Source organism: Wolffia australiana, chromosome 1 (assembly GCF_029677425.1).
Source record: "Wolffia australiana isolate 7733 chromosome 1, ASM2967742v1".
Lineage (NCBI taxonomy): Eukaryota > Viridiplantae > Streptophyta > Magnoliopsida > Alismatales > Araceae > Wolffia > Wolffia australiana.
Genome location: NC_135835.1, coordinates 8,072,462 through 8,216,640, shown reverse-complemented (window position 1 = coordinate 8,216,640; position 144,179 = coordinate 8,072,462). Strand labels below are relative to the sequence as shown.

General features: G+C 42.5%; 8 protein-coding genes and 1 pseudogene across 9 annotated transcripts in view; 2 read left to right on the top strand and 7 right to left on the bottom strand.

The window, feature by feature from the left end:
- The window catches only part of LOC144704506 (65-kDa microtubule-associated protein 1-like), a 5,015-nt gene extending 2,936 nt beyond the window's left edge, over window positions 1–2,079 (top strand). The window contains exons 9-10 of one of the 2 annotated variants that reach the window (XM_078576960.1): window positions 669–817; window positions 923–2,079. In XM_078576960.1, coding sequence (XP_078433086.1) covers window positions 669–817; window positions 923–1,189 — 416 coding nt within the window. In that variant the 3' untranslated portion in view covers window positions 1,190–2,079. Of the gene's footprint in view, window positions 1–668; window positions 818–913 lie in introns of both variants that reach the window. The other variant, XM_078576951.1, reaches the window with a different exon arrangement.
- Window positions 2,080–10,807: 8,728 nt separating this feature from the next.
- EXT-LIKE (hydroxyproline-rich glycoprotein family protein) lies at window positions 10,808–13,712 on the top strand. Its single transcript, XM_078576945.1, has 6 exons — window positions 10,808–11,091; window positions 11,193–11,293; window positions 12,276–12,385; window positions 12,468–12,543; window positions 12,653–12,796; window positions 12,923–13,712. The coding sequence occupies exons 1-6, from the start codon at window positions 10,998–11,000 to the stop codon at window positions 13,586–13,588; spliced, it is 1,191 nt and encodes a 396-aa protein (XP_078433071.1). The 5' UTR covers window positions 10,808–10,997; the 3' UTR covers window positions 13,589–13,712.
- Window positions 13,713–14,693: 981 nt separating this feature from the next.
- On the bottom strand, window positions 14,694–27,971 carry RAP74 (transcription initiation factor IIF subunit alpha RAP74). The gene is made up of 9 exons (XM_078576934.1): window positions 27,770–27,971; window positions 27,360–27,518; window positions 26,814–26,959; window positions 26,317–26,678; window positions 16,537–16,652; window positions 15,820–15,948; window positions 15,332–15,553; window positions 15,080–15,250; window positions 14,694–14,930 (listed from the first exon to the last, which is right to left on the bottom strand). The coding sequence occupies exons 1-9, from the start codon at window positions 27,947–27,949 to the stop codon at window positions 14,841–14,843; spliced, it is 1,575 nt and encodes a 524-aa protein (XP_078433060.1). The 5' UTR covers window positions 27,950–27,971; the 3' UTR covers window positions 14,694–14,840.
- Window positions 27,972–29,711: 1,740 nt separating this feature from the next.
- FTSZ1-1 (homolog of bacterial cytokinesis Z-ring protein FTSZ 1-1) lies at window positions 29,712–32,900 on the bottom strand. Its single transcript, XM_078576925.1, has 6 exons — window positions 32,562–32,900; window positions 32,398–32,497; window positions 32,040–32,269; window positions 31,150–31,317; window positions 30,660–30,893; window positions 29,712–30,057 (listed from the first exon to the last, which is right to left on the bottom strand). The coding sequence occupies exons 1-6, from the start codon at window positions 32,823–32,825 to the stop codon at window positions 29,818–29,820; spliced, it is 1,236 nt and encodes a 411-aa protein (XP_078433051.1). The 5' UTR covers window positions 32,826–32,900; the 3' UTR covers window positions 29,712–29,817.
- Window positions 32,901–34,111: 1,211 nt separating this feature from the next.
- On the bottom strand, window positions 34,112–35,533 carry LOC144711973 (putative transcriptional regulator tpeD). Its single transcript, XM_078586477.1, has one exon. The coding sequence runs from the start codon at window positions 35,531–35,533 to the stop codon at window positions 34,112–34,114; it is 1,422 nt and encodes a 473-aa protein (XP_078442603.1).
- Window positions 35,534–47,278: 11,745 nt separating this feature from the next.
- Window positions 47,279–53,115, bottom strand: LOC144704476 (DNA topoisomerase 1 alpha-like). The gene is made up of 16 exons (XM_078576919.1): window positions 52,926–53,115; window positions 51,687–52,730; window positions 51,312–51,506; window positions 50,938–51,018; window positions 50,318–50,377; window positions 50,150–50,244; window positions 49,929–50,085; window positions 49,724–49,849; window positions 49,559–49,642; window positions 49,386–49,488; window positions 49,168–49,307; window positions 48,613–48,681; window positions 48,431–48,520; window positions 48,248–48,351; window positions 47,763–47,931; window positions 47,279–47,681 (listed from the first exon to the last, which is right to left on the bottom strand). Exons 2-16 carry the CDS (start codon window positions 52,686–52,688, stop codon window positions 47,613–47,615), a joined length of 2,544 nt encoding a protein of 847 aa, XP_078433045.1. The 5' UTR covers window positions 52,689–52,730; window positions 52,926–53,115; the 3' UTR covers window positions 47,279–47,612.
- Window positions 53,116–60,323: 7,208 nt separating this feature from the next.
- On the bottom strand, window positions 60,324–60,848 carry LOC144711177 (putative cytochrome c biosynthesis ccmC-like mitochondrial protein pseudogene; annotated as a pseudogene).
- Window positions 60,849–74,192: 13,344 nt separating this feature from the next.
- On the bottom strand, window positions 74,193–135,483 carry LOC144704466 (protein ENHANCED DOWNY MILDEW 2-like). The gene is made up of 18 exons (XM_078576908.1): window positions 135,052–135,483; window positions 134,872–134,968; window positions 133,880–133,930; window positions 133,657–133,787; window positions 128,422–128,521; window positions 128,241–128,336; window positions 120,005–120,252; window positions 119,814–119,903; window positions 119,274–119,738; window positions 118,985–119,096; window positions 118,788–118,889; window positions 117,555–117,647; window positions 111,079–111,120; window positions 76,111–76,221; window positions 75,951–76,022; window positions 75,750–75,856; window positions 75,607–75,670; window positions 74,193–75,531 (listed from the first exon to the last, which is right to left on the bottom strand). The coding sequence occupies exons 1-18, from the start codon at window positions 135,468–135,470 to the stop codon at window positions 74,422–74,424; spliced, it is 3,510 nt and encodes a 1,169-aa protein (XP_078433034.1). The 5' UTR covers window positions 135,471–135,483; the 3' UTR covers window positions 74,193–74,421.
- Window positions 135,484–143,166: 7,683 nt separating this feature from the next.
- LOC144715108 (putative lipid-transfer protein DIR1) overlaps window positions 143,167–144,179 on the bottom strand; it is a 1,830-nt gene continuing 817 nt past the window's right edge. Inside the window, exon 2 of the mRNA XM_078590034.1 lies at window positions 143,167–143,467. Coding sequence (XP_078446160.1) covers window positions 143,460–143,467 — 8 coding nt within the window. The 3' untranslated portion in view covers window positions 143,167–143,459. The remainder of the gene's footprint in view (window positions 143,468–144,179) is intronic.

Below are 144,179 nucleotides of genomic sequence, written 5' to 3'. Positions count from 1 at the left end.
ATCGGTGTTCAATGTCCAGATCTAATCTGGGCTAGACTTCAAATGAGCTCTGAATGTCGGTGGTTGACTTTTTGTCCACGGATCTTTGTCATTGCCGCTTGATTCACTGGTGGAGCTCTGTTTTCTATGCAAATTCCAGTCTTTTTGTGCCACGTGTTTGGGGTCTCTTCATTTTTTTTCAAGAATCGTTCTCTCTCTCCTCCTCTCTCCCCTCTCTCCGCCACTCCCTTCCACCCATTCTCTTTCTCTCTCTCCCTCCTTCCCTCTCATTCTCTTCTTTCTCCTTCTCTCTCCCTCTATCTTTCTCTTTCTCTTCCTCTCCCTCCCTCGCACTCATTCTCTTTCTCTCTCTTCCTCCCTCTCACTCATTCTCTTTCTCCCTCTTCCTCCCTCTCACCCATTCTCTTTCTCCCTCTCCCTCCCTCTCATTCATTCTCTTTCTCTCTCTCCCTCCATTTCACTCCCTTTCCCTCTCTCTCCCTTTCTCTATCTCTCTCTTCCTCTTCCCTTCCACTCATTCTCTTTCTATCTCTCCCCTCTCTCTCCCTCCATATCACTCTCTTTCCCTCTCTTCGCCTCCATACCCATCTTGCTCTCTGTCCACACGTACATATTTCCGTATACTTATATTCACCAATCTGATGATGCTTTGCTATCAATCCCTCCAGCCCTCGTGGAGACCCTCAACGCCAAGACGCGAACATGGGAGGCAGAGAATGGCACGGCCTTCATCTACGATGGCGCGCCGCTTCTCTCCATGCTAGACAAGTACCTCCTTCTCAGACAGGACAAGGAAGAAGAGAAACGCAGGACACGGGTCAGCCTCTTCCTTCTTCTCTTCTCTCTCATCTGTTTTGTACCCGACGACGACTTTTTTGAGAAGTGGTCTAGCGTTGACTTCTGGCGGTGGCAGGATATGAAGAAGTTGAGCGGCCAGAAGAACGCAGAGCAAGAGACGGTCTTCTGGTCGCGGCCGAGCCCGGGTCGGTCAACAGTGCCGAAGAAAACTTCCGTCGTGGCGCCGGCCAATGGGAATGGGACAGCTGTCCGGAGGGCGTCCGTGGGCGGCGCCACAACCAGGCCTGCCGCCCGAGGGGGGAAGAGAGACGGGGTTCGGCTCTCTGCGCCGGCGAACTGCGACGCCTTCTCCAGGAAAGACGTGGCAGCCATCCAGACTCTCTGCCCCTGATATATATATATATATTTCTCTCTCTAGCTCTCTGTATCTCTCTCTCTTCTTTCTCTCTAGTTCTCTGTATCCCTCTCTCTCCTCTCTCGTGCTGCATGTATCTCTCTCTCTCCTCTCTCGTGCTGCATGTATCTCTCTCTCTCCTCTCTCGTGCTGCATGTATCTCTCTCTCTCCTCTCTCGTGCTGCATGTATCTCTCTCTCCCCTCTGTTTCTAGCTATCTGTATCTCTCTCTCTCCCTCCTTTTCTCTTTCTCTTGCTCCCTGTCTCTCTGTAACTCTCTGTATCTCTCTCTCCCTCTCTTTCTGTCACTAGCTCCCTCTCTCTGCCTTTCTCTAGCTGTCTCCGTCTCTCTCGCTCTCTCTCTTGCTCTCTTATCTCTCTCTCTCTAATTCTCTGTATCTATCTATGTATCTCCCTCTTTCTTTCTCTGTAGTTGTATGTATCTCTCTCTATTGCTCTCTGTATCTTTCTATCTCTCGCTTTCTCTCTAGCTCTCTGTATCTTTCTCTCTTCCTCATTCTCTCTCTAGCTCTGCCTCTATCTCCCACTTTCTCTTTAACTCTATCTCGCTCCCCAGTTCTCTGGATCTCTCTCTCTATCTGTATATCTGTCTCTTTAGCTCTCTGTATCTCTCTCTAGCTCGCTGAATCTCTCTCGCTCTCACTCTCTGTGTCTCTCCCTTCTCTGTATTTCTAGCGTTCTGTATCTGTCTCTCTTTTTCTCTGTCTCTCTTTCTTTCTCTCTCTCCGTGTCTCCAGCTTCCTTTATCTCTCTCTCTCTAGCTCTTTGTACCTCTCTCACTCTCTCTCAATCAGTCGCTGTATCTTTGTCTCCACTCTGACTAAACATTAAATGCTAAACAATTTGTCAGCCCTCTAGGCATTAAAGTATATGTCTCTGAGACATCCTTCGCGAGATTACTGATGGCATGTTTTTACTAGATTCATTAATGCCACATGGTACGGGTTATCGGCACAACGATTCAAAATTCTCCAGGGTAATTTCTTGTCTTGCGAATAATTACCCATGTAATTTGTCTAATTGTATTTGCACCATTCTTTTAATTTTGTGAGATGTGAATGAAAGCTAATGAGAATCTCTAGAACAGCGGGTGAGAGCTATTTGTACCATACTTATAACGTATCCCATGGCCCACTCTGATTCTAAGGAAGAAATCACATTCAAAGAACTATCTTACATGTTACATAGATCTTGATCTAGACTAACTGCTATAAAATGTATACTCCGTTGTGGAAAGATACTCTCATGAACGAAAAGAATTATAAGGAGTAGATGAGAAGGGGAAGATCCCCCTAATGCCATTTATAAGTTGAGCCTGATAAAACTGAAGGGACCTTCTTGCATCGTATTCTTGAAAACTCTCAAAGATTAATTGTTCTTACATCTGTGACGCAAGTACCGACAGTTATCTATATGCAAGAGGAGAAGCCTTACCCATTTAACCCTTTCCCATATTATTCCATCATTATTTGAAATGGACTTAGGCTCTACACATTTAATTAAATCAGGAAGAAACTTAGAGGTTGGAACGCTCAAGCTTCTCTGCCCTTGGAGTGAATCCAGCTAATATGCCACGTCCTCTTGAGCATACCTTTGCACACTCTGATAACATGCAAAATAATATTTTCCCGCTATAAAAATACTCTCGATTGAAATCTCTAAGTTACATTTTAGATTTTATGTCTCCTCCTCTCTACTACTTGAGCCCTTTCTCATCCAATACTTAATTTATTTTCAAAAGGGAAGATTATAAATATTATTACATAATATTTATCCAACTGCATGATTATTTTACGCTAACCAAACACTAATTTTAGGCTTATCAGTCTCTAATAGTGAAATTTCTATCCCTCATTATTATGTAATCAGCAGAGTGGATGTGCTAACTTTGCGTGTAAAATCCAATTTAAGGAATATCAATCCCATCACTAAGTCTCTAAGCACAAAGCATGTCAAAGAATAAAGGAAGATGTGTAGGGTTCAGGCAGTCCAAAGATATCCTAGACATGCTTCATAAAAACATATTGTGATGCATGAGGACCATCATTTCACCACTCAGCCTCTTTGTGTATGCCAATATGGCAAATTAGCTTGCCATATAGCCAATATTAAATGCTCTAAAAGGTGGTGCACTTAGCAACAACTTTAGCTTGATATGTCTATGGTGATCCATATGGCTCTTGGCTTGTGGATACTACCTTAAATAGAAATAGATGAAGCAGGTATTAATTTATCACTTTGATCAGTTTTTCTCTGATCAAATAATATGTATATTTATGCAATATCACTCAGGAATGTATAGCAGAGAGTGAGCTCATCTCATCACTCGGGAATGTTTAGCGATAGATTTAATTAGAGTTAGAATAAGAGAGAAGAGATATAAAGATTGAATAAAATGTAGGAAGACCTATGTATATATTGATAGGTAGAATATAGTGAAGCATTTAGAGAGAGGACAAATTGTTAGGAAACATATAACGGAAAGCAAAAAGTGAAGGAAATGAACAAAACACACTTGATGGTTGTAGAGATGTCTAAATCAGAGATACTGATTATCTAATTCTTTTATAATGAAATCATTTCATGTTTATTTAATTAGAATATTAAGATTTTTACAATGAAATAGTACCTAGAACATAGTATTACATATTTTTGATACTTTTTATTGAATAAAAAATGCAGAAAAATGCAGAAAGTCAGTTTGAAAATGGAATAACTGCAAGGTGTTCGATTCAGCTCCTGAAAAATCACTTAATTTCTTTGCAGAAATATATTGGTTGTGTGTCACTTAGTTTCTATATTTACACTTTTATTATTATAAATGAAATTTACAAAAAATGAAGGTATCAGGCTGAGATGATTTTTTAGATGATTTTAATATTCCTAAAAATGAAGGTATGCATGTGAGTTATTAACGTAGAAATGGAAATTTTGACATGATCCACACGAAACTTTTAGAAGGTGGTTAATGATCCAAAATGATGAATATTTATAGGATGATGATTGGCATCTGAAAGTGTCAAATGCAAATCTTAAGGATTCATTTTCCTAGTTCTTTAAAATCATCTAAAAATAAGCATCATAATAATCACCAGCTATAAATATTTAAATAAGAAACTGTCAAGATTCAATCAGCAAATGATATTTCAAATACGATTTCTAACTCAAAAAAATTAAAGGATCTATTCAAAAAATCTAGAAAAAACAGGATCCAAATTTCTTAGAATATCAGTTCAATTTTATTGAATGGCATTCCTATAAATAGAAGGGGCCTAGGAGCTCCATTGATTAAATGTGAGATAGGAGGAATGATTTTTGGTATATCCCTTAAAACTTTTGTAGCTATTTTAATAACATGAAAAAAGCTTCATATGATTTATTTAAATTTGGAGAAATAGAACTTAGAAAATCAAAAGACTTAGAAAAGAATGATAACGAAGCTTTGAAATTGATGATTGAATCACCTTTGCATGAACAAAAATTTGTGATTTCTCGTTTCATCAACTAGATGTCTTGAGGTGTTCAAATTTTCAGCATATAGATATATCCACGCATTCCCCAGCACATCAAATCCCATCCTTCACCTTGATGATCCCCATTTTTTATACATTATCATTATTATGCCGTTCAAGTCAGATCGACACTAGAGAGAAGCAATTTTGGATTTAAGTAGAGAAGGGAGAAGAATTTTGGACACCTGAAAAATTATGGACTCGGTGAATTTTGTTCACAGCCTTCCCTTATGTATACTTAAATGTGAATTTTCCATAAAAACCCTTAAATTTAAGTATAACTTCTAACATCTGAAAGACCATTGATGTGTGACCATCTTCGGCTATGTATCAGTCCAGTAAATGACTCCAACTATCTAATAACTTTTATTTTCCAACCTTTCCACTTATTTATATCCACATGTAGATTAATCAATTAAGGATCTATTTAACCTAATTCGTAGGTTGAGTTTACAGCCCATGGGGTGAGTACTGACTCACTCAATAAGCACCCTATTTCTAGAATATACAAAGGAGCATATTAACTCAGTCATACAACCTTACTGTCATCATTTACCATATATCTATCATTCCTCATCCACTTGACACTCATATGATGACTAATGGTATGTCACTATCAAACCCTCCCGAGTCGTCTCAGGCACTGCCAATAGGTAGGGAAATCATTGGAAAATATTCTTCAACACTCCATTACCTTGGCCAAGGATTTGATTGCACCATCTTCCTTGAGTTATCTCCTCTTATACCAAGAGTGAAGATTCCCATCTTGACCACTCAATTGTCTTCATGACTTTATTTCTGAGCCCAAGCTAAGTTGGTTTGGAATTCCATGAATTGGAACTCGTAGGCCATAACCAAAGTACAACATTTGGAATTCCACTCAATTTTGATAAGACATGTTTAGTGTCTCAGGTTTAAGGGCCACTTACATATCCATGATGTGAATCAAATTCATTGATAGCATAGCATAATATCATCCGGGATCCATATTGATCAATTTTGTAGAACCCTTCGTGTCTACACACTAACTCCAAGGAATTATCCATAATCATCAAATGAGTGGGACTACAGGGTGACTTTATTTTCAGATACTTTAATGTCTTTCTCGACTATCATTTGAATTGAAACACTAGAAAACATGTTTACGGACTCGTGATCTATGCATTATGATCTCATCATAATTCTCTAAATAAATTATGTATTCATGGACTTCATCACAAGCATCCTATGTGCATTATATGAATATATACGATGTATTTATGTACACTAAATAAGATATGAAATACGGTGCATGCCTCATATTTCCGTCATGGTCAAGATGGGATCGTGCACCCTCAATATGAGAGGATAAGATTGATGGAAATATATGAGGCCGGAAAGCCAATCACACATTCCACATCTCATTCCATGTTCATTAATAGAACATATTCATTGTAGTGCACGTGTGATGCGTATAATGAAGTCCATGAGTACATGATCAGACTTAGTGAATTATGATGAGATCGTAATACGGAGATCACTAGTCTTTAAGCATGTGTTCTAAACATTCATATTCAAATGATACGCGAGAAGGACATCAAAGTATCCGGCTAGAATAGCACTATCTAGCCTCACTCATATGATGAGTATGGCCGGTCCCGTAGCCATTAGTGTGGAGACAATAAGGATAGATAGTGGGTGCTCTTTAGTGGAAAGAGTTCACTAAATTGATCCGTACAAATCCCTGAATGGTATTATACCGAACTGTCAATCAGGTTGATTCACGTCACGGTTGTGTAAGTGGTCCTTAGACCTGAGACACCAAAGACGTCTTGTGGACGGATGGTTGTACTTTGGCGATGGCCAACGAGTTTTTGATCATGGGATTCTAAATGGTCTTAGTTCGGGTACATCAAGAAGTTCACAAAGACGATTGAGTGGTCAAGATGGGTCAAGACGGGTATAAGAGGTGACAGCTCAAGGAAGATGATGCATTGAAGTCCTTGGCCAAGGCAGTGAAATATTGGAGAAGAGTTCTCCGATGATTTCCGAATGCATTAGTACTAACTCGGGTGACCGATTAGGGTTTGACAATTGACCATACCCTAAGCCATCCAAGGAGCGTCAAGGGGATAAGGGATTATACATACACGGTAACTGATGATGAACAAGTTCCATGAGTGAGTCAATACACACTCCTTTGTATCTTCTAGGACATGAGGTGTAGCTTGGCACTATCGGAGACTTGACCTATCGATTGGGTTAAATCGATCCGATGTTAATTAATCTATATGATGATATAGTTAATTAATTTGGAAGGCCAATAAAGGTTATTGGCCGCTGGAGTCGTTAAGTAGACTGATACATGGGCCTCGAGGGTCACCTGCAAATGGTCTTTTGGACGTCAGAAGATATACTTAAAATTTGAGGGTTTTTATGAAAAATACCCACTTAGTATAAATAGGGGAAGGCCCTGAACGAAATTCACCCCTGCCAGAATTGTTCAGGGGCCTTTCCCCTTCTTCTCCCATCTCCCAACACCCCTCTCCCTCCCCGATGTGATCGGGAAGACGTAACGATGCTGACGAAGAAAGAACGGGGCTCATCAACGAGAAGGAGGAGATCTGACATGTCGAGGACCGCGTGGATACATCCAGAGGCTGCACACGTGAGCAGCTCGATTTGGCTTACTCCGGGATCTAAGAAATCACAGATTTAATGTTTTTGTTGATTTCGTTTGATTCATTCAAGTCTTCTACTGCGAATCATTTTGATTTGTTCATCCAGATCAAGGCCTCTAGAACAAAACAAAGGTGTTATGTTATAGTTCATATCATGCATCATTAATAACTAGAATAGCATATTAGGGTTTAATAGGTAACCATCAGCTAAATACTATTGGAGTATTTTGAGGATAATACTTGCACCACAATTGATGACAGTAATATTTTTATGAGGGAGTTGACAGATTACGTATCTTCTAGAGGAAGAGTTGTAGCTTCGCAGACCATGGCCTTGACAACTTGACCTGTGAATTTGGTAAAATCAATCATTGATTAATTTATCAATTTTCTAGTATAGTAACTGAATCATATTATTAAAATTTGTGGATATAACTAAATTTCGAGGAATTTATGAAAAATTATCAAAGAGTATAAATAATGGAGGGCATCCAGTTTAGGAGCCCATATAAGATGGAGTTGGGTGTCCACCCTTCTCTTTTCTGATTATCAAAAAATATTAGTTTCTTTTAAAATTGAATGCTTAGGAGATCCTCATGGTCAAGCAGTGTTATTCATGGGAATGAGGAGATACAATATTTAGAAGATTGTATGGGTATGTCTAAAGATCATACACACAATTAGCTTAAGGAGACTCATCCAAGGAACCAGTGATAAAAGAATCACTTCGACATAAGGTGATATGACCATCTATTAATTTGGTTTTATGTCATTTCCATTTTTATTTATGTTGCATGAATCAATTTTAACCTGGAAATATAGCCTATAAAAACTCAACACCTTCCCCTCTTCTAAGGGCTATGATAATACTTTGATGGGAGTTGACTATGTATCTAGATAGATAAAAGCTTTCCCAAGTGACCAATATGACCATAAAGTAGTTTTGAAATTAATTTTGAAGAGCTTCATAATCAGGTTTGGGTGTCCTAGGGCTATCATTAATGATAGAGAAAGTCATCAAAGCATGACTACTCTATATCATCCTCAATCCAATATACAAGTAGAAATCAGAGGTAGAGAGATTAAAAAGGTTTTTTATGAAGAGCATATGTTCAAAACGGAAGGATTGGGAAAGTTGACATTATGGTTGGGGTCTTATAGAACTGCCTAAAAAAAACCGCTTATAACTCCCTCAATATTATTCTTTAGTAAATCTTGCCACATTTTGGTTGAGGTTTAATAGATAGCATATTGAGATATTAACAATTTAACATCTGTTTAAATGGAGGTAAAATTTGACTTCTGCAGTTCAATGAATGTTTTTTAATTGAACCTACCTAAATCTTCCTCATCTTTCTTGTTTCTGTTTTTGTTGACCTATGCAGATGTAATTCTTTTTTCACTACCTATCTCAAAAAAAATTACATATATTTGACCTCATTGTCTTGTCTATTACTTTCATTCTTACTCCACATTTCTTATGTGTTATGTTTACTCATTGCCCCTCACTATCCTTGGAATACACGATATATTAAGTAATATCACCTTTCTCTATACCCTTACATATATTTTATGACCTTCCACCATTCTTCCATCTCACCACCTTTCACCTTTCTTTCCATCTTGTGAGGCCCACATTTTTACTAAGAAGAGTGATGATCTTCTTGTCCATAGTATCATACCTGGAGGGAATTAAATCTTTTACCTCGTCCTCTCCAGCACTTTGCAAATCAAGTGGAGGTCAAGTCACATGTTCCTCTTCAAGATGGCATGTATATATAGTATCATGGGGAGAACTCCATTTTTACATGTGATTGAAATTCTGAACACTTCATATTCCTAAACCTTCAAATACTTATATTTTTATCTTCTAAACCAATTTCTGATATTTCCCACCCAATAAAAAATAGAGCCAATTTGATGCCTCCATGTGGATCAAAAGTGTATTTTTGATGTATTTATTTTTGAGTTATTAGGTGGAAAAAATCTATGAACAATGTTTCTTGTCTGAATTAAAAAATTTACTAAAGACCCTAAATTTGGACTTATCACACTCCCATTCGATATATTTGACATTCATTATTTTATCTCACTATTTTTCATTCCTATTTTCTCCTTCTACATATATCTATAGATCGCCAATTGTCTCTTCTATTAAGAAAACCTCCGGATCTTGAAGCTTATCCAGGATATATATATATATATATATATATATATATATATATATATATATATATATATTATATATATATACTGTTGATTATAGATCTTGTTATTTTCATTTTCTCCTTTATTGGTTTTCTTTATTCCCGTAAATGGGCCACATATTATATAAAAGTGGCCTATATGGTTTGTCTTTTATTAGATGTGGGCCAAAATTATAAGTGGCCCACATGACTGTGGATCATATTAGTAAGTAGGGCCCACAAATTGTCTTAGTGGCTGGTACTTAACCCAGCTTGTTGTAATAGAAAAGGTATCTCATTTGTTGTCTCTTGTAAACACTGGCCATTAGCCCATGTGCTGCCACCATAGAGAGGAGCATCAAGAGAGAAGATCACTACACTGAAGTTCTAACATATATATTTGTCTATTCATAAATATTTCTATATTTTTATCTACCTATGATAATCAACCAACATTTATCTCACAAGATAAATTATGAATCAATTAAGAGATTTTTTGTTGGGAATAATTCTGTTGTAGTTTAGGAATAAATTCAAAAGATTAAAACATATGTATTTTATTTTTCTTAAAAAACTTCTATGCTAATGAAAAAAAGATTATCTAGTCGGCATCTCAGTTTTATTTCTTTACTCTTTATTGTTGGCCCAAAAACATCTATCAAATTCAGTGTGGAAATATGATTCTATGATTAAAAATCAGTTTCACATTTATTTTCTTTAAGTCCCGGTGATGAAATGACTTAAGACAAGTAAATCGTAGTAAATATTTTGTACTAGTATTTATCTGGAAACTGGTAGCTCTATTTTGGGTAAATAATTTATAACTTTTATCGGGGCATTTAGTACTATGTTACTTTCTATATCTAGAAACAATATATAACTAACTATCACCTGAAGCTATAATTCATTGAAATAAAGTACTTTAATTTTTTTATTGTAACGTTATCCTATTGAAATATTCTTAATATTCTTAAAAGCCCTATATAATTTAGATGTTTCTATCGCATATACAGTATTTAACTTTTTCTAAGCCCTATATTTGCCAATACTCTAATTCATATTTGAAGTGTTCAAATTCTTTTGCACCATCTATCTCTCTCTCTTCCTCTATCCCTCCCTCCCTACTCTGATTCATATTTGATATATTTTTAAGATTCTACAGTTCTGGCGGTTTCTTTCATAATATATAGGACATCAATTTCTAAATTTCCTTTGTGTAGAGAGAGAGAGAGAGAGAGAGAGAGAGAGAGAGAGAGAGAGAGAGAGAGAGAGAGAGAGAGAGAGAGAGAGAGAATATCCCGGCAGACTATCAGAACGAATGCTGGAGCCTTCGAAGCAAAGGTCAGACCTTTGAGACGTGCCTTCATCATTGCCCGATCTTCTGAGTTGGGGAGAAGAAGGGGAAGAAGAAGAGGCTGATCAGAAGATGGGTAGCGAGACGGAGCCTGCAAAGGCCCTTCTTCCTTACCTGCAGAGAGCCGACGAACTTCAAAAGCACGAGCCTTTGGTTGCCTATTACTGTAAGCGAGTGCATTTGTTTCATTGGATTCTTGTTTTATATCCCTAATTGAAAGTAATCTATGAAGGGTTTTTCCTTATTTTTTGATATTTTGTTTCTTAGGTCGTCTCTACGCCATGGAGAGGGGTCTAAAGATCCCCACCAAAGATCGAACCAAGACTACTAATTCGATCCTCGTCTCCCTCATGAATCAGCTTGAGAAGGTTACTTCCTGATATAGTTGGCAATACTTTTTGGGTTTTTGGGGTTTGTAAAGATCTTGCACTTTGGCTTGCCATCGTCCCTTGATTTTTTTTCGCGGTGGTTCATCCTTATGGTCACCGGTGGATCACTGGAAAAGGCTGTTCGAAAATTCATGCGTTTTGTTCGAATGAATAGCTGCCATTAGGCATCGCCTGCTTCTTGTCATCTTCAATTCGCTTCCTTTTCGGTGCCGCTGCTCGACTTATCTTGCACTGATTGTCTATGATTTTTTTACTAAAGTTGAGACTTGACAATGGAATTATGGACGCGTCCAAGGAAATAGTTTTTTTCTCAAAAAATTTTCCTTCTTTGTATCCCAAATATATTGACTTAGTTGACTGTAGTCTAAGTTTTCAAAAAATCATCATCTATAAAATCTCCATTACCTTGATTTAATGAACGATCAGAAAAAGCCCGAAGCTTCTTACATTTTTTCTTTATCATTCATCAAACCAGAAATTCATTTCGCAAGCATGAAGATGCTAATATAAAATTTGCTCTTTAACCTTGTGATGTTAGTGGATACCAATACTGGTCAATTCTGTAGTGTGTATATATGCCCGTAATACATTACTGACAATATTTTATCACTACACATTTTTTGTGGCTATTATGACTTTCGTCATAATTCTTAAAGAGTATCCATCTTTTTGTGTTATGGAGGAAATTTTAACTTGTCAATTTTTCGTGCAAGATTCATATGGTAATCCTCCTAAATTTAAACACATCTCTTAAAGTTCTGTCATCTTTTCAGAGATCGGGAGAAGGTATTATTTGGGCGTTAACTCACATACTTTCATTCCATTTCGTCTACCTGAAATAGGCTGATTGGCGATTACGAATTAGCTTTAAAGGCTGATGAGACATTCCCCCTGTCGTCTAATAAATTACTAACCACTGAATATTTTTGGAGAAATTTAACAAGGAATTATACTCGGGCAGGACAAGAAGACCATTAAGTTCACTGCTGAGGACAATTTGTACCTAGAGGGTTTTGCCGCAAATGTGTTTGAAAAAGCAGATAAGCAGGACAGAGCTGGCCGAGCCGACTTGTATGTTTCCTGAATTTCGTGCATTTCACCCAATATAAAGAGATAGGTTGATAAATATGTGTCATATATTTCATTCTTTCAGGAACACTGCAAAGACATTCTATGCTGCAAGCATCTTCTTTGAAATTCTCAATCAATTCGGCGAAATGCAGCCAGACGTACACCCTTGATAATCACTTCAAAATTTCATCATCACTCAGATTTTCTTCATCAAAGGTTTTTTTTATTTTAAACTTTCTCATTTTAAGATCTCGATCGTTGGTTCAGATTGAACAGAAGCAAAAGTATGCCGCTTGGAAAGCAGCGGATATAAGAAAAGCCTTGAAGGAAGGTAGGAAGCCCGAACCAGGGCCCCCAGGTGGCGGCAGCGAAAACCTCCCATTCCCTCAAACCACAGCAACCAACGATCTTGTATGCAACTTTTCATAAATTTCCCCGTGGGAAATTCGTTTTCTGAGATTTCCGTGTGGGAAAAATCTTTTTTTCTAGACTTTCAATTTCAAAGCTCATCTTTTTCTCATTATTTCCCTTTTGCAGGATGAGACCCAAAAACGGGAGAGCTCCCCTCCCAAGTCTCCAGGTGCCAGATCACCTCACCATGATGACACAATCAACCCACTGCCACCTCCCACAAACTCTCCTCCTCGGTCTTCATCCTATCCCCAACACTACCAGGATATACCCTATTCGCCGGATCTTCGATCCATTCATCAGAGCATCTCTCCACCATCAAACTATCTTCCACCGGAGCAACATCCACAAGATTACCCATCATCCTACGGCTACGATAGATCATCAGAAAACTATCCTCAGCAATACCCAACTCAGCAAACTTACCCCCATTTTCAGACTTATCCGAGCTTCAACGACAGCACTCTTCCTGCAGCTCCAACTATCCGTCCATCTTACTACCATGGCTCTGATTCTGCCCAGCCTTATAATCCGCCTCCTTCGTCACCCCCGGTTCAGACTTTGCATTCTGATGCCCTTCAGAGGAATGGGTCTGGCCCGAAGGCGGCGCCTGCTTCGGCCAGCTATGTTTATGATAGCGACTACGAGCCTTCGGTTGAGAGGATTGCAGAGGCTCATAAAGCGGCTCGATTCGCTGTTGGTGCCCTCGCTTTTGATGATGTTCCTGTGGCTGTTGATTTTCTTCGGCGTTCACTTGAGTTGCTGACCAATCCTTCTGCTGAGACTCGTTGACCAAGGACTGGGTTTTTGCTGGAGTATATATGTATAGATGTGGGAAACATCATGAATAAGATACTGTGGTCCGTTTGTATCCTCTTTTATTGCATGGGTTTTTATAATTCCATTTTTTGCATAATTTTGGTTCTAATTGAAAAAAAGGCATTGAAATGCGGAGTTTGGACCGACCATACATTTGGTAGTACACCCGGCAGTGTTTTGCTTCTATTTAGGTGAGATATGATGTTTTCTCATAGCGTAACTGATTCTTGAAAAAACACTTTTGGAAATGTTGAACTTATAATTTTGGAAAGGATATTTTGAGTTATGTGATAAATATTTTGGATTGTTGATATTTATACCCTCTGGTGAAAGGGCAAACTTGCCTGGTGCCTAACTCAGCAACCACCTGTAAACCTCTGGGGTAGAATTACTGGTAGACATGGGTCTCATCTGCTGGTCAAGTCTACCTGTCTGTCAATCTCACTATACATAAACTAGAGAGTAAGGTAAGAGAGCGATTTCACAGATAGAGAGAGGGAGAGAAAGAGAGAGAATGGGTGCTCTTCTCATCGGACTGGTTTTCGCTCTGCTATTTGTTGCAGGTAAGCTTCCTGAGTTGCCCTTCTGGTCAAAATCGGAAAATATATGAATTTTCTTGAGTAAACAAAACATACTTAGCCCATCAAGTCATTATAAGATAAGAGTATGTCCCCAAAAATCAAAAAAAGGGTAAGTCTGTTTGAATTCAGACAAATAAAAACACGCTTTTTTTAACCTACAGATCCCCAGAATCCTACACATGGAGTTGCAGCAGAGGAGATGATGATCAGGGAGGAACCAGAGCTGAGCAGCATGAATGACTTGTACACAGATGGAGTGCACCATGAAGGTCTTAAAGGCAGGTTTGCCACCGCTGCCATGGAAATGACCACAGAGACGCCATCGCCAGCGCCGTATAGTGCAGCAGGGCGGCGCCAGCCATGGATGACTTGGGTCATGATAAGTTTTACCTTCTTCATGGGACTTCTCCAAAATTTATCATGGATTAGCACTGACCCGTGATGTCTGGAGGATGCCTGGTTATTTATGTTTATGTTTTCCAACTTGAGATGAGATAATTTGAAAATAAATGATGGATTTAGATAGGACCAATGAGTAGAAGAGCAAGCTCTTTAAAAATTAGGATGGCTGAGGGTCCTTGTTTTTGGGTCAACAAGGGGTTCTCTCTTGTGAATAGAGAGAGAGAGGGGCCAACCCATAAGAGTCATTTATCCCTCAGCACGACGTAGTTGGCTCCGTTTGTCTTTTGTATCTTTGATATCCTCTTCAAAATATCCGCGAAGGCCTTCTTATCCTGCACCAGAAATTCGAATCACTCCTAGAATCTAAATATGAGGAATTTATCAAAGATATTAATTAATCCTGGCAGGAAGAAATCGCGTGAAATAACTTCTTCTTTCCAAAATAATAATTATTTTAGATTTAACCATATGAAAAACCTACCTCCGATGATCGAAGTCTAGGTTTGAATTTTGCAACCAAATCTTGGGTCGTAACAGGGGACATAACCAGCAGAGCGGATCTGATTTCTTCTTCTGTGACGGGAGCACCGGCGGCGGCGCTGGGCTTCGATCCGGACGCTAGTTCTTCCTTAGCAGACAGAGACCTTGATTCCTGGATCAGTAAAAATCAAATAAAATATTAAAATAATAGGTAAAACACCCAATAGAAAATAATTCAAACCCTAGATCTTACAGCTTCTGTCTTGATCTTTTTAACAGTTCCGCCTCCAACTGAAGGTTTCACTTCATCACCGAGCTTCCTCTTAGATTTTGACGGCTTAGCAGAAGGTGGGGTACCCCTTGACGCCATTGAGAGAGCAGGCTTAGAAGGAGTTGTTTCAGAGGGTTCTTCCCTGGGGAGGTCCTTTTGCTTTGGGGCAAGCACAGGAGATGGTGGGCCAACATCATCATCCAGCTGTTCATCAGACCCAATAAGGATTAATTTTCTGGGCAAAAAACTCACACAAACTTAAACAGACACTGTTCACCGTCCCCCCTCATGATGATAATGAAAGGATGATGGCAGCCATCATCGTTCCTGTCATTCGTCCTTGTCAGGATGACGATGACAATTCTGTCACTTCATCAGCTCTCATCATTGTTCCTTTGGACGACAGCTTTTTGGATGCAGAAAACAATTTTGTCACTGTACGAAAAAACTACAAACACATGAAGACTTACATCATCATCATCATCTTCCTCATCCTCTGGCTCTGACTCCTCCAGCCCTGCAGTCCGCCCGAGCAGCTTTTTCAGTTCTTTCCCAGACTTACTCAACCCTCCTTCCTCCTCACCCTCCTCATCGTCATCCTGCAAAATCATGTGCAGATAATGTAATGGAAAAAGATCGCTAGTTGAAAACAGGGTTCAGCATTCAAGATGATGATGAAGGGAGTTGTTATTAACCTCCTCATTTGTCTGTGCTAGGATGACAAGGACAATGATAATGATGACAGGATGACAAATATAATTTACATAATTTTTATTTTCAGAATATGACCCTCGGTCTGTTGACTCCCCCTCAGATATCCTGCATGACAATGACAATGACTATAGCAAGTTGTCATTCTCATATCATTCCTCTAACCCTAGTAGAAAATAAATTCATGAGAAAAAATAAAGCAAGCTCGTGGAACATAGAATCACCAAAATATAGGTTTACAATTCCTTTGATGCCAACAATGAAAGATAAGATAAAGATCAACGGCATAGTAAAATCAATTTATTAAAATCGTATGGAGAGGCAGAAAATCTGTTCATTTTAAATTTAATGTCTCGATACCACAATACCATAAGAGTTTACACAAGGAGGCAAATCGAGTTACTCCAATGCCAAAAAATGCAGTTGACGTTGTAGCATGAGAACAGATGAATTATGAGGCCGAATCGATATTGAACCTGCTTGATCTCTGGGGGAGCCGGAATTTCGGGCGCCAACTCTTCTCGTTCCTCCGGATCATTGCCCACGGCCTCATCATCATCAGTGAATATCTCTTCGTGTTCCCAGTCATCTCCTGACATCAGTAGTAGCCACAGATTGAGATGAGAAATGAATGTGATCAGAATCATATGTATCTACTAATATAACTTTACTTTTTTATAAGGTCAGGGACTTATTAGTAAGATAAGCCGCTTTTGATGGAGCTTTTAACACGTATTCATTTTGAATTTTTTTTGAAGAAAAAGGAAGATCACCCAAAATCGCTGTTTAAATTAATTCTGAAGAGATATCAACAAGAGTGACAAGGAAAACCACACAGGTCCCCTCACAATTCATGTCCTTCTAAATCAGTATAAAAAAATCTCGTTTTATGAATATTACACCCTCCACTTCGTGAATGACACATTTGTCAAAGCTGTTCTTCCATGGAAATAGAGATGCACATTGAGACATACTCCTTGCGACGGATCTCAAATAACCATCACCTAACATCACATCAAAACGGGGGCCTGCTAATATGGGAATTTCCAGGGTGCTCGATATCGCAGGGTTTATAAAGTTGTGGGTGGCTCCTCCATCAATCAGAACTACCACATTGGAACCCTTGATAGACCCCCACAATTTTAATGCCCCAGTAGCTGCCTGTCTTTGAGCTTGTCTAAGGTTTACTCTTGCCAGAAATAGTGCCCCCTGAGTGATAGGTTCCTCGTTGGTTTGCATCAAGCCCTCTTCTTCCCCAGGATCACCGTCCCCTGACAATTCATCTCCTTCTCGGATCAGAATCAAGTTCAGATTCTTCCTGCAGCGGTGACCCGTAAACTTGTCATTGCAATAATAACAAAGCACTTTGTCTTTTCTTTGCTGATATTCAGAGTCTGTGATTCACAAATTTCCTTTTCCTCCGGATCGATCGAATCTACTATTTTTGAGAGTGTTCTGAGGATTTGAGGGCAGTGGAACAAAGTTATTGACTGGCTTATACTGATTGGTAGAAGTCGTGTTGACCTTATATGTATTCGTCATAACAGGTCATGTACCAGAAGTAGTGCCTTGAGGTAACTCCGCATAGGGAGGTACTGACTGCCAGGCTCGATATAAAATGCCAAGATCCGCTTCAGCTCTCAAGGATAAGTCCATGATTTCTCTCAAGCCATACGGTCTGTACCTGAGCACTTCTGTCCTGATTTCAGGTAATAACCCACAGAGATAGGCCTCTCCTTAATCTCTGGAGCAACCAAAGGCAGTTGAATTATAATTGCTTCGAATTCAGTCCTATATTCACTTACCGACTTCTTTTGCTGAACTTCAAAAAGCTGTCGATGCAGGACATGAACAGCCTAGGCGTATCTTCCTTCAAAGTGATTCTTAAAATCTAGCCAAGTTAACATCCCGAAACTCTCCTCTGTATGGATGAACCAAGTGAGAGCTGAGTCATCCATGTGGAGTGCCAACAAATGTAATTTGTCGTGGTCGGCCATTGGATGCAAACGGAAGAATCTTTCAACAGTCTTTAACCAGGTTTCTGGCTGGCATCCACTGAATACAGGTAGGTCACCTCTTTTAAACCTGCAAAAGAAATCGGTTCTCCTCTCCGGTGGGTGATGAGGAATTTCCTCATAAGAATTAGAATTTCCAGTAACAGGCGCCTTGTTCTTCAGCTGCACGCTCATAGAAGCCATATCTTGCATAATATGCTCCAAGACGTTTGTTACACGACTCTGATTGGCCTCAACTCGAGCTGCGAGCGCTTCAAGTTTCTCTTCCAGATCGGCGGCCATGAATCACTGGAATTTCTCGGCTCAAATACAATATAACAGAATTCCGGATGAGATCAATAATACTTGGAAGATCAAGAAACGAATAAAACTGCTTGAAATTTCGCTTGCTGATTTCTCAATGCCCTCACAGAAAGTTTAATCAGTCAGGAAATCTTTGCAGCATTAGACCACAGAATCGTGGCTCTGATACCAAAAATGTTAAGGTCCCGCTCAATTACCCACAATAATGCTGGATATGATATGTATTGCTACTACTTCTTGATATAACAACGACGCTCGATTGAATCCAGATATCTTGAAGTAGATAGATCGGCGACACAAACGAGATTGTTCAACAGAAACAAGAAGAAGTGAAGATAAGGACAGATCCGGAGAGAAGCTGCCCTTGAGATGGCGAGGAAGCTGGCCCGAATCGGCGACGCAGCACAGCGGGGAGAATCTCCGACACTCCGATGTAACTCTCAGATATTCTTCATGCCCCATTCTTTGATACTTCTTCTCTATTTAAAGCCTCTTCCCTCCGTGCCTTTTCCCGCGCTTATTATTCAAATGATCACATGTGCCGGATCAGACCGCACACGTAGGATTACCCAATCTCCTCTTCTTTGTTTGATACATCCTCGGGAGAGACTTATCACAGGTCCCTTCACAATTCATGTCCTTCTAAATCAGTATAAAACAATCTCGTTTTATGAAAATTACACCCTCCACTTCGTGAATGACACATTTGTCAAAGCTGTTCTTCCATGGAAAACAATCTCAAGGTGGCCCAGAGAACTGCAAGTATCCTTGTCTCCACTCTGCTTTCTTGAAAATTACATCCTGAGAGAGGCCCAGAAAGGCCTGTCTGAAGATTCATCCACCCATGGAGCCTTCTGGCCGCAGCCCAAATCACCCATGCGAATGGGGACTCAAGGAACAGTTGAGAGCAGTCTTCTTCACCCCCCGTGCACAGAGCACACTCCGTCAAGTTTCTGATCTTGTGTTTTTTTCTTGTTAATGTTCTTGTTTCCCTATATTTTAAGTTCCCCTTTGGATGAACCTGTGCCTTTAGAGGCCTATATAAGACCCAATTGAAACCTTGAAGAACAAGCAGAAGTAATCCATTTTCTTCATGAGTGTTCACATTAGATACCTTGAAGAACACAAGAGTAGAGGCCTAAACCCTGTTTCTCTTGTCTGAAAGTTCTTCTGAGAGAGTGCTCCAGTGCATATCGACTCTGGACTCAAGCACATCTCTCTCGTGGACTCAAGGGATGAAGAAGCTAGCCATGTGGATTCAGGACTTGGCTGTTTCATGTAGAGTAAGGTTTGTAGACTTAAGTCATTGTTCTACACAGTTCCTGCGCGAATGCTACACAGTGTTTTCTAAAAAAACTCATAAGATAACCATGAGATGTGGCTCTGGAGTTTTAATTTAGTCCAATATGAAGCAACCATGTTGATCCAATGTTGTGGTAAGTTCAGAAGAGGGAGGATAGAGAGAAAAGTGCATGGTAAAAGGGATGGCAAAAGACCACCAGCGAACCAGTCAATAATTTTCAGGGGGGCGGGGCACTGTTGAGCCAATGAGCATGAGGGAGAGGAGTTATGACCAAATGAGGATGGGGGCTAGGGCAACTTACATCTTAAGTAGGGGCTTACGTAGCCCCTACTTAAGCCCATTAATTACGGATGGGCCTCCGTAATGAACCCATTCGTTTGTCTGGATTTTCTTTCGCTCTAGACCCAGCTCCAGATCATATCAAACACACAAAAGTCTCTCACATACGTTGAAATATCTAAATCCAAAGACTTTAATGTGATCCTGTTACGATCCCATGGAAAGCATAAGAAGAAAGACGGAATGAGTTAACAAGAGTTGTGTTGACTCCAATGGTCATGAAGCCCAATTGGGGTTTTTTTTTCTTTTTTTCTTTTTTTTGTGAGGGAGTGGGGAGGGGGAAGGCTACAGTGAGGGGAGGTCGTCTTCTTGGAAGTTTATGGAAGAGGAAGTGGGGAGGCGGATCAAGGTTACTGTGAGGGCTAACGCTGCTGATTGAGATCATCTGCAAGGGAGACAGAGTTCTTGAGGCAAGAGGCTCTATCCGGTTCGCTTGCTGGAGGAGACTGTACCGGCCAGCAGGGGTTCTTCCTAGCTTCTTGAAGGCGGTTTGGATGCTCACAGCAAGACGATGTTGAATTGGTACATAAAATTGCATTTGATATACTGATTGATTATTGCGGATTGCGTTGCTTTGCATCAGATCCCTGCAAAATTTGCCATCTTTTTTGCACTCTCACCCTTCCCTATGACCCTTTCTCTTCTCCTCTTTTTCTCTCAGGTTTGAACCAGGTTCATGGAGACTCATCAAGTTGAACTGTCGTTTATTTCAACAGTGACATTAATCATGAATCGATATTGTTAGTGAGATACTAATACTCATGGGCTAATGGGCCCTATTCTATAAGCCCATTAGCCCTCTTATCATTCTCTCTCCAAGGGTATATATATACCCACACATGTACTCACTTGAGATTATGTCATTATCTTCCTTCTTCCTCACTTGACATGGTATCATAGCTCCAGAGCTCTTCCATCTAGGGTTTGACATCACCCTCTCGCTGTTTAGCGAACCCGGAGCGTGACCGACGGATCTGCCACAGCGCGAGCTGTAGCCAGCCCGCGGAGCTTCCGGAGAAACCCCCGCAGCCGCGCGCACAACCGCAGCCGCACACGCAGCCGCAGCTGCACGATCGCAGCCGCAGCCGCGCGCGCACAAGACAGCCGCAGCCGCAGCCGCACGCGCAGCCACAGCCGCAGCCGCCGCCACGCGCACAGCCACAGCTGCAGCCACTCACGCGACCGCAGCCGCAGCCGCGCCCGCGCGCACAGCCACAGCCGCAGCCGCCCGTGCAGCCACAGCCGCAGCCGCCGCCGCAGCACTAGCCATAGCCGCAGCCACCGCCGCAGTTCCAATGTCGGAGGAACTTTACTCCACGGGCCAGACTTGTCAACCGGTTGTCACCGCCGAGGGCTTCACCGATGCAGATTTTCAGAGAGAACCCTTGTCACACAAGGTTACTCATTCCCTGCCTTTGGTTCCCGACTCGGCGTGTCTTCAGGGCCCGAACTTGCTACAGTGGCGTCATTTTGTCGAGACCACTCTCAAAGCTCGCCAATTGTTCAAGCACTGTACGCAAGCTCCTCTCCCACCGACTCATCCACACTATGCTGCGTGGGAAGCCGAAGAACATTTTGTACTCGGCTGGCTCTACACGACATCCCTGGCACCCCCGTTACGTGAACGGTTCCCTCGCTGCTCCACTGTGAAAGGCTTTTGGGACCAGGCTAACACCTTTTGCGGACGAGAAGGGGATAACTGGCGCCTCTTTATGCTAGTAGCCAAAGCCAGCAACCTTCGCCAGGGCGCAATGTCCATCTCGGACTATAGGTTGGAACACAAGAAGTTGTGGGACGAAGTGGACTACTACTTGCCGACGGATGATCCGACGTGCAAGTCATTCCAGAACACTCTTCGCCTACGACTCTTGGGGTTCCTCCATGGTCTCAACAAGGAGTACGATGACACTCGTCGCCGTGCTCTACACCGCAAGGAAGGCCTTCCTACCATTGACGACTTGGTGAAGGAACTCCAGGAAGAGGAGAGCCATTTTCAGCTTCTTGGCACCCTCTCCCCGGAGGCGGCTCGTGACTCGACCGCACTCCTCATCCGGCCTCCCTCTCCAGCTCCTGCTCCCACCGCGGAGGCGGCACCCTCCGGGCTGGTTTGTTCATACTGCAACAAGCCTGGGCATCTTCGCAAGTGGTGCAAGAAGCGTCAGTACGACAACCGGAAGAAGAAAGAGGCCACCGAAGGGAAAGCTATGGTCACCTACACCTCTACCACCTCTACCAGTCCCACGACTATAGCGCAACTCCAAGCTGATTTGGCCCGTCTCCGTGACCAAGTGGCTACCATGCAGACTCCGACTCAGTCCACGGCACACTTTGGTGGATTTGGTGCGTTTTCTTTCTCTCCGTCTGCTCAGTGGTATTGTGGTCACACGGCTATCCACTCGCCTCTCGTATCGGATACGAGCTGGGTTCTTGATTCGGGGGCAACCGAACACATGACCCCGTTCAATGACCGGTTTGTATCCTACGAAAGGCATAGTGGGAACCGTACCGTCCTTACAGCCGGTGGTGGACGGTTGCGTGTGGCTGGTATTGGGGCCGTTTTTGTCGATGGTCTCGGGGTAGTCCGCAACGTCCTTCATGTCCCAGCCCTGCGAGCCATCCTTATGTCCCCTCAGCGTTTGGTTGACAGTCTGTCCTGTTCATTTCACCTCCAACCTGACGGGATGTTTCTGTCTGACAAGGTGGGCCGGACTACACCGATTAGGCAGGAGAACGGGCTGCTGTTGTTGGACGATGGGGGTCGCTCTCGGTGCTTTCTGCTTCACCGCCACCTCCGACCGGCCGATGCGCAGCGCATGGGACGTCTCCAGTTGGCTCACCAATGGCTGGGTCACCCGCTTTTCTGTTTTACGGCGCCTATTTCCTTCGATGTGTACTGGCTTGGACCTTCAGACTATTGTGTGCGAAGCCTGTCAGCTGGCCAAGCACCGTCGTTCATCTTTCTCTCTGTCCACCTCGCACTCATCGACTCCATTGTTTCGCATCCACAGTGATGTTTGGGGACCCGCCCCGCAGGCCAGTCTCAAGGGCCACCGCTACTTTCAGATCTTTGTTGACGAGGCCACCCGCTACACATGGGTATACTTGTTGACCGCCAAGTCTGAGGTCGCACCGACGATCCGTCACTTCTGCACCATGGTTCGCACTCAGTTTAACCGGGGTATCCAGCGCTTCCGCTCCGATAACGCCCGGGACTTCGTCAACGCTGAGTTGGCCAAGTATTTTGCTGATCATGGGATTCTCCACGAGTCCTCCTGTGTGGCGACCCCTGAACAGAATGGTATGGCCGAACGTCTGATCGGGTATGTCACGTCGACCGCCCGGACCCTTCTGCTGAACTATTTTGTTCCGTGGGCGTATTGGGGTGAGGCGGTCTTAACGAGTACCCATCTCGTAAACCGTCTTCCCCCCCCAGCCCCTCGGGTTTGTCAGCCCCCTGGATCGCCTGAACACGGCTTTCCCCACCTCTCGCTGCGGACTGGACTTCTACCTCGCATCTTCGGGTGCAAGGCATACGTCCACGACACGGCTCCCTCTCGCACGAAGCTCGATGCTAGAGCTCTTCGGTGCGTCTTTGTCGGGTACGCGTCTCTCCAGAAAGGTTATCGTTGCTATCACCCTCCGTCTCGGCGGTTCTTCATCTCGGCAAATGTCACCTTTGCCGAGCATGAGCCCTATTTCGGTGAATCTACCTCGTCACGCCTTCCGCTAGATGAAGCTTCGTCGACTCCTTCCTTGGAACCCTAGCCATTTGTGGGACCCCTTACCCCACCGTCGCCGCCTCCCGCTCCCGCCCCGTCTGCCTCTTCCGTGCCTTCCCCTGAGAGGTCGTGTGAGCTCCCTCCACCTTCACCTTCTCCCTTTGTCTTCGGCAGTCAAGTTGTGGACTGTCGTTCCACCACGGGGTACTGTACCTTTGTCTTCGGCAGTCTTGTCAGTTGGAAGAGCAGCAAACAGGACAAAGTGTCCCGCTCCAGTGCTGAAGCCGAATACCGAGCACTTGCCGAAGGGGCCTCTGAAGGCCAGTGGATATACGGGATCCTCCATGAACTCCGTGTGGAGTATTCAGGCCCGATCCACTTCTACTACGACAACAAGTCGGCAATCGCTTTGGCAAAGAACCCTGGTCAACAGGGCCGGATCAAGCACATGGAACTCCACCGCTACTTCTTCAAGGAGCGCATGGACGAGGGCATCTTTGACCTGGAATTTGTTCCATCCGCTGAGCAAGCTGCTGATGTCCTCACCAAGGGACTCTCTCGACCTCTCCTTCAGCGTGCAGAGTCCAAGCTCGGCATGGATGACATCCACACTTAGCTTGCGGGGGGGTGTTAGTGAGATACTAATACTCATGGGCTAATGGGCCCTATTCTATAAGCCCATTAGCCCTCTTATCATTCTCTCTCCTAGGGTATATATATACCCACACATGTACTCACTTGAGATTATGTCATTATCTTCCTTCTTCCTCACTTGACAGATACACCTCCTTAAGGTTTCACTAGACTTCTAAAAGGCACAAGTGACCTGGAAATTCCAAATGATGAAAGGGGACTTTCGGGTTGAATATCTTAATAGCCCCTGGCTCTCTAACCTTTTCCTTGACCATTAGGAGGTCTCGGTCATTAATATAGAATTTCAAGGCTGAAAAATTTGGTCTGATCTTCAACAATTTATATGGAAGATAATTACTTTGATGAAGGGAATAGCACCAGCGTTCAAGGCGTTTGTGTTTTGTTAGGAAATGTGTTTGAACCTATGACATAAGGTATACGTGTCTATCCAACAAGATGTTCACGGGCATCATATGGATCAACACACTTATGTCACCGCGATAAAATGTCAACTTTAGACTGCATGGTTATAATGCCAGTGCCAGATCAGTGCCATGTTGGCTAAAAGTGGTGCCCAAGGACCATCTCCACTCTGAGGCAGCGGCAACACCTGGCTGATTACCATTACTGAGTTACTCTCCCTGTATCCCCGGATACAGGGAAAGTACCAAAAGACCCAGGAGATACAAAGAATCAGTGGAGACCGCGGCATTGGCTGCAGACGTTGACCAATGCGTTGACCACAGGAATGACTGTGGCATTGACCGAGAGTTGACCTTGGATATGGCTGGGCATTGATTGTGGCAAAGGACATCAGCATCGACCTCACTCAAATCGTGGTGCTGACCATAGTAGAGAGCATGGCAAAGAACCTCGAGCATAACTAGCAGATATTGCAGCCGTTAACTGCAGCATAGACCCTGGCGGCGGGCCTTGGCCTTGACCAAGACTTGACAGTGGTGTTGGCTGCAGCAAAGGGCTTGCACATTGGTTATAGACTTCAATTGCAAAAAGTTTGCGCCTGTTGACGACAGCATGGACTGCAAAGTAGACTGCAACATCGATCGCAGCAGACATCAGCATACTCATGTTTTGACCACTGGCATTGACTTGGTAGTGACCAAGAATTATGACTACAGCATGGAATGCAGCATTGATCAAGGAGTTGAGTGTGACGTTGACTGCAGCAGAAAACCTCAGCAATGACTGGGAGTTGGCCGCAGAGTTGACCACAGGAAGGCCAATGCTTTGATTGTGTGATTGACCATTTTAAAATGTCACTCCCAAAAATAGTAGTGGGTTTTAGGTAAAAGTTCTATCTGTCTAATGAATTTCTAGGGTTTCTCTGAGGGCAGGAGGCTCCTCATGTAGCCTAGCCTCCTATCTCTCTCATCGGATCAGCCAAAAGTCCAGAATAAAGTTGTTTGATAAAATGGGCTGAATAAATTTATATTAGAAGGGCGTTAAAAAAAGAAAAAACATAGTAAAAAGCATAGCCCCTCATTTAGAGGGAAATTGATAACATAGAAAACCAGTAATACATCAAGAGACCTTAAAAACATGAGTTTTTTATAGCACCCTGAAATACAATAAATCTCAGAAATGATCTTGTTATCAAAATTTAAGTCATGATTTCAACGTCAGGTTCTTACTTTGCATCTGCCAATAATTTCCACAACATGTAATTTTATAACGATAGTAATATCCAAATTATGCTCTCCCAATATTGATTAAGTAAATATGCTGCATAAAATTCCAAGACAGAACATCTTTCAAAACATCTCTGACATAATAATGTTGCTAAATAATGTGAGAAGATCATAATTGTGAACGTGATGTTATTTGTAGATTCCATCAAATGGCCTCTTGGAAACAGAGAGCAACCAACAAACGGAAAGCCAGAAATACATGAAGGTAAATTCCATTGAAACACGAGAAACTCACCCCTTTCGATATCATCGTCATCCAAGTCGAAGTCACCTTTGGTAACATCTTCGTCATCTTCCATGCCCTTTTTGTTGAGACCCAACCTACTCTTTCTACTTTCCTCTTCCTCCTGATCTTCCTCGGCCTTATCTGAGAGGTTTCCATCTTCATCAGTTTTCCCTTTCCTAGGCCGACTTACTTCAGCTTTCGAGCTAGTTAACACATCGGTGTTATGTTCACCAAATGCCGCTGGCCCATTGGTTGCAGCTTTCATCATCCACCTCTCATAACCTGTTGCATTGCTCTTTCTCTTGTTCATCTTCTCTTCAGCTTCTTCTAATGTCAGTTGCTTATACTGAGCTACCTTGTTAAAGTTGTACCTAACAAAAGAAAATAAATTTTCGAAGATATACTTCTCTGGGACTTCAAATTAATTTAACCCATGGTCATGTAAAAAACAATTCAAAATCCTGACAATTATAGGCCAGGACCTATAAGAAAGTACGCATAATTACCACGATCCAGCAGGCGTAGCAACAAATTCCTTTCCTTGCATCATCAAGAGATAGTATGTTGCGGTCTGAGTACCTTCAAGCTGACCAGAGTACTGATGTTGACCAGTCTCGTCTTCCAGGAGCCATGGTTTATTCTTAAATTTATCCTGTTCAAGGGAAATAACTATTAACAGGGCAAATGTTTCTCTAAAAACGAAGGAAAGGTTTTTAGAGAGATAAAATATAACAATGTTCTCCCTTTCTCTACAAAGGGAGAAGATTACTCTATTATACAAGATAAAATATACAAAGTTCAACATCACCTTTATAAATAACACGTCAAAGTAATGCAATATCTAACCAGTCATGTCCTCAATATTCCTCTAGAAAACAATCAAATTAAACAAATAAAATGCTAAAATTTTATTGAAACAAAATTAAATTAGATCGTAAAATCCGGGGTCTTCTGTTCCCCCTTCGAATCAATCAGAGTCAGTACGCCAAAAGTGTGATATGCACGAATAAAAAAGAGGCATTGCCATTCAATAAAGAAGTATCATGTAGAACCTTGAGACCATCCGTCATCTGTCGACCTTGTAGCCCTTCCTTCTGAAGAGTCCACTTATTTTCTGCGCTTTTTTTCCTCGAAAAAGGCGGTACACCAGTGACGAATCTTCCTATGGAAAAAGATTTATCGCTACTAGTGCTAGCTCGAACATTATACTCCTGAGAGAAAAAAAAAATCATGAAAAAAAATCAATTAAAAATTACATCTTTTATACACCTGCGCGCAAGAAAGTTATCTCCGTTTGATGGGTCACAAATCAGCACTCTAATTCCCCAGAAAGTCACTCGAAATACGACCTAAATTAAAAGCCAGCAGAAAAGGCGATCTCGCAATCTCTAAATTTCTTAATTATCGCGTACAAGATCCCGAAGAATGTAGAAAAGCTGAATTAGAGTGAGGAAAGACTCACTCGGATGAGATTAGTGATCGTGGCGCCACACTCGTAGCACCTGGCCCGGTTCTCCGCCATGGTTTTCCCGCAGGAAAGACACAGCGTCATATGCTTACAATTGCTGCCATAGAGATCGGTGGTGGAGCCACAGCCGCCGCACGACGGCTTGAGCAGCAGATCGATCGAGGAAGTAGCCATTTTCGCCCGATCAAAGTAGCAAAACCCCTCTGAAAAAACGAAAGTCCCGTTATTTAAACAGTTTCTTCTCCACAATGGGCCAAAATTTAGCAGTGGATTAGGCCCATGTTTCAAACTAATCTCAAATCAAGTATTTTCCTGAGGCACCAGATAGAAATCAATATTGTTTTAATTAAAGATGATAGCATAACTATTTTCTATCAACATATAATTCTGTAAACATAGACTTGGTCAAATTAATGAATTTATATTTACTAGTAGCATTAAGCCTGGGGAAAATTAAAGAGTATAGATTATGTTCTAATTTAAATTATCACTTGATAAAGTCAAATTAGATGTTAAAAATAGAATGATGGCCTGTTTGTATCCAAACGAGTTATCACATCCATTTGTATACTCTCCATCAACCTTTGGCTTCATATTGGGCTTTTTTTGGAGTATCACATAGGATTTGGCCACATCAACCCCAGAGAGGTCAGTTAGACTCCAGGTTGGGTAAAGCAATTGGCCAAAGAGCTTGCTCAAAGATTGGATCATCCTAGTCAACTATGTCTGAGTTGATCAACATGGTCAAATGAAAATTGGATTTAATTAAGATTAAATCTAATTCAGTTGGGGTTTACTGGTTTTCCCAAGCCTATTATGATCAAGACAATTAAAAATTGGATCAGACAAATGCAGATTGACAAATTTAAGACAAGTCTAGCACTACAATCAGACAAATAGGTTTTTTTCAAAGATTGAATCTGCTGGCTAGATATGTTAATTAAATATACTAGACATGCAAGGTTGAAACCTGTCATACTTAAGACAATCTGATTCTAGATGGATTGACCTTCTGAGTATATCAGCAACTGCTACTAGTTCCAGTTGTGATGCAGACTTGCAAAGACAGGGAAACAAAAAAGGATAATAAGAAGAAATCACAAATTACCTTGTCAATTTATATCCTTTCATTCTTATCTTTATCCCCTTGCCTTTCTTTTTTCCAATAAAATTGGATTGTACACAAGGTTTGAAGTGCAGTATACATTAGACTCCCTAATTAAAATTGTCAAGTTCCATTGTCGAGTTCAAGCTTAATCATCAACAGAGAAGTTATGCGAATGACGGAACCCATGACCGGATACGATTCAATTAATTAAATATGAATCCGAATAATTCATTAGGTGCAATGGGGAACAGATTGTCAATATTTCATTTTTCAGGAACCTAGTTCATTTTTCTGAAACAATGACAGGAGCTTGTCAAGAAATCAGAAAAGAGTAAATATTTGCCCGTGAGTAGATTTATTTGAACATTCATTTAATTTTATTAGATCAATAAATTTTCCATTATTGCATTATATGATACATTACATGTAAACACTACTATTTAGTGAAATCCTACTATTTAATTATTTGTTTATATTTCATTTCTAAAATTTTCATGTAATTTGAGATTCAAATCTAATGATAATTTGTTATCCATAATTGAGATATTGAATTCTGTAGATTGAAATAAAATTTTAAGTTAAAAAAATTAGAAATCCCCTTACCTTTATCCCCTTGTATTTCTTTTTTTTCAATAAAATTGGATTATACAGAAGGTTAGAAGTGCAGCAAGTGTAAGACTCCCAACCTACAATTTGCCACCCAAATGCCAAACTAATAAATATAAGGGGAATAGAAAAATAAAATGGGTTGATTGAATTCTAAAGTAGGTTCAGAGAGAGGAAATGATGAAGCACTGGCACTCAGCTTCTATACAGAGATTCCAAGCCTACTAAAAAAAGCTCCATGTATGCAAAAGTTGCCTCAAATTGCTGGAGTATTACATCTAAAAGAAAATTAAAAAGAAATCAGAGTAAGAAAAGGAACTGAAGAAATCTAGAAGATCCAGGTTCTAGCCGTTGATGCAGGGGCCGGGGACTTCTTCAATGGCGGGGCCTTCTGTTCTTGGGCTTTCTCTAGCAGCTTGGCAGTTCTTGGATCTCCAAGAAGAGATTTTTGAAAGGATTGAGGAAAACCTGTGGCGATTATTGTCACATGGATCTCCCCAGTGTATCGATCATCCACTACAGCTCCAAATATTATGTTTGCCGATGGATCCGCCAGGCTGGTCACGACCTGAATAATCCCAAAAAAAATCGAATTAAAGCTTGTTTATTTCACAAACCTTCCATGGGAATTTATATCAACCATGGTGAACACTAATTGCTACTTAAACTCTAACATCACATTGAAGTTAAAGAGTAAAACACGTTCATCGAATGAGTAAATGATTGAATTACCGATCAACTTGCCATCGGACATGGCTTTTTTTTTTGAAGAAATCGGACATTGCTTTTTTTATGGGGAATTATTCAAAAAATTCGACATATTTCACTTTAACATCATTCTGCAAAAAGCATCGCAAATCTTTCTAATTTTCGATTCAACACAAAAGCAATTTAAAAGGGATTTTCGAGTTGATATACTTCATGATAAAGAATATTTCAAAGAAAAATGTTTGGACATGATTTTTTCACTTGCATGAACGAAAATGAGATGAATAATTATGACAACGGTAAAGAAGAAGGGCAGTAAGCGTATCACAAAGATTAGATCCTGAAGCAGCAAACAAGTACAGCATTTGCATTTATTGAAATTCATTTAAAGTATACTTCATGTATAAGCATAAAATCGAGAAATAAAGTTTTTTTACCATTAAAAATTAGCCCCAATCGTACCTGAGAGACTTTGTTCACTTCTTGAAGGGTGATATCTTTCCCGCCTGTGATATTATAGACAACGCCAGTGGCACATTCGATCGACGAACCAATTAGAGGGGCCATCGTTGCTTGTTCAGCAGCCTCCTGCGCTCTGTTCTTGCTGGAAGAGGAGCCCACTCCAAGCATGGCAGTTCCTGAATTCTTCATCACGGCCTTCACATCTGCGAAATCCACGTTTACCAGACCCGGAATCTGCACGCCACCGAACAGAAAAAGAAACCATAGATTAGATTCATATCCAGTGGTTACATAAAAAAACAAACCAGAAAAAGCCTGATGGAAATGGATTTGAATAAAGAAATCTCGGATATTACTTGAAAACTAAAAAATAAAACGAGAGAGTATCCCAAGTTGAGGTATAGCGAATAGATAAAATAACGATAATGGAAGAAAACTGTACAAGGCCTGATGTTTTCTAAGAGAGAGAGGAGGGGAATCAGGTATTAACTGTTATGATGTCGGATATTCCTTGGACCCCCTGCCTCAGAACGTCATCAGCCAGGAGGAAAGCATCTTGCAGAGGTGTTTGCTCATCAACAGCTTCTAACAATCGATCGTTGGGAATCACGATTAAAGTGTCGACGTTCTTCTGAAGCTTTTCTACGGCCTCCAGAGCCTAGTGATGAAAAAAAAAGAATAATAAACATTGTTACTTTAAAGGAACAAAGAAAATAATCAAATATAAAATGGGAAATACACAAATTTGATGGTAGTCTTTCAATGAGTTTTTATTATCTATCAATTTCCAGCTCAGAGGCCACGGCATGAAACAAAGAAATATATTTCGCTGTTCAAGACGCTTATTCGGCCAGGGATGCAATGTATTTGTTCCTCAGAAAAAGAGCGAAAGATCATTAAGTTCAATTGATGCAGAAATTAATTTAGAAAAAATTAAATAGCGTAAGTAAATGTTAATGAAAAATAAAAGCAACAAATTAATGAAGAAAAATCTAACTAAAAGGAACAGCGAGGTCATTCCATGAAATATACAGATTACATTGGAATGAAGATAGATTCTGAATAGACGGAAAATACCATTCAGAAAATTTTCACGTGACATTCTAATTTTTCTGGATTCTTGGGAAAACTTTCGGAATTTTATTTAATCCATCTCATGCATGATTTTGCTTATTGAATGATTACAAAATAATGTTGAAACTGAAGTACATGTTTAAGCATTACTTATATGAACGTGAAGAAAATAAATGATAACAGTACCCGAGATTTACATCACTTTAATACATTCAAATACGATGTAAACGGAAAAAATTCTTAACAAAATTGCAATTCATAAAGTAGAATCAGAATGAAGCAAGAAAAGCCGGTTTAACATCTTGCCTGCAGCGATCTTTTACGGCCTTCAAAGCTGAAGGGATAAGTGACGACACCAACAGTGAGATAACCAGCTTCCTTAGCAATTTGCGCAACAACAGGAGCAGCTCCAGAGCCCGTTCCCCCTCCCATTCCAGCAGTTATGAAAACAAGATCAGACCCTTTCAATGACTCGGCAATGGCTTCTCTCGATTCCTCTGCCGCTTGCTCTCCAAGAAGAGGATTCCCCCCCGTACCTGCATCTCTGAGCAGAATAATTCTCTAAGTTCAAATTGGTTTGAATCATTCCATTGCAATCAATTTAGTTTGAATCGAGCCGGAAAAAGACATTGAAAACTATATCTTCAAATGGAAAGTGCCTGACCAAGCCCTCTAGTCAGAAGCTCCCCAATCTGTAATGGACAGTTCGCTTGGGAATGCAAGAGCGCTTGAGCATCCGTATTGATTGCGTAAAACTCAACGCCCTGCAAGCAATCAAAAATAAGAAATCCAACACAATCAAACGATAATCAGAAAACAGAGGGATACCTGCAGCCCACTTCCGATCATGCGATTGACGGCATTGTTCCCCCCGCCACCAACACCCACTACCTTGATTCTGGCAGCATCCATCGGGGGCATGGGATACGAAAAGGAACAGGTTACAGAACCATTGTTTCTCTTCCAACAAGCACTCCGCCGAGGGAATGCAGGGCTACCCAGCAAAGAATACAAGGATCCAGAGGCAGAAGATGAGGAAAGGAGCTGCGTGGTTGCCGCTAGGGATGAACACTGCGTTGCGGAAGCAGCCATTGGAGACTGTACCCACGTTCTCTTCCTCCAGGAAGAAGAAACTAGGGTTTAAGGCCTGCCGATAATATGGGGTTACTTCCCCAGTCAGACTTTGTCCTTTTCATACTTTGTGTTGGGAGAAATTTTACATTTTTTAGTGAATGTGTTTGAAAATCATACAGAAATGTTATATGAGTGAGTCAATGCACTCCTTCGTACCTTCCACAGCATGAGGCGTAGCTTTGCACCTCAGGGATTATTTAGGGATCGTCAGTCGTCATCCGTCACGTCACTCGTCACCGTGACGGTCCCGTGACGGTGACGTGACGGTGACGTGACGGTGACGTGACGGTGATGGTGACGGATCACAGGCCTCGTGACGGTGACGGTGACGGCGACGGGTATCCCAGGACGGTGACGTGACGATGATTCCGTCACGGTGACGTCCGTGACGGATTTTATTGTACAATTTAATAATATAATAGAAGATTCACTTATTTTATTTGAATATGTGTTTGAATGCAATGGGACTTTAAAAATAAAACTATTTTAGAATGGAAATTTGAAAGGAATAAGTAAAATAGCACAAATTGAGACAGAAATAATTAATATTCTAAATCTGGTTTGAGAGAATGAATTTGATAAATAACTATGGGATTGGTAGAATATTAAATTTGATAAATTCAGTTCAAAGTTAAATATTTAGGAATAGAAATAGTTTTGATATTAAGTAAGAATTAAGAAATACATTAAATGTCAATTTTCGAAAGATTTCGAAAATCGAAACTTTTGAATGATTTTTTTGTGGAAGAATGGTTTCATCACTATATAAATAAACTAAATGAATTCAAATCAATCTAGTATCTTCATCTAATAAAGAAAATTCTAATATTATAATCAATTTATCTAGCGAAGCAGTTTATTTCTAAGATCATCTAATAAAAAGGTTTCACGTCTTCAGGCTTAAAAAATGATCCAGTATTCTGCCTTGGTTTAAAATATCATAATCGATTTATTTCACGAAACAACGTATTTTGCCTTGGTCACTATCGTTTCAAAAAAAACTTCATCTAAAAAAAGGTTTCTTAGATCTTTATTCTTTGGACTACATAAAGGTCTCTAAGATCGTCCATAAGTAATCGGCTAGAAGTAACTTACGTGGTAAATTTTGAAATGACCGTTGTTGGAGAATTGCCACTGCTGCAAAAAAATGACCACCAAGACCGCCAATCCTGCAGAAAAACTGACCATGGTTACGTTGGAAAAAAATGGCCACTGCCGGAAGAAAATAAGTCCAAAGACTCACACTAGGCATCATCGTTAGGGGAATCTTCCCCTCCATCTCCATTGCACAGCAGACTGTTCTCGACACGTAACCAGCACTTCACTGTAACTAGGAGCTCGATGCTTTCAGCACTAAGACGGGCTCGCTTGAACGTGACAACTGCACGTCCGGCGGAGAATAAACGTTCCGCTGGCGCACTGGTCGCACAGACTGAGAGGAACTCTTGCGCTAGTGTAGCAAGTTGTGGGTAGGATCGTGCACCAATACGGGCCCACCACCCCAAAGCTGTCTCGTTGTCCTTTCTCTCCGTTGATTGCAGATACGCCTCCAATTCCTCGGCTGGCGCGGGCACTCGTCGCTCCTTCCCTCTCGCTGGTGGTACGCCATCAATAAGTTCGGTGAGCCAATCTTCATCCTCGAGGTCGTTGTACATAGGTTCGTGCTGACTGTGTTGAGGCATAAGTTGGCGGATAAATGCAAGTGATTCCTGAAGGTCGCTGGATTCAAGTGACGCTCCCTTGTTGAAAGGGTCCAGAATCGCAGTTGTCGTCGTCGCACGGTTCATCGAAATCATCATCTCATACTTTAGCATCTTCGACTTCATGCTCTCACAAGCTCTGCGTATGGATGCAATCTGCCCGGCGGTCATCCTCCATCCCGATGAAAAAATCGTGACCATATCAAACTTGGACAGGATCGTGTCGACATGGTGCAACAACGCCTTCATGATGCGGATCACTTCCACGACTCTAACTGTCTTTGAGCCACTCACATACTTTGTCGTTCGATAAAAGGGCCCTAAAATGTCGCGGAAGTCTGCTAACATGTCCCACTCCTCCCTTGAGATTCTGATGTCCTTGTCAGTCACCGACATGATCTGTAACGCCATCAAATCAACAACTTCTCTCTTCTCCAATGCAGCATGCAACATGTCATGTGTACTGTTCCACCGCGTAGGGCAATCTAACGGCAGTTGGTTGGGATTCTTCCCCATATCGTTGCAGGTCTTCACGTACTGTTGTCGTCGTTGTGTCGATGCTCGGATACTCGTCACCACTTGCCGAACACGGGCAATCGCATCCCCTAGGACGAGGCCACCATCATGGCTGACCATTTCCGCATGACTTGCTGCAGCCTCCCGCATGGCGTCCAAGTCGTCTGTATCGGCGTCATAATCCGGTCCATACGCTGCATCCCATGTGCTGCTGTCGGCAGTCTTCAGAGGATTTGTGGTCACCGATACACGTAATGACTGTAGTGCGGCCTGGACGATGATGTTCAACACGTGGGCAGCACATGGGACATGTTGGTCCCAAGTGAACCGCTTGGTTATCGGCTTGGTTATCCCTACCATCCTCCCGTTGCTTGACGCATTGTCGGTGGTGATTGCAATGGTAAAATTGTTAGTTTTCAATGCGGACGTACGAGCCAAAATTGAAGCCATTTTACGAGCTCTCGACCTTCGTCTTCAAGCCGAAGTCATCCAATGCTTGGAGGACTATTGCGCCCATATTCTCGCTGCTGTATTTGCCGACTAGCTCACGGATAGCGAGTACACGCTCGCATAGTTCCCACCAATCGTTCACCAGTGAACTGTGATGCCGAGAAGACCACAGGAATTCTCGGCGGTCCATGCGTCAACCGTTAGGGACACACTAGGGACATCTGCTAATGCCGACACGAGCTTCGCCTTCATGTTCACATATAGCTTATGCGTCGCATCTTTGATTGCCTTTGACCCTGGCGTGTCAACTGTCATCTCAGCTGCGTACTTCCACATAATCTTGAACCCCACGTTGTCCACTATAGCCCACGGGGAGTCCGTGAGACAGACAAACTGCGCTATGATCTCCTTGGTTTTCTCCAGCGTCTTCTTGATGGTACCTCCTTGTCCGTATGCCTCGGTCAATGTACGCTGGTCTGGATTGATGCCCTTCATCTCGTTGTACAATTTGCTATGGGTGCACTCCATATGCCTCCAAAAGATGTTCGTAGAACCATCTTTTCGCCGCTGGAGCCGATTGCGCAATGGATCTACTCTTTGGTCGCGGCATAGTAGGCACGCCCACACGCCTGCGCCGATCTTGGTGAAGTAACGCAAGATTTTGGTCTTCCCTTAACGTTTAGGACGTGATGGGCCTACCACCGGTAGGGTTGTCTCCTGTACGTCCTCCTCCGAGGACTCTATGGCTACGTCAACGCACGCATCGCCAATTTGAGTGCCCATTGCCGACTATGTCCTAGGGAAATGGGCGAAAAATGTTGCAAGCAATTCTTGTTTGAGGATGGAAACTAACTGTAATAAAATATCCACTTTACAAAAAAATGTTCATTTCAATTAACAACTTCATGACAAGGAAAATTGTAGTATATTTCATCCAAAAATGCATTCTGAGAAGAACCCACTCAAGAATAAAATTTTGATAAAATGACAAGGACAAAGTAACATTTCAAAGCTGTTGATTCTAAGAGACACAATGCAATAAACGGTGGCATCATCAAACAGGATCTCATGATTGATTCCTTTGGCAGACTAGCATTACGAGCAGCGATACAATGCCTTGAAGGTCACTGCTTCTAAAAACATGAATCCATCATTACATGATTTATGTCTGATGGACATCTCACATGTCAACAGTGATGATGCAACATTCAAGTGATTGCACCAATATGCCATACAAATTCGAATCTCATTTGAGAGACAATTCAAATCAAAATCAGCTCTTTTATCAGATAATGATTATTATATAAACAGATCAAAATCAGAACCTGATAAGCTTTGGATGTGTGATCCGTGTTAGATTCTCGTCTGGGTTGCAAATTTGACGAGAGTCACACAATGACCAGATTGATCAGGATCAGATCCCAGTGCAGCCTAAGAAATAAAATGGATGAGATTCTAAATCATATCAGAGTTGGAATGTGATGGGTTTAAAAAACTGATGAGAGATCCAAATATGGTCAGGGTTAAATCCTAATCAGATGGACCACTCATCAAAACCTTATATTAAACAGTAAATGTATCTTATCAGATTATTATCAGAAATCAGAATTATAGTCTCATCAGATAGTGTTTATTGTAGGAAAGGTGCCGACCAAATCAATAGAGATAGTATGATGCTTCATGCTTGACATGGTCATGAGAGGGTGAGGGAGCAAGACAGAATAGAGGGAAGGAGAGAAGAGAGTGGGAGAGAGGTCAGAGTGAGAGAGGGGTTGAGAAACCAAGAGGGGGTCATGAGAGGGTGAGGGAGCAAGAGAGAATAGAGGGAAGGGGGGAAGAGAGTGGGAGAAAGGTCAGAGTGAGAGAGGGGTTGAGAAACCAAGAGGGGGTCATGAGAGGGTGAGGGATGAAGAGGAAGAGGAAACAAGATGAGAAATAAGGTTTACATAATAATGGGACCCTAGATCAACGATACGGATACTTGAGAAAGATTATGGCAAGATATCTCAGAAAAGAATTTTTCAGAGGAAACGGATGGATTTCATCCAACAATACGATTTTATTTATCTAGAAAAAAGTATATTCATAATAATGCGTTGTGCAAAGAATCGAGCCGATGGTAAAAATCAAACTTTAAAATCAACATGAAGTAAAATTTTGAGAACATTATCAACAACGAACAAGTTGGAGAGGAAGATGAGAAAACAGGATGAGAAATTAGCTTTACTTGAACACAATACCCATTCAACAATTTATTCAGAAAAACAGGACCCATTGAAAACTACGGATACTTGAGAAAGATTACGGTAAGAAGTTTTTCCTAGATGTATGTCAGTTAAGGTATTTTTTATTTTTTATTACATTAAATTCAGGGCACTGATTCATTTATTTTATAGTAAATTATAAATAAAAATGATATTAAAAAAATTAATCGCGAAGAAAAACATCTAGTCGTTAGGATTTTCCAGAGGAATACGGATAAAGTTTGTCCAACAATATAATCAGATAGAAGTATGGAGCAACGAATTGAGTCCACAGTTTAAGTCAAACATTTTGATCAACTTGAAGTAAAAGTTTCAAGACATTGCGAACAACGAACTAGTCGGAGAGAATGAAGAGGAAAAATGATTAGAATATGCCATACTTTAAAACATGGGATCCTATTTGAGAAATACAGAACTTCAGTTAAGGACTTTCCAAAGAAATACGGATCGAATTTACCCACTAAAATAATCAGATTAACGTACGGAGCAAAGAGTTGAGTCCACAGTAAAAATCAAACCTTTCCATCAACTTGAAGTAAAATTTTCAAGACATTGCCAACAACGAACTAGTTTTTTTTAATGAAGAGGAAAAATGATCAGACTACGCAATACTTTAAAACATACTATCCCATTTGAGAGGTCGGAAATTTGCTTACATTGGTGAAGACTGCAAATCGGAGAGGCAGCAGTCGAGGGCAGCAATGTATGCTCCTTCTCGGCAGCTTCCGCCTGGGAATGCTTGCAGGAACTTCAGAGTTGAGAGAAGAGGAAGAGTTGAGAGAAGAGGAAAAGTTGAGAGTTCAGAGAAGAGGAAGAGTTCAGAGAGAGAGGCAGCGATCGTAAGGGGAGATCGGTGATTCGGCGGACTCGTGAGATAAAATACATTACAAAAAATGTATAAATACCCCGTCACCGTGATGGTGACACCGTCACTGTGATGGTGACACTGTCACCGTGACGGTGACGTGACGGTGACGAGGGTCCGCGTGACGGTGACTGTTCGGTGATGGATTTTTTGAAAATCCTCTGACGTGTGACGTGACGGTGATGTGATGACCAGTTCGTCACGTCACCGTCCGCCACGGTTCATCACCGCCCCATCACGTCCGGGGCGTCACGTCCCGGACGTGCCGTTCCCTACATGGGATTGAGACTCGGCCTATCCATTAGGTTAAATCAATCATTAATTTAATCTACATGATGTTTTAGTTTATTAATTTGGAAAGCAAAAAAGGTTAATGGGCCATTAGAGTCATTAGCTAAACTAATACATGATGTTAGGCCCCTAACTAGGCGACATTCCTTCCTAGAGGCCTGTGTGCTTATTGGAAGGGTGTGTTCGCATTTGGACTCACGATCTTTAATGACTTAGTTCCATTTGGTGAGACTATGCAATGCACTAAGGGTGGTGACTCCCAACCCTGATCTTTCAGGCCATCGCCCCCATGGTGGTGACACAATACGGATGGTGTGTGTGCCCGTCAGCGCTTTGCGCGGCGGATCAGGGTAACCCGCACACGTTGTGACACGCTGGCTGTCAAGAGTGTGTGCCGCGTGCGTGCGTGGGACGCACAGGTCCTGCGGTAGTGCCGCGGTGTGACGCGTCAAGTTGTGCGGGCATCGCACTACCTGCGGGAGCGCTGGGCGCGCAGCACCCAGCTTGAGGTGCCGAATGCGGCGATGGCGGTGCGCATTCCGCACGTGATTGAAGTCGTTGTGGGTGCTGGCGTGTGTGATCGCCAAGGCTGGGATGGCATTTGTGATCATTCACGGGCGCACGACACCCGGCCTGGGGGCACCTGTGTAGCGGCGGAGCGGGCGGGAAGGCCTCAAGGCGTAAGAGGGCACACATCACCTCGTCTCCTTACTTCAGTATCAACCCTCATCTTCCCCCATGTAATGCTCGATGACTATAATGTAATCTCTTGATGATATTAATGCAATGACCCTATTCCCTTACAAGACTGCGTCCCCACCATCTCCTCTAACCCCTTCGATGCGTATTTAAACTATTGCAAAAAGACTTCCGCTGCAAGATTTGAATGCTGCTTGGGGTTTTGCTTCTAGCACTGAGGCTGTCACCAGATTAGAGCATTTGTACTAGCTCAGGATTTGACCGCGTGACACATGGGCATAGAGGGTAACACACTAATGGTATTTTGGATGTCGAAACATATACTAATTGGGGGGTTTATGAAAAATCATGTATTAGAATAAAAAGGGGAAGGCCTTAGAAAAATTCACCTATACTAAAAATTTTCAAGGCCCTTCCCCTTCTCCATTCTCCCCTTGGTTCATCTCTATTATCAATTTGATCGAGAATGCATAATGTCGATGATTGGGCGTGGATAGGGGCCGTTAGGACGAAGGTGATTCGATGTGCCAGAGGTTGCGTGGATACAACTAGAGGATTCACTCTTTAGTGGCTCAAAACATCTCACTCGAGGAACTGAGAAATCACATATCCAATACATGCACATGCGATTTGATCAGTATCATTTTGAATGTCATTTAAATTTCATTCAAAGTTTTCTGCTGTGTGACTACCTTCATTTTCATCCAAATCAAGAACCATAGAACCCAACAAAACTAAGTTTACAACATAATTTAAATGTGGAAGAACCTGGAATTCTTTTATGAAAATAAATGGGCTTTCCTAAATCCCTTCATGATAAAGCAAGGCTACACAAATGTTCCTTATGACGCAACTGTAGATTGAATTCCATCGAGAAAGGTATACCATAAATTGACCACTACAATGACACATACCACAATGGCATGATTGCTTAATATTGAATATCTTGTACAAAACATTTAAATATAAATGAGTTAACAATATGCCAAAATTTTCAAATAATCGCTAAGTTCTATTTTTAATGTCACAAATAGTTCAAATGCTTGCTAATTAATCCAAATCTCGTTTTAACATAATGAATAAAATGCTAAATCATATTGGAAAACATAAAGGCAATGATATCAAGTTTGTACATGTGATAGCATCAAAATAAGTCAATAAGAAAGTGCTTTAATACTTGATTTTTACCATTTAATTTTAGGTTTGCACTGTTATTATTCAATTTTTAAGATTACAATGAGAAAATTATAATTTATTTTCTTTAGTTCTATTTTATGTATGTATTGATTTCTGAGAGCAACCCCATTTGACACCTTACATTCACTCATCTGTCACTTCATGGGACCAATTAAAAATTAGCACGTTATGTCTTCTTCATGAATACATCTCTTCTCTTCAAGGATGATGCTAGATGACATCACCATCGACCGTCATCTGGGGCATTAGCAAAATAAACAAATATATTGTTTGAAATTGAAGTTTTATAGCTCTTCCTATTCCTGAAAAATTATAGCTCTCCCTATATCTCCCTCTCTCTTGTGTACTTGCTCCCTATCTCTGTTGTCCATCACCATGACATCTAGAAGAAAAGGGAATTTGGGTTGGGGAGAAGAGTGACGATGAAGAAGGGGGGATGTCGGTTAGGGGTGGGAAGGCAACAATAGGGGCTTTTGGGGGGAGGGGCATAAGTAGTGGTGGGGGTGAATGATAAATGTATTTAAGGATAGCTGGAGGGGGAGGGGAAGAGTTAACTTTAATTAATTTTTTTCTAATTTCATTATTTTTTCCTTTTTTACTGTGAAAAGCTAATCCTATCAGATGGATATATGTTCATTCTGCTTGATGTTGAGTTAGTTAATCAAAACATACCATTTTCATGCATTATCATTTGATACATATGAAGGCTTATTTTCAAAAAATGCAGTCATTTATATGAGAGGAATATCTATAAAGAAAACATATTTGGGGATAACTTATAAGTCATATAGAATAGGACATAATCTGAAGATAAATTTCTCTACTATGAATTCAATAAAAAGTAACAATTCAGTATGTTAAAAGACTGTCATTATTCCCTTGCAGAAAAATATATTACGAGAGTATCATTTCTTGAAATTTATAATCTTAAAACAAGGAGGTTCCATGCGCACCAACAAGACAAATGTTCTCTAGACACACATCGATGATGTGAAAAAGAACGAGCGATCATGATATATGGATTATCAAAATCTGCAAATTAATCCAATTCATTCATTCAAATCACACAGTAGGTAATATAGATGAATTATACTTCCATAAATTTTTTATTTGAGCATGAAACTAGATTAATCCATAGCAATAAAGAAGAAGAATTTTAAATGTAGATCTAAACAATAACAGGTAGGAAACATATATTAAGGTAATTTGTGGATCTCCCATTCTCTCTAGTGTTCTCGTAGATCTGATTCGGCAATATTTTTTGTTTGGATATTAGAAATCTGTCCTGGCTAACCCTCTTTTTTCCCGTCCTTGTTTGTAGTTTCATTGTGATGAGAAGGATCACTCATTAAATTTAATACATTTTTGAGGTTTGTGGATTTAACTCTACAGCAAAGTTAGTGGCTGGGTATTTTTTTGTAAAACAATCGATTAATATCCAGTTGGGATCGTCAAACGTCATCCGTCATGTCACACGTCACCGTTATGGTGACGTGACGGCTGACGTGACGGTGACGAAATGCATGGGGCGTGACGGTGACGAAATGCATGGGGCGTGACGGTGACGCGTGACGGGCTGTGCGTGACGGTGACGGGACAGTGACGGGATAGCTCAGATGCGTGACATGACAAAAGGTCCGTCACGGGTGACGTCTGTGACAGAATTTTAATGCATTTTTCTAATGAATTTAGGGACATAAAAGGATATAAACTTTATTGTTTTATTAAATACATTTCAATAATTAATTTGTTGCCGGGGAAATGTGTCTAAATTTTTTTCAAAAGGAGGATTTAGTGACACATTCTTTAATAGAATTGAAGAATTGTTTACGGATTAAAAATTCATAATTACATTTTAATAATGGGAATTATGAATATAGTAATTTGATAAATTAATATATTGATAGAAAAAATGAAGGATTTTGTGACTGATGGTTTAATATGGTGTGATAATCAAAGTAAAAAGACATTAGTCGAAATCAAGACAAAATAAAAAAGACATCCATTCAAGAGCAAATCTTGACAAACTGATTTTCAAGAGCAAATGAAAAATTCATCCATCCATCGTTTTTTTCTAGTCCATGATGCATATGCATCATGCCTCTAGAAAGAAACATCAACATGCGCTTCAATCTAAAACCCAAATCCTTATTCGACAGAAAGAGAAATAGATTGGGCAAAACGCCACTTACGATCTAGGGTAATTTGGTGACAAATTTACAAAAATCTCAATTAAATCTTCACTTAATCGGACATCATTAACGACCGAATCCCGATCTAGAATTTTTTAAAAGATAACCGCATCCAAAACAATCCAGAGAAACACATCACAAGAACCACCGATTCAATCTACCATTTTCGACTCAGATGACCAATGACGGATTGTCCTCAGAAATAACCCAAAAAGAGAGCGTTCGAATTACCTTTAGACTTACAAATATTTCTGAAATCGAAGGTACTACAGAACAAATGCATCTATAAATACGATATCAGACATCCCTATATCTCTTTATCCTATCTCAAATTTCATGAAAAATAAAATTTTTTTGCATAATTCACCGTGAGAGAGCGAAGAATTGCAACTTGCCAGAGAAGATCAACGTGATCTTCGACAGTCCAAGTTCTGACTTTGAGTTAGACTTCGACAGGCTTCCGACTTCGACTTGGCAAGTGGTGAGTTCTACTTCAACTCGACCTAAGGGAGTAGGGGACTTCGACGGTTCGACCAATCGACGGATTTGACGCAGAGAATTGGATTTATTTTACTATGTTTATTAAGATAGTAAAATAAATTACATTATTTCCATCACCGGTGACGATGACGGCGTCACAGTGACGGTGACGTGACGGAACGAGGATCAACGGTGACGTGACGAGAATGTGACAGATTTTTTATAAACCCTCGGACGCGTGACGAGACGGTGATGCATCATCATCCATCCCGTCACATCCGGCGCGTCATGTCCCGGACTTGCCGTTCCCTAATCTCCAGCAATTGATGTGTGTGGTCAATGTCTTTTTGTAGTAAAAGATGAAATGGTGGTATTGAATCAAAGATAAAAAATCAAGGAAATTCTTAAGGATATTTCTCAAGAAATTTTTTAAGGTTGCTCATCAATTGTGTTAACATGAGAATCCAAGGTTTGATCTAATGGTTTCTTCCAAGGGTCTAATATCCACAAATGGCACAAAATCACTGGGCTACATTCACCAGGGAAGCTTAAATTGCATATAGGTGGCGAAAAAAAGATGTTTTTGCTCAACAGTCAACTAGGAAAGAGTGAAAGGACAAATACAGTGCAGGGATACGGACTGGATGGTTTTCTTGTCCTAGGACAAAAAAATCATCCCGTCCGTGATGTTGGATGAAAATTGGGACGAAAATTCGTCCCGAGGCCTCCGGACGGGACGGTTATCGTCCACTCGAACAAAAGAACCGTCCCGTCCGGAGTTGTTGAATAGAAAAACATCTCGTCCATGTCCCTGCACTGGTTATGGATGTCGGACAGGGCGATCTTCGTCCTGTCCCGTCCATCGTACACGTCCTGGACGATCTGGAACTAGAGAGTTCAGGGACTCGAACGGGATGGATGGTTTTTTCATTCCAGGATGAAAAAATCATCCCGTCCGCAAGGTTGGACGAAAATTGGGTTAGAAATTTGACCTGAGACCTCCAGACGGGACGGTTTTCGTCCACTTGGACGAAAATGCCGTCCCATCCAGAGATCTTGAGACCAATTTCCGTCCCATCCACATCCCTGCACTGATTCTGGATGTCGGACGAGACGATCTTCCGCGTCCCGTCCCGTCCATTGTCCATGTCCCCGACGATCCGGAACTATGTGGACAAAGTGATGCACTTGACTAGTACTTATAGAAAAAAAGACTACACCTTATGTGACTATCAGGACTGAAGAATCTACTGAGAATGTGACTTCCAGAGACAAGGTTACATGATGACACACTTTCTGAATTTTGATCTCAATTTGAGAAAAAATTACTATTTATAAAACAAATCTAGAGGCATTTAACATCATATAAGGGCATCAAAGCGGAAGTCCATGATGATTTAAAAGCATTGTCCCATATGCCTCTAGCCTATATATTTTGGTAGAAATACTTCCTCTCACACTATCATTTTACCACTATGACTGACTGTCACACGGTCAAATCTCGAACTAGGTTTCTTGCTCGGAATTGGCGTGTGCCGGCCTCAGTGCTTGGAGCAGAACACTGAGCAGCCTTGATCTCTTGCAGCGGAAGCTTGTGCAATTGCCTAAGATTGCTTGAGAGGGGTTAGAGGAGATGTTGGTGCTAGGCACCGTCAGTGAATAGGGTCATCGCATTGATATCTTAAAGAGTACATCAAGATTACATGGGGGAAGACGAGGGGTGTTACAAGGAACGAGACGAGACGCCTTGCGCCGAGGTAAAGTTGCCACACGGCCTCAAGGCCGCCGCTCCACGCGCGCGCACCCGCTCTGCCACTACACAAGCGCGCCGGGCCAGGCGCCGTGCGCCCGCGGGCTTGGCGCTCACACACGCCACCCCTGCCTTGACGATCACACATGCCACCAGCACCCATGTCAACACTCTAGCGCGCAGTCTGCGCGACGCCGCCGCATTCGACGCCCTCGAGCTGGGCGCTGCGCGCCCAGCATTACCCGTAGGAGCGTTGCCCCCCCGCTGTGCCGTCTCGGCGCTCTCTGTGGGCCACTTGCCTTAGTCTTCTGGCGGGATGTCACCCCACCGCGCGCCCCGCACACGCAATGCGCGCGCTGCCCGCGCGGCCGCTGCGCGACATCCCGCACAACTCCGCGCGCTGCACCCGCGGCATGCCGCTTGGCTTGCGCGTCCCGCACCCGCGCGCAGCACTTCCCGCTCTCGTGCGCAGCGCTCGGCACTGGCGCGAAGCGCTGGCGCCCGCGCGTGGCGCTTGGCTTTGGCGCGCGGCGCTTGGCGCGCGCCGATCAGCCTGCGCGCCCAGCATGCGCGGACCGTACCTGATCCGTCCCGCTCTGGGCGTGGACGGACACGTGCGCAGTCTACCATGAATCACCACCGACAGTGGCAATGGCCTAATAGATCAGATATTTGGATATCACTATCCATTATGACTCAATCCTTAAAATATCGTCAGCCAAATACAACGGACACGCCCTCCCAATAAGCACGCAGGCCTCTGGGCAGGGAATGCCGCCTAGTTAGGGGCCTAACACTGACCAATATAGTATGAGTGTTTTGTTTGAAAAGAGGAAAATGCAAACCATACAAACAGGTGAATAATGCAGTAACAAAATCCGTATCTAGATCCTCCTATAAACATCATCAGCAAGTTTAACAGAGTTGATTGGTTTAACACCAAGTTTCTCTTGGGCCATTGCCATTATTAATAAGTGGACAAGGGCACTTCACTGGCAACCACAAATATGGAACTAGTTGATGGAACCAAAGCCAAGCCTCAATCCGTTCTCTGGGTAGAAGTTTTATTATTCAAAGAGCCCCACGTCTTTCCAATAACAAGTTACAGAGTGGGGCGATGCAGGTTCTAAGAAATTCTACAGGCACATACCCAAGCAATTCTTCTAAAATGCACATCAGTGATTGTAACGCTTATCTAAAAGGGAAGTCATATTCATTGTATGTTTCTGGGCTCTTGCATCCCCTCAGATTCCATCACAAATCTGGTAAGATAGAACACTGGATGTCATATGTGGTCTTCCCACATCTTCTGGATACGATTTCATCTTTCTGGCAGTGGATAAACTGTCAAAGTATGCAAACAAACCACTCTGGAAGATAACCACCAACATTAATAAGAATTTGCTTTAACAAAAAACCATTAATTAGAGTAGTTTGCCGGCAACACCTGTACCTCAAGTCAACAAACTTCAAGATAAAAAAAAACCTGATTTTGGCAGGCCTCAGATCCAATTTAGAGGCTGAATAAAATTGCATTAAAATCCTTCTTCACCTAATGAATGAGGCAGGTAGCTAACTACATTGGCCAAGTAGTTAACTAATTGGATCTACAAATTACCTCTACAATTCCCAAGTTTCTTTGTCCCTCAGCTCCAGAAGATACTCGAGCATTCATAAAATTGCCAGCCTATTCTGGGCTATGTTATCAGATGAATTGGAATGGATATGCGTACCTGATTCAATGCTGGACAAACCATCCACCTGTTGACAGATTATGGTACTCTGCAAGTGGGAGCATGACAATAACCTGAAGCCTCCTGCGAAGCAATCCAGACCCTTTCTCTGTGGTTTCTTAATTCTCATCTTAAATTAAAAGTCTTGGGAGAATGGGACTCTTGACCTTTACCTCACATTCGAACATGGTTTTTTAAGTTGTGTAATTTGAGTGACCACTTATAAAGATAAGGAAAATCCCACTAAAAACCCCAAAACCTCTGGTTAAATAAATTTCAAAACAAAGATAATGCCATAACATAGTGTCATAAAAATTCTTCGTACATCTGAAGAGCTGTTTCTAGGAACTAGAAGTACAACTCCTTCAACGCCAGTTAAAAAGTATCCCACTCGGCTTTGCCCCCTGATATGAACTCTTGGCCAGGGCAAAGCACATTAAATATTAAAAACTCTAACAATCCTCCAAATTATTTATCTCTCCTCCATTGCTCCCCAACTGATATGCCTCGGGAGAAAAAAATCAACAGTGAGAGGATGCGGAGGCAGCCAAGCACATTGAATTTCAATGACTGAATCCGTAGAAAATCTTAAGATTCTTGAGAATTAGTCAGAATCTGAAATCGGGGACTACATCCATTGCCCAAGCGAATTTCGCAAGAAGCGATTTGTTGAATATCTGCATAAGTTTAGATCCAAATGAGAAAACCGAATATTTGAAATGCAATGCTTTACGACCGATCTATCAAGAACAACTAACCTTTTCAATGGGTACTTCATTCCGTTTGCACCAGGCGACAGATATCCTGGGATCCAGATAGTTGATCTTTGATGTGCCCAGGGCAACAGTCTTTAGATCCTCTTTCAGTTTTCTTTCTAATTCTATTTTTTCCATTTTCGAATCCAGCTGCGAGATCTTCTTCTCTAACCTGCAGATTAAACCAAAAATCTCCATCCAATCAAATTTTCCAAGCATTCAATTAGTAAAAATCAAGGTGATTATTGTAGACTAGAAATTACGCTTCATTAAATTAGCCAAACCAAGGGGTTTATTGTTAAGTAGTAAATCTCTCAACCAAGCAAAATTTGGAACCATTTAATTTGTAAAATAAGGGAATCATTGAAAAGCAGAAAATTTTGAACAAATAAATTGCTAAAATAAGATGATTATTGGTAGGTAAAATGTACTTCTGAACCAAGCAAGATTCGGAAGCATTGATTTAATAAATAAGAAGAGATTATTACGCTTCAGTCGACAGATTCCTCTTCGTCTTTCCATCAGAATCCTTCAGAGGAGGCTTCCCCTTTCTTGCCCTGCTCAGATCCGCCTCCAACTCCTCCCTTTGGTTCTGGTTAACAACAAATGGGCCAGAACATTTGACTTTAGATGACTTCAAAATTAAAAAATTTCAAGGAGAATGTGCTTACTTTCAAATCTTCCAACTTGTCGTTGAGTCTCGACATTTGGGCATCGTGGGACTTCGACACACTTCTTTGATGGTTACAGATGATTGCAACCTGACAATTTTCATGTATATAAATTTAGGAGGTTAATTATCTAGGTTGATGAGGGTATTCATGGCTTCGGTAAAGGGAATATTCCATTTGACCTCTTTGTTTGCATGCTGGTAAACAGCAAGCTTCTCTGGCACTGTACCGGGCTTGCTTTCTTCATTCAACTGTGGGCGATGAAATATTAGAAAAAAAACAAATTTCCAAGTAGAAACATGAATAATATTTAGTATCACGACCGTACAATAAGTTTACACAACTGCAGCGATAATAAATTCATTGCCTTAATAAATGATTCGAGTGATACTTATACTTCAACTAGAAGTGTCGCTGGAAGAGAAAACAAAAAGCACTCCGCATGATCTTCATTCGCTGGTCGGCATGAGGAATTTAACAAGCGTAGATAAAAAATTTAAACGGAGGCTAGAAAAAAACGTTTTCTCCACCAAAAATACATGGCCTTAAATGGGGACCTCAGAAGCATACAAAAATTAAACATATGTAATAGATTGAATACGTTGATTATCAAGGGTTAAGAATTTAACTGGGCCTAAAGCTGATTTAATCTACATCACTCATAACATATTTTATTTCCATGGGCCAAACAAGACAAATTTTATACAGAATATACACATTAATGATCCATAACTTACCATCTCATCTAACGTAATAGATGCATTATAAGTACGGAAAACTTTGGCGGTAAGACCCGGCATAAGCTCCTTGAGATGGGCATTAAGCTTGCTGGTGTCCAGCATATGAAACAACGGATCTGAACCCTCCTTTTTCTTACCTGATCAAGAGATAAATTCATTTTACAACAACAATAATAAAGCTTGATCAACAATGACAGTATAAGAAACCCTCGAACCATTTTGATTTTTCATTCGAAGCTCTCCAACTGCTTTGTAGACAGCTGGCTCTACTTCCACGGTGTTGAAGTACCGGATGGAATCCTTACCAAGAAAGTCAAACTGGAGAGAGAACAAAGTTCAACCAAAAATCCAAATATCCATCAGGGCATCAGAGAAAACTTTATTTCACCTGTAACTTATTCGGAGGGACTAACATAACATTTTCCACTTTCAGAGTACAGCAGCCAACAGTGTCAGCCTCTTCACCTTCCTCCTGGAAAAGGGAAATGAAACTAGTTACTTAGTTCATTATAATAATCCGGACAAAAGCCAAATTGAAGAGTCCTGGGTATACCTTTTCGTTTCCTGCCCTAAGTGCAAGCTTATCAATGAGATATGTCGCCACGGCTACTTGTTTTTTTGTATCATCTTTATTTGTAAAGTCTCTCGTATAGTTTCTCCTGATGCTCTGGATGTAATCCTGTGGTAACAAGAAATGACTGTATGAAAATCGGGAAAATGCAAGCAAGAGAAGCATTTTCTTAAAAGCATTTTTTTACCTTCAGCTTTCGGGCTTTTTCATACTTCTCCTTGTCGCTTTGGCCCTTCAAAGAGCTGCTGGCAGCCAGGAAGACATATTTCATTTCCTTAATATTGATGGGATCATTCCAGTACGCTAGCCATGTCACAGTGTTATCATGCCGAATCTCTTTCCACCTGGCAAGGAAATTGCCTGAGCATGAGTAGCTCAATTAAAATCGAATCAAGGAGGAGGTCGTACTTTTCACCAGGAATGGGGCACTCTGGTATCGGGGCATCCTTCCCAATGTTGATTGTAATATCACGGGGGCGAATGCGTCTTTTCAGCTTCCCCATCTGTGTTAAATTTAAGAAACAAAACAGAGGTCAAGAACGCCACAAAAAGGATAAGGATATAATAAGTGATAACCTTTGGATGTTCACCGCGTCCTCTAAATAATCCGGGAGGTTCAACTCTGAAATTTCCAACCTGAGATATTATTTAAGAGGAAAGATAAATAATGATCACAAGTGAGTAATGTTCTACGAATGAGATGTAAATGTGAACGGCATAAAAAAAAAGGTATAAAGCTCTCACTTAGACCAGTGGGTAAGTTGATGAAGAATAAAAATAATTATAATTATAGACATATTTCAATCTAGAGCTCGATTTCCTGACTTTTTTGCGGAATATTCTATTTGAGAGAAAAAAGGATTTGTACAATGATGAAATATGGATATAAGGTACACGTGATGCAGGCATGATGCAAAAACCACAGAAATGAAAAGGAAAATTTCTCCAAGATTACATAAAACAAGAATTTGAAACATAAATCACAGAAGTCGCTCGTTATTCACAACATGACACTCTTATGAAGTTTGTAAAGAAAATAAAGAAATACTCTCAGAATTTTCAGACACTAGGGAACTAGGAGGCATCATTAATCATTAGCATTTTATAAAATCATAATTGTGCAAATAGCCCAATCGATACAATGAAATCATAACCCTAGCGCTCCCAACATAAAAAAGGCCTGAGCCAGGAGACACCTTTTCCTTGATGCCATCAACAATGGCCCACATATATTTCTCTTCTTGCTTCAGTTTCTCTTCTTTGAGTGCCTTTTTCTCCTGAGGACAGCAACAAAAAGATTGAGGACACTAAAGTAAGGGAAAGATCAATGACCGTGCGCTTAAACTGAATAATAAAATGTATTTTAAATGGCTCCTACGCATTTCCAATATTTCTGGATACAAAACGACAAACAAAGTGGAACTTAAATTGAATTATTCCCAGATGTTCCACGAATCAGAAAAGTTTTTAAACAGTTCTCGATATCATTTCCACCCAATTTCACAGAAGATTATACTTGTAATTAAATAGAAGTATTGAAAAACCATTTCTGGTGGGCAGCGACACTTACTTCAGTAGTCATTTGCTTCTTCTTTTCCTTTTCCTTCAGACTCCATTCATAGATAGGCGTGAAGTCACACAACTCAAACTGCTTAATGACATGATTCGGTCCCAGAATCGCTTTCCAGTCCCTCATAAAGTTATCTATGAAAGTCTTCTTCGTAGCATACTCAGTTTCTTTCATAACCGCAAACATTGTGGCCACCTTTTAACAGAAATTAGAAAAAAAAAGACACGTGGCAAGAATTTCAGGATCCAATAAAAAAGAAAGAGAACAAAACACATAGAGCAGAGTTAATATTTTTAAAGAGAACATTCTTTCTAGGTGTAACTTAAAGTTATGAAGTCAAAGAAGATTCAGATTGATGTGAGGAAAAATTTATACCTCCTCCTCTTCTGGCGTCAAATCGACAGGCTTTCCATTATACAGGATCTTAACACCATGAGGTTTATAAGGTGGCGGGAATATAACACCACAGTGTTCAAGAGTAGTCCATTTCTGACCTTCTCCAGACCCAGGAGGCAACTTGAACGACCCGGATGCCTTAGAATTCTTCAGGGGCTTTTTTATTACTTTCCCCTTCTTAACCGATGTCGCCTTCACTTTCGTCACAACTTTCTTAGACGAAGGCGTCTTTTGCTTTGAGGCCAAGTTCTTTGTTCTCTGGGAAATTGGAATGTAGTCGTCCTCGTTATCGTCATTGTCATCATCATCAGGCTTCACCTCCTCCTTGACAGCAGAAGCTTCACGTTTAACTTTGGCAGGGGTGTTCTCCAAGGGTTTTGGCTTCTTATTTGACGACTGATTTGCCTTTGCAGCATTGCTGAGGGGCCTCTTGTTAGACCCATTCTGTTGAAACCTAGAAGCCAGAGGTTTTTCATCTTCTGAATCCTCAGCTTCTTCTTTGACATCTACTGACGACTTCTGAGACAGTTTCTGAACAGTTTTTGCACCGCTCCTCTGCCCCGAAGAAGAAGCAGGAGCAACTCTAAAGCTTAACGGTTTTTCATCTTCTGAATCATCCGAGTGTTTAGCTACAACAGTCGGCTTGATTGAAGCTTTGCTACCCTGAGAAATCCTGAAACTCAAAGGTTTATCATCTTCAGAGTCATCTGACTCCGGCGCGGTGCCATTATGCTTTACTGCCCCATTGTTTGAAGGGACTTTCAGCAGAGAAGATGGAGCCACTCTTCCAGACATGGAGTTTGAAGAGGACGAAATAACCCTTTTCCCACTTGTAGGAGACTGTTGAGATGTTTGCTTCTTTAGGGCAGAGTTTGGCAGGCTCGGCTTGGAAATCGAACTTCTCCTCTTGAAAAAGATTTGCTGATCTTCATCATCATCGTCATCAGGCATATTCTTGTACACAGATTCAGGTCCAGCCATGTTTTTCCCGGTTTTTCTCCGGCATGTAGCTCGAAACTATTACTGCAACCGAATCAAGGAAAATAAACATCACATATCCATGAAATAAATAACACTTTTTTACTGAACCTTAAAAAGATAATGGCCTCAAATTAACACAAACAAGGAAAAAAAACAGAGTTCCCACCGTAAAATTAGGTTTTTGCAATGATCCTAGAATACCAAAAATGGAGAAAAAATGGGGATGCCTCCGCTTACATAGGGTTACCGACGAGACCAGCGAGGAAAATTTGACGAGAAAACGAAATCTCGAAGAAGAGAAGTGATCGAAATCTTCTTCCGAGCAATTTCCCTCGGTCGAATCGCAGCTGCTCTGCCCCTTCTCTCGAGCCCTTTCTTTCTCTCTGGTTTTGCCAGAGAGAAGAAGAGCCCCCGGACAAGATGGCAAACAAGGATTAAAACCTCGTGTTTTGGTTTCAGAGCTTTATACACCTTTATTATTCTTATTTTATTTTAAAATCCCTTTTTGTGCCCCTTCATTGGACAGAGAAGTAAAAAGTGATTTGTAATGGTGCCTTTGTAACGGAGCGATGGACTTGAGGGAATTGGGCGAAGCCCATTGGGCCTTCGGCCCAAAATGAATTGGCCCACTGGTTAGGTGGCCGTGGAGAAAACGAGGACCGTCGGATTTGAAATCGAGGGCGATTAAAAGATGAGCGATGGGCTTTGAAACCATCGCGACAGGTACATATCAGAGGAAGTAATAGAGGGATTTAGACTCATCAATTAATTAGCGTCCCAATCAAGGTTCTAGGGTTCCCACAAGTCTCTCTCTCTCTCTCTCTCTCTCTCTCTATACCCCCTCAATCCCACAGATCTCTCTCTCTCTACCCCCTCAATCCCACAAGTCTCTCTCTCTCTCTCTACCCCCTCAGTCCCACAGGCCTCTCTCTCCCTCCCTCCCACATGTCTCTCTTTCTCACTCTCACTCTCTCTCTCTCACCCTCAATCCCACATCTCTCTCCCTCTCCTCCCTCCCTCCCACAAGTCTCTCTCTCTCTTCCTCCCTCCCACAAGTCTCTCTCTTTCTCTCTCTCTCTCCCTCCCTCCCTCCCCCAAGTCTCTCTCTCTTCCTCCCTTCCACAAGTCTCTCTCTTTCTTTCTCTCTCTATCCCCCTCACTCCCACAAGTCTCTCTCTCTCTCTCCCTCCCTTCCACAAGTCTCTCTCTTTCTTTCTCTCTCCCCCTCTCCCTCCCTCCCTCAGGTCTCTATCTCTCCCCTACCTCCCACAAGTCTCTCTGTCTTCCTCCCTCTTACAGGTCTCTCTCTTTCCCTCCCTCTCTCTCTCTCTTTCCCTCCCTCTCACAAGTCTCTCTTTTTATCTCTCCCTCCCTCTCACAAGTCTCTCTCTTTTTATCTCTCCCTCCCTCTCACAAGTCTCTCTCTTTTTCTCTCTCCCTCCCTCTCACAAGTCTCTCTCTTTCTCTCTCTCCTCTTCCCACAAGTCTCTCCCCCTCCCTCCCTCCCAGAAGTCTCTCTTTTTCTCTCTTCTCCCACAAGTCTCCCTCTCTCTGTCTGTCTGTCTATCATCTCCCACAACTCTCTCTCTCTCTCTCTCTCCCGCAGGTCTCTCCTTCCTACAAGTCTCATGTGCTGGAAATCATGGCTTTGTTGACTCAATCTGAAATTGATTGCGTTGCTGAATAGCAAATTAAAGATGGAGCTGAAAGTGAAAACATATAACCAAAAACTTCACTTTTTGAATGGATATAGTATGTGATTTATTGTTCCTTGAGAAAACATCTCAAACTGTCCAGTTGTCTAGCCTCTAGAACCGTTGAGAATTAGATACCATCTTCCGTTTCTTTCACTATGCTACTAGAAATATGATTTCATCACCATATATGTGGAATATATGTGGTTTGTAATCCAATCTTACATTTCACATCTCACCTAATGTTAATTGATACGATATACTCTTTCTAATTTATATGTGACGCTTATAATTAATGTACATGAATACATGCGATGATTAAATAAATTGTAATGAGGCCATAACATTGTGATAATTATTTTTATAAAAAGTGTACTAAATATTCCTTTTTGAAGGATAATTAAGAAGGATATCAAAATACTTGAAAATGATTAAATTGTCTAAGTTTGTTCATATGATGAGTATGGACTATCTCACACTTATTAACGTAGAGAAATGATAGATAGTGGGGTGATCTTTATAGACTTGTTTCATTGAATAGATATATATGAATCCAGGAATGGCATTATTCTAAGAATCAATCAGGTTCAATTATGTCATAGTTTTGTAACTGATACTTAGACTTGAGACAACAAGGATATTATGTAGATGAATGATTGTGTTTAACTATGTCCTATGAGCTCTAATCCTGAGATTTTAATTGTCCTACCTCAGATGCAAAAGTTGATGAAGACGATTGAGTTGTCAAGATGATATTGTTTGTCTAAGAGGGGATTGCTCAACGAAGATGATGGGATGAAGTCCTTAGCCAAGACAGTGGAGTTTTGGAGAATTTTTATGAATTTATGATGCTTCAATACTAATTTGGATTATTAATTGGGGTTTGAGGTTTGACCATTCCCTTAGTCTGTTAGGTGCGTAAAGTGGATGAGAGACTATACGTACACTGTAAACATTGATGATAAGGTTCCATATAATACTTTGTATTTTCTAGAGCACGAGTTGAAGCTTGACGTCCCATGAGCAGTAAAATCAACCTACCGATTAAGTTAAATTGATCACTGATAAATTAATCTACAAGTTGATATATATAATTAATAAACTTAAAAAGTAATGGTTATTAGGCTAATAGAGTCATAAACTAAAATTAATTACATGGGCGTAGAGGACCACACATTAATAACACAATAAATGTGCCTGTCATTACATACATTTTATATGAGTTCACGTGTCTAAATATTGAATTTATCATCTAAACACTACAATATTTAAAATAAATTTAAATTTAATTTATTCAATATTTTAAACATATTTTTGGACATTTTACTTAGTCCTGTTTGACTTATATGTTAAGCAGTTTTTTTACGTATGATTACTTTGAAGTCCCATGTGTGTAGAATTTACATGAATTAATATGGACGATAATCAATTTGCTGGAGACCGCCATCTGCTTTTTAGAGCCATTTATTGGGCTATTGGGCCAAATTGGAGAACTTTGGTGTTTGCGCTAAAGAGCAGTTAGAGGGGTGTGGGCCACGTCTTGGATCGCTCAAAAAATAAAGCTAAATTTACTTTTAATGAGGATCGCATAATTTAAATTTTAATGAAGGAGCTTGAGGGATTCAAATTTAACAAATATTCTTGTATTAAATTTACTTTTAATGAATGAGCTTGAGGGATCCAAATTTAACAAATGAGAAATGTGGAAAGAATGACAATGAGAGAAAATAAAAAATATAAGAATATTTTACGTCACAAGCTAGGATACATGTTCTCTTTCTCTCTCTTTACGACACTTGAGAGATGTTCAAATATTGGCTAGCCAGCAAGATAAATATCTAAAAGATCTAAATTGTTCAACTTAGTAGAAATAAGTGTTTTGAAGTGTTCATCCTTTGTTCACTATTTTATTACAGAAAAAATGCATGATCCTAGTTAAACATAAGAATAAAAATCTAGAAAGACGCACTGGGGCCCAAGACATAAGAATAAATAATTTAGGAACCTAGATAAAAAGTTTTACCATCATCCCCATTCATCTCTGCTACTTGTCTTTCATTTAACATCACTTTCTCTCTATTTTTAAAGGTTCACTATCTCTAAACCTTTTAAAATATAGCTATTTTCTATAACTAAAAATTAATTAAAATCTTCATCCATTTGCCATTCCAATCTGCATCCCATTTCTTCTCCATTCAAATCTCACTAAAAAAAACTAGTCAATTTTTATGCAATCTATCCCAATACATTATCTAAAATTGACCAAAATTTGGCCAAATCTGGGTTTCTCTTAGCGATCCCTTTTACACGGGGATCCCCTTGACGTAGGGCCTGATAATCAACAATAACATGCTAATTCTTATAGTACTTTCATGCATTTATGTGTTTGTTTTCATGTTATCATAAATTCATAAATTAATATTCATGTTATCATAAATTCATGTCATTAAGGCTTAAAATTATTTATTACATTTTTGGAATGAATTTTATTTTTTCCTATATTTTATTGTTTTTTAACATATGTATGACATAAATTTCATAACAAAAATATTTTTATAAGTCCAAAAATATAAATTTAGACAAAGTTTAATATTTTCTAAGGATTTATTTAGCCTGAAAGTTCTAGATTTTCTGTTATTTTTTTTTGGAAATTTATGACATTAATATAGCGAAGAAAGTACAACTTTGAATGTATTTACATCTTTTTGGTGAGTTTTTTTTAAAACTTTTTCTGCTCCTGGAATTGTATGTAACTAGGCAATCTGCCACAAAATTGGAGTTGCAAGAAAAATCTGATGGCTCAGATTGCTCTAAGTCTGATTAATGATACATAACTATCCAAAATGATCTTTCAGCTGAAATTTTGAAGGTAGTTCTTGATGGAAATATATATGGCCAATAAGCCAATCACACATTCTTTATCTCGTTCCATGTTTATTAATAGAATATATTCATTATAATGCATATGTAATGCTTTTAATGAGGTCCATAAAGATATGATCAGACTTAGTGAATTATGATGATATAATAATATGGATATCAGTAGTCTTTAAGCATGTGTTCTAAATATTCCTATTTGAAGGATACTTGAGAAGGATATCGATGTATCTGGATATAATAACACTATCTAGCTTCACTCATATGATGAGTATATCCGTTCTCATAGCCATTAGTGTGGAGATAGTAAGGATTGATCTTGGGTGCTCTTTAGTGGAAAGAATTCACTAAATTGATCGTACGGATCTCAGAATGGTATTATATCAAATTGCTAATCATGTTGATTCACATCACAATTTTGTAAGTGGTCCTTAGACCTGAGACATCGAAGACATCTTGTCGATGGACATTTGTACTTTGACTATGACCTATGAGTCTCTAATCATGCAATTGTAAGTAGTTTTAGTTTGAGTGCATCAAGAAGTTCACGAAGATGATTGAGTTGTCAAGATGGGATCATCCACCCTCGGTATAAGAGGAAGACGATGTAATGAAGTCCTTGGCCAAGGCAACAAAATATCGTAGAAGAGTTCTCCGATGATTTATGAACACATGAGTACTACCTTAGATGACCGATTAGGGTTTGACACTTAACCATACCCTAAGTCATCATAGGAGCGTCAAGTGGATGAAGGACTATATATACATGGTAACCGATGATGAACAAGTTCCATGAGCGGGTCGATACACACTCCTTTGTATCTTCTAGAGCACGAGGCGTAGCTTGGCATCCCTGTGTCGGAGACTCAACCTATCGATTGGGTTAAATCAATCTGATGTTAATTAATCTATATGGCGATATATTTAATTAATTTAGAAGGCCAATAAAGGTTATTGGACTGCTTGACTGATACATGGGCCTCGAGGGTCACACATAAATGGTCTTTTGGATGTCAAAAGATATACTTAATTTTTGGGGGCTTTTTATGAAAAATACCCACTTAATATAAATAGGGGAAGGCCCTGAAGGAAATTCACTTGGGAAAGAATTGTTTTGGGGCTTTCCCATTCTTATCCCCACACCTCCTCTGCACTCTCGATGCAATCAGGATGACGTAACAATGATGACGAAAGGTGAACGAAGCCCGTTAAGGTAAAGGAGGAGACTTGATGTGCTAAGGATCGTGTGGATACATCTAGAGGCCACACACATAGGCAGCTCTACATGACTCGTTCAAGGATCCAATAAATCATGAATGCGATTCGTGGACAAGCGCTTTGTTTCATAGTTTTGTCTATGGTATTATGCTACGTTTCGTGGACAAGCCTTCTACTACGTTTCATTTGGATTCTTCATCCAGATCTAGGCCTCTAGAACCTAATAGTTCCATATTTTCTTCCTCTATTCATCCACCATTTTGATCTATAAAGTAACCCCCATCCTTGTAAAAAAGGCACCCTTGTATTTTATTCCTCATTATAATTAACATAGTGATTTACTCATTCAAAATATTGTCTGGTTCCATTCTTGTACTCCAAGAGCGTTAGAGTGTGATCTTTATTTTTTTTGTATCACATCTTCATCCTTTTCCCAAGGTTATTATCAATGATATCCAAGGTTTGAAACACACACCACCTCCAACTCTACCGCTCATCAACGTGTATTCATATCCATCTCCGTCATACCAGCAAGGTAAAATCATCATCATTGGGCCCACTCTACTCTTCATCGACACATATCCACCATCATCACCGTCACAAACATCATGGTATCTCTTTCATGTGTTCCACTCCACTCATCTCCATTAGGCTCAACCAACACTTGGCGCTCCAAAAGCGTCGTTTCTAATCGTTTCCAATCGTTTTATTTTAATTTAAATCCATTTGAAAATCATATAAATTTATGAGAAAACATAGTAAATACATTGCCTTTGTGTTAAAATATAAATTCTATAAATCCCAAAAAAACCCTAAAAGTGTATTTCGAGTTGTGAACTTATTTTTTCATTCACTAGCTCTAAAAAATTATGAAATTGAATTACTGCCTTCTTGTGGATCTACTCATTGCCCTATATCATTTTCATAGTACTAAGTAGAAAACTCATTATATATATTTTTAATAAATATAAATTAAAATAACTAATTAAAATCCCTAATTCAACTTGTAGGGCATAGGTGATCTTTTGGACATTGGAAGATGTACTTAAAGTTTATGAGTTTTGTGAAATTTTTTGATTAGATGTAAATAAGAGAAATCCCATAATAAAATTTATATGGGCACGAGTTCTTCTAGTTTCCATCCTTCTTCTACTTCCTTTCCGTGGTTGCCATCCCCTTGGCTTGTGATTAGAACATCCAAAAAGCAATGGTGGATCAATAACATGGTTCATCAAAATGAGTGAGATGATTCAAAGCATGATTCAACACGCTGAAGCTGGACACAAGAACAAGTTAACATAGCATGCTTGAAGAATTGATGAATTACATATTTGATTCAAGAAAAATTGATTTCACTTCCTTTTCACATGATCAACACAATTTGATTGTGTGGATTGCATTGGCTCCCTTTTCACATGATCATCATAAATAATGATTCTCCAAGATAATTCTTCTACACTAAGGCAATTATACAAATTTGCATCAAGATCATGCTATACTTATATGTCAAGCTCAATCCCACATAATTCATCAATCTTGAAACATGGTAAATAGAAAGAATAAAATAATAATTCCAGATTTTCTTTGAAAATCGTCAAGCAAAAGTGTTTTTCCTGATTTCATGGAGATCTATTTATTCATTCATTTATCTTTTTTTGTTTCCATCTATTTCCTTTTGATGAGATGTTTTTGAGTCAGTTACTTCTGATTTATCAGTGACCAATATATTTGTGATTATTTTATTTGTTTTAATCTATCTTCCATCTTCAAAATTGTGCTTTTAAAAATGATATTTCTACTTTGTATACTTGCATTGTGTACTGATGATTTGGGGACTTTAGTTCACCTACTCTCCATATACACCACAACTAATTTGGGTTGATGATTTGGGTATTTTTATTATTGGTATACCGATTGGTCTAGCATGGATTAAAATAGGAGCCAGGTTGACATGAAGCTTTTGTAAACACACTACACCCAGGTAAATAAGGAAAGAAGATGAATACAGAAGTTAAAAGACCATCCCGCACCTGAAAAGTACCCCACATAGGTATTCCCCCAAACCCAGCTAGTAACCAAGGAAACCAATGTAGAAAAAGGACTAATTTCTTTAATCTTTCTATGAAACAAAGATGAAGGGGGTGTTTTATTAATGGGAATAAGGAACTATTTATAGCTGTTTCTATACATACAACAACACTCATTCGAGCATCAGGAACATGTACATATGAACTATGAGAATTTCCACTTTGTAGAAAATCTGTTGGTGCAACCCAAAGACTTGAATGAATATCCATGGCTATTAAGAAAAATCAATAAAAAAGATAATCTGTGCGTAGCTTCTGGTATTTGACGTAAAGTAAGGAGGTTGAAATCATGAACCAAACATGTGAAACTTCATTACCTTGCTAGTAGAATAAAAAATACACGGATGTTCACTTTGTTACCTTTGAGCTCCAAAGAGGAAGGTTTCTATCCTTCAATTGGTATGGAGAAACTTATGGAAGCCACTTTGTTCATTATTTGCAATACCTTTGACTGAGGTCCTCTTCCCTTTATCTTCCTCCTTCCCAAGGTAGGCCATCAATTAGGTACACACACTCCATTCAAGGCAGTGGTTGAGCCCCTTTCCGTCATTGGAGCAAAAAACAGCCAAGCTCAGTCAGCTGTTCAGAAAATGGAACCGGCACTTCATACAATTCCTTGAATTGAGCTGGATGAAAATACAGCCAGTTGAAAAAAGTATACAAAATAGAGGTGTGAGGTATTCTCTGATGAGCATGTAAGTGTGAGAATTTTCCTATTGAGAACATCTTTTCCTTTAAATCAAAGAATCGTCTGGTTGTTGGTTTCAGGACTGTTGGAAGGAGAAAGATCTCATTCGATTAGAAAGAGGAATGATCTGGAAGTCATATATGTGATTCACTTAAGGGGAAGTAGGTCTGGATTTTTCATTTTTGTCGTAGGAGGTTGACTTTTAAGTGTGGCCTGCCTATTTGAACAAAGTCATAGAAGTTTCTTAGACATAAAAACAAGGGTGAAATAGATTTTGGTACAAAAATAAAGGAATAAATTAATCAAATAAATTAACCAAGGATATCAACATAAACAAAGATGCCATAATCTCATTTATACAAGCACTAAGGTATATATTTGGAACCATCTTCGTATAGGAAATGGCAGAAGAGGAACTTCACAAAGAAATTATCATGGGGGAGATCTGAAAGTTGTACCTTTTTATGTTTCCTAACAGGGGTACATAGATCATTTACGTGTTCTGCATAAAAAAGAATATTTTGGATAGCTTTGGTTATAGGAGTGGTGATAGCAACATTTTTAATTCTTTCTAATAGGTGGTTGTTTCTTGGTTTCTGCTCAGGCAAATTCAAAGCACTCAGGAATGTGATAGTCGGTATATATTCCTTTGAGTTAGGGTCTACCATTTTTTATGCCTTTCTTCATCCTGGCACCCTAAGTTTTAGGATTTTTTTCCATCTCTCCTTCCAATTCTTCTGTAAATTCATTTATATCTACATCATTCTCATGTGTGTCAAGCAAATTTTTTCTATTTCTAAGTTTTGAATTTGCAAGAAATGTTCACTACTAACAGAGGTTATTTCTATCATTATAAGATTTACAGTCATAATCATTATCTAAAATAGTAGGTGATGTAACACTATTATCCGTATCAGGACAATATTTATTCATATTTCCAAGAGATAAAGAACATGAAGAATAAAAATTACTATCTACACACAACAATATTTTGGGATTAATAATTGGTTGAGTGGGAAGTTGACCTGAATTTTTGGGATTAATAACGGGGTTATTTCATTTAGAATGATATCTATAAATTTACCTTTCATTCTGAGGTTAGGTTGTGGTACTTTTGCTCCTTGTCCCGCTTGATCATTTCTTATGCTCTTCTAGATTTTTCATCAAGATCTTCCTTCATGCATGTCTTTCCTCTATTCTTGGATATCCCTGATAAATTCCATCACAGTTGATTAAATTTGATCGTTAGACTTATTAGAATTAGAGAAAAAGGGCTTGGAATAGTTTTGAAATTTGAGGGTGTTGTTTCTGGACAAATTGCTTTGGTGTGAAGTTGTTGTTTTTCTTTACTAGAGAAAAAGCAACAACGACGGTTAGTGGAAGAGTTTCCATTACATACAAATGTCTTTTCCTTAGTCCCCTAGAAAAAAATATTTAAAGTTGTAATTTATCTCTTATATGGTTTTTCCAATTTTGCTCATATCCCTATCCAATTTATCTATTCTCAGCTCTAGCTCTGCTGTGTTTACGCCAATAATTATTCCTTGTTTAGGACCTGCATTTCTGCTATTGTGTGAAAAAATCCGGCCATATGTCCAATCCTCCTCTAACTTCTCCATAAGCTTCATAGATACATCTGCATGAGTATCAAGGAACATCCCACCACCAGATATGTCCACTAGATGTCTTTCTTGATCATTCAATCCTCCATAAAAAATATGTTCCAGCTCTTAATAATCTTAGTTAGTGCCATGAATCTCTCCCGAGTTCCTCCGAGTGTGTCATTTCCATGGCTGAGGTCTCTTATAGCCTTTCTTATGGAAGTAGTCTTGCCATGAGAATAAAATTTCTTTAAGAAGCTTGACTGCATCTCACTCCGCGATTGGAATTCGTGGCCTGTTCCCTTTAATCATTATTTTGCTCTATCTTTCAAGGCAAACTAAAAGAGCCTAAGCTTGAGAATCTCTTGAGGAACACCTGCATAACTGTAAGCAGAGAAAATTTTAGTATAATTGTGTAATAACTTATAAGGATTTTCTCTAAATCTTCCATAAAAAGTAGGTAGTTAGTTGATCATGTTTGTATCAATTCTGAAATTTCTGTGGTAGAGGGCCATATATCTTTGTGTAGATTTCACTTTCAGTAGGGTCAGAATACTCTCTAAGTCTCATTCTTCTCATTCCCTTTTCAGCTTGGTGGTTCTGGTTGTCGCCCATCTCTTCCTCTATTGGTTGGTTTTCTTCTTCGGAGCTCTCAAAAATACTTTCAATGCTTGAACTTCTCCTTCTTTACCTGATTGTCTCAAGGTTACCTAGATGAAGATTTAACGATATTATACCATTCATACTAGGGACAACTCAACCAAACCATTAAAAGAAGTCAGACAAGCATAAAAAAGAAAATAACAAGAAAGGGGAATCAATAATAAGTTGATAAACATTCAGTAGTAATAGTTTTTTTCTTTTTAAGAAAAACCGAATGAGAGTAATCAAGGAATGTCGTAAGGAAAATAATAAAAACTCCGAAATATGTATATACCTTTTTTCCAGAATTTTCTATTCACAGTGCCTCCCAATCAATGGTGCGAATTGATAAGCCTAAAAGTGGTGTGATTAAATGCCAATTAATCATGTCGTTATAGTTAGACTTATTTAATAAAACTTATAAATTTCCCTTTTTCAAAATATAAAAACAATAGGATAAGAAAGAGGTCAATCCACAGGGAGGCAACTATCTAAAAAAACTGATTTTTTATTTTAATTAAAACTTATGAAGGCTTAGAATTACTTACATGCAATGTTTTTTAATAGTTTTTAAAATATAATAGTAATATAAATAAATATATATATATAAATTCCAAATTTTAATTTTCGGTCAGAGATCAAAATCAAAATCAAAATCAAATTGCAGAAAACAGTGAGATTGTATGGAACTTTTTTATCGTAAATGTTTGAGATTTTTAGGATAAACAATATAATTTAAAATTTATGGTTAAGATAAATGCTTTTTAGTGAAATTTCAAGGAAAGATAGAGTAGATATGCAATTGAATTGTAAATCAATTAGATATATAGTAGAAAGAGTAATCTAGAAAAAGAAAGTAGAGAAAATTGAAGGAAATTGGGTCGTAAATGAAGATTGAGTTGGATCTACTGTTAATCTGGAACTGTTTTTGTATGAGAAATACTATGGGATCATGTTTTGTATTTTAATCGGGAACTGGAATGAAATTGCAGTGATTTTCACCATTCAAAAACCTCCAAGGGCATGTATATTTCACCCATGCCTTGGGATTTTTGAAACATTCAAGAAAGAATTCAAAGATGAATAAGAAACTCATCCCCTAAGAATCAAGGATTTTTTACTCCATAAGAAGCTGCTATGTCGTTCCTGGCCAACAAGGTTGGGGAGAGCTTCCTCGGTGCTTTTCTTCCTCTTCCCATCGTTTGTTTATAATACAACTGTAGGGATGTAAGGAGGGTGAAAAGACAAACCTACCCTCAAATTTTGGACCCAATCTGATGGTTAGATCTCCAGATATTGCCATTTTATAATGGCTTATCTCCACCATTAGATGTATCTTCTCTCTCCTCCATGAGGGCACCAGCCAGATAAAAATTGTTTTCTGATCTGTCATCGCCCTTTTCTTGTTTTCTTCACCATTGAATCATGTGCCACCACTTGTCCTGAGATCTAAAAGCAAAGCAATCATGAACCGTTAATTGATTTAAATAATATACCTGATTAACACCTCAGAGCGTGGCACATATTATGATCTGTATCGGGCATTGCGTGTCATTAATGCAAAAAAGGATTTCAAATTTTCTATTCAAAATTTTCATTATTCTTCCACCTGCATTTATTGCGTGAAAAATAAGAACATTTTTTCATTGGGCCACATCATGGTTATCATTGGTTTTAATAATTAAATGGTGGATCTCATGCCACACAGTACATATTGACAAACTAAGCATTGACTGAGTAATAATGACATTGTAAATTGTGATGCCTTAGTTATTCTTTTGCAAATGATTGGCTACATTTAATTAGTATTTTTGGGGTTTAAATCTCAGCTGCCTCGTGTCATGTACAACTGGGAATATAGCTCTTATATATGCCACAGCCCTCGAGTAGGTTGCCTCATCAAACATCATGCCCATGCAAAATGAGTCAAGAAGGAAAGAAGCAAGGACAACATCATTGTTCCAAACTCCTTGATTAGCTCCTACACTTCATGAGATATATTTGTCTGCTTCCCAACTGATGTGAAGAAGGGGTACCTACATCGAATACATCTCGCTTTGCAATAGCTTCCTCAAGCATATCTTGAGTGCTACTCCACCATGTCGGGCAGCCAAGTATCTGTGACTTTGGCTTCATCGATTGCATCCTAAAAAGGTCCGCACAATACAATTGTCAATTTGTAGTTTGACAAATGGTGCGAGCCAATGTCCTGACCTTTGTCACCGCCTCGCCCAAGGAATTAGTTTTTTGACAAGATGAGTCTACATCATCTTGGCCATCCTCCAACTCACAAGCACTATCATACAAGTCAACCATTTTTGTCACATCGCTCTCCACCTCCACTATGGGTGCTGTGTAGGAATATCAAAACTCTTAAGTGCAGATTGAACTACAAGATTCAATGTGTGTGGGATGCATTGAACGGTTTCTCTAACAGAGAAACTGATGTTTTGATCACTAGGTTTTTGTCCAAGTGCGACCATCATTATTTTGTTACTTGTAACTGAAACATTATAAATAAGTTATTGTTCCGCTAACTTTAATGTGATAATGGAGGGTATTCTTTGTGTCCAGGCTGAATTCTTCTAATACCTCTAGGAGGATTGCAACCATAGTCTACCCATCATGCTTCTCACATAGCTCTCGTATTGAGAGGATACACTCATTAAACTTCTAATCAATCCAGTGAACGGTTATTCCTAATAGGCCACAATCATTCTTTGTCGTCCACCCATCATTTGTGATCAATACCCGGTCAACGTCAAATAACATCCGCTTGATCTCCACCTTCATGCTGTCAAATAATTTCATCGTCCATGGCTTGAGGACATGTGTGTTAATCAGGTACACGTCATTTTATGTTGCATATTACCATGTTTCCTTCCACATGTTGGTGTCCACCCAACACCAGGGTAAATTAGTGCGACAAAAAAGGCTACTATTGACGTCCTTTGTTTCCTCAATTGTATGACCCCCCCTAATGGTTGCCTACCCTTAAGAGTCCAGATGTACCATCATCCAAGACTCCTCCGAATAACGTTGTGTGGTAGCATCACCCTTTAACACACCATGTTCTTTAGGGTGGATAAATTTGAAGTGTCCCCAAAAGACACATGTACTTCTGTCTAATAGATGCCTCACTTGGACGATTTTTATCACATTCTTGGCACATCAAATTTCACACTCATAAATGTAATCTCTAATTAGTGTAAAGTATTTAAGTATTGGGGACCTTTTTGAACATCTTTGGAGTTTTGAAACATCTCATGCCTTGTCTCGTGCAACTTCCTCCACCGCTATGTGCGGTAATGCACTCTTCGTTGTTGACGTGACAACCGTTGAAGTGAAGAATGAAAGCTAAACATATAATGTGATTAATAATCAGAGACATAACACATGGTGATATCAGGCCACAGTTGGAATTTATTAATACAAGGTGATATCAGGAAAATTTAACATAAAACAACATATATATATTTAAAGGGAAAGCTTTATAATTAGAAAGGAATGCTTCATAATTAGAAAGGAAATGCTTCATAATTAGGAAGGAAATACTCATACTTCATCATGGTATTAGAGGGTACCTGAAAATTGGGGATTCTAAACTGTCGTTGCCCTTAGCCGCCGTTGCTTCTGCAATATGTTTGCAACTACTGTGGTGTTTTTGGCACCATTGCCGTCGCCGAGAGTCCACTGTCATTGCCAATAATATGCCGCCCAGGGAGGCCCCCACTAGCGAGAGTCTTCCCCCACTGCCACTAATACGCTGGCACAGAGAGGCCTCCTTGTCACCAAGAGAGTCTGCCACTAATACACTACCACAAAGAGACCGCCACTCCCGAGAGTCCACCACCGCTGCCACTAATATGTCTCCTTCGAGAGTCTGCCACTGCAAAAGTCTGCTGCTGCTGAGAGTTTGCCGTCGTTGAGAGAGGCCGCCATTGAGAGTCTGGCGTCATCATTGTTGCTGTTGAGAGAGGCAAATAGACTGCCGAGAGGCTGCCGCTGCCATAAATGCGAAGGCTCTTGCTGATGAAGGCGAATTGTGTGTTATTTTTTTCACTGTCGTCGTAACTTAATTTACCTAAAATCAAATAAATTTGATAAAATATATATACTCACTCAAACGTATAGATAAAGTAAGGTCATCTCCACAGGAACTAGCCATTAGAGATGTATTTAATAATTGAGTTATTAGATAATACACAATAATAATAAGGATAGTAAGTATTAGAAGAAATAATTAGTTAGTAAGTGATGAAAAGTTAAGTAAACGAGAGAGTTAGATATAGAGAGAATATCAGATATGAATTATATATATTTATAGATATTATAAATAGTAAAGAAGTTAGATATTATATGATATAGTTAAGGATGATATTTATAAAGGCAGTGAAGAATAAGGATCTTAGATGATAAGATGTGAGAAGTAAGGAGTTACTTAATAAGATTAATCATTTTAATAAGAGTAAAGAAGAAGAAGAAGAATGTAAGTAGAAAGTTGATAGACAGGAAAAGATTATTTACGTAAGTGTAGATACGTAAGCTAGAGAAGTAATATATGCTAAGAATTTAAGATTTAGATAGCTAGGGAGAACCTAATTATCTAATTATTGTATAATTAAGTAACTCGATAGGTATAGAGAGAGATTAATAGAAGATTAAGAGGTTACTAAAGGTAATTAGGGAGTAAATATGTATTTATAGTAGAAGAATATGATTTATATTGGTATAATATTTATGATATATTCAATATATCTATTTGAATATGTTTTTATATTTTTTATAATTTATTTACAAGGTTTAAGGAGTAGCTCTGTCGAAAACCCTTGAGGTGTTTGATAAAATGCCCAAAAAAGGTCGGGATAAGAGGGATATTTGTTTCTAATATATTTTTATATGATTTTTATTGTAAAAAATAGGGAGGAATAGAGGTAATTTTTTCAACACCCCAGAGGTGTTCGACGGAATGCCTTTGAGAGGTTGAGATATGAGAAAATGGATATATATATGTACAGATTTAGATTTCTATAAGGTTGATAAAAGAGAAACTTATATGAATCAATAAGTATTCCTCAAACACAGAAGCTGTTGAATGGAATACAAAAATGAAATTACTATACCAAATTTCCTAGAAAACCTCGACCAATCTCAAATCTTGAATACAAATCAAGCATCTTGAGTATATTAACACATAGAAATCAACTAAAGAAAGTCATAAAGAACTTGAGCCACCCTGATTCGAGGAGAAAGGGCGACGCCATCGATCGCCGCTGCCTAGCTTTAGTGTGCAGTCTCCCTTGCTCCTCTCCTCCTTCTTGGTGCTAATCTAGGCTGCTCTAGACCTCCTCTAGCGTCGTCTGGAGCCCCAAGAGTAGTCGGAGGGTTGTCGCACCCCTCCAGCTCTCCCTATTGGCGGATGTGATCTCTGCCACCGTTGAGAGGGATGGACAAGATATTGGAATTAGGGACCTTCGGCCCCCTTTAACGGCTTGACAGTTGCCTCCCAGCGCTGTTGATGGAGGGGGATGGCCCTGGGGGACCTCTTAGTCCATCTATGGCCTAGCTGTCCCCTCCGCCAACTGAAAACTACCGTCTGGCCGGTGGCATCAATGGCAAAGGGCAAGGATGGATGGAACTGGCCTTGGCCGTAGGATTCCCTTCATCTAGGTCCAACGACTGCGATTAAATTGCAGCCATGAACCTTGATTAATATTGTGCACCCCTCATCCACATCAGCCTGCCCCGTCAACCGCCCTATCAGACGCCCATGCTCCAATTCTCTCTACAATTGGCGCCGCTATCAATCACAGCCAATCAGAACGCCTGAAAAATAACAGAACAAGTTAAATAATATGGAGCAGATCTCAACGTCCGATCTTCTTTAAGAAGATCAAACAGCTGAGATCATATCCGCCTATTAAAAAAAATCCCAAAATGACATGGGCTTCGGGCCAGGTCGGTTCAAAGCCCGGTCAAGGTTTCTTTTTATATTTCTTGAGGTCACGGTCCATTGGGTCGAGATTGATTGTGTTGCTTCTCGGTTCGGCCCAACACAGAGTGAAAGAAAGAATGTGATATAATCCCATATTGTAAAGTTTTATAATATATTATTCTATAAAACTTTGCGATCTACTATGCATTGAAAATAAATGACTTCCCTCTATAGAGTGTGCGGACTTCTCCTTGGGCCTCTTTGGCCCTCTGTGTGCGGTATAAGTAAACAGGTTGTTGGGCTGCTGGTGCGCTGTGGTGCTTGGCGGCTGCTGGCCGGCTTGAGCGTTGTGCGCTCGCTGGCTGGCGACTGGCTTGAGTGCCGCCATCTCTTCCCCCTTTAAATGGCTACTAACACATTTTTTATTTTATTTTATTCTTGTACATATATGTATACAATTTCTTCCTTTTTCTTCTCGTCTCTTTCATTTCTTCTTCAACCTTGATTTCAACCATGCAACAACATAGATAGCATACTAAATAGACATTCATCTCATAATAATTAACAGTGTTTAAAACATAGTTTACTAAGAAATTCTTGGACTTTTAAATTATGTAAAAATACATTATTTTATCAATTGCTCTATTTAATGCATGAGACACAAATTCTTGTAAAGTTGAAGGTAATACACATGAAATGATCCCAAAATGACTTTAAAATGTGTATGTTTACATGCCACAGTTTGGGTCTATCACCTGTCGCGAGCCCACCGTCCTCAAGAGAGGCCACCACTGGAGAGCCAGCTGCCACTGTTCCCGCTGTTGAGACAGGCAAACAGACTTCCATGAGGCCTCCATTGCCTCAAATGTGCTGCCACCCGTTGCGAACCCACCATCGTCAAGATAATATGCCATCGTCGCCTTCCTCTACTCCCTCAAATGATTGCTTGGCGGTCATTCCAATATCTGTTATCTTTTCATGATATTGGCTATCGAAATAGTAGAAATTAAATAGTTTATGAATGCAAACAGACTACGGATGCAATGATGGATATAAAATGGAAAACTTCTTTACCCTTTATTGTTAGTCAATATTGAATAACAAACGGATAACAACTACAATAATGTGGATAACGAACGGAATCTGAACAAAAAAGATAACAATATCAATATCAGACATCCACCTTCGTCTTTGTTATCTGAACAGTAGCACCCTAACGTTGTCAAACAGAAGGAGAAATGGGACATATAATGTAATTCAAAATTTGGTGCACAAAAATAAATCATTGATATGTTGGTCGAATCATAAATGATGTGATACTTCTTTCTTTGCATCTCATTTGTGAGAACCATGAGGTATTAACAAACTTCATGTACCTTCCAAACCAGTCATGTTTTATGTTATTTTGCATGACAAAAGAAGAAGAGCCCTTGTTTGAGGAGAACTTTTGCAGTCGTAGCCATTTCTAACCACAACTAGAAGCAAAAGCTCACAATAGTTCTATGGAATGTTGGAAGTCTATTTAATTATTGATGCCTAGACCAGCAAGAAGACATCGTGCTTATTGGGAATAACAACTTGGTAGGTAAATGAAAAAAGGAGCTTAAGAAATTTGCCTCGTCCATAAAGAAGATTGACACGCAACCAAATGAGAAATACATGGTAACTTATTAGTAAAGCTTTTTTTGGACTTTTAGATTATTCAATAAAGCTAGTGAACAATGTTCATGTAACCTACCTGCCATTACTTAAATGCTTGTCACTCATAATTTATTTCTCATGCATTACTCATATTACCATAAATGATGTAATCTAGAAAATACGTTCAACAGTAGCAATGATAATCACATTTATACAAGTAAACCTTTCTTTTGAAAAAAAAATCCGCATAATGTGTTTGATGGACACTAAAAAACTCATCATAGATAAAAGCCTAAAATCTATAGATATCCCTCCAGACCTCACCCCCATTGGAGTGACAAAGCTTGAAGTGTCTCACGTGGGGTGATTTTGAAATTGAGCTAATTAGGATCAAATTATTGAAGCTATTAAAGCATAAAATAAAAGGATCTATTTCAAATGTTGTACCCAGCTAGAGGAGCTCTATTTGCTTATCAATGAAGGACACCTTTTCACATTATTTTATTTCTCACAATGTGGAAATGAGCAACAATCAAGGCCACCTACAAAGCCATGTGGGAGAACATCTCCAACTACAAGGCCAATGTTCCAAGGTCTTGACTGAGACACAAGTTAAATGATTCATGCAACACAAGGCTGTGAATAAAATAATAACAACACTAAAACCAATGATCAAATGACCTTGGCATGATTCAGATCCATGATTTCTTAGTTTCTTGTATGAGACATGTTGAATTGTTTGTGTCTTTCTTCTAGATGTAACCACAAAATCTCTAGCATGTCAAATCTAATCCTTCATCTTGATGATACCTATTATCACTCTGGCATTGCTCATTCCAGCCTCCCCATCAATTTAGGAATGGAGAGAAGAAAAGGGGAGAAGGGAGACGAAGGGTATTCTCTTATTTTCACTCAGTTAGATTTTTCATAAAAATCCCTAAACTTTAAGCATATGTTTTGCTTTCCAAAAGATGATTTTCGTGTGATCCTCTCCACTGATGTATCAGTTTATTTTATGAATCTAGTGTCCCAATAATCTTTCTAGGCCTTCTAGTTTCATTATATAAATCATTATAGAGATATTTAGTCAAAGGAATTTTATCCAATTGATAGACTGGATTTCCAACCTCTGGGATGCCAAGCTACACCTCATTCTTTAGAAGGTGTAAATGAATGTATTGACTCATTCATTGAACATTTTTTTCCTAGGTTATTATTTATGTATAGATGGAATAAGATTATGGTTAATTTGGAAACCCTAATTGGGCATCCAAATTAGTAATGGTGCATTAAAAAATTGTAGGAGAACTCTTATTTGATATTCCACTACTTTGACAAAAGACTTCATTACATCATCTTCCTTGATATGTCTCCTCTTATACGTAGGGCAAATCATATCATTTTGAATACTCAATCATCTTCTTAAACTTCTTACTACACCCGAGCTAAGATAATTTGGAATTCTATGAATAAGAACTCATAGGTAATATTTAATGTACACTCGTTTGTCAAAAAGATGTCTTTAGTGTCTCAAGTCAAAGAAACACTTGCACAATCATGATATGAATCAACCTGATTGAAAGTATGACATATTGACATTCAGGAACTCATAAGGATCAGTTCAATAAACTCTTTGTGATAAAGAAACTCCCTATCTGTCATTAGAGTCTCCGTTGGTTCAACCATAGTCATCATATGAGTGTTGCAAGATAATGTTATTATATCAGAGTATTTCACTGTCCTTCTCTTATTTCATTTGAATATCAATATTTAGAACATATACTTGAAGACTAATAATATCGATTTATGTCCTCATTCTAATTCACTAAGTCAGATGATGCAATCATGAACTTCATCAGAATCATCACACATCCTATGATATATATTGTATTCATAAATAACGAACGAAATAGGAAAATTGTGATTGGCTTGCTGGCCACAAATATTTCCATCAAGATTTAGTTCGAGCCAGTTGTACCTTGAGATAATTGAGGACTATTGGATCTATTTAATGACTTTTTGGTGATATCAGAGATGGATTCCACAACAAATGGGGGGCCAGGATAAAAATGCAGATCTTAGAACCTAATCAATGAGGTCACGATGGATGACAAATGTGCACCATCAATTAGAAAGAGCATTGCACTGATTTTCTAGAAGGCAGTTGCCTGATCACTTTAGCTAAGGATGAACTTCAGAAGTACATACCAATGCTCCAAGCTCTAAATGAAACCTTGATGTGGTTGCAACAAAATGTAAAAAATTGATTTCCAAAGCATTCAATTATAAAAATAGATTTATCTCTCACTTGTGCTACTAGTTCACATCGTGCTTTTCCTACTCTTGTTTCAACTGAGAAGCATGATATGGAGTTGTATTATGAAGGTGCATCACAATCTAGAACATTCAACTCGGTAAAAAATTTTCTTTTTCACTCTTTAATCTTTAGCTTTTTCATAAAATGGAAGTTTGATTAACTTAACTGTATTTTCACAGCTTTCTGGGCATCTTCAAATTGGGATCAATTTTAATTAAGTAGAATCAACTTTTTGTTGCTAACTTGCCAGTTTTTTTTTATGTAATACTTTTTATGGATGTATATCTTTTTCATTTTGAATTTCACATTTTAACAGGTATACAAATAAATGATGAACATTGTGCTCTGTATCATAATGTTCATATTATTTATAGTCGTCTTTTTAAATATTATTGGACAGAGCCTACAAGGCAGAGATTATTACTGGTTTTAAAAATTAATAAAAAGTTTTCTGGACAACAAATCTTTGTCGTTCTGAAACTAAATAATGAACTTAAATATTTTTCCAAATTTTAATTTTATATGGTTTACAGATGCATATGATAGTCTTAATTGTCACGTCCATATCACTTAAGTACCTTTACTTGCTATTCAGTTAGATGGTATGACAGATACCACTGGAACCAAAATGAGTTAATATTTTGTTCGAGAGGAAGGAGACTAGTCACATTCCTGTTGAAATCTTGAGAATATATAAATCTGTAGTGGTTTTCTTAGGGATACTATCTGAGTTAAAAAATTAAGAAACTCAAGCTTTAAACAAAATTAAGAAACTCTCTATTCAAATCTCCTTTAAACAAAAAATAAAAACTGCAACTCAGATTGATATATATTTAATTTCAAATGAACTCTATACAATTTACTTCCACAAAAATGGCCTGACATATCAATTAACTTCCCCACAAAAAAGGAATCTCACCGTAACTCATGTGAAAGAAATATCAAGGGGAAGGATCTGATCTTGCAGGCCACAAAAAATGGGAAGCAAACCGATACCTGACCACCATCATCACTAGCATACTGATGACTGCCATCATTCTACAAGCCAACCATTTGAATTAGTGTCGTGGTTTGGGGGCATGGAAGTTCTATCATTGCCTGGATCCAAAGGTCTTCTCTGCTGTGCCTCCTGCCAGCCATGCCTACCCTCCTCAAGCCAAGCATGGTCAGCGACTGGCCAGACAACCATCGGCTTATAGCCCCACTCTATTGATCTGTGCATGCGCACATCATTTGACCTTGCTTGATTCTCATGGTATATATCTGGGTATCTGACCATTGACCTAGGATCTCGCTCTAACACTGGCTGTTGGCTGCCATGTCCACTGAATAAGGTGTAAAATCTCGCATTATTACCTCGGAAATTACCAGGGAATCCACAGATTGGCTCAGGCCCTTGATTTAAAGGTCCACCCCTGACATCATGCCTTCTCAGTCGGGTGTATGAACACGGTTCATTCAAGTCAAAACTAGCTGGCAAACTGGCCATTGGCTCAACCCCCCTGACCCACGTGAATAAGCTTGCTTCATTGTCATGTTGAGTATTTGAGCGGCTGGCAATTGGCTCAAAATCTGGCTGTAATGTTCTGTGCTTGTTGCTATGCCAGGGACTTGAGCTTGGTTGATTAATGTAGTACATCACTGGGCAGCTGGCCGTTGGATCATTGCCTGGCTGTAAAGGTCTCTGCTCATTGTAATGTGAGGACTGACGGTTCCTCCTGTATGGGAGATATGAGCTTGCCTGTTTTTCCTGGTCAGTAGTTGGGTATCCAGCCACATCCGTTCCAAAGGAATTGTGTCCAGAAAGGCCAGCAGAAAGTCGATGGCCTGGGTAGCCCATTTCACGAGGAGGTGACATGTCCTTGTCAGAGAAGATATCATCATTGGCGATTGGTTGTTCCTCCGAGGGCAAGCTGGTTTCCATTCTATTCAGTGAAGATTCAGAAGGACTAAGAGGGTATGCAGTCATGGGATTGGGTTGAGTGCTCTCGGGATTTTTAAAAAGGTGGTTCTGCTCTTCAGCAATGGCCTTGTGGATGGGAGTCCAGTCACGACGGCTCCAAAGCGCAAGAGAAGGCGCATTCACATTCCATTGGTCTATTTGCTCGCCCATGCTATCAATGGACCCAGGGAAGTAGAAAGACTGGAAACAGATCCAGGAATGAGATCAATAAGCTAGGATTGAAGAAAAATACTAGGGCTTGAAGAAACAAGGTACCTTTCTGGAGACGATGACATTGTCTTCCCATATGAGATCATACTTTTCTGACTTTTGATCTAGCCTGGAATAAAAAATATGATAATGTAAGCCACTTTGACCTTCAACAAGAAGAAGAGAGAAGTCGGAGAAGAGAAGCCTGCCGTTTAGTCTTTGTTGGGGCTATGAGAATGATGAGCTTGGGCTTAAACTCCAGAGCCTTGTCTATGAACTTGTTTGCATGACTGAAAGGAGGATTGAGCCCCATGATCTGTTTTCCAATGCAAGGTCATGGAGTAATAATTACTGCATAATAATTTTTAATTATGTTATTCCGTTAGAAGAACATGCGAGTATGAAAGTACCAGCTGGTGACCAGTGGGTAGCTCTCTAGGGTGGACTTTCATCCAGTCTCTCTTTTCAAAGTTGAAGTCGTTCTGCAGAAGAAAAAACAAATAACGTTGTAAACTCCTTGCCGCAACATAAGCGTAGCTTTGTGGTTTGCTAAGTGGCTGGAAAAATAACCTTGGGTGTCAAGAGATCATAGTTTTTAAAAGAACATCTCTTCCTCTTGGCATCCAGCTTCTCTTTCATCAGCAGGCTGAAGTCATTTGCGCCACAGCAGAAGTCAACGATCTGTTAAAACTACAACCCATCAGGGAAGTATATACTTCACACACCACAAATTTTAACAAAGAGGGTATCTGGGTTAATAGTGATATTAATAATTAAATATTCAAAGTTTCAAGTTATTCCCCACGAGCTAGTCAAACGGAGTGTTGGATAAAAAGATGTGCTTAGTAAAATACTGCCCTTTTATGAAGTAAATCGTGAATGACATCTTAGAAGAGAAAATATTGCGCAAAGCAAAGAGGCACAAAAAATTTACATCAAATCCTGCATGTGAAATGCCGAATGGGAATTGGATAAAAAGCAAAAAGGTAAACATCAAAGATTCTCGATAAAGATAAACATTGAAGCGAGAAGAATAAGAACAAAGATCATTGGTCTCAAGTCCTCCAGTGTGCGAGAAGGTCACAGATTTTGAACATAAAGTATGCCGGACGAACGACATAAATATCTTGCATGAAATCATCATAGAAATGAGGGCAATACCTCTAACTGACATTTATGAGCGATTCGTTTAAAAAAAATATGGACTGTACATCAAAAACTGAATTAGAGTGGCAACATCAGTGGGATGCTAAAATCAAGGGATGACTTTTTGAAAGCATGGCTCAAGACTTCTTTCACAATTTCCTTTTCTTGAAGAGAAAAGAAATATGGGGACAAATTCACAAAATTTCTAAAAAAAAAGAACAGAGGATCTATGAGCTGGTGGGTCAATGGGAAGCTGGAGGCTCAATGGGAAGAACTGGATCACTAGCCACTTTCTTTCCTTTACGTATTTTTAACAGTGGCCAAGTTTGGGTTACTTTTATTGGCCCGTCAATATTGGTCCACATGTATGAACCCTAATTTGAATTGTGGACTTGGATAGAGCATGTGGAAACGAAATAGATAGATATGGTGAGAGAGCAGGCAGCAGGAGCCCTGCTGCCCTGGAAGTTGGCGAGGGACGAGCAGTAGAAACTGAATAAGGCAAAATCATTTTAAACTGAGGGTTCTTACTCAATGGGGAGTAGGGAGGTGGAATATAAATTCCATAAAATCCTTATCTTCAGCACTCACCACAAGCTGAAGAATGGGCTTTCCATATGAATGAACTAGCAATAAAGGCAGACAATAATAAAGGAAGACACTCCACATGGCTGATGGAGAGATGTCGATAAAATAATATGCTGATCATCAAAGGCGGCCATCAATGGTGAAGAGCTGATGCCATGAACTGTACAGAAGTCCCATCAAGCGCCGTAAGCATGCCATGGGGATAAAGCGCCAATCAAATCCGCTGAAGAAGCGAATTCACAAGGAAGAACAAAACAACTGAAGACACCCAAATTAGGTGGTTAAGTATGCCCTGAATCACCATGGATGGCAATAAGGAAATGATAAATGGTGCAACCGCAGGCAATGCATCTCTGAATTTTGATGAATGATGGCCGTCCTGATGATGACCTGGCAGAGACGATGATGACACTATGGTGAAGTGGCACAAACGCTGACATGGAATGGGTGCACAAGTGGCATGGATGATGATGTAGCACACAGACAATGATTTGGCATATGGATGCTGACATGTGCCGCTGAGTCTTATTTGGCGTACAATGCTTGACATGGCATATGGAGGCTCATGCGGCAGATGGATGCGCATGTAGCAGACAGACTGATGTGCATGCAGAGGCTGACGTGGCATATGGAGGTTGACATGGCATATGGAGACTGACATGTGATGGATGACCATGAAATCGATCATTCATCATGAAGATGCAGACGTGGTATGCAAATGCTGATGTGGCACAAAGGATGGAGTGGCAGACACTGGATGGGTTGGATAGACAATACACTTTTGGACACCAGATGCCTAACTTGCGGTAAGATAGAATCCTCTGTGGATCATCCATGGGGAGAAAGTACCAACATTACTTGGACCAGTGGGTATCATTCAAAAATCGTCAAGCATGAGCACACGACAACAAAATGGGCATGCTGAGAGGTGGACTGGAAATTGTCTCCTTCAAGGACAATGCGACTCCAGAGAGACATCTCCAATTTCTTCTTGTGAGAGGTTATCCTAATGTGTACCCATCTGATTAACTTGATCTCACCAAGTACCCTAGCTTATGATAGCCTTCTGAAGAAATTATCCAACTGGTTCCCTTAAGTAAAATTGAAAACTCATTTTCTTCCTCGCGTCTTTGATACTCCCCCTCAGTCAAATGTAATATATTCGTGGGTTATTCATCTACGATGAAGGGTTACAGACTCTATTACACTTCCACTAATCACTTTGCAACATTCTATGGAAATGAGAACTCCCAATAGCCGACCAAGGCCTCAACCAGATCATCAGTTGACCCATTGAATCCCATATCCCCTACAGATACTGAAACCAGTGAGTAATATGCAGCAAAAATCCCTGGCTGAACCTCATGACTCCAGTTACCAGATAGACAGAGTCCAGTACCAAGTCCTGAATGTCTGCCAGCAGACAACGAAGGAGCAGTTATTGCTGAGGCTGACTTTGGGTGTGGGGAGATGGACCAACCAATGGAGGGTCTTTAGTGGCCCACCGCATTGTGTAAGGAGAGGAGTTCTACTCATAGGCCAGTTTATCTCATTTACAGTTATCTGTCCTATGATGTTTGACTTAATCTTTTCAGACTTTTCTCTCAAATATTTAAATCTGTTGAAGTCCCTTATTCAGTTGAGCAATCTCTCAATAGCAAGGACTGGAGTAAAGCTATGGATGAGGAAAATGCAGCATTGATGAAGAATGGTGGCTGGGAACAAGAATCACTATCTCCTGCCAAAAAAGTAGTCTGATGTGAAAGTGTCTATACTCCCAAGTATCTGGCAGATGGAGAATTGGTAGCCAGAGGGTTTTACACGTCTTATGGATTTTATTATTTTGGAATGTTCGTTCCAGTTGCCTTAGCTGCTCCCATGAACTGTAACATCCAGCGGTATGAAATCAAAGACACTTTCTCCATGGTGAACTGAACAGAATTTGATATTAGATCCCAGGGGATACCGAGATATTTCTTGGGCATGAACGCTGCCAACTCCAGAGATGGCATATTTATGTCACAACACAAGAATATCTTTGATCTTCTCAGGGAAGCAGACAAACTGACATGTAAAGCAGCAAGTAATGCAGTCAATCCAAATACAAAGCTAGGGATCAGAAAGGATAGCCCACCAATAACTGCTCGAGAGGTTAAGTTATCAGACCCCATATTTGGCCTGATACTGCATTAGCCTTGAGGTTGCTCAGCTAGTATGTCCACCCACAGGCTGCTCATCATGGTCTTGCATACCTAAACGGTACACCAGGGCAAGATGTCCAGTTAAAGAAAGGTAGCGATAAAAGTGTTACTGTTTGCACCAATACTGATCATGCAGGTTCCATAGAAGACAAAAGATCAACCTCAAGGTACCGTGCGTAGTGTGTAAAATCCCAGTGAGCTGGAGACGTGAGAATCAGATCATATGTTGTCGCCAGGTGTAGTGATGAATTTCCCTTTGATAAATCCATAGTCTCTCTGTGGAGAACCTGACTCCACAACATTTTCACATTCTTGGATGAGACCCATGAGAAAGGTAAACATCCTCTGCTAGAGAATGTATTCGCACTCACCTGAGCTCAGATTATTCATTTGCCAATAATGCTCTATCTCCCTCCATATTGCTTTCAATCTGCATGCAAGGACATCACAGTCAAATCCCCTTGTTTGGCTTGTACAGCTTGCACCATCAGATCATAGCATCTCCAATCGTTCTGCTGCTTCACACAGTTCTTTGTGATCCAGTCTCACATAGTTCTCACACTGTCAACATACAGAGAGTTGTCTGCCATATCACTGACCATAATCCCTCGAAGCCACTGGTGAATCAAAGATTCCTCAGACTTCCTGGTCTTGTAATGTGATTCCCTCGATCAACCAGGCCTTCATTGAAGTGATCCGAGAGTAATCTCATTTCCAATGACAGCTCCTCATGCTTATGCCACCGAATGTCTGGTAGAACAATAGTCACCCTCTCTTTCACTGCTACTGTGGCACGTGAGTGGTCTCGTGCCTCCTTCATTGTTGGCTCCAAGGGGGATTCACACAGTACAAGTGACCTGCTTGATGAGAAGGAGCAGGGAAGAAAGATTGACGAACACCAAGGAGTCTTGCCACAGCTGGTAGTAGAGTGTCACACCCCTCTACACTATCCTAATTGCTCTGATACCATGTTGAAATTTGACATTGTTAAGCAGCCCTCCCTCCAGTGTCTCCTGTCTCTCCTTGTGTCTTTGTCCGGTGAAGCCAGGGTTTACGGATGGAAAAGTGAAATATCAGATTTCTCACAGTAGCTAGTTTAAATACCAGCTGGAACAGTTAAGTGGGCTGGCCCCATCAATCTCAAGTTATTTTTCACCTAAACGAATAAGTAACTTACTCCTATTGTCTTTCACGTGGGTCCACTTATAGCCCGTGGTCCACATACAAATACAAAAGTCAGAAAGAAAACAAAAAGAGGAAACATGGTGTAAATGGAACAAGCATGGCTGGCAAACCGCCAGGATTTTTCAAGCTTCTGTTTGTGGGATCCTTTGAGAAGGTCGCTGTCAGCAGACAGCCACCACTTCCCTCATTTAACTTTCTTTTTTTTTACTTTCTTTTATTAAACCCTATAAGTCTGGTTATTGCAGAAATGCCCTTATGATGGCAGATCCATCGTATTGGGTCTGCGAGACCCAATAACTGTAAACTCAGTTTAAATGCTGGGAAACCCTTTGTATCGTTTAGGGGTTTTTTGAATGTTTTGGTTGAATCTGTCTCTCCCTCTCTCTCTCTGGCGGCTAGGGTTTGAACAGGTGGAGAAGCTCCATGACTGCAAGATCAGCATGAAGTTGACATGGTATCAGAGCCTCGTAAGGATCTGCATTCCACAGGCGAGACCCTACATTGACTGCCGAACTATTCTTCCACCCTATCCGAAACGTGACAGAGTAGGATTCATCTGAAAGGAGGGAGAAGGGTCAACCTATGGCTGACTTGGAAGATTGAGCTAGCTTTGGGACAACACAGGGAGTCAGAAGAATGCCAGAGTTGGTCCAAGAATATGATCGGTCAGCCCAGATCATTTTTCCCGGAGTCCCAGAGCAGCTACGATATGATGGACTCAACACATTACATTTGAGCCAGTATATTGAGCTCATTTTAGAAGGTATGTATCTCTCAGATCATTTGTTTGTTTCCAGGAATCCTACAGATCCAGGATACAAAGTCTGGAAACGGGAGGATGCATTTATTCGTGCACGGCTCCTACGAAGTATGGCTGGAGAAGACTACAAAAATTTTCTGCTCCTTAAGACAGCAAAAGACATATGGGATCATGCACAGAAAGGAAGCTCTAAGGGTAGAGACCGGAGGATTTATCGCTTGCTGACCAAGGTAGCCAATCTGACTCAGGGCGAGAGAGACGTAACATCCTATGTCAATGAGCTGCAATCTATATGGAGAGAGATTGACCACTATCGCCCTGTGAGGAATCCAAATTCTGAGGAGTGGGCCTATGTATTGAAGGACAGACCATATAAATTCCTCATGGGTCTGAATAATGAGTATGAAGCTGTGAGAAGCCAAATTCTGAACCGAGAAAAGGTGCCGGACCTGGAAGAAGCTATTCGGCTCATTTGGGAAGAAGAAGAGAGATTTGGTGTGGCTTCAGAACCACTAGCAGGAGATAGTGGCACAAGTCTTATGTCCAAGACAGTGCCACAAAAGACGCAGGCGACCCAGAATAGTCAGAAGAATCAAAAAGTCCAACCAAATGATGGATTATTCTGCAAGTATTGCAAGAGACGAAATCACAACATTGACCAATGCTGGAAGCTCCATGGAAGACCAACACGCACAGGTCAAGCAAACAATGCTACCTCCTAGGAAGAAACCAAGGATGATTTTGAAGAAACAAACTCAGAAGATTGAAAGACCTCTCAAGCTACTCTAGGAAGTGAACTAAGCATCCGAAAAGAAGAAGTTGAAAGGCTTAAGAATATGCTCGGCTCTATGTCTATAGCGAGATCAGGTGATCATCTAATTTCAACAGTATTTTACTCATCTCCTCTCAATCTAGACTGGATAGTCGACTCAGGGGCAACAAGATCACATGACCCCAAGCGGCATATTTTCACCACATATTCCTTGTGTTGCACTCCAAGGAAGGTGATCACTGCCAGTGGAGAAGTACTTCCTGTAACTGGAATTGGGACTGTCCATATTGTGAAGAGAGGAAGGAAGAAGATAATGACATAACTCAATAGAGTACACGGCTGGGTATACATATACCCTAGGAGGGAGAGAATGATAAGAGGGCTAATGGGCTTATAGAATAGGGCCCATTAGCCCATAAGGCTGACTATCTCACTAACACCCCCCCGCAAGCGAAGTATGGATGTCATCCATGCCGAGCTTGGACACTACACGTTGCAGGAGAGGTCGAGATAGTCCTTTGGTAAGGACATCAGCAGCTTGATCAGCGGATGGAACAAATTCCAAGTCAAAGATGTCCTCGTCCACGCGCTCCTTGAAGAAGTAGCAGTGGAGTTCCATATGCTTGATCCGTCCCTGTTGGCCAGGGTTCTTTGCCAAGGCGATGGCCGACTTGTTGTCGCAGTAGAAGTGGATTGGGCCGAAATACTCCACACGAAGGTCATGGAGAATTCCGTATATCCACTGGCCTTCAGAGGCCCCATCGGCAAGTGCCTGGTATTCGGCTTCAGCACTGGAGCGGGACACTTTGTCCTGCTTGCTGCTCTTCCAACTGACAAGACTGCCGAAGACAAAAGTGCAGTACCCCGTGGTGGAACGACAGTCCACAATTGAGCCGGCAAAGTCCGCATCAGTGTACACCTTCACGGTCCGCTCCATACTCCGAGGAAAGAACAAGCCCTTCCCGGGGAAGCCCTTTAGGTACGCAAGTACCCGGTTGGCCGCCTGACGATGGATCTCCCGCGGAGAGTGCATGAACTGACTGAGGAGGTTGACGGCGAAACTGATGTCGGGGCGGGTGTGGGTCAAGTACAGGAGTTTCCCCACCACCTGCTGGTACTGATATGCGTTCACCGGTGCTGAGTCCTCCCCCTTACCCAACTTGACATTAGGGTCGATGGGAGTAGTAACCGGTGCACACTCAGTCATTCCGGTCAAGGCCAGTAGGTCAACGGCATACTTCTGCTGTGACACAAAGATCCCCCGGGGGGAGTAGGCCACCTCGAGGCCGAGGAAGTAGCGAAGAAGCCCGAGGGCCTTGATTTCGAACTCCTTGGCCAACGCAGAGCTGAGACGGCCGGCCTCTGCAGAATTGGACCCCGTGATGAGGATGTCGTCGACGTACACGGCCAAGATGGAGACACCCGCGGAACTAGGACGGAAGAATAGGGAGGCATCCCCATTGCTCTGAGTGTAGCCCTCGGTCTTCATGACCGAAGAGAACCGACCGAACCACATCCGCGGTGACTGTTTCAGTCCATAGAGAGACTTCCGCAGCCGGCAAACGGTGCCCGGGGGGCCAAGGGTATACCCGGGGGGCTCCTCCGTCAAGTCACCGTGGAGAAGCATTCTTCACATCGAACTGTCGTATCGGCCAGTCGGAATGAGCCGCAAGCGCCAAGAGGAGACGGACTGTTTCCATCTTCGCCACAGGAGAGAAGGTCTCGAAGTAGTCCACGCCATACGACTGAGTAAACCCCCGAGCCACAAGTCGAGACTTGAGGCGCTCGAGAGTACCATCAGCATGATGCTTCTTGGCATGAATCCACTTGCAATCCACCGCCCTCTTGCCAGGAGGAAGTGGGACGACTTCCCAAGTGTGGTTCTTGAGCAAGGACTGCATCTCCTCATCCATTGCCGCTTTCTAATGAGGAGAAGCAAGAGCATCGGATAGGCAACGAGGGAGGGGATGCGACTTGATGTGAGAAAGAGAGGACCGGTAGGAAGGGCTTAGCCGATCAAAAGAGAGATAGTGAGATAAGGGGTAGAGAGGTGTGCGAGCGCACTGACGAACCCCTTTCCGAAGGGCGATAGGCCATCCCAACTGAGCATCATCATTAGTAGACGAGGGTGACGCATCGTCCGTCGGAGGAGCGGAAGCAAAGGAGGGAGAAGAAGATAGCTCCCCGGGGGTAGGGTGAGGCTCCCCGGGGGAAGGTGGTGCACTAGGAGAAGGATACGGTGCACCAAGAGTAGGAGGTAGCTCCCCGGGGTGAGAGATGGACTTCCCGGGGTTAGGAGGTGCACTAGGGGGAGGATACGGTGCACCGGGAGGTGAGACGGTAGGAGGCAAGGGAGAGGTGTCTGGGGACGACGACGGTGGAGGAATGGGTCCCACAAATGGAAAGGGTTCCAAGGAAGGAGGCGAAGACGCCTCAACCAGCGGAAGGCGTGGCGAGGTAGAATCACCGAAGTAAGACGCATGCTCGGCAAAGGTGACGTTTGTCGAGATGAAAAATCTCCGAGACGGAGGGTGGTAGCAACGGTAACCTTTCTGGAGAGAAGCGTACCCGACGAAGACGCACCGGAGAGCTCGAGCATCGAGCTTCGTGCGAGTGGGAGCCGTATCGTGGACGTACGCCGTGCACCCGAAGATGCGAGGGAGGAGTCCAGTCCGCAGTGAGAGACGATTCAGTGGGCTGACAAACCCGAGGGGCTGGGAGGGGAGACAGTTTACGAGATGGGTACTCGTTAAGACCGCCTCGCCCCAATACGCCCACGGAACAGAATAGTTCAGCAGAAGGGTACAGGCGGTCGACGTGACATACCCGATCCGACGTTCTGCCATACCGTTCTGTTCCGGGGTGGCCACACAAGAGGACTCGTGGAGAATCCCATGGTCAGCAAAGTACGTGGCCAGCTCGGTGTTGACGAAGTCCCGGACGTTATCGGAGCGGAAGCGCTGAATACCTCGGCCAAACTGAGTACGAACCATGGTGCAGAAGTGACGGACCGTCGGAGCAACCTCAGATTTGGCGGTCAACAAGTAGACCCATGTGTAGCGGGTGGCCTCGTCAACAAAGATCTGAAAGTATCGGTGGCCCTTTAGGCTAGCCTGCGGGGCGGGTCCCCAAACATCACTATGGATGCGGAATAATGGAGTGGAGGAGTGCGAGGTGGACGGAGAGAAAGATGGACGGTGCTTCGCCAGTTGATAGGCATCACACACGATAGTCTGAAGGTCCAATCCAGTACACATTGAAGGAAAGAGATGCTGTAAAACTGAAAATGGCGGGTGACCCAGCCGTTGGTGAGCCAACTGGAGACGTCCCATACGCTGCACATCCGCCGGTCGTAGTTGGCGGTTAAGCAGGAAGCACCAAGAGCGCCCCCCATCGTCCAACAACAGCAACCCGTTCTCCCGCCTAATCGGTGTAGTCCGACCCACCTTGTCGGATAGAAACATCCCGTCAGGCTGGAGGTGAAAAGAACAGGACAAACTGTCAACCAAACGCTGAGGAGACATAAGTATAGCTCGCAGGGCGGGGACATGAAGAACATTGCTGACCACTCCGAGGCTGTCTACAAACACTGCCCCAATTCCAGCAACACGCAACCGTCCACCACCGGCTGTAAGAACGGTACGGTCCCCACTATGCCTTTCGTAGGATACAAACCGGTCATTGAACGGGGTCATGTGTTCGGTTGCCCCCGAATCAAGAACCCAGCTCGTATCCGATACGAGAGACGAGTAAGAAGCCGTACCACAATACCACTGTTCAGACTGAGGGAGAGAGAACGCACCAAATCCACCAAAATGTGCCGTCGACTGAGTCTGAGTCTGCATAGTAGCCACTTGGTCACGGAGACGGGCCTAGTTGGCGTGGAGCTGCTCAATAGTTGCCGGGCTGGTAGAAGAGGTAGAGGAGGAGGCAACCATAGCTTTCCCTTCGGTAGCCTCCTTTTTCCGGTTGTCGTACTGACGTTTCTTGCACCACTTGCGGAGATGTCCAAGCTTGTTGCAGTAGGAGCAAATCAGCCCGGAGGGGGCCGCCTCCGCGGGGGGAGCAGGAGCGGGCGAGGGAGGCTGGGCAAGGAGGGCAGTCGAGTCACGAGCTGCCTCCGAGGAGAGAGTGCCAATGACATGAAAATGACTCTCCTCTTCCTGGAGTTCCTTCACCAAGTCATCAATGGAGGAAGGCCTTCCTTGCAATGGAGGGCACGGCGCCGAGTGTCGTCATACTCCTTGTTTAGGCCATAAAGAAACCCCAAGAGGCGTAGGCGAAGAGTGTTCTGGAATGACTTGCACGTCGGATCATCCGTCGGCAAGTAGTAGTCCACCTCGTCCCACAGCTTCTTGTGTTCCAGCGCATAGTCCGAGATGGACAGTGGGCTTTGGCGAAAGTTGCTGGCTTTAGCAACGAGCATAAAGAGGCGCCAGTTGTCCCCTTCGCGGCCGCAAAATTTGTTGGCCTGGTCCAAAAACCCTTCACGGTGGCGCGGCGAGGAACCTTTCACGGCGAGGTGCCAGGAGGTCGTGTTGAGCCATCCAGGGCGAAGTGTTCCTCGGCTTCCCACGCGCATAGTGTGGATGGGTCGATGGAAGCGGGGCTTGTGTGCAATGCTTGAACAGTTGGCGAGCCTTGAGAGTAGTCTCGACAAAGTGACGCCACTGTAACAAATTGGGCCCTGGAGACACGTCGTGTCGGGAACGCCCGGCAGAGAATGAGTAACCTTGTGTGACAAGGGTTCTCGTTGAAAGTCTGCATCGGTGAAGCCATCATCTGGGACGGCGGGTTGACGCGTCTGGCCCGTGGAGTAAAGTTCCTCCGACATCAGAGCCGTGGTCTCTACGGAGACGGCTGTTGTGACTGAGGTTGCGGCCTGTGCTGCGGCTGCGGCTTCAAGCTGCGGCTGTGGCGGCGGCGGCTGCTTCGGCGGCTGCTGCGGCGGCTGCTGCGGCTTCTGCTGCTGCTTCAGCGGCGGCTGAGGCAGCTGGCTGCGGCTGCGCGCGCGATTGGCTGGCGGCGCGCGGCGCGCCGCGAGCGCGGCTGCGGCTGCGGCTGTGTGCGGCTGTGGCTGGCGTGCGGCTGCGGCTGCCGCTGTGCGCGGCTGCGGCTGTGCGTGGTTGCGGCTGCGGCTGTGCGCGGATGCGGCTGTGCGCGGTTGCGGCCGCTGCGGCTGCGGCTGCGCAGCTGGCTGCGGCTGTGCGCGGCTGCGGCTGCGCAGCGCGGCTGCAGCTGCGCGCTGCCGCGGCTAGCGACTGGCTGGCGCGGCTGCGGCTGCGGCTGTGCGCGGTTGTGGCTGCGGCTGTGCGCGGCTGTGGCTGGCACTAGGCTGCGGCTACGGTTCCGGCTAGGGCTGCGGCTGCGGCTGGTTCTCTGGAAGCTCCGCGGGCTGGCTACAGCTCGCGCTGTGGCTGATTCGTCGGTCACGCTCCGGGTTCGCTAGACAGCGAGAGGGTGATGTCAAACCCTAGATGGAAGAGCTCTGGAGCTCTGATACCGTGTGAAGAGAGGAAGGAAGAAGATATGACATAACTCAATAGAGTACATGGCTGGGTATACATATACCCTAGGAGGGAGAGAATGATAAGAGGGCTAATGGGCTTATAGAATAGGGCCCATTAGCCCATAAGGCTGACTATCTCACTAACACATATCAATCTCCTGGGGTTGCTTAGAGAAGTATTGCAGGTACCAGGACTGCGAGCACAACTTATTTCTCCTCAACGGCTAGTGAAAGATATTAAATGTGCTTGGATCTTAAATTCTGGTGTATGTTTCTTATTTGACAAGGTACTCAACCGAAGGATGGGATCTGTTAAGATGGAGAAAGAGCTTATTCAAGTGGAAGATAATCTTGGAGATGCTCTGACAGTGGGGAGCTCCAAGTCTACACCAAAAGGGAGCATAGTTGCAGAACCTGAGAAGCTGAAAGAAGCTCAACTTTTGCATTCTAGAACTGGACATCCGTCTTTTGATGTTTTGGAAAGGATGTTTCCTAGTTGTGTAAAAACCAGTGGTTTATCAAACCTATTTTGTGACGCATGTCAGTTTGGAAAACATAAGCGAGCCTCTTGTTCTGGCAGTAGCGAAAGGAGATATCGTCCGTTTGATATGATTCATAGCGATATTTGGGGACCATGCAGAACTCCGTCTATTACTGGGAAGAGCAGGTTTCTTATTCTTATTGATGATTGTACTAGAATGACATGGGTACACTTATTTAAACATAAGTCTGAAGTATCCAAGATTATTCAAGATTTTTGCACATTGATAAAGAATCAGTTTTCTATAACTATTAAGAAATTTCGATCAGACAATGCCACAGATTTCTTTAACAGTTCATTGAACAACTATTTCAGTGAGCAGGGTATAATTCATGAGTCCTCTTGTGTAAATACTCCTCAGCAGAATGGGATTGCAGAACGGAAAATTGGGCATGTTATTGCCACTACCAGAACATTACTCTTCCAAGGCCAGGTCCCAAGTCAATTCTGGGGAGATGCCATTCTTACAGCTGTATATTTGATTAACCGGCTTCCGTCCAGAACACTAGAATATCAAAGCCCCCTTGAATTGATGTCGAAGTATTTTCCAGAGGTCAAGATAAGTTCATCCATTCCACTAAGAGTCTTTGGATGTACAGCTTTTGTTCATGTTCATAGCCCTGGTAGCAAGCTCACTCCAAGATCAATTAAGTGTGTATTTCTGGGATACTCACCAACCCAGAAAGGTTACAAATGCTACAGCTCAACCTTGAGGAAGTTCTTCATCTCTGCAGATGTGACCTTCAATGAAGACAATAAGTACTACAGCCTATCAAGCAACAACAATGAAGCGGAGTTGGGGCATTTTCCAGATTCTCTAACAGCAAAGGGTAATGAAAAAGAAGATGACTACAACATGAGATCTACATCAGGTCAGGAGAGCCAATGGCAGAATAAAACTCAAACATCAGGACAAGGATCTGGTCAAACTATTTCTGAAGACGATAATGTAGAGAGTTCTTCTACACATATTTCATAGCCTGGAGGAGCAGAAAGTCCCATTGTTGATGAGGAGATATCGGTCGAAGAAGGATTACAGGATGAAGATCTGGGCTGGCCAATTGCCCTAAGAAAAGGGAAGCGAACGTGCACTCAGCATGGCAGGTATTCCCTATCATATGTTGTTAACTATGAAAGAATCACTCCAAGCTATCGTGCATTCCTTACCAATGTTGACAACGAAGATATACCAATTAATGTGGAAGAGGCAATGAAGATACCAAGATGGAGAGAAGCAATGGAAGTAGAAACGGAAGCACTACAAAAGAATAACACATGGGAGGTAGTGCATGTGCCAAGCAACCAGTAGATAGTAGGCTGTAGATGGGTATATACCATCAAATATATTCAGATGGCTCAATTGAGCGCTATAAGGCTAGACTGGTCGCCAAAGGCTATACTCAATCATATGGATTGGCTACAAAGAGACATTTGCTCCTGTAGCGAAGTTAAACACTGTAAGAATTCTCAAAGCAGTGGTTGCGAAGTTGGGATGGCAGATGCACCAATATGACGTTAAAAATGTGTTTCTACATGGTGATCTTGAAGAAGAGGTATATATAAACTTACCCCCAGGATATAATGGTGAACAAGGGGGAAGGAAGGTGTGCCGACTGAAGAAAGCCCCATATGGGTTAAAACAATCACCAAGAGCCTGGTTTGGAAGATTCTCTGCGTCTATGAAAGAAATGGGTTATAGGCAAAGTAACTGGTGTATGTTGATCATATGGGCTAAATCTCTTGGCCAAGTGCGGTATTTTTTGGGAATTGAAATTCCTTATTCTGATGAAGGGATTTTTATTTCACAGGAGGAAATATACATTAGATCCTTTACATGAGACAGGGATGACTGTGTGTAAACCTTTAAATACACCAATTGATCCAAACAGTAAGCTTGGTACTTGTGAGGATGCTGCCCCGGTCAACAAAGATCAGTACGAACGTTTAGTTGGTAAGCTGATATATCTGAGTCATACAAGACCAGACATAACATTTGCGGCGGGGGTTCTGAGCCAATTCATGCATTGCCCAAGGGAACCTCATCTGAATGTGGCACACAGAATCCTGTCATATTTGAAAGGTACAGCTGGACAAGGCCTATTATTTAAAGGAGGGGGAGATACGTCTCCAGAAATGTACACCGATGCAGACTATGGAGGATCAATCCTAGATAGAAGATTGACATCAGGATATTGTTGCTTTATTGGAGGAAGCCTTACTACATGGAGAAGTAAGAAGCAAGATGTTGTGTAAAGATCGAGCTCTGAGGCTGAACTCAGGGCATTAGCCAAAGGAATATGCGAAGCACTTTGGATAAGAGGAGTACTGGAAGACCTGAGAGCTTACCAAGAGGGACCAATTATAGTTCACTGCGACAACAAGTCAGCTATCGATATTGCACATAATCATGTTCAACATGATCGTACAAAGCATGACGAGAATGACAGATATTTTATCTGGGAGAAAATTGATGAAGGCATAATCAAGATAAAGTATGTCCAGTCAGCAGATCAGGCAGCAGACATTTTTACCAAAGGCTTACCTGGAAGCATATTTCAAAGGCTAACGAGCAAGCTGGGCATGAAGAATATATACCTCCCAGCTTGAGGGGGTTGTCAGCAGACAGCCACCACTTCCCTCGTTTAACTTCTTTTTTTTACTTTCTTTTATTAAACCCTATAAGTCTGGTTATTGTAGAAATGCCCTTATGATGGCGGATCCATCGTATTGGGTCTGCGAGACCCAATAACTGTTGTAAACAAGAAAGCTTCATGGCCGTCGTGAAACGACCAAACCACGCTCGAGGAGATTGCTTCAAGCCATATAGTGCTTTCTTCAGGCGACAGACAACAGACTTCGGAGACGACGGCACTAAAGAAGTATAGCCTGGAGGTAATGCCATGTAGATCTCCTCAGTCAAATCGCCATGCAGAAAAGCATTCTTCACATCATATTGCTGCAAAGTCCAGCCACGATCCGCAGCAAGAGCCAAGAGGATCCGCACCGTATTCAGCTTGGCAACGGGGGCAAATGTCGCCTGATAATCAATGCCATGCTTCTGAGTAAACCCCTGCGCCACAACCCGGGCTTTGTGCCTCTCAATAGAACCGTCGGAATTATGCTTCACAGCATAAACCCAACGGCTACCCACTAGATGCTTCCCGGCCGGTAGAGGAACCAAATCCCACGTCTCATTTTGAGCAAGAGCACGAAGCTCCTCCTCCATAGCCTGACGCCAATGCGAAAATGAAAGTGCAATGTCCACCGTCTTCGGAAGGGAAGTGGCATCAAGTGAGGTAAGAAGTGCATGATAGGATGGTGAGAGACGGTGAGACGAAATGGATGCCTCTAAGGGATAGAGAGGAGAAGAACGTGAAGAGGGCAGCACGGCTAATGAGGATTCTAGAGGTGGGGAGGACGACTGAGGCGGGGCATCGGAAGAGGACGTAACAACCCGAGGTCTTCGACGAGCGAGAGTAATACCATAGCGTTTTTCAGGCGGGCATCGGCGGATAGGAAGTGGTGGAGGCAAAGAAGGTGCTGCCGAAGAGGAGAATTCAGTAGCCGAGACAGGAGGAAGCTCCACATGAGGGACGGAGATGGGGGCCGGAGAGATGTCGGGAGGCACAACTTCTGGAGGAGACATGACTGGCGGGGCCGGAGAGGATGGACGAGAGACGGATAACGGAGGAGATGGTTGAGGGAGAATTAGGAATTCAAGTGGATCGGATGAGGGTGTTGATGAAGGTGGCTCTGGAGAAGAGGAAGAATAGTAAGGGAGAAATTCATCGAAAGTGGCATCTTTAGTGACGACGAACCGATGAGAGGGTGGATGATAGCATACATAACCTTTTTGCGTGGAGGAATAGCCAACGAACACGCATTTCACAGCACGAGGGTCAAGTTTATCACGACCAAGGCGATGGTTAGGCGCATAACAAACACATCCGAATACACGAGGGGTAAGATTAGTTCGGAGAGAGAGGGAGGGAAAGGCATGCTGAAGACGGTCAATAGGTGTGGAAAAATCAAGCACTCTAGACGGAAGGCGGTTAAGGAGATGGATGGCGGTGGAGACGGCTTCCCCCCAAAGATACTTGGGCACATGCATATGGAAGAGAAGGCTCCGAGTCATTTCAAAGATGTGACGGAATTTACGTTCGGCAACGCCATTTTGTTGGGGTGTATATGGGCAAGAGGTTTCATGGATAATGCCTTTGTCTTGAAAGAAGGTGCTTAATGAGGTATTAACATAGTCTTTAGCATTGTCGGAGCGGAAGCAACGGATGGACGTAGAGAATTGAGTTTGAACAAGTGAGTAGAATTGGGGAATAACACGGGATATCTCCGATTTATTCTTTAAGAAATAGGCCCACGTGAAACGAGTTGCGTCGTCAATGAAGATGCATAACCATCGAGATCCGGAAGTGCTGTGAATAGGGGAAGGTCCCCACACGTCGGTGTGAATAAGAGAAAAAGGAGTGGAAGAATGAGAAGACGAGATAGGATAAGAAGTGCGATGATGTTTCGCAATTCGACAAGCATTTCAAACAAATCGGTCCACAGAATGGCCTTGGAAAAGTTTTGGAAAGAGACGATAAAGGGTAGCAAAGGAAGGATGGCCGAGACGTCGATGAAGAAGCCACAAACGCTCGTGAGAAGCCGAAAGAGAGACTGACGTAGCAGCAACAGCAAAAGAAGGCGAAGAAGGTCGAACAAGATAGAGCCCCTCATGCTCCTCATCAATGGAAATCTTCCTCCCCGACACTTTATCACGATAAAAACATGAATGAGGTGAGAATGTAAGATCGTGATTCAAATCGCGAACAAGATTCGACAAGGAAAGAAGATGATGAGTTAGGCGTGGAACATGGAGAACTTTAGGTAATTGCATAGAGGAACAGACGGCCACACGACCAATACCCGCCACGGTGAGAAGATCGCCGGAGGCCGTTTTGACTTTAGAGAATCCAGAAACGGGTTCATACATTACAAAAGCTCTTGGATTAGGGGTCATATGAGCAGTGGCACCTGAATCAAGAAGCCAAGTGGAAGATGAAGAGGGACTGTCGGTAGGAGATGGGGGTGGAGGAAGAACGGTGGACATACCTGCGTAGGCCAAGGAACATGAGCCCACGACGGGAGGATCAAGCAAGCGGCGGAGGCGTTCCATCTCTTCCGGAGTAAAGCCGGCGGGCGAGGCACTAGTGGGAAGAAGTCCGTATGGCATAGGCACTTGACCCGGAGGAGGCACTTGGCTGACGGAAGGTGCGACGGTAGAAAGGTTGCTCTGTTGCACGCGCTTCCGTTGAAGCTTGTAGCACGTCTCCTTGGAGTGGCCCCGCTTCTTGCAATAATTGCAAAAGAGAGAGGGATCACCCTTTGGAGACTCCTCAGACCGAGTAGTCGGACCACGCGGCAAAGAACCGGGTGGTGTCGTTGTCGATGGGCGCGCCGGAGAGGACTGAGCTACAAGTGTCGTGACCGGGGTCTGCACCTGCTGGAAGCGAGATTCTTCAATTCTGGCACTGCGAAGAGCATCCTTGAAGGTAAGCTCCTTCTCCCGATGGATTAGCTGAGCCCGTAGCGACTCATACTCCGGGTTCAGTCCCATGAGGAACTGGAACACCCGAAGTTGAAGAGTGTACTTGCGATCCACCGAGTGAGGATCCGGTGGCATGTAGTGGTCGATCTCATTCCACAAGGAGATGAGCTCCGTACTGTACTCCATAATGGTCCGGTCCCCTTGCCGCAGATTGGAGGCCCGATGCACCAACTCATACAAAGTGGCGATATTATGCTTCTTGGAGTGACTCTCAAGCGCCGCTTCCCAGACTGCCTTAGCCGACTCCAGGGACAGAAATTCACCGTTAACGCTGGGTGAAATGCTGTCCAAGAGCCAGCGATGAACAATCCCCTCAACATCCAGCCAATCGTAGTACTTCGGATCGGTCCGAGGAGGTCCGTCCTCCAAAAGGTGGCGCATGAGACGCCCCTTTAGGGTAATTTGGACGTACTGGCGCCATTGCAACAGATTAAAGCCAATGAACATGCTATCTGGCGGCATCCGAGGCAAAGAGAAAGGTCCTGGGGAGGAAGACCAGTTTCCCGACTCAATAGGCGCCGCAAGTGCATGTGGCGTCGAAGCCGGCGTCGAGTTTGGCGTAACCGAGGAGGTCGGAGCTTCAGGTGACTCAGCAGCAGCAATAGGATTCGTCATTGCTGAGATTTGGCCAAAGGAGAGGTGCTGAGATGGCTTGGACAGCACAAACGGCAGATGAAGGCTCAGTCAAAGCAACGCCCACAGTCGAAGCAAAGCTCACGGACGGCAGGCCGGACAAGCGTGCAGGAGGCTAAGGACAGCCAAAGACAAGCAAAGACAACCGTGCGCGGCGGTGGGCGGCCGTGCGTGGCGGAGCGCGGTCGTGCGCGGCTGTTGCCGTTGCGCGGCGCGTGTCGCGGCTGCTGCGGCTGTCTTGCGCGGCTGCGTGCGGGGCTGTCGCGGCTGTGCGCGGCCGTAAAAGCTCTGGGCGCGGCCGAAGAATGCTGCGCGCGGTGTGCGGCAGCTGCGGCTGTGCGAGGGCGACGGCTGAGCGCAGAGGGCAATGGCGGTGCGCGAGATCAGGCCGGCCGGAGAGCTGCCTGAGATCTGAGCGCAGGAGGAGGAGAGTCCCAAGAACCCAGATTAGGGTTAGGGTTAGGGCTCTGATACCATGTAAACAAGAAAATGATTCTCTTAATCTGAGAATAGTGATTACAAGGGTTTATATAGGGGGCCCTGATGGGCCAAAGATAGAAGGGGCCAAATATAGAGAGGGCCAAACATAGAGAGGGCCAAATAATGCTCAACAACTGTAAACCCAGTTTAAATACTGGAAAACCTTTTGAATCGTTAAGGGGTTTTTGAATGTTTTGGTTGAATCTGTCTCTCCCTCCCTCTCTCTCTCTCTCTCTGGCGGCTAGGGTTTGAACAGGTGGAGAAGCTCCACGACTGCAAGATCAGCTAGAAGTTGTAGACATATTCATCAAGGGGTTTCATCCCTTGGCATTCCTGAAAGTTGTTTGATAAGCTCAGCATGGACAACATCCACACCGAGCTAGAGGGGGCCTTTAAGCAGGGGATCTTACTCTTCATTTAATGTTTTATTTCTTCCTCTAATTCGTGTATTTATGAATTTAATGCCACCCCTTAACTGTTTAAGTGACTTATGGACACGTGGGAATTAAGTCACTTCAACCTGCTCCTTGGCCCAGGCCTGTTCTCATCTCTTGTGGGTATTTAAACCCCAGAATATTTGTAAACATATATTCTTTTTCTGCTAAAAACCTAATGAGTGGAGACTGGCTTCTGGTCTGTTCTTCTCTAGCAGAACTGACGAATGTTTATCTGCTCAATAAACTATTAGAAAAGCAGAGTGATAAAAATAATGGATTAAATGTCAAGAGATTCGCATCATTACATGGCAAATGCTAGTTCAATGATACTTTGGCAGTCTAATTCTAAGCCCAACAAGAGGTGCCTTCTTCACATTTTCTGATTGATTGATCCACCATTCCTCCATTCATATACATTCTGACCTATATTGTTGTCGTACCAAAACTTCTTCGATAGTAATTGTGGCAATTCAAATTTGATCTTCATATTCTACCTTTATTTTCGGATAATATAACCTGGCATTAGACCAGTGTACCAAACTTAAATATGGCAACGAAAATTTCCCCCTACCAAGTAGTACCACATGAGAATCAATGTCTCAATAACCCAAATTAGAACATTTACTAATTCAAGATCATCAAGTGTCCGTGAAATCTGGCTGGTGAAATGAAGACACATAATTTGGAGAAATAGATGACAACGCTAGCTGGTCAGTAACAAGGAAAGAGTGCATACTCTCAGCCTACATGAAATCCTGTCTGTTAGGTCATGGAGGATACTTAGTAGGGTTTAAGCTAACTAATGGGCCCGAGGCCTTGTACTCTGTAATAGCCTAACCCTAGAGATATTAATAAAAATAACTACTTCCAGGCCCAACATGGGCCGCCTACTTCCACTACAAGTAAAGGGCCCATTAGGCCCATTATATTAGGCAGTAGGGCCTAATATATGTTGGGCCTGACCACAGTCAGGCCCAACTCTCCAACGGCTGAAACCAGCCGTTGGAGAGTCCAACTGCTTTAAAAGCAGCTGGACCTCTCTGTTTCAAACAGTCATATATTCAAAATATATGACCGTTGAAACAGGGAATATTCCTTAGAATATTCCCTTTCTAACAAGTGAAGTTTTTCTTCTATAAAAGGGGCCCAGTTCAGCAATAAAAATTATTCCTTCTTGCCCCAAATTCTTCTCTCTTCTTTTTCTCTTTCCATTAAACACATGGTATCAGAGCAAGGTTTGATCTGAACCTAGTGCAGCCCTGATTGAAGCCCTATGAAGCCCTGATTGAAGTCTCCATTAGAGCTCTGTTCGAAGCATTCCTGAAGCACTGTTTGAAGCCCTGTTCGAGGCATTTCTGAAGCACTGTTTGAAGCCCACCAGAAGAACCAGAGCCACAGCCAAAGCAGAAAAGGAGGCTGAGGAGCTGGCTTCCCAAGCTGCCTCCACTCCAGCTGCTGCCCCTGCCGCCATGCAGTTCACCACACCAGTCCAGGGAAGGCCTGTCCTACCCGACCTGGACATGAAGTACAATGGCCTAAATGGCCAAAAATGGATCACTATGGTACAGAGGGCTCTCAAGGCAGCCTACCTTGGGAGACACCTGACTGAAGAAGCTCCGTCAGAAGCGGTTGGGAAGTATGGGAGTCGGAAGAGGCTCTCATTATGAATTGGATGTTGAAGAATATGGAAGAAACAGAAGGATGACTACCTTCTGATCGGCGGGCGCAAGGACCTCTGGTTAGAAGTCAACAAGTCATGTGCAGAAATGCACAGCGATTTTCGGTCTATGATCTCCGCGAGCAAGAGCGGGCGCTAAAGCAGGAAATCTGGCGATCTCCACCTATTCAGCCAGGCTGAAGGCGATTTAGCGGAATTAGATCTCCTGTGGCCAGGTGATAAAAATTCCCCCTCATACCTCCGTGAAGTAAAATTCAGAACTCTGCAGTTTCTGATGGGCCTCAATTCAGTGCGAGACCCTCCGAGTCAGCTGCTACACCGGGAAAGATTTCCCACGCTAGCAGAGGCAATTTCAGAGCTCCAAGGAGCAGAAAGCAGGAAGAAATTGGGTAGCAAGGGAGAAACCTCCAAACCTACCGTTGCTGCTCACTTGAAAAAGGAGTCTCAACCTGGGGCACCACCACAGCCTGTGGCACCATCTTCTCAGCAAGCCAAAGCCCCTCCAAAGGAAGGTAACACCTCAGAACTGATCTGTGGGTACTGCAGAAAGCCAGGGCACATCAAGCGGGACTGCCGAAGGCTGGCGTGGAAGGAGGAGCAGATCAAGAAAGGGACCTGGAACCCAGGTCAGCAGAAGAAGGCCTACGTGGCCAGCGAAGGCGACCAACCACCCTCCACCGAGAAGGAGGAATCAGGGAGCGACATTCAGAAGCTTATTCAAGCGGAAATAAGCAAAATCCTGCAGAAGATGAGCTCAACATCCCTCGTGCAGTCTGGTAAGTGTTTCGCATTTACCACTTTTACAAATACTAAATCAATTTCAGTATCATGGGTGTTGGATTCAGGGGCGACAGATCACATGTCACCCCACAGGTCCTTATTTCAGACTTATGAGTCTGAGAAGGGGAATCTTAAAGTTTTTACCGCCAATGGTGGAGTCCTACGGGTAGAAGGAAGAGGAACAATCCTCATTAAAGGAAAAATCTTGCAGGGTGTTCTTCACGTTCCTGAATTAAAGGCAAATCTTTTGTCTCTAATTCAGCTAGTGGAGAATACCGGGTGGCGGTTCTCCTTGGATTCTGACTGCTGTTTTTTATGTGTAAAGGACACCGGACAGAAGATTTCATCTGTTAACCGGAGAGGTGGTCTTCTCATGCTAGATGAATCACGGGAAGGAGAAGGGCAGTCGATGGTCTATACTGCCCAGAACGAGGAGCGGTCATCCTTCTTCATAGGAGACTAGGACACCCTCATTTCATATCTTAAAACAGTTGCATCCTCATATGTTTAAAGGAATTCCTTTTGAAAATTTAATTTGTGAGAGTTGCCAATTCAAACTCAAACGATCCCCATACGTCAGTACGAACCACAGAGCCTCCTCGGCCTTCGAGTGTGTTCATAGTGATGTATGGGGCCCCTGCTCCATATCTGGTTTATCCCACCAGAAATGGTTTGTTCTCTTCGTAGATGATTTCACAAGGTATACATGGGTATATCTAATGAAATCCAAGGCAGAAGTACCATCTATTATTCTGTTATTTTGCGAAATGATTCAAAATCAGTTTGGGAAAAGGATTAAATGTTTGAGATCAGACAACGCCAAGGAATACTTCTGTGGAGAAGTAAATAACTACATGGAAATGAAGGAATTGTTCATCAATCTTCATGTGTGAATACTCCTCAGCAAAATGGGCTTGCTGAAAGGAAAATTGGCCATATTATGACATCGGCCAGGGCACTCCTATTTCAGGGAAATTGCCCTAAACATCTCTGGACTGAGGCAGTAGCTACAGCCACACACCTCATAAATAGGACAGCGTCAAAGACATTGGGACTCAAGGCCCCAATCGACCTATTATCCGCTGAATTTCCTAACATAACATTAAAGACTAACCTGCCGGCCAAAGTATTTGGCTGTGTTGTGTATGTTTATGTCCACAATGCAGGTAAATTGGATCATCGGGCAGTAAAGTGCGTATTTTTGGGCTACTCTACCATGCAGAAAGGGTATAAGTGCTACCATCCGGAGTCAAGGAAAGTGTACATCTCTGCAGATGTAAGATTCGACGAGGTCAGGATGTTTTATGAGACAACAGACAGATCTGGGGACTACTTGGAATCAGAGGAAGGAGATGCAAGGTATGGAGTTTAGTTGTTTTTCCCATAGGGATAGTGCAGAGGAACTTGAAGAGGGCACTGCGCCCGCTTTGACGGAAAATGAGGGACCACGCCCGATAGCCGCCGCCATAAGTGAAGAACAAATACCAGCAGAAGAACCAAACCGACGCAACTATGGATGGCCGATTGCGGTTAGTAAAGGAACCCGGAAGTGTACGAAGACCAAAATCTATCCGTAAGCAACTATGTCTCCTACAGTCGTTTTTCCCAGAATACACTCAGGTTGTGCAGGCTATGATAGCTATGTCTCTCCCAAAGAACGTCAGAGAAGCTCTGACATCCTTAGAATGGAGAGAGGCAATGGACGAGGAGATGGAAGCACTTAAGAAGAACGGCACCTGGGAAGTAGGCCCTCTCCTATGGGAAAAAGGTAGTAGGTTGTAGATGGGTCTTTACGGTTAAGTACCATTCAGATGGGTCAATTGCAAGACACAAAGCCAGATTGGTGGCCCAGGGTATACGCAATCATATGGGATTGACTACAATGAGACGTTTGCCCGGTCGCAAAACTAAACACGGTCAGAATCCTGATTGCACTAGCAGCAATCTACAAATGGAAACTACACCAGTGCGACGTGAAGAATGCTTTCCTACATGGAGAACTTGAAGAGGAGGTATATATGGCACAACCTCCTGGATATCAGGTAAGCGACAAACCCAGCGGCGTCACGCCTCAGAAAGTCCCTATACGGACTTAAGCAGTCCCCAGAGCATGGTTCAGTTCTCTCGGGCCATGTTGACAGCAGGATACTTCCAGAGCGAAGGAGACCATACACTTTTCATAAAGCACGGTAAGGAAGGTAAGGTAGCAATATTAATTGTTTATGTGGATGACATAATCATAACAGGAACGATGACGAAGAAATTCAGAACCTTGAAAGGTACCTGTCTTCATCATTTGATATTAAATCGCTTGGACTTCTAACGTATTTTTAGGAATTGAAGTGGCATACTCAGGGACTGGGATTGTACTGTCTCAGCACAAGTACATTCTAGATTTGTTGAAAGAAACCGTAAGCTGGACTGTCGTCCAACCGCCACACCAGTCGACATTAATGTCAAACTGAAGGCACAACAGCATGAGAAGGATGCTCCGTGGACAGGACCTCGTTTCATAGGCTCATTGGTAAACTCCTATACCTCAATCATACGAGACCTGATATTGCGTTTGCAGTTAACTCCTGAGTCAGTTCATGAGCGATCCACGGGAGTCTCATCAAGCAGCAGACAGAATTTTAGCCTACCAGAAGGGAACTATTGGACAGGGACTGTACTTCCGGACAGGAGGTGAGCCTAGTGTTACTTTATACACTCTGATTATGCAGGGTCCTTTGAAGACAGCCGCTCTACCTCCGGGTACTGTAGCTTCCTCGGTGGCAACCTTGTTACATGGCGCAGCAAGAAGCAAAGGAAGTTTCCCTCTCAAGTGGCAGAGCTTGAGCCTTGAAGAAGGGAGTCTGCGAGGGCATGTGGCTCCAAGGCATCCTGAAGGACCTACGCTTATATGACGGTAAAGGTATGATTTTGCAGTCAGACAGCAAATCAGCCATTGCGATGGCGAAGAACCCGTCCAACATGAGCGCACGAAACACGCACGAGTGGCCAGGCATTACATCAAGCAGAACATTGACGAAGGACACATAGTCCCGCAATATGTTCCTACGTTGGAACAGACCACGGACATCTTCACGAAGGGCATCCCCGGCCCACAATTCCAGGTGTTGGTGTCCAAGTTGGGCATGATCAACATCTATACCCAACTTGGGGGTGTTAGGTCATGGAGGATACTTAGTAGGGTTTAAGCTAACTAATGGGCCCGAGGCCTTGTACTCTGTAATAGCCTAACCTAGGAGATATTAATAAAAATAACTACTTCAGGCCCAACATGGGCTAACTTCCACTAAGGGCCCATTAAGGGCCCATTAGTGTAGGGGGCCCATATATTAGGCCCAGGGGCTATATATGTTGGGCCTGACCACAGTCAGGCCCAACTCTCCAACGGCTGAAACCCAGCCGTTGGAGAGTCCAGCTGCTTTAAAAGCAGCTGGACCTCTCTGTTTCAAACAGTCATATATTCAAAATATATGACCGTTGGAAACAGGGAATATTCCTTAGGAATATTCCCTTTCTAACAAGTGAAGTTTTTCTTCTATAAAAGGGGGCCCAGTTCAGCAATAAAAATTATTCCTTCTTGCCCCAAATTCTTCTCTCTTCTTTTTTCTCTTTCCATTAATCACACTGTCTACTCAGATACAATATACTCACCTACCCTTCTTCCTGATCCCCCCTTCTTCCTGATTCCCAACCTTCCCGGCTGCACTAGGTTGACCCGGTGCTCTTCTCCATTGGTTAGCCAAGTAGAGGGCAAACGGAGGCGACAACAGAGGACTGTCAGCGACAACCTACCAATGGAACGGAGGTAATGGAGTTTAAAGATTAGTGGTGTATTTGGGGACCAATGCCAAAGTTTAACGCAGGAAGATCGCACCAATGTTGTACTTATGGCAATCTTCCGGCCATCCAACAACCTATAATGCAAGTAACTATTCCCACAGGGGCTAGGAAGTAAACCCCACAACCCAAAGCTACGAATAACAATTAGTATTTGCTATTGAAGAATCCTCAAGGGGGAGGAAGCTCTGAGGAGAGAGAAAGTGTAGAAGAAAACAAAACACCTTGTCTTAGGGTTCTCTTCAAGAAGGTACACATAGAGGGAACAATGGAAGAGAGAGAAAATAAGAAACATATAGAGTATTCAACACCCCCCTCAAACTCGTGAGTGGATGTCCATTCCCAGTTTGACACACAATTCTTGAAAACGCGGGGTAGACTGTCCTTTGGTGAAAATATCAGCTCATTGATGGGCAGACGGTGTGTAGGAAATGCAAAAATGTCCCGACTCCAGCTTCTCTTTTATGAAATGACGATCAACTTCAACATGTTTAGTGCGGTCATGTTGCACTGGATCATAGGTGATGCTGATAGCTGATTTATTACCACAAAAAAATTGAGTAGGTTGATGACACGATAGCTTCAGTTCTGCAAAAAGATTGGTGAGCCATAACGCCTCGTAGAGACCTTGTGCCAGGGCACAAAACATGCTTTTGCACTGGATCTAGAGACAAAGGATTGTTTCTTACTGTGCCATGTAATAATATTGCCACCAAGAAAGGTACAGTAACCCGTCGTTTAGCGATGATCAACATGAGAACCAGCATAATCGGCACCAGTAAAGACGTCCAATTGGAGACCACTATTACGATTGAATTGAAGACCAAGACCCATGGTGCCCTTAAGATAGCGAAGTACGCGGTTGGCAGTATGCATACGACTCGCTTTTGGAGAATGCATAAATTGACTTAACACGCCCATGGCATAAGCGAAGTCAGGGCGAGTGTGAATCAGATATATCAGCTTACCGACCAATTTTGATACCCTCCTTGGTCAACAACCTCCTCATGCTCCGCCAGAGATAGCTGATAATTCACTTCAATAGGAGTGGTGAGGGGTTGGGAGTCCGCCATTCCAAGCTCTTGAAGGTCCGTCACTTCAATATATTTTCTCTGGCAAAGGACGATTCCAATCGCAGAGTATGCCACCTCAATGCCAAGAAAGTAGCGGAGGAGGCCAAGATGTTTGATATCAAAATCACCAGCAAGGTGAGCCGCCAACTGAGCTGCCGCATGTGAGTCATTCCCCGTAATGATAATGACATCCACATACACAAGAAGCAGTGTGACTCCCCAAAACGAGGAATGACGAAAGAAGAGGGTATGGTCACCATTGCACTGAGAATATCCAAATAGTTTCATCGAGTGCGTAAAACGACCAAACCAAGCCCGAGGAGACTGCTTCGAGCAATAAAGGGCCTTCTTGAGACGACACAACAAGGGGGATACGGAATGAGCCGCATAGCCAGGAGGCAAGGCCATATAAACCTTTTCATGGAGATCACCATGAAGAAAGGCATTCTTGACGTTGAACTACTAAAGAGACAGTCATGATGAGCCGTGAGGGCAATAAGAAGACGAACAGTGTTCATCTTAGCAATAGGGGCAAATGTCTCCAAATAAACAATACCAAACTGCTGTGTATAGCCCTTAGCCACAAGACGAGCCTTATACCGTTTGAGAGAACCGTCAGACTGGTACTTGACTGTATAGACCCACCAACAGCCAACTAAGTGCTTTCCTGAAGGTAAAGGAACAAGATCTCAAGTTTGATTTTTTTCCAAGGCAGCCAATTCTTCCATTGCATGACGCCACTCAGGTGAAGCCAAGGCGGCAGCCACTATCTTCGGAATGACAATCGAATTAAGATCGGTGAGAAAAATGTGATAAGACGGGGAGAGGCGATGGAAGGAAACATAATTGGCCAAAGGGTAAAGGGAAGTGGAGGTACATGATCAAGGGGCTTTTCGAAGAGTAATGGGAAGATCATCAAAAGGCATTGCCGGAGGGAGGAGAGGGTGGTGCAGCAGGGAGTGGTGCAGATGTCTAGGCAGGGGCAGTCTAGGGACGACGCTGACTACGATGGTACGTGGTCCCATCAAATTTTTGTGGAGCGGAAGTGGGGAGAGTCAATGGAGGAGTAGTAGAGAGAGGAGACAAGGAGGGCGGTGTAAGTGGAATAAGGGAATCAAGGGACTCATCGTATGAAGAGGAAGTGGAAGGAGAGGACCACGAGCTAGGACGGTAGAATGGAGTAGACTCATCAAAGGTAACATTTTTGCTCACAAGGAGGCAATGAGTAGAAGGGTGATAGCATTTATATTCTTTTTGATGAGAAGAGTAACCCACAAATAACAACAGGGCGCCTTAGCATCAAGTTTATCCCAAGAAAGATGATGGGTAGCGATGTAGCAGGTGCACCCAAAGATACATGGAATAAGATTAGCGTTCAAGGAAATTGTGGGATAGACCCGATGCAGGGCATCGAGAGGGAAGGCGATTGATGAGGTGGTCAATGGTTAGAGAAGCTTCACCCCAGAAATATTTGGGCATATTCATGTGAAGGAGAGAGCGAGTGGTATCAAAGATGTGACGAAATTTGCATTCTGCAAGACCATTCTGTTGAGGCATGTAAGCACAGCACGTTTCATGGACGATATCATGAGAGGTGAAGGTGGAAATGGTGGAGTTAACATAATCACGGGCATTATCGGAGCGGAAGCATTTGAGAGATATACCAAATTGATTATGGATGAGGGCATGTAACGAAATGATAGTTGCATTAAGATCTGATTTATTTTTGAGGAGATAACCCCACGCAAAGCGGGTGGAATCATCCACAAATATCACTAACCAGTGGGCGCCAAAAGTACTAGAGATGAGGGCTGGCCCTCAGAGATCACTGTGAATGAGGGAGAAAGGAGATGATGAACGCGAAGAGGGGTCAGAAGGAGGATAAGATGCCCGAGAATGTTTAGCTAACCGACATAGTTCACAAACAAACCCGTTTGCATGACGTCCATGAAACAAACGAGGGAACATTAGTTTCAAAGTAGAGAAGGAAGGATGTCCCAAGCGACGATGAAGAAGCCAAAGAGGGGCCTAGATTGCACTGGAGAGAGCCACACCAATAGCAGGGACTGAAGGAGAAATAGGTGGAGAGTGGTGAAGGATGTAGAGACCACCGCATTCCTCAGCAAGTGTAGTCATTTGCCTCGAAACCTTATCACGATAGAAGCAATTATTAGGGTCGAAAAATAAGTCTTAGCCAAGATCTTGAACAAGGTGACAAAGGGAAACAAGGCTAAGGGTAAGGCGGGGGACATGGAGAACATGTTTGAGGGTAAGATGGGAAGAGAGTTGGACACTCCCAACACCGGCCACAGGTAGGAGTTGACCAGATGCAGTACGAACTTTATGAGAAATAGGAGAGGGGTTGTAGGAGAGAACACCTTCAGGAGGGAGTTATGTGAGCAGTGGCACCTGAGTCATCGATACATTGCATATGAGAAGAGGAAAGGGAAAAATGTGTGCCTTGATGAACCAGTGAAGTAGAGTCAACCAATTTAGACTGAAGGAGTTGTAGGAGTTGGTCAATTTCAACACGCCCGAGTTGATCTCCCATAGAAGATGTGTCTGCAGTAATCGGTTGAGGTGGCCCAGGGAGCGATGTAGAAGAAACCGTGGATGGTCCTGTGAAGGCAGGGGTATTGATCGGAGGCACCAAAGTAGTCACCGAGTGATTTTGGTGAGCATTCTTTTTCTGTAACTTGTGGCATGTATCCTTAGTATAACCTCTTTTCTTGCAATAAATGCAGAAAAGAGAAGAATTTCAATTGGGCCCGTGGCCTATACTCATTGACTTCTGGGCTGCGGGAATCGCGTGAGGTTGCAGCACCGGGGGAGAGGGCGTATGAGGCTGCCCACCTTGAGTAGGTGTAGGTCGTGAGTTCCCCAGCAGCTGAATAGCCATCGCCGAGACAGGTTCCGAGTGAAATATGCCCAGCCTACCTCCTCCATCTGAGCGCAAGAAAGGCCCCCTTCAAGGTAGGAACCTTTTCCCAATGAATAAGCTGGCTGCGTAGAGACTCATACTTGGGGTTTAGCCCCATGAGAAATTTGAAGACCCAGAGTTGGAGAATACTTCCACGATCAACCAAGTTGGGAATCAAGAGGCATGTAGTGATCCAACTCGGCCCAAAGAGATGTCAATCCCAGGCTATAAGCTCGAACAAATCTGGGCCATGGACTAAATTACTGGAGCGAGTCACGAGTTCATAAATAATGGCCAGGTTGTTTTGCTTAGAGTGAGATTCTTGAGCAGCATCCCATATCTCCTTGGCTGAGTCTAGAGATAAGAATTCCGCAGCACATGATGGACTGATACTGTCGAGAAGCCACCGATGAACCACACCCTCAACATCAAGCCAATGATCATAGTGAGAGGCAATGGGAAGCAGCGGCTCTACCAGAAGATGCTTCATAAGTTTCACTTTCAAAGTAATTCGAACATACTAACGCCATTAAAGAAGATTCAACGCAGTGATTCGAGATTCAGAAGGTATACAGGGCAACAAATAGTACCAAGAACTCAATTCGAATGAATGAGGAGACAGCCCTGGTGGCAAAGAGGCAGCGGAGGTAGTAGAATCATTAGACGCCATATTGTTGATGGAGATCCGGCAAGATTAATATGAGTGAGGAGATACTCTAACTTGGACAAATCAAGATGGCACTGATAGCGCCGAGTAACGTTGATGCCGAATAAAAATTGAGGAACGCCAAAAGAAAGGCCAAGGAATGAAGGCCGAGAAACGTCGGACGGTTGAACTTGAATCTGCAGGAATGCCGACCGAAGAACCCCTCAGGACAAACGTCAAACAGTGTAGGCGATGAGAACACGCCTAGTAATGAAGACCAAGGAATAAAGGCCGAGAAACGTCGGTCGGTTGAGCTTAAATCCGCAGGAATGTCAACTTAGGATAAACGTCGAACAAGTGGTAGGCGATGAGAACACGCCGAGCAAAGGAATGAAGGCCGAGAAGCGTTGGCGGTTGAGCTTGAATCTGCAGGAATGTCAACTCAGGACAAACGTCGAACAGTTGGGAGGCGATGAGAACACGCCGAGCAAGTCGAGCTTGAATGCCAAAGGTTCCTTGTTGGCGTTAGGTCGAGTTTGAGCACCAAACAGGTAGAGCTTGAAGATCGAGCTTAATGGCGATAGATCGAGCAACAAATCATCGGCACCTCAGAGGAAGTAGATTGAGTGGCAAATAGATCTGACGAACAGGTCGAGCCTGATGGGCTCAGATAGATCAAGCTAGATGGCTATATGGTTCTGAGGAGAAGGTTCTGATACCATGAAGAATCCTCAGAGGAGGGGAAGCTCTGAGGAGAGAGAAAGCTCCGAGGAGAGAGAAAGTGTAGAAGAAAACACAACACATTGTCTTAGGGTTCTCTTCAAGAAGGCACATATGGACGGAACAATGGAAGAGAGAGAAACTAAGGAACATATAGAGTATTCAACAGCTACAAAAGCCGGCTAACCGGGGTCTTCCTGCATATGAGAACATCGTAATGGATAAGGGCACAGGGAAGACTATGACAGCAGAAGCCAACACTCACTTTGAGGTGGAGGCAATGGCGACATGGTCCAGTCCAGGGGAAGGAGGGAGTCCATTCTTATTCAATGTGCCTGCGCAGTTACATTGGCCAGTGGGCCTGGGAATGGTGCACCCGGGAGACAACATCAGGGCCTATCAGAGATGGTTAGACAAAGGATGGCATTTTTCCAGCGAATGGTAGAGGCAAATCTGGAGGCAACACTAAATCAGTCATCATTTGAATTTGGGCCATATGATGACGGATGGGAGAACGAGAAATCATGTCGAGACAAAGTACGCTGGCCAAAACAAGACACAGAATTGAGGGGTATATTGACATGGAAAATACTAGTTTTATATGCTTGGAATGGGGCCGCCATGCACGGGTTTGCAGAAAGCTATTCATTTGCTGATGGTGTGGAGAAGTTTTTCCCCGCCAATTTGACGGCCAACAGGGAAGTGACAAAGGCATGATAGCCTATGTACAGGGGGTGAAGCGCGTGGAATCATCCAAGGAAACCCACCCATCATCAGCGGTTGGGGGGGAAGATCTGTGCAATGGCCTCCCTCTGGAAGTGAGGGACATAATTGGGGGTTCCCTGTAGTCAGAGGTCCGGCATGAGCTATGGAATTTTGACGGGTTCTAATGGGATTTCGAACATAGCGAGCACCGCAGGCCACGGTCAGATCCTTCAGGACACTCCATGACATCATCTTAACAGATTGGCATTCAGGGACCCCAACATGGTGATATATTTTTTGATATTAGATGTGGCAATGACGGAAATATACCAGCAGCCTGAGATGGTTTGGATTTAAGGCCCTGAGAGGTGCCTTCAAGGTATGGCCACAGCTACACTATACACTGCCAGGCCACAATCATCTTGAAGACATGGGCTACAACACAGTGACACACTGGTGTCTTCCCCCCGGAGGAAGTGAGAGGGAGGACTATTAGAGACCTTTCAGCTATTCAGTTGAAGCAACAACCTCAAATCCATTTACCACGAGACATGACATCCATTGAGGGGTCGAGTGGGAAGCAAGCCACCAGCTAAAACATCACTGGCACTAGTCATTGATCAGCAGACTACAGGTCTTAAAAGCCGGACCACGCTCAGATAGAGTAAGGGTCACCATGAGAGGGTGATACCACTCCTCTTGACAGCCAAGAGACTACTTTAGCACCAATATTGCTGATGCCAATGTCGATGCTGGGGAGAGTGGAGCATACAAAGCCAGTCAGTCCAAGTCAATCATTGCCGACACCAGAGAATGAGAGACACCAAAGGTGGACGCCTGAAGTCCAGGTTGGGAGCGGGATCATGATATTATATAAGCGGAGACAAACAAAGCTGAAGCAGGCAAGTGATACAAGATGGTGCAGGAGCCCCAAATAACTAGGTAACTCAAATCGTGGAGGGGGATATTATACAGTTCAAAGGTGTGGTATACCGCTAGGATAAATTGACATTGCCAGATGAGACAGGGAGAAAGATATGAACGTTGGCTGAGAAGAACGGTAGACTTCAGATAAAGGAGACAGGGCAGGCCAGGAAAACTGCTGGGCAAAGACAAAAAAAGCCAACTGGTGAATGATACTGAGGAGTTTGAGAAGGAGCCCTCTAATGTCAGGTAGGAAGTGGAGGCAGAGAACAGCCCTCTCAAGAACCAATGGGCACATGCAATGGTCAAAGCAGTGGAGCTGTAGAGAGAGCATATGCAAGAAGGGGGCCATAGGTCAGATATGAAGTGTATCTCTTGGAACATACACGGACTCCATGATTAATAATGATCTGGAGTAGTGGGAAGATACCTTCATGAGTGGGGTGCCATGGTAGCCTGTCTGCAGGAGATGATGATGGAAATGATAGGAATCTGACAGGGTGAGGCTTCCTAGAGAATTTCCAAGTAGTAAATGTGAATGGTTGATTCTAGGTTTTGATGATGGCTTGGAACAAAGCAGCATTTTCTAAAGAAAGTCATGGATGGGACAATATGAGGTAGCAGCAAAGCAGAAAAGGAGGAGCAACAGCTTTGAGCGTGATGTGACATGGGTCTAAGCTCTAATTGATGCTGTTTGGCGAGACTATATGGGAGGACCAAGACGGAGCAGTATCCTTTTTCCATGGGATCCCATTGCCCTCTGGGGGGCTTTAAAGTGATGACAGAGATGAGAATAGTCCCCATGGTGCTAGAGGGCAGGACTCAGGTTCAGCAGCATTTTGATCTTTACATTAGTAGGGTTGCAGGAAATGGGTCCCACGAACTGTGTGCACACATGATGCAGCACGAAAGGGCCTACCACACTCTCTTGCTTTGACACATTCCCATGTTTGGTGGAACTGTTGGAGAGGTTCCCATTGGCTGATGTGCGAGCACTCTTCAAACTGCTATCGCACCATTCCTTGATAGTATGGACGGGGTCATGAAGGCCATAAAAGGTCCACAAAGTTTAAGATGGATAGATTATGGCTGCAGGAGAAGGGTTTCAAGGAAGAGCTGGTGTTGTGGTTGTCATCTCAGCGGGGGCGAGGAGCGGCCACCGTGAGATTGGCCAATTAACTTGTAAGCCTATGACATCATCTTACAAGGGTCATGAAACAAATCCGAGACGGGGGCAACCGAAGGCGGCATGACGCCTTATAGTCTGACAACTGGATGATCCAGAGGACTACAGAACAAAGTGGAAGAAGATATGATGGAAAAGAATAAGTGTCCAGAGGTGGTGGAGGAGAAAAATAAGAAGTTGGAGCCAAATTGGAGGCAGAAATCTCAGCAACAATGTCTTAATACAATTGTTCAAAAAAAAAAACAATGTTTTAATACATGTTCAGAGGCAAGAGGCACACAGCAGGTGGAGCCTACACAACATTTTACCCTTGCGCGGAATCCTCAATACATGTTCAGCGAATTTGGGATGGCTCATCTAACGAGATCTTGGAAGAATTGATGGGCATGCAAAAGAGCTCATATATCTTAGACCTTTGAACGAGACACAAGATTGCTGGGAGTGGGGCACATCCTTTTAGATCAGATATGCCTAGATGAAGATCAAAAGGGAAGCGTCAGAGGATTCAACAACCATTATCGCATGTGGTCTGCAGTGGATTTTTATAAAGGTGGGGATTTCTTGTTGGTTGTTGATGAGGCGGCAACTTGTAACACAATCTCCAAAAAAGAAAGTTCCTGGACGCATTGGCAAAATGTGTTCTATGCACAAGCGGACAGGAAGATTGTTCTCAATTTCTCTTTCCATATTAAATTGCCCAGGTGATATGAACATCGCTGCGGATCCGAGGGGTGGATATATCTTCTGATGAGGCCTTCGGAGAGTCTGCTGGGAACACAAATCCAGGAAAAATATGGGGAAGGCTTCTCTTGATGCTAAGGGCAATCTCGCTGCACCACAATGAAGTGGTGTTTTAGGAGGGGACAGATTTAATGGACAAGATTCTTCATGACATGGTATCTTTTGTGACATACTGGTTTAGAAGAGGGTGAAGTTGGGTCCATTATGTTCATCTATTTTAATTGCAGGTTGATCACCAATCTTGGGTGATCTTCCTTTTTTTAAAAAACAACCATTCAAAAAAGGAAAACACAAGGTAGAAACAAAAAAAAATTAAAAGTAGAAAATAATCAGCATTGTTACTAGATGATTATAAAAAATCAACAACAAGAACAAATTACAATAATTATTTGAATTACCCAGTAGAAAATGAATTGAGTTCAAAGGGGTGACTTCTCCAATAGAAGCACTCATCCTTACCATATCGTTACTCTGTACGTACCAATGAAGCCTTTCAACAATCTGCACAAGAGAGTGATATTAAAAAACCAATCTTTGCTTAGAAAAAACTGTTTTCTCAGCATGTCACCATTTAAAAAAAGAATAAAATATCAGTAAGACAATTCGGTGCTTATCTATTTCTAAATTAAGATAAAGCTTTCAAGAGATTGATCCTGGATAAACCATTTTTTTGATCCTGGATACCATTAATATTCAGATAAGATCATTTCTTCCATAATGAAAATATCTTCCATTAACTAACAAGAATTGTGCTATATATAATTAATGGGAAACTCTGCATTCTCCTTTACTCAATAGCAAATCATGCATTGAGTAAATACGCAAAAATAGAGGGATGAGGGAAAGAGAGGAAAAAAGGAACCTTTACTTAGGCCCGTCTACCAATACATGTAATAATCCCTTAATTAGAACTAAAGAACTACATCATAGGACCTGCGACCACCACCCTCCAGCAAGTTAGGTGTTAGTGATATATTCCTATATCGGGCTAATGGGCCCTGTTCTATAAGCCCATTAGCCCTTTATCTCTCTTCTCTCACTTAGGGTATATATATACCCTCTTCTTGTAACATCTTTGGTACATTATTCCATTTTCCTTCTCACTCCATCTCTCTTGATCCACTTCCCCCTCCTAGGGTTAACATTAGGTATGGATGTTCTTTGTCAGCTCTGCTGGAACAGAACAGACCAGCAGCCAGCCTCTACATTTAGGGTTTCAGAAAGAAAAAGACAACTTGAAATTTATGCTCAGAGTCTGCAGTTTTAATACCCATGAATCACACTCGTGGGCTTGGCCCTACGAGACTAGGCCCGGGCCCGGCCTGAGTTTAAGTGACTTAATTCACAAAAAGAGGTCACTTAAACAGTGAAATAAACGGTACAATAAGGAGCTCTGTTTAACATCCATTGTCAAGCTTGGTGTGGATGTTGTCCATGCCAAGCTAGCCAACTAACTTGAAGAATGCATAAGGTTGAAGCCCTTTGATAAATATGTCTACAACTTGATTGGAGGATCCTACAAACAGCAGCTGGATAATCCAAGCTTCAATCTTTTCTTTAATGAAATGGCGAACGACCTCAACATGCTTCGTGCGATCATGCTAAACCGGGTTATGAGCAATAGTAAGGGTTGTCTTATTCTCACAGTATACACATACTGTTCCCTCCAATTGGGACAATAGGTCCTGTAAGATTCCTCTGATCCAGATGCTCTCACATATACCTTGAGCTAGTGATCTGAACTCCGCTTCGGCACTAAACCTAGCAACAATATGTTGCTTCTAACTTCTCCAGCTCACCAAGCTCCCAAACACATACATGCAGTCCATCGCAGAGCCTGCATAATCAGCATCAGTGTAAAGTGTAACACTTTTATATCTTCCTTTCTTGAACTGGACACCTTAGCCAGGTGTACCTTTTAGGTTTGCCAGAACCCAATAAGCGGCCAGTAGGTGTATTGCACAAGGGTCGTGCATGTACTGACTGAGGAGGCTCATGACAAATGTAATATCAGACTGAGTATGATTCAGATCAATTAATCTCCTGATCAGCCGCTGATATGACTCTCGATTCACCGGTGGAATTCCTATATGATCCTTAGCTTTGTGTTTGGATCGACCATAGTGCTCGCAGGTTTACACGCTAGTTGGCCTACTTCCTTGAGAAGATGTAAGATGTACTTATGCTGCTCGAACAAGGTATCCATGAACTTCCCAGTCCAAGCTCAAACAATACATGTCTTTCAATACTGACTAAGCCATGTAGTCATAGCTGTATCCTATCCCATAAATCCATACACTGACTAAGCCAATAATGCTGGGTTGAAATCTTGCAATATAAGTACTCCCAGCCCCCCTAAGAGAACTAGTCTGCACACTATATCCCACTATATGAGGGCCATCCCCCTTCCTCCGATCATGAGCTTTGTCATAAAAATCTTCTCATCATATCTTCAAGAAGCTTCTTGGCGCCCACTGGTAGTTTCAACACCGAAAGGTAGAAGATGGAAATTATTGAGAGCATGTGACGCGACAACACCACTTGTTCCCCCCTCAACAGCACTCTAGTTTGCCATCCTTCCAACTTACGCTCTATCTTCTCCACCACTGGATGCCAGTTTACAGATATGATATGAACCCCTGTCAATGGGAGACCCAGATATTTCATGGGAAGTGTACCACTAGGTGTCTTCAAAGGCTCTGAAACAATGTATTTTCTCCTCTTGCAATAATCTGAAACCAATAAAGGTTGATTTGACATGGTTAATATGTAGTCTCAAATAGCTCGTGAAAAGGTCTAGTAGGTTGGATAGGTTTATAACCTCTTCAGGCCCCTCTATGAAAAAAAGTGGTGTTGTACACATGTTGTAGAAGAGAAATGCCAGCCGAAAATTTGGGGTTCTGAAAACCTTTCAGCAACCTGTTTGAGCAAGCCTCTGTTGTGCTTATGGCAAGGGCATCCACGGCCAAGACAAAGAGTAGCGGGGCTAGAGGGTATCCTTGTCTAGCCTCTTGTTGCAGTTATATCCAGCTTCCTTCAGGACGTCTATTCACAGCACTGCGAAAGAGTTGGAAAATTTGGGGTTCTGAAAACCTTTCAGTAACCTGTTTGAACAAGACTCTGTTGTGCTTATGACAAGGGCATTCACAGTCAAGACAAAGAGTCGCAGGGCCAGAGGATATCCTTGTCTAACCTCTTGTTGCAGTTAAATCAAGCCTACTTCAGGATGTCTATTCACCAGCACTGCGAAAGAGTTGCATGTAATACATCTTTTTGTCCAACCCACCCATCCAGCTGGAAAAACTCAGCAGTGCAAAGAGGCTCATAAGAAGTCCCAGTCAAGGCAATAATATGCATTAGCAAAATCCACTTTCCACATGAACCCTCTTACTATCAATCTTTTTCCGCGCAGTCAAGATTTCTGATGTGACGGCTGCACCATCAATCAATTGTCATTTTGGAATAAAGGCAGATTGGAAAGGACCTACACAAATTGTGAAGCACCTCCCTAAGGCAGTTGGATAAGACCTTTGCTATGATAAAATATACGGAGTTGGATAGTGTGATTGGCAGAAAATCTCCCACTCTCGTGGGTCCTTGACATTTTCGGAGAAGTACCAACTATGCACAGTTGATTTTTTCCAGCCCGAAATTTTGTTGTCAAAATTTCTCCACCGTAGCCATTACCTCTGTCTTAATTGTCTCCGAAAACGATATAAAAGAAGACTGGGAGGCCATCAGGGCCCGGGACTTCTTCATCATTTAGTCCCTTGATTACCGCTTAGACTTCTATCTCTGAGAAAGGACTCACCAGTTCTCTGTTGTGCCTCAGTCTAGTTGCTCCTCTTGCTCTCCGCCTCCATTGGTGTCTAGCTCCTCATCGTGAGAGGGTCCTAAAGTGATCTGCAACATTCTGCCAACAGCTTGGACGCTCATGTACTCTTGGTTTTCTATGTGTACCTTCAATATCTTATTTGTTCGCCTTCTCCCATTTGCCATAGGATGAAAGAATCTTGTGTTGGCATCTCCCTTCTCTAGCCAAAATTGTCTTGACCTCTCCAGTCAATCCATCTCCACTTTGTTAACCTCCTCTACTATTGTCTCAGCTTTTGTGACTCTCTGTTCCTTCCTCATGTGATAAACATCTGATATCTCCTAGGTCATCCAGGACCACGATTTTGGCTATAGCTTCAAATTGCCATCTATTACACGATTTTGGTTATATTTTCTCAATTCCAGGAGGTGGTTGCGTAGGCCTTAAATTTTGTTAGACAGCTTTACTGTGGCTAACCCCTGCTGTAAATTTTCAGTCCACCATCTTGCGATGTTCTCCTTGAAGCCTTCCTCTTGAAGCCAAGATCTGTCCATTTTAAAATATGTGGATCGCGAAGTTCTCTCTTGTGAATGCCAAATTATCAGTGTGTGATCTGATAAAGGTCAAGGTGCCACTGCAGTCTGCCAGCGGGAATTGTTCAAGGAGCTCCATCGAGCAAAGAAATTGACCCAGTCGCGAAAGAGTCATAGGGCCCGCTGAGCTCCTCCATGTGTATATGCAATCCCCTGGCCCCATTTCCGTGAAAGATGCCTCTGTGATGAGTGCCCAGAATTCTTCAAAACCTGGGTCCTGTCCTTCGGCTCCATTAGGTCTGTCGTCTGCCTCAAGGGTCCCATTAAAGTCACCACCAAACGGTAGTGGTAAACCTTGGTATTTCGAAACCACCTCCGTTAGTTGCCCCCAAAGGAATGCCCTGAGAACCAGGTGTACCAACCCATAGAATAAGATGACCACCAACTGAAAGCCGTCCCGTCACTTTAATAATACCGCCGCCTTGAAAAGCCTTGTCCAATAGTCTTTTTGAAAAGCCTTCTTTAGGCCACCATCAGCCCTCCGGACCTTCCTATTGCGTTCACAAGCAAGTACCCAATAAGGAAGTCCCTGCCTGCAATTCTCCAATCCCACACCTCATACTTTTCCAACATGGTCTCCTTCAAGCACACCACATCGGTTCCCCATTCACGTAGGTATCCCCCACTATACCTCTTCTCTGCTCATCAAACTTCATATACATCTTCTTTGCTCACAGAGCCTTCACACATTCCATGATGTGCATGTCATGGGCATACCAGATCAGTCCCTTCCTTGTTCTACTCCCACCAGTATCCTGATCCATTTGCTATTTTTGGATTCGAGAGCTGTAATCCCTATCTTCTTCCCCCAGCATCCAACTACCAGCTCATACACTGCTATTTGGTCATCTATCTCAATGTTCGTCTGGTACATGGGCTTCTTGCCTTTTCGAACATAGTTTCCACGTTTTCAAGCTGCCTCCTCTTCATGCCCCACCTGTGCTCCATTCATACTCTCATTCTGCTCCATCATGTTCTCCTCAACAGTGGGCTGCTCCTCTCGGGTTCCCTGCTACTCTAATAATTGACCCGCCTAGCCTGATTCCACAAAATGAAGACAACCTCCTTTCCCAACTACCAGCCACACCTTTGGGCCTGTCTCATCCTTCACAAACCACCGTTTTCTTCTATAACAGATGAGTTTGCCCAAAAATCCCCCTTCACTGTTCGGCCGCCCCAAGTGCAATCTTCTTGTTACAATGTATCATTCATGGAATTGCAACGAAAAAAAATTCAACATACGTAGGTCTGTATCACATTTAGTACGTGCTTCAATGTAACATAGTATCAAAGCCAGGTTGCATCATTCCAAAAAAAAACAGATCCAGGTTGCAGGTTGAAATCCCAAAAGCAACACACTGCATGCTTGTGCCATAAAGAGGCCAGTGGCAAGTGATGTAGAGGAGTGTTGAAGAACAATATCCTGCTTAAAGATCAAAAGTAGCGTCCTTGCTACCAGCTTTAACTTTAAGCACAGTTGGTAAGTAATAGAATCAAACAGAAAGGAAAAGGAACAACCTCTACTTCAATCTAGATCCTCTGTCTAAAGACTGGGGATATTAAACTGGTCAAAGCTGGCCCATCTCTCTCCAAATAACCTTTAGTCAAAAAATAGACACTCATTGAGTATTCTCCTTAATTAGTTTGAGCTGCTTTAGAATTAATATCATATAGCCTCCAGTGGTTATTCTGCTTTTGACTGTTCTAGTGAATCTCCTCCCAAAACAGATATGGACAACTTAGAAAACGTAGCCCATTTACAACAGTTAAGAAAAGATATGAAAAAAACTTTGATCAACAAAGAGAAAGTTTCCAGCCAATGCAGATAAGAAGATATACAGAGATGCTTAATCTAATAGGCGCAAAAGAGACAAGTAATGCCAGAAGGCATTGGCCACAACAAACCTGTAATGAAATCCATAGTAATATGATCCACATGAAGCAACAATAATGAAAGACATTCGACACATGATGAGATTGTGGGGATTGAAAAGAAATCAGGTTATGACAGTCGGAGATTGTAAATATTTCAGGAGACTGTTGATTCTAGCCAAGACTTAGAGGCAATGAAGGAGAGACAGTTAAATACAAGCTGCGTCAGGAGTGGCAACCTAATCAGAACAACCAAAGCACATGGTGACTGGAAGCAAATATCTTGAATGAGGGAAACATTCATGTGGGGCATTTACTTAATAGAGTATTTCTCAGTATACATTCAGAATGAGGCAGGCCATGCATGATTAATGATTCATCATAACTCCACATTTGGATATTATTCCTTCTTTGGAGGTGATCTGGTCTTTACGAAAGTAATAAACTGAAGGTTATAATACACAGAGCAGTGGCAACTAACTTCAGATAAATAGACATGGAAATTCGTCTTGGTTAAAAGTTTACCTCAAATCAAAAGAGGATGATCAAATTTTGCCATTATTTTAGAAGATCATGAGAGGATTAAAAATTTGCTAAAATCGACATATTAAATAAAAATAATAAAAAAATAGAGAAGATAAGTTATTTTTACCAACCTCTTCAAGTATGTGAACATGAGTGAAGTGACGGCCATAAGATGTGTAGCGCGTTCCATGAAGAAAAGGTGCAAGATAAACTCCAAATTTTGTCTGGTCATTTAAATGAAAGAACCATGAGTATATGATTCACCACGCGAAATAATTGAACATCCGTGTAAGGAATGATGTATTAAACATCACACATGTCAGCCAAAGACATTACTCGACCCAATCTAACCGCCTCGTATAAGCAATACTTGTACAGACACTAAACCTCTCTGTACCAGAGCTTCATAAAGACGATAATTGATGGCCAAATATGTATCCATCCTGAGAAGATCTTGGAAGGGTAGAGAGAGAGAAAAAGATCGAAGACAAAACAAATGTCAACAAGCCTAGATTGGCACCTATGCTCCGTTTTAAAGGATATGCCGTCCAGTGCAATGATAACTTCCAGTCAACCCTCTTCAAAGAAAGGCTACAAATATTTTAAGGGACTTCAAATAATACAGTCAAACACCAGAGTGGAGTTTGACTTGACCCTGTCCTCTCTCTGAAACACAGGCGACCAAATCTCAGGGTTCCAAAGGAACACTCACTCTACTAATCTGAATAGGCCACAAGAAGTGGACCACATAATTTATGCCAACATGAAGATTCGTACACTCATTTCACTTTTCCGAAGGGTAAATCTCAAAATACCCAAACTAAACTATTTAAAGAAATATTGCATTAGCTGAAAGGAACCCTGTTTGACAGCATTATTTGGTAAAAATATTCCATGATGGTACATCTCAAAATTTAAAATACCTAGCGAAGGCTGTATCATTAGTATCAGAGCCACTTTTGGGAAGAGATAAAGGAGGAGTGAAAGTGATTATTTAGGAGTAGCGACTGAAAGATAATGATCGGGTGAGCAAGATTACAGAAATATCATCAGCGAAATTTGATCCAATCAAGAGTTTAGAGATCTGCCTTCTGAAGAGGGAGGTGCAATTAGGAGCAGAGAGCTGTACAAGAACTGCTGTATTAAAGCGTTTTATTAGTCTCAATTATCCACTCCCTTTTATTTTATTCGGCCCCACTCTTGTTCATCTTTGTTCTAGACCAAAGCAAAATGGCAGGTGGTGCCTTACACTAATCATTTTGTTGCTTCGCATGGGAAAAAATGTGGTGAACGAGGACAAGTGTTGAAATAGTTCTCAAATGAGGCATCATCAGATTTTACATAAGAAAATTAAAATATCAAACCTTCCAACGAAGTAATAATTTGAGGACGTCAGGTCCACACACAGCTTTTGCATCCTCAATACTGCAACCATTTTCAAGTCTCCGCAATGCAGCTCGAACAGCCTTTGGTACAATTACACGGAAAGAAAAAGGGAACTATAAGTGCTGAAAAACATGTCGAGAGGGTAGTTACTTGTACCTGTAAGTAATATTAATACCTCTATTGCACCTTCCACCTTTCCTTGTGTTATCCTTTTGTCAAATGGCATTAAATTAGTAGTTGCAGATTTCAGCGGCATATGCGGTGCATTTTCCACCAAATGCATAATTCTGCACGATGAACTCATATTTCAAACTATCTCCTCAAGAATATGAGGAAGAAAGAAACTCCTCACTCAAAGGTAAAAGTGAGAAAAACATTTGGAATGCTAGAACAGAATAGTTCCTGTATTTTCAATTCATGTGTTGGTTGTCAAAGATTTAAGGTAAATGATAGAAAACATATACCTCTTTTTGGCATCGATCTTCGCATTCTCAACTTTGCTTGATTTCTCATAAGAAAGAGGAACAATTGGGGTAAAGTTATTCTCAGAATCAATGGAACTCAAGTTCTTAGTGATTTCAGTGAGACCAGCATTCACATCATTAGAAGGAATGACTCTCTCTTGCACAAAATCACCCTTTGGATGCCCATCGACAGAAGTACGCAAGACTGGAGGTATTGACTTGTTGTAATCCGCATGACCAAGGCCGTTAGAACTTTGATCTTTAACTTGCCGATTGCCTGAATCTTTATTAACTTTCTTCGCCAACTTATTGTCAACTTTGTCCTGGGACCCGTTATATTTTCTCTTCTGAAAAGGCTTCACATGGCTTGCATTCAAAATGTGTTTGACCTTTTCCTTGGCCGCATCAGGAAATTTAATATGGTCTCGTGATGGGGTGCAAAGACTCTCATCAATTTCGTGTCTCCTGATAAATAGATAAAAAGGACATTAGAAATGAAAAATAAAAACAGAATCTAAGGACGTTGACATCAAAATTCACCAGCAGTAAATTAGAATTCGATTTGGGATTAGACCATCCCAAGCCCTTTGCTTAATTCCTTCTTCAGGAAGGTCTTGAAGAGAAATATCCCTGCACATGGACAAAATCGGCGCAAATGATTTTTTTTAAAAAGCAAATGACATAGTTTGAAGGGGAATAAGGAGCATCAGAGACTGAAAATAACAGAACACCTTGGCAAACATTTTCTGTGGTAAGATAATGGGCAGCGCCTACACATCGCAAACTGCAACTCCTTGACATTTTTATTTTCCACTTGGTTGCACACTGAACATTTATGTGCCGAACAAATAAATGGTTCCCCACAAGCAATTTTTATCTCCAGATCAGCTGCTTGCTCTTTGTTTTCAGGGAAAAGAAGATTTGCTGCACAGCGAGGATGATAGTAATGGCCACAAGAAGCCGATATGCAGCGAAAAACCTAGTTCAAAGAAAATATCCAATCTTCATAAAAGTAGGTTAAGTAAAATAGGAAAAATGACAATAAATCTTGATAAAAGATAAAATAGAACACACTGTAGAACAAAAGGAAAATCAAGTACAGACTAGGCAAGAAAACTGCAGTAAAGAAGGCAAGCATATGTCATCTTTCTTTGTTTACTTTTTTTTTTTTTGAAAAATATAGAAGATCACCCAACTTGGTGACCCTCCGTACACATGGACGTGGACGGGTCTAGGCCAAAAAGCATAATCCCATCCTTCCGCCCCTATCCACCACCTCATCCAGGACCAAACCAACAAAAAACCAGTCTCTTTACATCATTTTTTGCCCTTTCCACCGACATTGGCCCCCCCTTGAAAACAACATCGTTGCGGTGAGACCATATCGCCCAAAGCACTGCGAATCTCAGCCCCCCCTCCTTGTCAGTCCCCTGCTTGCACCGCGGCAGTGTGGCCCATAGCTGCGAGCTCGACATAACCTCTGCCAGCCCCTGGCTATCCCATAGCGCCCGAGCAAGCCGACAATGGAAGAACAGATGCTCGCACTCCTCTTCCTCTTCCATACACACAAGGCATAATGAGGATTCAGCCGGAAAGAACCTTCGCCGTCTCACACGGGTCATTGTCCGCTTCCTGGCGTGCAACCATACAAACACCCTAACCTTTAGGGGAATCTTTTGCCTCCAGATTGCGCGACATGCCCTTAAGATGATTGGGTCCTCATATGGTGTGGTCTCAAAATCTGGTAAACACCTCGGCTGAAGAACGGACCCCATGCCCATACCCACCCATCTGTCGTCCCCTCCATTGGCCTCCAGTTGCTCAGAGTTTGCTGAAGGCTTAAGAAATCCTCCACCCGTTGACTAGATAAGATGGTCGCAAAAGTTGGACACCACACTCCATCCCAACACTCTTCCACCAAGGCATGCCGGTGACGGGCAAGGGAATAAAGGCAAGGGAACAGATCACAGAGTCGTCCATGCGACGACCAAGTGTCCGTCCAAAACCTGAAGCCGGCGCCATTCCCCAATTGGGCCTGGGAAAACTCCTTGACCACTGGCCATACCTTCCTCAGCCCTCTCCAAAAAGCCGACTCCCCTCTCACATTACGCATCAACTTCTCCCAATCCAAATTGGATCCGTATCTGTCCCTCACCACCTCCTTTATCAAGTCATCCTCCGGTCCCACGATCCGTCTAACCTATTTCATCAATAATGCCACATTTAGTGTATTTAGGTCAGGCACCCCAAGTCCCCCCTGTTTAGTTGACGTGCAGATGTCATTCCATGAAACCAGCGCCATGACACGTCCTTCCCCCGCATTTGCCCCCTTCCAAAAAAATCTCCGCATGATCCCGCTCAGGCGTTTCTCAACACCCACCGGGATTTTAAACACGGATAGATAAAAAGTTGGAATTGCTGATAATACCGATCACAGCAGCACTATTCTCCCCCCTCGCGACAAGACTCTTTGCTTCCACCCCTCCAATCGTCTCTCCACCTTCTCCACCACTGGTTGCCAGTCTGCTTATTGTAGGCTATCAACAGATAGGGGTAGCCCCAGGTATCTCATTGGCAGTGAACCCACTGGCGTTTCAAGCGCACTGGCACACTGGGTCTCCCCCTCCGTCGTGAGGCCGAAACCCAGAAATTCTGATTTTCCTCTGTTGATGTGCAGTCCCGAACAATCTGCGAACACCCGCAAGAGTGCCGCCAAATTCTTGGCCTCCTCTACCGATCTCTTGATGAAGAACAGTGTATCATCGGCATACTGTAACAAAGGGATGCCCAATGGCCGGCTCAGCGTCTGAAAACCTCTAATACAACCCCTTCCACATACCAAAGAAGTACTTATAGCTAGTACATCAACTGCCAAAAAAAAAGCATCGGCGCTAGTGGACACCCTTGTCTGAGTCCTCTCTGCGGTCTGATCCACCCCCCTTCTAGGCGTCTATTTACCAACACGGCAAACGACTGAGACGTCACGCATCACTTCACCCATTTGATTCCTTCCTCCGGGAACCCCCTCCTTCGTAACGCTACCCATAAGAACCGCCAATCCAAAAAATCATATGCCTTCGCAAAATCAACCTTCCACATGAACCCCTTGGTCCCATTCTTCTTCCACGAAGCAATAATCTCCCCTGCTAGGACTGCGCAGTCAACAAGCTGTTTCCCCGGAACAAAAGCAGACTGGAACGGCCCAACCAAGTCCCCAAGTACACCTTGTAATTGATTAGCCAGTACCTTTGCCACAATAAGATATATGGAGTTGGATAACGATATGGGCCAGTAATCGCCTACATTCTCTGCTCCTTGCCGCTTAGGTAGTAAGAATAAGAAGGATTTGTTTATCCTTTCCATATTAGCTTGAGGGTTTCTGAGCTCCCCCAATGTGGCGAACACATCATCTTTAACCTCACTCCAGAACTCCTTGTAGAAAAACACCGGTATGCCATCCGGTCCTGGGGCTACTTCGCCATTCAGCCCTGCCATAGCTGCTCGAACCTCCTCCATATCAAAAGGCCGCACCAGACCATCTCTCTGCACTTGCGTTAACTGAGACGCCCCTTGTCCCGTCCACCGCCAACTGTTCCGACCCCCCCGCCGTGACATCAAACGAAAGTGCTCCGCCATTGCTCGACCTACTGCCTGTGTCCCTGTAACCCTTTACAATCCGACCTGCACTGATAATATCTGATTCACTCTACGTCGGCCATTTGCTGCAAGGTGGAAAAACCTCGTGTTTGCATCCCCCTCCTTTAGCCATAGCTGCCGGGATCTTTGTCTCCAATCCATTTCCTCCTTCCTATCCTCTTCTGCCACCACACATCACTTCTTTCGCTCCTGAATCTCCACACCCATTAATGTCCGACCGTCCTCCAACTCATCCAGTTCTCTAATTCTTGTGAGGGCCTCGACTTTCAATTTACATCTCGCCTCCCTTATCCTCCTATAGCTTTTCAAGTGATCTCTCAGCCCATCAATGCGAGATGCCAATCTGCTCGCCCCTGGCTCCTGCTCTGAATGTATCTGCCATATGTCCTTTACCTCCTCTTTGAAACCCCCTTCTCGTAACCATGACTTGTCAAATTTCAAGTATGTGGTCCACCCATGGCCTTCATGGGACTGCCACATGATTGGTGTATAGTCCGATATAGGTCTAGGCAGGGCTCTTACATCTGCCCCCGGGAACCTCTCCATCAACTCCACGGAGCATAAGAATCTATCCAGCCGGGACTTATAAGCCGCTCTCCCCGAACTCCTCCATGTGAAACAACAGTCACTTGGCCCCATCTCCTGCAACCCTGCTTCCGCCAAAAGAGCCCAGAACTCCTCTGACCCTTGGTCTCGTCCCCCCCCCTCCATTAGGCCTATCATCTGCCCTCAAGGTCACATTAAAATCCCCCCCAATCAACAATGGCATCCCTCAAAATTTTTCCACAAGTTCCGCCAGCTCCAACCATAGCCCCTCCCTCAGACTGACATTCACAGGTCCATAAACTGAAGCTATAGCCATCCTCAAACCATCATTTCGTGTCAACCTTACTGCCTCCGTGAATTGGCCATGCCATGCCTCCTTTAAGACCGCCTCGTTCCAAGCAACCAGCACCCGATCGCCCGATTGCATTCACCGACACGAACACCTCCAGCTGACTTCCTCCAACCCCAAGCCAGTCCCCTGCTCCACACTCCTCCAACAGCATCTCCTGCAAGCACACCACCGTGGCACCCCACTCCCTTAAGTATTTGCCCACAATCCCTATCCTCTTGGCATCCCGGAGCCCCCGCACATTCCATGATATGCATTTCATGGAGACCGACACAGACCCCTTCTGTCCTTTTGAGTCTCCGCGAAGCCTCCGAGCACACCCACAATTCTGTCACGTGTCGCATTGGCGACCTCGGTCACCACCACCTCCCTCTCCGGCTCTAGTGTCTCCTCTATCACACTCTCCTCCATTGCCCTGCTTCTCAAATTATTTGCTTTCCTCTCCATCCTGTCTCGCCTTGTCTTTCCCACTCTTACTGCCATCCATTCTCGGGGTAACTGCATCCTCCCACCTTTCCCAACCTCCAGCCATATCTTCTCTCCGTCGACATTCTTGATAAAGATCTGCTGCCGCTCATAACCAATGCTCCGACCCAGTAAATCACCCCTTAATAGCCGTCTCCCTCTTGGCAATCGCATTATGCCCTTTCTCCTGGCCCCTTTCTGGTCACTCGCTCCTGAACTCTGGATCTTCATCCTGCCATCACTTGCATTATCACTTACATTCACATCCTCCGATACTAGCGAGCTCTCCGCTACATTATTCCCCTCTGCCATCACCTTCCTGCTTCCTGCCTCCCTCTCTTCCACCTCCCCTTTGCCATCCTTTACATCCGGAAACATCTCCCCTTCCCTTTCAGACAGCCTCTTTTGCCTCACGCCTCCGGCTGCCCCATTCCCAGAATCCTGACCTCCCATATCAGATGGGGCTGGTGGTTGACGCTCCAGTACTCTAACATTGTATGTGCCGTTTCGACCCTTCAACGATACCCGCACCGACACCACCGCATCCTCCTTCACTGCCACATCCAACACCGCCAAATCTGGATCACCCGACTCTAGGCCTGATGAGACGACCCCTCGCAGCCGCCCGAAAGATCGGACCAGTGCCTCCATATTCCGGGTGGAATGATATGCAGCTGGTACTCCCCTGACGTCATTAATAGCCGGCCTCGATGCTCTATCCTCGACCTTCCCTGTCCAGATGATGCGCTGCCAAGTGAGTCTTGCTTCCCCAATCACCTGCCTCCACCCACACACTGCTATGCATTCAGCCACCGGAACTTTTCGGATCAATATCTCTCCCGTCTCCAATTTCTTTACTTCGCCCCCTTCATCTCCGGGAATTTCCTCACCAATGCCCCTCGTACTTCCTCCTCTCTCACTTCACCGGCTTCAATCTTCCCAACAATGCACGCGGCCTGGGTAAGGCTCACCTGCCTCACAATCAATAATTTGTTTGTCTTTTTATGATCCGAGGCCACTTCTGGGCATTGCACTTGTCGATGTCCCACCCTCCGACATCGCCTGAAAATGAGCGAACTCCGGCAATCACGTGCATGATGCCCCCACCCCAAACACCTGAAACAATTAGACCCCTTCTCTCGACCCCTGCCCAACACCGTCTCACTCCTCCTTCGCCACGGCTGTCCACGCCCGTTGCCATCCTCCGCCCATCCTGGCTGCCTTCCCCCACGCTTTCTCACCTCCGTCCACCCCTTCTCTTGCCCCGGTATGTCTGTCACGCCCTGCTCAGTACCTCCTCCAAAGGTCCTCTCCCGACATCTTTCTCTGTTTACTGTTTCTTTCATTTTGTTCCTCCATTGTTTCACTATGTTTGTACTCTGAAGGTCATTATTCTAACCTGATCAGAATAAAAAATCCTTGTCGAATTTGTGAGACTCTCTTTTTGTCTTTAGTTTGGAAACTGGATGGTAGGCCCCCTCACATGGGGAAAATCAATGCTAGTTTCACCAGCTTCATCCCACTGCGGTGAGTCCATAAAAATGTGAACTTATGATACCATTGCCAATTGTATCTAAGGGCAAATAAGTTGTTTGACACAATAGGGGTACTTTTCATCATTTGTTCTTTCTTATGTAGTTACTCTATAATAGGAAGGGCAAGGCAGACAAGAAGTATTATCAGGAATTATCCCTCCTGTCTTCATCTATCCAAGCAACATCCATTATGCCCGAGTCTCTTCCCTCAGCCATGTACATCCTGCCAGGTCTTCTACATTCCTCCAGCCCATGTCCATCTCAGCACTCTCTCCCATGATATCATTACAGAATTTTTTCCCTCTTTTCCCGTTCTTACCCTGACAATAATACCGGATTCTTAGCAAATCACCATACAAGAATAAGCCATAAGGGGGCCGAAAGCCAGAAACAAAAAAGAATTATAAAGCGTGGGAAATCTCTTGGCGAATTATTTCTAGATTATTGGAGGAGAGGGAGCTACAACTTCTTAAATGGAGTGGATGCCAAAACCCATGAGACAGCATGCAACCTTTCTCAGGAGCTCTGGACCATCAAACATGACGTTTAAATATCAAGGTGGGCACACAAACGAGCATGTTAGACTCTCAGAGGAAGTCGAAGGCCGGGTGCGGGCTGAACCGTGCAGAAGGAGGATATTGAACATCAGCCCAATGTCGTCCGGAGGTTGGATATTTGCTACAAGAGTCTAAAACAAGGGCATCATGCTTGGGAATGCCAGAGTCCTGTAATCTGCAAGAAATGCAGGAAGGCGGGGCTTCGGCAGGCATATTGCCAATATAGAAAAAGAGAGATTACTGACACAGGTCCCCATAGCGAACAGGGGGAATCGAGGGACGACCCGCAGATATGAGGAAGGCCCAGAGAGCAAGCTCGATTTGGAGGCTCAAGATAGTATCCTCAGGAGAATTCCTGAAAAGGACCCCAAATTTCGAGAGGTGAGATAGGGTCTCTGGTAGAAGTGTCTGAGCCTGAAAAACGGTTCTTTATCCGTGGAGCCTCATTGGTGACCTACATCATGGTCAAATGGCTGGAAGTAGAAAGTCAGTGATCACGTGGAGCTGCAATGGAGGCACGTACTCCCGAAGGACAGAGCACCAAAAGGGCCATGCGCTACAACCACAGTGGAGGCTCGAGATAACCCAATGGGTTACAGGATCAGGCTGGCGTTGGAGGCTATGGTCAAGCCACTCTTCATGGTCCGACGCATCCTCTCAACCAGACTTATATCCAGGAACCCAAATAGCGTGATAGTGGAAGCAGAGTGTTTCAAGGGGCCCTTAATACCCCCTATGATCAGACTGTGGGGCCAAGAGGAGATTTTTGAGGTCAGGATGTCTACTCGCATGCCATGACCACCACCAACAAGAGGAATGAGAAAGGAAGAGGCTGAAGCAAGTAAAGAAGCGGATGCATAACAATTGACGTTTCAGTACCGGAAAAATATTCTTCAAAAAATATATTGGAGGAATGCATGGACAGCATGAGGCATCTTAAGTGAGACATTGCCTCGTCTGTATACGCTCGCACATAATCAAAATGCCCTAGTTTGGGACTGTTGGAATGGAGCGTGGACACAGATCATACAGGGTGGCTTATCCGACCACCGGGCGTCTGAACTAATCTAATGAAGACTGAAAGACTGAGAGCGCGATGGTTGGGTATAGACAAATGCCCCCCTCTCAGTCCAAATGGCCTACACAAGGATCGGGAGGGCTGAAAGGAAGACAGGTCGCTGATCATATGGTGACTAAGAGTCTGGCTGAAGTTGAGGATCTTTGGCCAGCCGCAAGCACGAAGAAGACTTATGACCAGAGGCTCTCACAAAAGGCTATACTCGGAGACATCGTCACAATGCGTGCTATGATCTAATGGGGAATAAGACTGCAATCCTCTCTTCTTTGAGTGCTCATTTGCTCGCATGATTTGGGCCAGCCAGGTATTATCAAGTGACATCTGAAGAGACTTTATAGAACTCAGTCCAGAATTGCAGAGGCAGAGGAAATGAAGAATGTGGCCAACCCTTGGCAATGTTGTGGGCCATCTTGTTGCATCGAAACGAGGTGCAGTTCAAGGGAAGAATCGCTTCTACATATGGAGCCATACACGAAGAGGAGGGTTTAAAGGTGACATGGCTCCAGCAGGCAACAGTCAAAGAGGGAGGGTTTGAATATGATCGGAGTGATGGTGAAGAGACAGTAAGGACCAAATGGGGGGTTCACCAATTCATCAGGTGTTCACCCCTTTTGTATTTCAAAAAAAAAAGTTATGAATTTGATTAACATGGGCATATTGATTGGCGGTCTGATATCTATTATGCAATAAACATAAATAAAAGACTAAGGACTACAAATTGGAACTATTGTGTCTAACATTATCAATAAGGGGAAAATTAATCTGTAACATTGGTCAAACCTCAGCATTTGAGGCATCCGAATCCCCCAGTTTTCCGCATGCAAAACACTGGTGTGTCTTCAGCGAACAGTTTGGACAAAAAAAGCTCGGCATTTCCTGTGTATTGAAATAAAATCAAGTTAATTGGATAAAATGAAGCACAAAAATTGGAAGACAGCGAAGGGGACATGTCGAGACCTACATCTACAAATGCCCTAGTGTACCCTAAAGTCATACAGCCTGAATCAAGATCTGCTGCATCTGGTGTAGCATGAAAGGATCTAAGGCACTTTCCCTCACAACTGCAAGAGAGAAACGCTGATTACTGATTACAATGTTATAAAAAGGAAACATCAAGCTCAGCAAATATGATAAAGAAACATAGATATTGAGCACAAACAATACCTTTTAAAAAAGTGAATTAGATAAAAAATGTCATGCAAATAAAAGAAAGGCCTGCAGCCAAATGATTACATCTTCATAATTACTGAGAGGCCTAGAGTTATACCTACACTAAATCACAGTTCCATAACCCTCTAGGTCTTGAGTATTTACTAATATATTCCTTGATGTGCATATGTATCAAGTCTTCATAACTAGAATAAGCAATTTCAAGATGTCAGATAAAATTGGGAGATTAGCCACAACTGGTTGAACAGTGGAGGACAGTGGTAGCAGGAGTTTCTCATGGTCACCCGTGGGGGTTTACTATGCTGCGCAACTATGTGCGGTGTAATGCAGCGCAGTATGGGAAGGTGACTGGGAAGGGACGACAGTGGACAGCAATTGGGAAGGGGCAATTGCGACGGCAGATAGCAATAGGCAACAGTGGACAGAGATAGGTGAGAAGGGAATCTGTGGCAAGGTAATCTCTCTCTAACCTCATCCGCACAGTTGTCGTGAAAGGCAATATTGCCATTGATCTGATCAACCGATAGCAACCAGGATAAGATGAATGGCGGCAGCTGCCATCGAAAAGAAAGGAAGGAAGGCATGCGACTGCAATCACTAACCACCCAGAGGTTTACGTAAAGAGCCCTAAAGCTCTACTCATACATGGCCGACCCCTCCCCTGTCTATTTACACCATGAGGGAACCATGACGCTATGAGGCCCTTGACCTCATGGGCATGTCCGTAGAAACCTTGCTCCCCCTAAATACCACCTCTTACAATGTAGCCATATGATCCAAGGCATTGCCATCACTCGGCCCCCATCTTCCCTCCTAATAGGGCCGCTTCTTCATATGAACTTCCAGAATGCCTCCTCTGATGTCGCATTCACTGCCAACTGTGCTTGGGTGTCCTAAATCAAGCGGGCAAAGGGGCACTCACAGAATAAGTGACTGCAGTCTTCGTCACCTCTGCTTCATTGACAGCATGCTACCAATAGAAGAGCCATACAAAAACCTATACTTTTGTTAAGGATTGATGCACTAACCATGGGCCTAAGGCCATGTAACTGTAATAGAATCATTAGGGTATTAATGGAACTGCTAACTCCCCTTAGAATGCTGCTAATGGACCCCTGGAAGGCCCATTAGCAGCCCAGTAATGGTCCACTAAGGGCCCATTACAATCCCACTAAGGGCCCATTAAGGGCCCATTAGTGAAGGCCCACTAAGGGCGGGAATATCAGGCCCACTAAGGGCCTGATATGTTCTGGGCCTGTCCTGGACAGGCCCAGAGTCCAACGGCTAGTTTTTACTAGCCGTTGGACCCTCCAACGGTTACTTTTTCAAATAAGACAGTTACTTGTTAAACAAGTAACCTCTCTTTTGAATTTGAAAGGGCCTAGTGCCCTGGATTTTTTGTGTATAAAAGGGGAACTCTTGGCAGTAATAGACCATCTTTTGTGCCCCAACTCTGGTGTTCATCTCTCTCTCTCTAATTTCTCTCTCTAGCTTTCTCTCTCCTCGGATTGCTCCGTTTCACACCTTTAACAGAATCTTTGTCCGTCAAATGGCGCGACATGCCTGGGTAGTTGATTGGTCCTCATTTCCCTGAAGGATCCTGGCATAGGACTTTTGAGCTGAAAAGGGAGTGCTGGTCCAAACTGATTTGCCTTGTTCTCTGGGTCTTAGGTGACATTGATTCAAGGTTTGTTGCATGCCCAAGAACTCTGTCACCCTCTAGTCTGATACGGCACTGTCCACCCACAGATTCCACCTGTTGTCTCATCCCTTTCTGACTATGCCATCAACACATTTGGCAAGTATAAAGAGCCGAGGGAACACCTCCTACAAAGGGTCGCCTGATGGCCATTGATTCATCCAAACGAAATAGGGAGCTGTATCCTAGTCGAAACTTGGGGGAAAATCTGTCTAAAGCCTTGCCAGAATGTTGACATCCCTCTACCTAGGGCCGCCTCCTCATCTCAGTTTAATCCCTAACCATAAGCACAGAATTTGGATGATTAAGTCCTCCAGAGGGTGCATAAACCTTGTCACCCACTTTGTTAATAATGTCTCATTCATGTTTTGTAGATGTAGGATGCCTGAGCCTCCTAGTTTATGATGTTTGCAGACGATATCTTATGCTTCCAGTGCCAGCCCTGAATTTTGGTTGAGCTTGACGTCTTTCCACAAGAAACAATGCACTAAGACTTCGAGTCTCTGACCAATTCCCATTGGCATCTTGAATACTCAAAGTTGGAAGATGGGAATTGATGACAATATTGACCTTAATAGCCACGATCGACCACCTCTGGATAGTACCTTGGCATGCCATCCTTCCAGCCGACACTTTACCTTCTCTACCAACAGCCGGCAGTCAACGTTAGTCATCCTCCCTCTGGTCAATGGCAGGTCTAAGTACCTCATAGGGAGACTTCCAAGCGATGTACCAAGTGCCTTTGCGCATTGCATCTCCTCCTCTTGCGAAAGGCCAATACTCATTAATGCTGACCTAGCCTAATTGACTTGTAAGGAAGAGAAGTCTGTGAATAAGTCACGTAAGGTGGACAAGTATTTCACCTCTTCCACAGATCCGTCTATAAAAAAGGTGTTGTCGTCTGCATAGTGCAGTAGCAGAGTACCCTCTGGATAGCTTGTTGTCTGGTATCCCTTCGAGATAACTAAGGAACATTCTAGATCAGTGCACATGGAGAGTGCATCTAAAGTTAGGGCGAAAAATAGAGGAGCGAGCAGGCATCCTTACCTTACCCCCCCCTTCACAATTGTACACGCCCACCTTCTGGCCTTCCGTGCACCAACACTAAAGAGTGTTGGTGCCCATGCGATGTAATGCATCTCTTCACCTACACAATCCACTCCTTTGGGAAACCCCTCTTCTTCATTAATGCCACAGGAAGCCTGTCTAGTGTGTCTTATGCCTAAGTGAAGTCAATCTTCCACATAAAACCCTAGGTTCCATGACTTTTCCATGAAGCTAAGATCTCTTCCGCCACAATGGCACTATTGACCAACAAGCGACCCAATATAAATGTTAACTCTCCCTGATCTAACCCTAGGTTGAGGAGGGAGGAACAGAACCAACAGGAAGAACCAGGAAACACAAAAGCAGAAAAAAGACCTCATTTCTTCCCGTATACCCTTTATGTAATGGGTACACAAATAGGTCTCATAAATCAAGAATTATGGGCCTGTAATGGGTAAGTTACAAAGAAAGAGAAAACAATACAGACAAAAGTGGTAGTAGACGAGCACTCTTTAGTTCACAATAAACAGTGATTGGGAAGGTCCTACGAGCTCCCCGATCACTCAACCTGTTCGCCAATACCTTATTGATAATTAGGTAAATGGAGTCTAACAGCGAAATTGGTCCGAAATCCTCAATTCTATTAGCGCCTTGTATATTTGGTGGGAGAAATATGTATGCCCTGTTAATTCTCTCTATACTTCTGGTCACGTGGTGAAACTCTTCAAGTGTGGTCATGCCTCACCAACTCCCAAAACTCTTTGTAGACCACTGACAAACCATCCAGGCATGGCACCCCTAGGCCATTGAGTCCTTTAATTGCCTCCTTGACCTTTTCCTCTGAGAAAGGACAGATCAACTCTGCTTTGTGAGCCAGATCCAATGTGTGAGCTCCCCTACTGTACCACACCCACTGATTACATCTTCATTTCTTATAAAAGGAGCAAAAAAGTTCTGCAACGGCACATCGCGACGATTGTGACCCAACATGCTATTGGACTCTGACCTTCAGGTTTCACAATGTTGTTTATCTGCCGCCTCCTGTTTGCTGCTAGATGGAAGAATCTTGTGTTCTCATCTCCTTGTAGCCATAGTAGTCTAGACCTTTGTCTCCAGTCCATATTGCCCTTCTAGTCTTCCTCTAAGAACATACCCCTCCACTTCCTTCACTCCCTTGGTTCTTCTTCTCCCAAGTGTCATGTATCCTCCAAGTCATCGAGCTGTTTGATCCTGTTCAAGGGGCCTCTTCTGGTCTGTTTTCTGTTCTCATGCGTGTGTTTGCAGACCTCCACGAGGTGATGCCACAGCCGGTGGATTCTGGCAGCTAGAGTTTCCGTATCAGATCTGGGTCGGGTTTGTGCCAACCACTTTTTCTCTACCTCATCCTTGATGCCAGCCTACTGTAGCCATGACCTGTCTAGCTTGAAGTAGATGAGAAATCTGACAGCCTTTTTTCCAGCCCATACAATCGAGGCGTAGTCTGACATTGGGCATGAGTGATCTCACATCCGCTAAATGGTACCACTCTGCCAGCTCTATTTTGAACACAAAAATTGGTTCAATCACATCCGGTGAGGACCTTGACATTCTGTCGTGCCCCATTGTGCTTCTCCATGTATAAATGCAGTCGGTTGGCCCCATTCCATAGAGTGATGACTCTGAAATGAAAGCCCATAAATTGTTCTAGTCACGGCTCTCTTTCCAGAGTTTTTTGGTCGATTCCTCGTTACTATCATCACATTAAAGTCACCTCCCATCAGTGTTGGGCACCCTTGGAATGTGCCTGCTGGATCAGCTAGCTTTCTCCATAGATCACTTCCCCACATTACGTTTGCTGGAGAAGCGCATCATGGAGCGTCAAAAAGAGTAACAAAGAGGGAGGTACTGCCGAGAAGGACATCATAGATCTGCACATATATACCTACGCGGTCATACATAATGAAGTTGCTCTTACATTTTCGTCCTTGATCTTTCCAAGCAGAGCTACAGAAAAGACAAGTTAACAGAAGGCTTTTTTCTGCCAAGTACCATCAAATCAATAGGAGGATTGATTTCATCTTGTTTCGCAAACAAATTAGCTTTTATGAAAGTTGATGGGTCTCAAATTACCCTCAGAAGAGCCGTACCACCAAACCTGGTTCTAATAAAACCATGAGAGATTACATACTCGGACTTAAAATACCCTCAAAGAAATAGACATGCAAAAAAAAATTATGAGCAGATAAAATTCATGGAAAAAGTACATTATGACAATCTGGAAACCACAACAGCAAGACTTACCACAGAAGTTCACCACCATCATCGCAGAAAGCACAAACAGAGTCGAAACATTCATCTTTATCATCGCTCCCATCATCCTCAGAAGATCCATCAGTGTCGTAATCATTTATAAATTCTAATTTCTCCATCTTCTAATAAATAGGGAAGTGTACGAAAATCAATTTAGATTACCATTTGCGAGATGAAAAGGAGTTCAGAACATGGAGGAGAAAAATGTCCAAACCTCGTCAGAGTTACATAATTTAGGCAAGTCCTTCAGATAATTGCACAGCAACTGTTCACAGATAAAATTAAGATGTCATTTATAAACAATAGCCAAAACGTGATATATACATAATTGAATAGTTTATAAAAAATAAAATCAAAGTGTTCAATGCTTTCAAAAGTAAAAAAGTGAAACATGGATACTTCAAAGGTACCATTGAGGACTCCAATGAGCTTGTGTTTATTAAATAGCCTATTCTCAAGCGACAGGTATAATTTATTGTTTTGGCAGAACATGAAAATGTATTTTTTGCACACATTGAATTAATCAGTTAAGGATACATTAAAGAACGCAGAGCTAATTTCAAAGGCACATAAAATGAAAATTTTCGTCCGATCTACCATATCTTGGCACAGTTAATGGATCTAACCTACGTGCCTCTAAATATAGGTATCTGATGAGTTAAAGCTTTGAATAATATTCTATATTTTCCTTGACTTAATTAAAACATTATCATTACTTCACGTACATAACCGTACTAAATATTTTTCAAAAAAGAGAAAAAATAACTGTACTGGAATGAACAGTTTTTGAAGAACCTGACGTGAATCTGACAAAAACTTGAAACATCCAAGAAGAATGGAGCAAAGATAAAGTGTAGAGAAGTGAAGATCCCAGATAATTCTAAAATTAGGCAGGGAACCAAAAGATGTGTTAAGAGATAGCTTGGGACCCCTCAGGTAAATTTCCACCTAGAATGGCCCTGGAAGGATAGCGACAGAAACCAATGACGACAGGCCCAGATTGGCATCGGGTTCCCTCTGGGGGATCTACCAGCCATGTCAGGACAGGTTCTTTACTATCCTCTCTTGAGGAGGCACACGTTTTTAAGAGAACTACCACGGGAAAATGCAATAAATACCCCTGATAAATCCAGGTTTGAAAAGCAGACACCCACCGATGATCATTCTGATGAACACTAGTAGCAACGACAAAAACAAACAGCTCACCTGTGAGCTAGATAACTTCTCGTCCCTTTTGGCCATCATCTTCATTAGTGTTAGATGGTTTAAAAGATCAGACTTGGTAGCCTTAATTTCAAAATGCCTGAGCATAAAGATAGGTCCAAAATGAGCACATTAAGAGTAAGCAAAATAAATAAAGACAATCAAACTTTTAATAGACCATACCCAAAATTAGCTCGCACATGGTCCCACAGAGATTTGTCCGACGAGTTGGGACTTTTTCTCAGGTAAACGAGGCACTGTAAGGTGACCAGTACGCCTCGGACTATAGGTTCGTATGCTCTACGTGGTTTCTCGAGTTTGTACCACACTTGATCCTTTGAGAAGACCCAAACTTTTGGACGGGTACCCTTGATGTCGAACCTCCAAGCCACAACCTGCCTATAGATCTTCTGGAGGCCATTATCCACAGAACCTTTTAAGTACACGGGTATCTTAGGAACATTCGACCGTCCATTCTCCGGCCATTGTATAGGCAACAAAGAGAAGCATATGGGTTCATCTACTTCGTTCCCAAGCTGATATTCATTCACAATTTCTGACACAAGGTTATCAGAAGGCTCCGATAGTAAACTCGCTTTCATCTTCTTCCCTACTCCCACCCCCCCACAAGAGACACAACAAAAGAGGTTTCGCCTGTTGAACACAAGACCAGATTAGTCAAGAAACAACCATAATCCCCCCTTTAATCCAAACAGTCGCAGATGAAAGAACTGCACGGCGAGCTACCTGTAGACTATCCTTCAAGGAACGGGACAAGTCAAAAAGCCACCAAGAAACTATAACTAATGCAGAAAATAGAGAAGACAAGAAAATAAGAGCTTTCTCCAAAGGCAAGTTCAACAAGAAGCGAAAAGAATGATCCTTGAAACAATAAGATGACAGACAGCTTTACAAACCCCAAGAAGAACGATCACAACGTCAGGGGGCAAGCATTATCCCGTCGAAGAAACTTTGACTACACCCGGAGCAAAGCACTCCAAAAAAAAAAAAAAATGCTTACTCGTAAGAACAGTTCAACAAGAATCGCAAAAAAGAAAAGAAAAAGCCGATCGTTGCTACCACAAGATTACAGACGGTCGATCAAACCCCAGGAAGAACGACCACAACGTTAAATGCGAAACATTAACCCGTCTGAGTCGTCAAATATCCTTGAGGCGACCATTTTTAGTATCGGAACCTTCGTTGATCATGGAAAACACAGAGGCTTAACCCTAAACGAAAACAACGATAGAGAATATAGCTGCAAAGCGGCATGATTTCCTTCCATACATGTTTCAAAAAAAAAAAGATTTCCTTGCATATGCCTTCGAACAGACCTTTGTGCAATCAACGTTCACCGAGAAGGCCCATCGTGTTCTCGCTTCTTGTCAGATTTTGATCGAGGAAGATCGTCGAAACTGGAGAGACTGACAACAACCGCGACAGAATTAAGCGCGAAACGTCGCGCGGTAAGAATTTAAAGAGTTACCGACGTGGTCTGTGGATTTTACCTGAGAACTCTGTACGCAGCGCTTTGCACCCGCACATCGTGGGTGCTGGCTAGTGTCCCAAATTACTACATAGTTCTAAGAGAAATGTAGTAAAAATTTGAGATCGTTCTAATATTTTGCATCACTATTACGAAGCGCTTTGCACCCGCACGTCGTGGGTGCTGGCTAGTGTCCAAAATTACAATATAGTTTACCAGTTCAGTTTTCTAGAAATGTAGTAAAATCTTGAGATTGTTCTAATATTTTGCATCATTATTACGAAGCGCTTTGCACCCGCGCGTCGTGGGTGCTGGCTAGTGTCCAAAATTACAATATATTTTACCAGTTCAGTATTTTCTAGAAATGTAGTAAAATTTTGAGATTGTTCTAATATTTTGCATCACTATTACGAAGCGCTTTGCACCCGCGTCGTGGGTGCTGGCTAGTGTCCCAAATTACTACATAGTTCTAAGAGAAATGTAGTAAAAATTTGAGATCGTTCTAATATTTTGCATCACTATTACGAAGCGCTTTGCACCCGCGTCGTGGGTGCTGGCTAGTGTCCAAAATTACAATATAGTTTACCAGTTCAGTATTTTCTAGAAATGTAGTAAAATTTTGAGATTGTTCTAATATTTTGCATCACTATTACGAAGCGCTTTGCACCCGCACGTCGTGGGTGCCAGCTAGTGTCCAAAATTACTGCATATTTTACCAGTTCATTATTTTCTAGAAATGTAGTAAAGTTTTGAGATTGTTCTAATATTTTTCATCACTTTCAGCTCTGTCAGCGAATGGCAACGACAATCATCCATTTCCGTTGTAGCTTTGAAGATTGGCTATAAAATTTCCTGATTGCATTATAACCAGTAATAGCGATTTAATTATTTTCATCACAACTTTTTCAGTTGATTTTCTAGTAAACTGTTTATGTGGCGTTTGGATGTCCATGGGAAATCTAAATCTGATTATTCAGGAATTGGCAGCAATAGAGGGGGAGTTGAAATAATTCCAGAGGAGACAAGTTCACTTAGATTACAAGACTCACATCTGATATCTTCAGAAGAGAGAATTCTCAAATTCTATGGTGACTGTTGATAGGTCCACTATCTCCATTTTTAAATGTGTTACATTCCCCTCGACAGGCACGGGCAGCCGAGGGGTGTTATCGTGTTTTTGAAGAAGAAGACTTCAATTAAAAAGAAATTTCACTAAGTGTTTCCTAGAACTTTGGCCTACATATAGGCCTTGGAGGAAAGAGTAAATATGAGAAATAACGTAAGTAGACAACGTGTTATTGTGTCACGTCAAAGGGCATTTCTGGATCTGGCATTGACGACGTGTCATGATGCGGGACGTGTCGTGTGTAAGTGGAGACGCGTTTGATGCCAGTGCGTTGACTTAGTCGTTATCAAGGCGGTTCTTCAATTGATGTTGGCGACGAGTCATGACACAGGGTGTCTCCGATGACGCTGCCACGCGCCCGGCCGCCTGTGCCCGCTGAGCCCCCAGACACCCTCATAGCCACTTATCGCCGCGCATACCGTTTACGTTTTGGGGCGCTGCCCCAAACCTCGAAAGGGGGTGACTCCCCCCTTGACCCCCCGCCAACTGACCGCGCGGCTGGACCCGCAACACCCTGTCGAAGCGCACGTCGACGCGTCAAGAAATTTCCGTAGCCTCTTCACACGCTATCTAGTGCCGAGGTACTTCTACACTCTTTGGTGTCCGTGTTCTTCTTTCAGTGTTCTTCGAGTGTTCATCCACCGCCGTCGGATTTGAGTGGATTTAGAATTTTCAAGCGACTAGTTGAATAGGTCTTTGAATCTTCCAGCGATCGTCATTCTGATTTATTAAACGTGTTGATTTGTTTTCACCGCGGTGGTTGTAAGACAGTACTCCCGCCCTCGACAAGGAAAGGGACTGCAACATCATTATTTCACTGGATTTAAATCTTCAAATTCGGTCATGTGATTTGTGGTTTGTTTTATACCATCCCCGGCCTAGTCATCCTAGTATCCAGTTTCCATCTTCACCCCGTCCCTGTCTCCACCAGCCACCCTACATCACCCCCCAATCCCCTAATCATCCTGCATCAAAATTCCTTAAATATCAAGTTAAATAATACGTTTGATAAATAATTAGGCCAATATATACATTTTAAACATTTTTAAAAGGAATTTCAAAAGAAATTAAATGCTTAATTGACCTGTTTCAATAAATAAAAAAATAAAGTAAACAATAAAAAATATTTTAGAAGTGAATAAATTGGTTTTTATGCATTAAGAAACAATTTTTACAATTTATTTTAAGTGTGTTTTTTAATAAACTCTCCTTTTTATTGAAACCGGTCCTTATTGGGTCGGTTTGAGCGCTTACTATTTGTTAAATGTGTAGGGAAATGCACCGAGCGATGCACGGACCAATCAGAAGCCAGAGCCAGGCTTCGTTGCGTGACACGCATGGAAGGTCACGCATGCCATGCATCACGTCAAGCACGACGCGCAGCACACGCTACGGAACATGGACCAATCACCTTTGACATAACTCGGTCGCTTACAATGTGTGATGTGGACCAATAGAAACGCAGATCGAGATTAAGCTAGCGAAGTTTCCTCCGTGCATTTTGTTGGATTCTAGAGGCCTAGATCTGGATGAACAAGTGAAAACAAAGCGCAGCGGAAGACTTTTGCGAATCGAACGGCATCAACAAAAATCATTGAAACGAAGTACCTTTGCACAAATTTCATTCGTGATTTCTTCAATCCTGGAGCGAGACGAGTCGAGCTGCTCAAGTGTGCAGCCTCTAGACGTATCCACGCGGTCATCGGCACGTCGAATCCCCTCCTTCTCGTTGACGAGCCCCGTTCCATCTCTGTCGGCGTCGTTACGCCGTCCCGATCACATCAGGGATGGAGAGGGGGTGTGGGGAGAGTGGAGAAGAAGGGGAAAGGCCCCTGAATAATTCTAACATAGGTGAATTTCATTCAGGGCTTTCCCCTATTTATACTAAGTGGGTATTTTTCATAAAAACCCCCAAAACTTAAGTATATCTTCCAACGTCCAAAAGACCATTTGTGTGTGACCCTCTAGGCCCATGTATCAGTCAAGTTAACGACTATAGTAGCCCAATAACCTTTATTGGCCTTCCAAATTAATTAACTATATCATCATATAGACTAATTAACGTTGGATCGATTTAACCCAATCGATAGGTCGAGACTCTGACACGTGGGGTGCCAAGCTACACCTTGTATCCTAGAAGATATAAAGGAGTGTGTATCGATTCACTCATGGAACCTGTTCGTCATTAGTTACCGTGTATATATAATCCCTCATCCACTTGACGCTCCTTGGAAGATTTAGGGTATGGTCAACTATCAAACCCTAATAGATCATCCGAGTTAGTAATGATGCATTCAGAAATCATCGGCGAACTCTTCTTCGATATTTCATTGCCTTGGCCAAGGACTTCATTGCATCATCTTCCTTGAGCTGTCACCTCTTATACCGAGGGTGGACGATCTCATCTTGACCACTCAATCGTCTTCTTGAACACCTTGATGTACCCGAACTAAGACCATTCAGAATCCCATGATTAGAGACTCGTTGGTCACAATCAAAGTACAACTGTCTAAAGACCACTTATACAACCATGATGTGAATCAACTTGATTAACTGTTCAGTATAATACCATTCAGGGATTTGTTTGAATCAATTTAGTGAACTCTTTCCACTAAAGAGCACCCACTATCTATCCTTAGTGTCTCCACACTAATTGCTACAGGACCGGCCATACTCATCATATGAGTGAAGCTAGATAGTGCTATTCTATCCGGATACTTCGATGTCCTTCTCGCATATCCTTTGAATAGGAGTGTTTAGAACACATGCTTAAAGACTAGTGATCTCTGTATTACGATCTCATCATAATTCACTAAGTCCGATCATATATTCATGGACTTCATTATACGCATCACACGTGCACTATAATGAATATGTTCTAATAATGAACATGGAACGAGATGTGGAATGTGCGATTGGCTTGCCGGCCACATATATTTCCATCACATTTCACACGCATGCACCGCCGTGCGCACGACACTTGATGTTGCATCGTACGACGTGGATCAACTAGCATGCTCCATGCGCCCTGCATGAAAAGCAAAAAAAATGAAGTTAATAACGGAATCAGAAGAACGAGTTCTTCCAATTTTGCGGCGATAAAAAGGGGAAACAAAAAATTAGAGGAGTATGCTTGATTTTAAGCTCAAGGAGAGAACACCTAGCTCCCTTGAAGACTCGAGATTCAACCAGGAAAAAATTGGAGCTCGATTGGGGGAAGAATTTTGCAAACCCGTCGCCGCATTTTTTCACCAACTTGAAGCAAAATTCATGGAAAAATTTGGTGTTCGTTGCTCGGGGTTTGCACAAATTGACTCTCTGATATTTCCTGGTAATTTTAGGTTTATTTTGAATGCATTTTACGATTGATTAGGTGTTCAATTTTCCTAATTTTGTAGTTCATTCATGTTCGCCATTTTATTTTTTATTGTGATTTTAATTCTTTTAATTCCGAAATTTAGCTTCAATTGAGTTAGTTAGATAGTTCTGTATTAAATTTGAACTTTAATTCTACCCAATTTGAGTTAAAATACCATAATTGGCAAATCGTGTTCACAATTTTCCAATATACGTTAGCTTCCAATTTCAAACAAAAAAAATTAAAAAATTAAAAATATTAACAAAAGATCAATCTGTAAAAATATGTACTTGCTTGGTTAATGTAGCAATCCCCAATTGAGTTAAGCTCAATTGGTGCACCATTGTGTTGCTCAGATTACTTGAAATCAAGAAATCGTAGGCACGATTTGTGAGCTAGGGGCATAGTAACAAATTTGACACCAATTGGGGTAGAACTGAAAAACTGTATAATTCAATTTCTAGGATTCCTGATCCGTGAGACAGTGACCGGATTTTGCAAAATAATTTCATTAAATCAATTGGAATTTACTAAAATTGCCTCAACTAAATCATATCAATTTGACTATCAATTTCAATTGGAATTTACTAAAACATATCAATTCCACTAAATCTAATTAGTTAGAAATTCTAAGATTACTTAGCAATTCTTACCAAAAATTGCTAACTAATCATACATCCAAAGCTTATTGATAGAAGAATTTGGAAAATTAATTTCCGTTAATTGATATGTTTTGAGCTAAAAAATATAAGGTTGAATACATCTTCAAGCATAATTTTCATTTGGGTAAAAAGGATAGCATCTTCACCAAAATTAGAATCCAAACCCTGCGTTGATAAAAATTGAATTTCCCTATCGCCTCCCTAGGGTTCGACCCCTTAAACACTAAGGGATAAATAAATTTTATTGATTAGGTTCAGAAAACCCTTAAAATAACGACATATATTCACGTATTTTTGAACTCATCACTGATTATATGTGCATGTTATGAAGTCGCAAATTATTAAATCCATTTTTGGTATGATGTTTCAAATTGTGCGAATTTTAAAGTACTTTTGGGCTTTTTTACCGCAAGTGCGTAAAAAATAACCTCTTGAATCAGAATATGATTTCCTGAATTTTTTATCATGATTTATCTCCACTATGCCACGTGGCATTGTTTGATTCATCGAACAATGATCAACCAATGATAATGATTAATGATTGGCGACAACCAATCATTAAACCTCATTAATGAACGGCATCAGCCAATCATAAAAAGCAAGCCGTTACGGCATTGGGAACAGCAATGCCGTATATTGACATTTATAACTAATGAAATCTCTTTCTTAATTTTTTAACCACAAGGGTGACATGGCCCAATTAAAAAAAGAACTGTTTTTTTTGCAATATGTGTGATGTAGACTGTGGATCAAAAACCTAAAATATTACTTTTTTCTTTCTTTGACCAGTCCAATATTGTGGCATGACTGACATATCGTGAGACATGTGTGTCACCTGTACACGTAGTGTGTGTGTCTCACACTCTCATTCACTTTTAAAGAGGCATGCTGATGTGGCATGTACCGGTGTGCCACCAAAATCCCTAGATGTAGAGTGACGGTGGTGGCGATAATGAGAAGAGAGAAATATTCATCTTAAATTGATAGTTGATAATCGTACAACTTCCAGGCTTGATATCTAACGACATAGAACTTTGATGGAGCTTAAATTCACTTTTACTTTTAAGGGTAGCTTTGACTTTATGTCCTTTATCCCTCCATACAGTTGGATCTATAAATAGAGCTTCTGATCTTTATAAAAAACATCTTTAAGCTCACTTCCTCCTAGAGAGGCAGATTGAAAGCAAGTGAAGGTTTGATAATCAACAGATTCAGAAGAGCCTACTTATCCTTATAGATTCAGAAGGTATTCTTAAATATTTTTTTTAAGAACACATGCCTTTATTCCAAAAAACATTATCAGTCTGTTTATCTCTGAAAAAAATTAACGACTGTCAACCCAAGAATGAGTGCCTTATGGGAGTGAAATGCATGTTACAATGCTTAGAGTAATTTACGAGGTGTGCTTCAGAGGCATAAATTTCAAGCGCGAGATTGTAAGACAATCCTAATTTTTTTTCTCGACTTTATGTTATCAAATCCAGGCATAAACAAAACCGTAACCTTATCATAATGAAGCGCTGTATGTCTTGTTGAAAATGAAATATATTTTTGAGTTTGCTGATTTGATTTCTAGATTTTAACTGTCAAATACTTTACTCAACACACTTTGAGATTTTAGATCCATGAGCAAACGCAAAAGTAGAAATATTATTGTGAACATTATAGCAACACGGAAGTTGACTTTTATTAGCTTTCGCTGACATGGGCTCTAGAGAGAGAGTCCAGAGCATGAGGAAAGAAGCCACGGGTTGGCGTGCTGGTGTCTAGTCAACATGAAACAGGGGAAGTTACTGGTCTAGGTTAGAGTCCGGGATGAGTTACTGGTAGATGGAGACGCAGGGAACGCACACATTCTATAGAGAGAGGTATTTCAACTGGAGCATCGGGCCAACGAAACCTCGAGTTGATGAAACACCGCGGTCGAAGCCGGTGTCGTGGACCCTCCGTCTTACTTCAAGGTGCTGCCATTGCAAAGGGGACATGAGCGTAGATGTGTGAAAATAAGAAGCGAATGAAGTCAGAGTGAAAGAGAGAGAGTTAGAGAAATGGGTGGAGTGGAAGGAAGAAAACGAAAGAGAAAGAGAGTTAGAAAGGGCCGCCAAGTGAAAGAAAGAATGAAAGATGGAGAAATGGGAGGAGTGAAAGAAAGAGTGTGAGATCGGAAAAAGAAAGGCAGAGTTAGATGAATGGAGTCACAGAGAATAAGAGCGTGAGAGGGAAAGAGAGAGCGCACGAAGAGTTAGAGAGAGGCCTGCCAAATCAAAGAGAAAGAAGGAGTGTGAGATCGGAAAAAGGAGGGACAGAGTTAGATAAATTGAGTCACAGAGAATAAGAGCGTGAGAGGGAAAGAGAGAGCGCACGAAGAGTTAGAGAGAGGCCTGCCAAATCAAAGAGAAAGGAGTGTGAGATCGGAAAAAGGAGGGACAGAGTTAGATAAATTGAGTCACAGAGAATAAGAGCGTGAGAGGGAAAGAGAGAGCGCACGAAGAGTTAGAGAGAGGCCTGCCAAATCAAAGAGAAAGGAGTGTGAGATCGGAAAAAGGAGGGACAGAGTTAGATAAATTGAGTCACAGAGAATAAGAGCGTGATAGTGAAAGAGAGAGAGAGAACGCGAAGAGTGAGAGAGAGGCCTGCCAAATCGAAGAGAAAGAGAGGGTGAAATGGGTGGTGTGA

Coding starts and splice junctions, on each gene's coding strand:
- EXT-LIKE (XM_078576945.1), top strand. CDS start 10,998: ATGGGTAGCGAGACGGAGCCTGCAAAGGCCCTTCTTCCTTACCTGCAG. Junction 11,092..11,192: donor GCCTTTGGTTGCCTATTACT/GTAAGCGAGTGC, acceptor TTTGTTTCTTAG/GTCGTCTCTACGCCATGGAG. Junction 12,797..12,922: donor CCACAGCAACCAACGATCTT/GTATGCAACTTT, acceptor TCCCTTTTGCAG/GATGAGACCCAAAAACGGGA.
- RAP74 (XM_078576934.1), bottom strand. CDS start 27,949: ATGGCTACTTCCTCGATCGATCTGCTGCTCAAGCCGTCGTGCGGCGGC. Junction 26,679..26,813: donor GCTACGCCTGCTGGATCGTG/GTAATTATGCGT, acceptor TTCTTTTGTTAG/GTACAACTTTAACAAGGTAG. Junction 15,251..15,331: donor AAAAGATCAAGACAGAAGCT/GTAAGATCTAGG, acceptor TTACTGATCCAG/GAATCAAGGTCTCTGTCTGC.
- FTSZ1-1 (XM_078576925.1), bottom strand. CDS start 32,825: ATGGCTGCTTCCGCAACGCAGTGTTCATCCCTAGCGGCAACCACGCAG. Junction 32,498..32,561: donor TGATCGGAAGTGGGCTGCAG/GTATCCCTCTGT, acceptor GATTGCTTGCAG/GGCGTTGAGTTTTACGCAAT. Junction 30,894..31,149: donor GAATATCCGACATCATAACA/GTTAATACCTGA, acceptor GGTGGCGTGCAG/ATTCCGGGTCTGGTAAACGT.
- LOC144711973 (XM_078586477.1), bottom strand. CDS start 35,533: ATGGCTTCAATTTTGGCTCGTACGTCCGCATTGAAAACTAACAATTTT.
- LOC144704476 (XM_078576919.1), bottom strand. CDS start 52,688: ATGGCTGGACCTGAATCTGTGTACAAGAATATGCCTGATGACGATGAT. Junction 51,019..51,311: donor AGAAGCAAATGACTACTGAA/GTAAGTGTCGCT, acceptor TGCTGTCCTCAG/GAGAAAAAGGCACTCAAAGA. Junction 47,932..48,247: donor AGGAATCTGTCGACTGAAGC/GTAATAATCTCT, acceptor TTTAATCTGCAG/GTTAGAGAAGAAGATCTCGC.
- LOC144704466 (XM_078576908.1), bottom strand. CDS start 135,470: ATGAAAGCGAGTTTACTATCGGAGCCTTCTGATAACCTTGTGTCAGAA. Junction 133,788..133,879: donor AATTATGTAACTCTGACGAG/GTTTGGACATTT, acceptor CCTATTTATTAG/AAGATGGAGAAATTAGAATT. Junction 128,337..128,421: donor ACACTAGGGCATTTGTAGAT/GTAGGTCTCGAC, acceptor TTCAATACACAG/GAAATGCCGAGCTTTTTTTG.